This window comes from Amblyraja radiata, chromosome 2, assembly GCF_010909765.2.
Source record: "Amblyraja radiata isolate CabotCenter1 chromosome 2, sAmbRad1.1.pri, whole genome shotgun sequence".
NCBI lineage: Eukaryota > Metazoa > Chordata > Chondrichthyes > Rajiformes > Rajidae > Amblyraja > Amblyraja radiata.
In genome coordinates, this window is record NC_045957.1 from 123,569,379 (window position 1) to 123,693,455 (window position 124,077).

Genomic DNA, 124,077 nt, shown 5'->3' on the forward strand with positions numbered 1-124,077 from the left:
AAGATTATTAAGGGTTTGGACACGCTAGAGGCAGGAAACATGTTCCTGTTGTTGGGGTAGTCCAGAACCAGGGGCCACAATTTAAGAATAAGGGGTAATCCACTTGGAACAGAGATGAGGAAACACTTTTTCACACAGAGTTGTGAGTGTGGAATTCTCTGCCTCAGAGGGCGGTGGAGGCAAGTTCTCTGGATACTTTCAAGGGAGAGCTAGATAGGGCTCTTAAAGATAGCAGTGTCAGGGGATATGGGGAGAAGGCAGGAACGGGGTACTGATTGGGGATGATCAGCCATGATCACATTGAATGGCGGTGCTGGCTCGTAGGGCCGAATGGCCTATTTTTGCGTCTATTGTCTATTGTCTTGTTCAGCTACATTAATATTGTATTATTTCATTACACTGATGTAGTTTTGCTAATATAAGTGTTTGACTAGATTAGAATGGGCACCTTGTCTAGTCTGGGCAAGTCGAATGACTTAATGAGTAAAGGGCCTGTCCCACTGGCCCTTTTTATTTATTTATTTATTTTTTTTTTTTTTTCTTTTCTTCTTTTTTTCTTTTTTTCCTCCACTGCCGGCTGACGTATCTGGTCACCGAAACATTCGCGGCGTGATGACGTGTGACGCGCGGTGTTTTTTTTTTCAAGTGTCACTACATTTATTTCTGTCTCCGCTGGATTTTGAAATGTTCAAAATCTTTTGCCGACCCTGATACGACGCCGGCAGTCGCCGAAAAAATCGCCAAGTGGGACAGGCCCTTAAGTTTATTGGACGAGTATTCGCATACAAGAAATTTGCCCCCAAATGACAACATGACATAAAATGACACTTAAAACATTAAACATTAACAAAAAACATTATCGATTAAACATGTGAATTGAATAAAATACCAGATCAAAAGGAGGCTACAGATTTTTGGTTATTGAGTAGAGCTGTTTTTATGTCTGGCTGTGGCGGCTTTGACAGTCCGGAGTCGCCTTCCAGAGGGAAGTGATTCAATGAGTTGAGTGTGAAGAATGGGTTGAAGGACCCTGTGGCTTTAAAACTAACGAGGATTTCCATGTTTTTATCCCAACAGTGGGAAGCAAAGATGTATTATCAGCGCAAAACCAAAAGGTTGAGAGCGGTGAAGATGTACAAAGTCCGGATTCTAAGGAAGATCCGACTCTCGATGAAGTTTTCACCAGGGCGACAACTGCTGAATCAAAGGTCACGGTAAACCTTAATTTCACCAGCCTCTCACAGCACGGAAACAGGCCCTTCAGCCCAACCTGTCTGCGCCGACAAACGTGTCCCATCTGCGCTTGTCCCATTACCCCATGCTCTGCCCACATCCCTCGAAACCTTTCCCATCCATATGTCTCTGATGCTGTCTGCTTACGTCCTACTCCAACGCATCTTCTGCCGATGCTTGCGGGTATCGTGCCTGCCAAGCTTGGCAGAGAGTACTTCACCCACAGACTGGTGTGCAAGGCCCCATCGGACGCCAAATATCCTCTGCATCATCTTGCCCAGGAACCGCAGTGACTGGGACCTCAACGTCTGTCATCTCGTCGCCCATTCTCCCGAAAATGCAGCGACCCTCTGTGGCTCTGGTTTCAACACACTAGGAGCACGGAGAACCACCTGGGAACAGCCCACACGACCTCTGCAATTCACTGTTGCACCGAACACCACAGCCCGACCTGGCTCGGACCTGCCCCGCAAAGAGTGGGTCGCCCTGAACCGGCTCCGTATAGGGGTCGGCCGGTTCAACGTTAACATGCATCGCTGGGGGCTGCGTTCAACTGCGCTGTCCTCCGCCGCCCCCTGGTGGAGGGGTAGACCTCACGGCCCTCGACAACAGCACATTGAACTGGCTACAGCGCCTGGAGGCCGTCACTTAATCTCTGTTGCCTCAAACCCAGGAAGAAGGTCCACGTATCTGGCCAAGTGTCTTGTCGATGTCACTATAGTCCCAGCCTCAACTACCTCCTCCGGCAGCTCATTCCACACACCCACCACCCTCTGTGTGCAAGACGTTGCCCCTCGGGTTCCTTTTAAATCTTTCTCCTCGCACCTTAAACCATTCCCTCTGGTTCTTGATCCCGATAGGCTGGATGAAAAAAAACTTTGTACATTCAATGGACAATAGGTGCAGGAGGAGGCCATTCGGCCCTTCGAGCCAGCACCGCCATTCAATGTGATCATGGCTGATCATCCCCAATCAGTACCCCGTTCCTGCCTTCTCCCCATATCCCCTGACTCCGCTATCTTTAAGAGCCCTATCTAACTCTCTCTTGAAAGTTTCCAGCGAACCCGCCCACTTGGCGAATTTTCTTTTTTCTTTTTTTTCCAGGCGACTGGCGGCATCATTGACTGAAGTATCAGGTCACCGAAAAATACGCGCTGTGACGCGACGTGATCACGTATTGACGTTTTTTCAAGTGTCGCAACATTTCTTTTGTCGCCGCTAGATTTTGAAATGTTCAAAATCTTTTGGCGACCCTGTTACGACGCCGGCAGTCGCCGAAAAACGCGCCAAGTGGGACAGGCCCTTAAGTTTATTGGCCGAGTATTCACATACAAGGAATTTGCCTCGGTGCTCCGCCCACAAGTGACAACATGACACACAGTGACAGTTAGGAATGACGCATAAAACATTAAACATTAATAATAAAACATTATTGATTAAACATGTGAATTAAATAAAACACCAGAGCAAAATCGCTAATTGGGACAGGCCCTTTACTGTCCCCGAAGGACATTATTGCCATAGAGGGAGTGCAGAGAAGGTTCACCAGACTGATTCCTGGGATGTCAGGACTGTCTTATGAAGAAAGACTGGATAGACTTGGTTTATACTCTCTAGAATTTAGGAGATTGAGAGGGGATCTTATAGAAACTTACAAAATTCTTAAGGGGTTGGACAGGCTAGATGCAGGAAGATTGCTCCCGATGTTGGGGAAGTCCAGGACAAGGGGTCACAGCTTAAGGATAAGGGGGAAATCCTTTAAAAGCGAGATGAGAAGAACTTTTTTCACACAGAGAGTGGTGAATCTCTGGAACTCCCTGCCACAGAGGGTAGTCGAGGCCAGTTCATTGGCTATATTTAAGAGGGAGTTAGATGTGGCCCTTGTGGCTAAGGGGATCAGAGGGTATGGAGAGAAGGCAGGTACGGGATACTGAGTTGGATGATCAGCCATGATCATATTGAATGGCGGTGCAGGCTCGAAGGGCCGAATGGCCTACTCCTGCACCTAATTTCTATGTTTCTATGTTTACCCCCCCTGGGTATGCGAAATGTACCCCCTGCAGGTAAATTTACCCCAGGTTGGGAACCCATGGCCTTGATTCCCCTATTCTGGGCAAGAGACTGGGCATCTACCCAATCTATTCCTCTCATGATTTTTGTACACCTCTATAAGTTCACCCTTCATCCTCCTGCGCTCCAAGGAATAGAGTCCCAGCCTGCTCAACCTCTCCCTGTAGCTCAGGCCCTCGATTCCTGGCAACGTCCTCTTCCCAGCACCATTTACAGCTTGACAACATCTGCCTCGATCTAACCCTACCCCATCTGGCAGCTCATTTTCTAACAATTTGCATCTTTTTTTTTTTACCCCAAATATTTTAACAGGACGCCCATCCACTGACGGAAACGGAACCAAAGTCGAAGCAAAACGTGGCTGTGGAGGACATAGGTTTGCACCCTTTAGCTTGTGTCTTGTGCCCTGTTGTATGAGAGATGGTTTACAACTCTCTCCCCCCCCCCCCCCCCCCCTTTATAGAGATGGAGACTCCAGATGTACAAAACAGTCTGTCGGACAAACTCGAAGAGACTCCTCGTCACCTCCAGTAAGTACCCGACTGCTGTGCTGATATTTGCCAAAGGACACTTTTAAAGTATTGTGAGCAGTTTTGGTCTCGTAGTTTGAGGAAGGACATCCTTGCTATTGAGGGAGTGCAGCGTAGGTTCACCAGGTTAATCCCCGGGATGGCGGGACATGTAGTATGAGGAAAGATTGTAAAGACTGGACTTGTATTCACTGGAATTTAAAAGGATGAGAGGGTATCTTATAGAGACATGTAAAATTATAAAAGGACTGGACAAGCTAGATGCAGGAAATTTTTTTCCCAATGTTGGGCGAGTCCAGAACCAGGGGGGGGCACAGTATAAGAATAAAGGGGAGGCCATTTAAAACTGAGATGAGAACAAACTTTTTCACCCAGAGTGTTGTGAATTTATGGAATTCCCTGCCACAGAGGGCAGTGGAGGCTAATTCACTGGATGAATTTAAAAGAGAGTTAGATAGAGCTCTAGGAGCTAGTGAAATCGAGGGATATGGGGAGAAGGCAGCCACGGGTTACGGATCGTGGATGATCAGCCATGATCACAATGAATGGCGGTGCTGGCTCGAACGGCTGAATGGCCTCCTCCTGCACCTATTTTCTTTGTTTTTATGTTTCTAAAAGTCTCTGATCATTTCAGAGACTTTCTTCCCAGCTGTTATCGGGCAACTGGGTGGCACGGTGGCGCAGCGTCAGAGCTACTGCCTCACAGCGCCACGGTTTAATCCTGACTACGGGTGCTGTCAGTACCGAGTTTGTACGTTCTCCCCGTGACCTGCGTGGGTTTTCTCCGAGAACTTCTGTTTCTTCCCACACTCCAAAGACGTACAAGTTTGTAAGTTAATTGGCTTGTTATAAATGTTAAAAAAATTGTCCCGTGTGTGTGTGCGTGTGTGTAGGATAGTGTTACTGTGCGAGGATCGCTGGTCGGAGCGGACTCGGTGGGCCCTAGGGCCTGTATCTGCGCTGTGTCTCCAAACTAAACAAGTGTGCTGCGATTTGGTATAGGAAATTTTGAAGAAGGGCCCTGATCCTTTCAGAGAGTGTTCTGAGACCATCCGGCACTCAAATACACCTGGACCATTTCCGACATTTCCCGACCATTTCTTGACCTCACTATCTCCATCGCAGGTGATAGACTCCTGACCGACATCCACTATAAACCTACTGACTCCCATGGCTATCTAGACTACACTTCTTCCCACCCTGCTTCCTGTAAGGACTCCATCCCCTACTCCCAATTCCTCCGTCTACGCCACATCTGCTCTCAGGATGAGGTCTTCCACACCAGCCCATCAGAAATGTTTTTCAGGGATGTTTTCCACTCCTCCACTATATATGAGGCTCACACCAAGGTCTCATCAATACCCCGTAGCACTGCTCTCTCTCCCCATCCCCCCCCCCACTCATATCAAGGGCAGTCTCCCTTGTCCTCACCTTCCACCCCACTAGCCGTCACATACAACAGATAATCCTACGTCATTTTCGTCACCTCCAACGTGACCCCACCACTCGCCACATCTTCATATCACCCCCCCCCCCCCCCCCCCCCCCCCCGGTCTGCTTTCCGCAAAGACCGCTCCCTCCGTAACTCCCTGGTCAATTCTTTCCTTCCCACCCGCACCACCTTCCCTTGCAACCGCAAGAGATGCTACACTTGTTGTTTTACCTCCCCCCTCGACTCCATTCAAGGACCCAAGCAGTCGTTACAGGTGCAACAGAGGTTCACCTGCATCTCCTCCAACCTCATCTATTGCATCTGCTGCTCTAGACGTCAGCTGATCTACATCAGTGAGACCAAGCGTAGGCTTGGCGATCGTTTCGCCGAACCCCTCCGCTCGGTCCGCATTAACCAATCTGATCTCCTGGTGGCTCAACACTTCAACTCCCCCTCCCATTACAAATTCGACCTTTCTGTCCTGGGCCTCCTCCATGGCCAGAGTGAGGACCACCGGAAAATGGAGGAGCAGCACCTCATATTCCACTTGGGCATTCTGCACCCCAGCGGCATAAACATTGACTTGTCCAATTTCCAGTAGCTCTTGCTGTCTCCTCCCCTTCTCAGCTCTCCCTCAACCCTTTGGCTCCTCCTCTTCCTTTCTCCTTCTCCCGCCCCCCCCCCCTCCCTCCCCCACCCTACATCAGTCTGAAGAAGGGGTTCGGCCTGAAACGTTGCCTATTTCCTTCGCTCCATAGATGCTGCCTCATCCGCTGAGTTTCTCCAGCATTTGTGCCTACCAATGGTAGGGGAGGCAGATACGATAGTGGCATTTGAGGCTTTTAGATGGGCACAAGGATATAATCAGAATCGTACTTTATTAGCCTCCAATATACTTTATACTTATGTTTTGTAACATACGAGGAATTTCATTTGCCATAATCGTACTAAAAAGAAAAAAAGCAACAGAACACACAAAATACATTTTAAGATAAACATCCACCACGGTGACTCCTCCACATTCCTCACTGATGGAAGATGAAAATAATTTCATTCTCTTCCCGTCTTTGTTCTCCAGTAGTCGGGAGCCTCCAGCCTTCCGCTGACGGGGTAATCTCGTAGCCGACGGCGTTTGGGCCCTCCACGTCGGGACGATCAAGCTCCTGCATCGGGGTGGGGGGGGGGGGGGGGAGGGGGATCCCAGCTCACCCGCGCCGAGCAATCTGATCCTGGGACAATAGACAACAGGTGCAGGAGGAGGCCATTCGGCCCTTCGAGCCAGCACCACCATTCAATGTGATCATGGTTGATCATCCCCAATCAGTACCCCGTTCCTACCTTCTCCCCATATCCCCTGACTCCGCTATCTAGCTCTCTCTTGAAAGTTTCCACAGAACCTGCCTCCACCGCCCTCTAAGGCAGAGAATTCCACAGACTTACCACTCTCTGTGTGAAAAGGTGTTTCCTCATCTCCGTTCTAATGGTTTACCCCTTATTCTTAAACCGTGGCCGCTGGTTCTGGACTCCCCCAACATCGGGAACATGTTTCCTGCCTCTAGCGTGTCCAAACCCTTAATATAATAATCTTATATGTTTCAATACGATCCCCCCTCATCCTTCTAAACTCCAGAGTGTACAAGCCCAGCTGCTCCATTCTCTCAGCATATGACAGTCCTGCCATCCCGGGAATTAACCTTGTAAACCTACGCTGCACTCCCTCAATAGCAAAAATGTCCTTCCTCAAATTAGGGGACCAAAACTGCACACAATACTCCAGGTGTGGTCTCAATAGGGCTCTGTACAACTGCAGAAGGACCTCTTTGCTCCTATACTCCTACACTCAACTGGGTCGAACCTTCTGCGTTGGAGCTCCTGACATCTACTGTCTCCACCCGAGACTGCGAGCTCCTCGATGTTGAAATCCGCAGGCCGCCGTGGTTGGAGCGTCGATATGCAGCGACACGGATCACGTGCGTGCAGATGAGATAGGTTTAACTGGGCATCATGCCTGGCATGGATGTTTTGGGACTGTTCCTGTGTTGTACTGTTTGATTTGACCTAATAATCTATAAATTGAGAACGTTACTCAAGCTGAAGTTTTCGAATGAAATTTCAGTGCATTAAACATGAAATAGATATTTTAATTTTTAAAAATTAAGATACAGCATGGAAACAGGCCCTTCGGCCCACCGAGCCCACACTAACCACCGATCACCCGTTCACACTAGTTCTATGTTATCCCACTTTCTCATCCACTCCCTACACACTTAGGGGGCAATTTAGAGAAGGCCATTTAACCTACAATCCTGCATGTCTTTGGAGTGTGGGAGGATACCGGAGCACCCGGAGAAAACCCCACGCGGGTCGCGGGGAGAACGTATTAACTCCATACAGGCAGCACCCGAGGTCGGGATCGAACTCGGGTCTCTGGCGCTGTGAGGCAGCAACTCTACCGCTGCGCCACCCGATGAAATAAGTAGATGCAGTTGGTTTTAGTAAGGAATAACAAGCGGGGTAACATTATAACTGAATTTCATTGTCTCTTCTTTTCTACAAGGCAGAGTGTTTTTGATTTTGAACTGGCGTCTGATTCAGCGGAAAAACTCCAGGTGAGCAGAAAATTAATGAGTGGTTACTTTATTGGAGCGGCTGGGCTTGTACACTCTGGAGTTTAGAAGGATGAGAGGATATCTTATTGAAACATATAAGATTATTAAGGGTTGGACACGCTGGAGGCAGGAAACATGTCCCCGATGTTGGGGGAGTCCAGAACCAGGGGCCACAATTTAAGAATAAGGAGTAAGCCTAAGTAAATTAAAAAAAAAAAATCAAACTCGTGGTAATAATAATAATAATGGATGGGATTTATATAGCGCCTTTCTAATACTCAAGGCGCTTTACATCGCATTATTCATTCACTCCTCAGTCACACTCGGTGGTGGTAAGCTACTTCTGTAGCCACAGCTGCCCTGGGGCAGACTGACGGAAGCGTGGCTGCCAATCTGCGCCTACGTCCCCTCCGACCACCACCAATCACTCACACACGTTCACACACATTCACACACAGGAAAAGGTGGGTGAAGTGTCTTGCCCAAGGACACAACGACAGTAAGTAAGCACGGAGAATGAACGTAGCGGGTGCGTCGGAGCTCTGGGATGTCTCTTAACGGCTCGTACCGCTAACGGCAGGTACTCGAGAAGACTCGCTAACGGCAGGTAAGCTCGGGAAGACTCGTGAAGCTTTGTTGAAAAATGTCCACGAGAGCCCCGAGTACCGACGAGTGGCCATTACCGTAAATCTCCGAGGAGTTCGAATCGGGGAAAACTCGGGAGAGCTCTTGGAATTAACTCGTACCGTGGGACAGCGCCATTAGTCTGTGGAATTCTCTGCCTCGGAGGGCGGTGGAGGCCGGTTCTCTGGATACTTTCAAGAGAGAGCTAGATAGGCCTCTTAAAGATGGCGGAGTCAGGGGATATGGGGAGAAGGCAGGAACGGAGTACTGATTGTGGATGATCAGCCATGATCACATTGAGTGGCAGTGCTGGCTCGAAGGGCTGAATGGCCTACTCCTGCACCTATTCGGGACGACAGATGGCACAATGGGCTAAGTGTTCGGCTGGCAACCGGAAGGTAGCCGGTTCAAATCCCGCTTGGAGTGCATACTGTCGTTGTGTCCTTGGGCAAGACACTTCACCCACCTTTGCCTGTGTGTGAATGTGTGTGAATGTGTGTGAGTGATTGGTGGTGGTCGGAGGGGCCGTAGGCGCAGATTGGCAGCCACGCTTCCGTCAGTCTGCCCCAGGGCAGCTGTGGCTACAGAAGTAGCTTACCACCACCGAGTGTGACTGAGGAGTGAATGAATAATGCGATGGAAAGCGCCTTGAGTATTAGAAAGGCGCTATATAAATCCCATCCATTATTATTATTATTATTGTCTATTGTCCTCTCCACATCCACTCTATCCAGGCCTTTGACTATTCAGTGTATTTCAGTGATTTAATGTCTGAAAGGCTTCATGTTTTCTGGATAATTATTCTGGATGAAACGGAATGGCAGCATTCTGTTTGAAACGTTCCATCATTGTCTGCTGTGATCGCAGGTCAGGACGAGCAAAAGGAAACTCCTCGGGAAGAAAGGTTCTCGGACGGACGAAATGCAAAGCCTGTAAGTCACGTGATGTTGTTCAGTGCTCTCTGGTTGAATGGTGCTTCTGTGGTGGTGTGTGGAAAGTGCTGACGCGGTGAAATTCTCCCGTGCAAACAGTCCCGAGTTGCCAAGTGTAGAACACTAGCGCGAGTGTGCAGAAATAGATGTTGCCGGGACTCGAGGGGCCTGAGCTACAGGGAGAGGTTCAGCAGGCTGGGACTCTATTCCTTGGAGTGCAGGAGGATGAGGGGTGATCTTATAGAGGTGTACAAAAATTATGAAAGGAATAAATCGGATCGATGCACAGAGTCTCTTGCCACAGAGTAGGTGAATCGAGGACCAGCGGACATAGGTTCAAGATTGAAAAGATAGTTCGGGCTAGATGCAGGGAAAATGTTCCCGATGTTGGGGGTGTCCAGAACCAGAGGCCAGTCACAGTTTAAGAATAAGGCCATTTGGAACTGAGATGAGTCTGTGGAATTCTTTGCCTCGGAGGCCAGTTCTCTGGATACATTCAAGAGGGAGCTAGATAGGGCTCTTAAAGATTGCGGAGTCGGGGGATATGGGGAGAAGGCAGGAACGGGGTACTGATTGGGGATGATCAGCCATGATCACCTTTAATAGGAACGTGAGGGGCAACCTTTTTACACAAAGGGGGGGGAGGTGGGTGTATGGAATGGGCGTTCACGGTGGCGCAGCGGTAGAGTTGCTGCCTTGCAGCAAATGCAGCACCAGAGACCCCGGTTCGATCCCGACTACGGGCGCTGTCTGTGCGGAGTTTGTACGTTCTCCCCATGACCTGCGTGGGTTTTCTCCGAGATCTTCGGTTTCCTCCCACATTCCAAAGACGTACATGTTTGTAGGTTAATTGGCTTGGTAAATGTAAAAATTGTCCCTAGTGTGTGTAGGATAGTGTTAATGTGCGGGGATTGCTGGTCGGCCCGGATCTGGTGGGCCAAAGGGCCTGTTTCCGGCAGGGATGATCGCAACGTTTAAAAAAACATTTGGACAGGTATATGGATGGGACAGGTTGAGAGGGATATGGGCCAGACGCGGGCAAGTAGGGCTAGTGTAGATGGGGCATGTTGGTCGGTGTGGGCAAGGTGGGCCGAAGGACCTGTTTCCATGACTTTATTTATGTTTCGCATCTCATTCCAAAATGTACTTATGACATCTCGCAGAGGCCCGGGTTTGATGCCGACCTCGGGCACTGTCAGGGTGGAGTTTGCACGTCTTCCCGGTGACCACATGGGGTTTCTCTGGGTGCTCTGGTTGCCTCCCACATCTCAAAGATGTGCAAGTTGAGCAACTCAGCCGGTCAGGAAGCCTCTCTGGAGAGAAAGGGCAGGTGACATTTTGGGTCGGGACCCTTCCTCCACACAGGACCCTTCCAGCACCAGGCCATTATCTTAAGATTATAATCAAACACTTGGCCCATGTGGACCAACCTGGGTCTCACTGCATACCTGGTACTACTCCTGGCCCTGACTCCAGTTGCATACCTTCTCTCATTCCTGAACCTGACTCCAGCCTTACAGATGGGCCCCTATTCTACCCTGATCATAGCTGCTTACCTGCTTAGATTCCCAGTGCTGAACACTCTCATTGTCCCAGCTTTGACTACACACCTAGTACTATTCCAGACCTTGACTGGATGCACACTTGGCCTTGCTCCTAGCCCCTCTGCAATGACAATATATCTGGCCCACACATAAAGCCCCATATCTGACTTAACCTATTACGTTCAAGTCCATAGGTGCTTATCTAATACAGTAATCTTTTATGGTGCACTTCATGGAACTAATGTTGTATAACAAAATTTGCTACATCCATTGGCTTCCTTGTTATCTAACATGCTAGTTATAACCATATAACCATATAACAATTACAGCACGGAAACAGGCCATCTCGGCCCTACAAGTCCGTGCCGAACAACTTTTTTCCCTTAGTCCCACCTGCCTGCACTCATACCATAACCCTCCATTCCCTTCTCATCCATATGCCTATCCAATTTATTTTTAAATGATACCAACGAACCTGCCGCCACCACTTCCACTGGAAGCTCATTCCACACCGCTACCACTCTCTGAGTAAAGAAGTTCCCCCTCATGTTACCCCTAAACTTCTGTCCCTTAATTCTGAAGTCATGTCCTCTTGTTTGAATCTTCCCTATTCTCAAAGGGAAAAGCTTGATCACACCAACTCTGTCTATCCCTCTCATCATTTTAAAGACCTCTATCAAGTCCCCCCTTAACCTTCTACGCTCCAGAGAATAAAGACCTAACTTATTCAACCTATCTCTGTAACTTAGTTGTTGAAACCCAGGCAACATTCTAGTAAATCTCCTCTGTACTCTCTCTATTTGTTGACATCCTTCCTATAATTGGGCGACCAAAATTGTACACCATACTCCAGATTTGGTCTCACCAATGCCTTGTACAATTTTAACATTACATCCCAGCTTCTATACTCAATGCTCTGATTTATAAAGGCTAGCATACCAAAAGCTTTCTTTACCACCCTATCTATATGAGATTCCACCTTCAAGGAACTATGCACGGTTATTCCCAGATCCCTCTGTTCAACTGTATTCTTCAATTTCCTGCCATTTATCATGTACGTCCTATTTTGATTTGTCCTGCCAAGGTGTAACACCTCACATTTATTAGCATTAAACTCCATCTGCCATCTTTCAGCCCATTTTTCCAAATGGCCTAAATCACTCTGTAGACTTTGGAAATCCTCTTCATTGTCCACAACACCCCCTATCTTGGTATCATCTGCATACTTACTAATCCAATTTACCACCCCTTCATCCAGATCATTGATGTACATGACAAACAACAAAGGACCCAACACAGATCCCTGAGGCACCCCACTAGTCACCTGCCTCCAACCCGAAAAACAGCCATCCACCATTACCCTCTGGCTTCTCCCATTCAGCCACTGCTGAATCCATCTTGCTATTCCTGCATTTATACCCAACAGTTTAACCTTCTTAACCAACCTTCCATGAGGAACCTTGTCAAAGGCCTTACTAAAGTCCATATAGACAACATCCACTGCTTTACCCTCGTCAATTTCCCTAATAACCTCTTCAAAAAATTCAAGAAGATTAGTCAAACATGACCTTCCAGGGACAAATCCATGTTGACTGTTCCTAATCAGACCCTGTTTATCCAGATGCTTATATATATTATCTCTAAGTATCTTTTCCATTAATTTGCCCACCACTGAAGTCAAACTAACAGGTCTATAATTGCTAGGTTTACTCTTAGAACCCTTTTTAAACAATGGAACAACATGCGCAGTACGCCAATCCTCGGGTACTATTCCCGTTTCTAATGACATTTGAAATATTTCTGTCATAGCCCCGGCTATTTCTACACTAACTTCCCTCAATGTCCTAGGGAATATCCTGTCAGGACCTGGAGACTTATCCATTTTTATATTTTTCAAAAGTGTCAGTACTTCTTTTACTTTGAAACTCATGGTATCCATAACTACTCTACTCGTTTCCCTTACCTCGTTACTTTGTCAAAGAAGTCATCAATTGGTTGAACACAATTTCTCATCCATAAAATTATACTCACTCAGCTGTATAAGTATTCAGTTATTATTTCCTTCATTTTCCTAACAAACTGTCCTGAAGTTATTTTCACACTCTATTTTCAGTATTTTGCTGTCTTCCCCTCAGCTGGGACTTTTCTGAGATGCAGCCCAATAAATATATATTTAAGCAATAATATTCTTTTTAATGTGATCTTGAGAGTACATAATATTTTCTGTGGTATTCATAACACAACAATGATAAAAAGATCTTTGTTTTGATTGCACCTACCAACATGCATACATTATTATATTACAGTTAATATGTGCCAAGGGCAAATTTCTGTTCCAATGCTCCCCATTCCCAATTACTTTTACATTGAAATGATTGAAATCCAAGTGAAGTTTAAATGGGTTCAGAAACATAAAACCTCCGGAATGGATGATATTCATTACGTGGTAGGTTGGAGTCAGTATCAGCACAATTACTATATTAAACTTTGAATCTTCAGATGTCTTGTTTCCAGCTAAAAGTAAAGACAAATAATAACCTCCTAACATTTTCCCCTGCAAGTATCTTTGGTACTCCTTTACATATGCCCCTTCTTTGAACAAGCTCTTAAATATCGCATCTGAATCAGTTTCCATCTGATTACGCTCCTTGAAGATGTTCATCCATGTGTTCAATTAATAAAACAACGAGATTGGGGCCATTTCGATTCAACCTGTCAAAGGAATTTGGGAGGGGGGGGGGTTAGAAATAGTCAGTGAGGTAAACAAACTTAATAGTTGCGTGGCAAATGACAATAGTGCTACCTTCCCAATATTTAACTGAAGGAAATAATGGGTTATAATATGTATGTTGTGACAGACAGCCTGACACCTTGCAAGTCATTACACTTATCCTATTCCCCTGGATTAGGGGACTAATTACAAATCCGGCTAATTACAAATCAATAACATTAGCCAACTCCCAAGCACTGAGCATTGGGATCCATACATCGCGGACAACTGGCCTCAGTTCACCGCTCACATCTGGCAGTGCTCTCCGCCTGAACCAGGGGCCGCGGAGCGTTTTTGAAAGTGGGGAGGCTGTGCGATCACTGATCACTGGCGTTGGGGGTACCCGGCGAGGGAGTGGAAAGGGGGGTGTCCCCCCTCCCAGGGTAGGGACTTTTTGAAATTTGATGTATTAAAATCATGTTTTAGTGCATTGTAGAAGTATAATTTCAATGTTTTTTGTTTGAAGTATTTTGAAGAGGTAACTTTTTTAGGGGTAACTTTTTCCACACAAAGGGTGATGGGTGTATGGAACAAGCTGCCAGAGGAGGTAGTTGAGGCAGGAACTATCCCAACATTTAAGAAACAGTTAGACTGATACATGGATAGGACAGGATTGGAGGAATGTATGGATAGCAGGTAGTGTAGCTGGGACAAACTGATGGGTGTGGGCCGAAGGGCCTGTTTTCACACTATCACTCTATAACTACATTATACCTCCACCATGCATAAATGCTTCAAAATCAAGTGGTGGAGTTTTATTGCCATATAGTCAAGCATAGAAACATAGAAAATAGGTGCAGGAATCTGCCATTCGGCCCTTTGAGCCAGCACCGCCATTCAATGTGAACATGGTTGATCATCCACAATCAGTACCCCATTCCTGCCTTCTCCCCATATCCCCTGACTCCGCTATCTTTAAGAGCCCTATCTAGCTCTCTTGAAAGTATCCAGAGAACCGGTCTCCACCACCCACTGAAGCAGAGAATTCCACACACTCACAACTTTCTGGGTGAAGAAAGCTTTTCCTCATCTCAGTCCTAACTGGCCTACCCCTTATTTTTAAACTGAACCCTGGTTCAGAACTCCCCCAACATCGAGAACATTTTTCCTGCAGTTACAGTAAGCCAAAATCTAGCAGGCAAGCAGGATGCTTTCTCCAACCACCCCCATTTGAAGGCCACTATCTTCCACCATTTCTACCCAGTGCTTGGTACTTACTTCCAGCAGCCACTGGTTGTCTTCCAGGATGCACCGAGCCGCAGCCTGATCCATGCCGGTCACCAGGACGAATTCAACACAGACTCTCAACGCTTCCGACGGCCCGGGACTCTTGCCCTGAAGCTGCTCCATGGCTGGAGCTGCAGCGAGCGGCTTGCCATCCCAGCAAACTCTCACCAGCCCCGGCTCCCCGTCCGCATCTGCCCCCGCTGCTGCTTCTGCTTCCATCCCTCCCTCAGCCCCGGCTCTCCAACACCCGCGGCCCATGCAGTTGATATTAGTTTAAAAATTCTCATTGATCACAGAATTTCTTACAACAGAGCGTGATCCGCGTGAGAGGGTGCGAATTTGGCGAAATGCGTGATTCTCACGCTCAATGCGTGAGAATTGGCAGCTCTGCTCCAGCACTCTGTGAAACGTCACCTATCCATGTTCTCCAGAGATGCTGCCTGACCCGCTGAGTTACTCCAGCACTCTGTGACTAAATTTCAGCAAAGATTGATGGTGTTTCAACTCATCATTGATGGTTTTAAATTTCTTTTTGAGGTTGTGCTAAATTTCATCTTTTTCAGAAAAGTGGCTGTGACGCGCAGGAAAAGTAGCAGAAGTGAGAAAATGATGGTATGATGTAATTAATGATGGTATGACACAGAAATGAACTATGACAATAGACAATAGGTGCAGGAGTGGGCCATTCAGCCCTTCGAGCCAGCACCGCCATTCAATGTGATAACTGCAACATTGAATTCTGCTCTTCCCCACCAGCAGTGCTTTGGGCTATCTGTGGCCAGACTTCACTAGTTTTTCTCCCAGCAGTTAACAGGCAGCTGAACCATCCTTCCAAAAACTAGCGAGCAGTCCTGAACTTACCAGCTACTTCATTGGTGACCCTCAGACTATCCTTGATTGGACTTTACTGGCTTTACCTTGAACCAAACGTTATTCCCTTATCATGTATCTGTACACTGTGGACGGCTCGATTGTAATCATCTATTGTCTTTCCGCTGACTGGTTAGGGTCTAATTGAAGGGTCTGGTCTGAAGAAGGGTCCCGACCTGACTCGTCGCCCATTCCTTCTCTCCAGAGATGCTGCCTGACCCGCTGAGTTACTCCAGCACTCTGTGAAACGTCACCTATCCATGTTCTCCACAGATGCTGCCTGACCCGCTGAGTTACTCCAGCACTGCCTTCAGCCCAACTTGCCCACACTGACCAACATGTCCCATCTACACTAGTCCCACCTGCCCATGTCTATCTTCCCTTTATAACTGTGTCTGTATTTCTACCATTAGTGGAAACGAAGTGTGGAGAAGAAGTTCTTCACCGAGGATTCGTGCAGCGATGCCACTGTCCACAGTTGGCTGGCCGAGCCTCTACCCAAACCCCGTCCCAAGTCCGCAGACTACAGCAGGCGGAAGAAGAGGAGGAAGTCCGAGCTCAGAGGTTGGTCCCATTTTTCTTGACTGTTGCATTGGGCAGCACGGTGGTGCAGCGGGTAGAGTTGCTGCCTCATGGCGCCAGAGTCCCAGGTTCCATCCTGACTACGGGCGCTGTCTGTACGGAGTTTGTACGTTCTCCCCGTGACCTGCGTGGGTTTCTCCCGGGCGCTCCGGTTTGCTCCCACACTCCAAAGACGTGCGTGTTTGCAGGTTAATTGGCTTGGTGTAAATTTATATCGTCCCCAGTGTGTGTGGGGGACAGTGTTAATGTGCGGGGATCGCTGGTCGGCACGGGCTCGGTGGGCCCATGGGCCTGTTTCTGTGCTGTATCTCTAAATCCAACAAAAATAACATTTTGTGCATCTTGCTGCATCCTTGTTCGCTAAAGGACCACTTTTATGTTTCTTTCCATCCTTAAGTTTTACCACTTTCCCTTGAATGCAGTGAAGATGATGAGCAGAAGAAAGGAGAGGTATCGAAATGATTCACTTGTGTTCTCGTTAGCAATTGTACTGCAAGTTGAAGCACTCCAGTTTACTTCATCAAAAGGCTTAATAAGTTAGCGGATAACAGCCGGGAAGAAACTGTCCCTGAATCTGGAGGTGTGTGTTCGTTTTCACACTTCTGTACCTCTTGGGAGAGGTACAGAATCATGGGGGAGAGAGGGGGAGAAGAGGGATTGACCGGGGATGAGACTGGTCATTGATGATGCTGCTGGCCTTGCCGAGGCAGCGTGTGGTGTAAATGGAGTCGATGGAAGGGAGGTTGGTTTGTGTGTGCGATGGTCTGGGCTGCGTCCACAATTCGCTGCGATTTCTTGCGGTCTTGGCTGGAGCTGTTCCTAAAACAAGCTGTGATGCATCCCGATAAAATGCTTCGGAAGGAACTGCAGTTGCTGGTATAGACAATAGACAATAGGTGCAGGAGTAGGCCATTCAGCCCTTCGAGCCAGCACCGCCATTCAATGTGATCATGGTTGATCATCCCCAATCTGTACCCCGTTCCTGCCTTCTCCCCATATCCCCTGACTCTGCATGCCAGGGTACTTAAGGAAGTGGCTCTAGAAATCGTGGATGCATTGGAGATAATTTTCCAATGTTCTATAGACTCGGGATCAGTTCCTGTGGATTGGAGGGCAGCTAATGTTATCCCACTTTTTAAGCAAGGCAGGAGAGAGAAAACAGGGAATTATAGACCAGTTAGCCTGACATCGGTGGTGGGGAAGATGCTGGAGTCAATTATAAAAGATGAAATAGCCACACATTTGGATAGCAGTAACAGGATCGGTCCGAGTCAGCATGGATTTACGAAGGGGAAATCATGCTTGACTAATCTTCTGGAATATTTTGAGGATGTAACTGGGTTAATTCACAAGGCAGAGCCAGTGGATGTAGTGTACCTGGACTTTCAGAAAGCCTTTGATAAGGTCCCACATTGGAGATTAGTGGGCAAAATTAGGGCACATGGTATTGGGGGTAGAGTGCTGATATGGATAGAGAAGTGGTTGGCAGACAGGAAACAAAGAGATGGGATTAACGGGTCTCTTTCAGAATGGCAGGCAGTGACTAGTGGGGTACTGCAAGGCTCGGTGCTGGGACCGCAGCTATTTACAATATATATTAATTATTTGGATGAAGGGATTCAAAGTAACATTAGCAAATTTACGTAGATTTTTTTTTCTAAAGGTAACTCTGAGAAAAGGGGTCCACATCACCCCAGAATCTCCTGTTGGAACGAAAATGAAATTTATGAGTAAGTCTTTTAGTTTAGTTTAGAGATACACCTTCGACCGACCGCGTCCGCAGCGACCAGCGATCCCCGCACACTAACACTATCACACACGCAGGCGCAGGGGCGTGCACACACACGCACGCATTGACCAGTGATCCCCGCACACTAACACTATCACACACGCAGGCGCAGGGGCGTGCACACGCACGCACGCACGCAGACCTGCACGAACACAGGCAGACAGACAGACGCACGCAGACAGACAGACAGACAGACGCACGCAGACAGACAGACAGACGCACGCAGACAGACAGACAGACAGACGCACACAGACAGACAGACGCACGCAGACAGACAGACGCACGCAGACAGACAGACGCACACAGACAGACAGACAGACAGACGCACGCACGCAGACGCATGCATGCAGACAGACAGACGCACGCACGCAGACAGACAGACGCACGCAGACAGACAGACAGACGCACGCAGACAGACGCAGACAGACAGACGCACGCAGACAGACGCACGCAGACAGACGCTCACAGACAGACAGACGCACGCACACAGACAGACAGACGCACGCAGACAGACAGACGCACGCAGACAGACAGACGCACGCAGACAGACAGACGCACGCAGACAGACAGACGCACGCAGACAGACAGACGCACGCAGACAGACAGACGCACGCAGACAGACAGACGCACGCAGACAGACAGACGCACGCAGACAGACGCACGCAGACAGACAGAGGCACGCAGATAGACAGACGCAGACAGACAGACGCACGCACGCAGACAGACAGACGCACGCACGCAGACAGACAGACGCACGCACGCAGACAGACAGACGCACGCACGCAGACAGATAGACGCACGCAGACAGACAGACAGACAGACGCACGCAGACATACAGGCGCACGCAGACATACAGACGCACGCAGACAGACAGACGCACGCAGACAGACAGACGCACGCAGACAGACAGACGCACGCAGACAGACAGAAGCACGCAGACAGACAGACGCAGACAGACAGACGCACGCAGACAGACGCACGCACAGACAGACAGACGCACGCACAGACAGACAGACGCACGCAGACAGACGCACGCAGACAGACAGACAGACGCACGCACGCAGACAGACAGACGCACGCAGACAGACAGACGCACGCAGACAGACAGAAGCATGCAGACCGACAGACAGACGCACGCAGACAGACAGACAGAAGCACACACGCAGACAGACACGTACACAGACAGCCAGGCACGCACACAGACAGGCACACAGACAGACAGACACGAACGCAGACGCACGCATCCAGACGCGCGCACGCACGCAGGCAGACGCGCACGCAGTCAGACAGAAGCGCATGCATGCAGACATGCAGACACGCACGCACTCAGAAATGCACACACACACACAGACACACACACAACAATTTACATTTACATCAAGACAATTAACCTACAAACCGGTACGTCTTTGGAGCGTGGTAGGAAACCGAAGTTCTCAGAGCAACCCCACGCAGGTCACGGGGAGAACGTGCAAACTCCATACAGACGGCACCCGTAGTCAGGATGGAACCCGGGTCTCTGGCGCTGTGAGGCAGCAGCTCTACCCGCTGCGCCACCGTGTCACCCAGTGAGTATTGGCTGAGGTAGTGGGTTGTTGAAGGATAGAGTCGAGCGTCTCTGAACTGAGGCTCTGATGGTACAGGTTGCGGGGGCATGTTCACTAGCTATAGGAGCTGAATTAGACCTTAAATTGATTTGCTATTGAGAACATTTTTATATAAAGGTGGCGCAGCAGCAGAGTTGCTGCCTCACAGCGCCAGAGACCTGGGATCATAAGTTCCAGGAGCAGAATTAGGCCATTCGGCCCATCAAGTCTACTCCGCCATTCAATCATGGCTGATCTATCTCTCCCTCCTAACCCCATTCTCCTGCCTTCTCCACATAACCCTTGACACCCGTACTAATCAAGAATCTATCTATCTCTGCCTTAAATATATCCACTGACTTGGCCCCCACAGCCGTCTGTGGCAATGAATTCCACAGATTCACCACCCTCTGACTAAAGAAATTCCTCCTCATCTCCTTTTCAAAGGCATGTCCTTTAATTCTGAGGCTGTGGCCTCTGGTCCTAGACTCTCCCACTAATGGACACTGGTGGGATGATGGGCTGAAGGGTAAAGTACGGTATTAGTCTGCTGACCCTTTCTTTCTGTCTTCTTCTCTTCAGCTGCTGTGGGTCTGGAGTTGTTAACTCCACCTGACACACTACAGGTAAGTATCTGCATTGTGCCCGCTCACAGCCAAACATCTCCGAAAGGCCATTCGGCCCAACTCGTCCATGCCGGCCAAGGTGCCCTATGTAAGCTGGTCCCATTTGCCTGCATTCGGTCCGTATAAGTTCCATTGGAGCAGAATTAGGCCATTCGGCCCATTAAGTCTTCTCCACCGTTCAATCATGGCTGATCTATCTTTCCCTCTCAACCCCATTCTCCTGCCTTCTCCCCGTATCCCTTGACACCCCGTACGAATCAAGAACCTATCAATCTCTGCCTTAGAACTAGCCAATGACTTTTCCTCCACAAAGCAATGAAATCCAGTTCCGCTGTTTCCCAATGATGTATCCACCCCCCCCCCCCCCCCCCCCCCCCCCCCACACACACAATCGGCCTATCGGGGAGCCTCCCTGCCTGAGGTCATCTGTTGCCGACCGCATTTGTCCTGGTGTTTTCTTGAAACATCACCTATCCATGTTCTCCACTGATGCTGCCTGACCCGCTGAGTTACTCCAGCACTCTGTGACACGTCACCTATCCATGTTCTCCACTGATGCTGCCTGACCTGCTGAGTTACTCCAGCACTCTGTGTTTTTTGGTGTTAAGTACCTTTGCTTCATGTGCTGACCGATGTTGCATTTTCTTGCTGGTTGTTTAACACCGATACTTTCTGTTCGTTAGGACAAATCGTCAGCACTAATTAAGATTCCACGTGGAACATCGAAAATTACAGCGATCCCAGCAAATGATGGAGTATCAGGTAGTAGCTCGAGAAATTAATCTTCAGTCACTGCCACAGTTATCATTAAAAAGCTTAAAAGCTTCTCATGGTTTAGAGTTACAACGCTGGAAAAAGGCCCGTCCGCGCCGACCAGCGATCACCCCGGTAGAGTTGCTGCCTCACAGCGCCAGAGACCCAGGTTCGATCCTGACTACAGATGCTGCCTGTACGGAGTTTGTACGTTCTCCCCGTGACCTGCGTGGGTTTTCTCCGGGTGCCCCGGTTTCCTCCCACACTCCAAAGACGTGCTGGTTTGTAGGTTAATTGGCTTCTGTAAAATTGCAAACTGGCCGTAGTGTGTGTAGGATAGTGCTAGTGTACGGGGTGATCGCTGGTCGGCGCAGACTCGGTGGGCCGAAGGGCCTGTTTCCATGTTGCATCTCTAAGCTAAACTCATGATATTACGATTCAGTCACACAGCCAGTTACGGCTAAAATGATTCATTTAAAATCCTTCAATGCAAATCGGTAGATTATTTAGAAAGGAATTTTCTAAAAACATTTTAAATGCAGGTTTTATACTGAGACCTTGGCTTCAAGTCTAAGTAGAACATAGAACAGTACAGCACAAGACCAGGCCCTTTGGCCCTCAATGTGTAAGAATGAATTGGCTACTGCTGCGACCGCAGCTATTTCAATATTCATCAATGATTTGGATGAAGGGATTCAAAGTAACATTAGCAAATATGCAGATGACACGAAGCTGGGTGGCAGTGTGAACTGTGAGGAGGATGCTATGAGGATGCAGGGTGACTTGGACAGGTTGGGTGAAGGGTCAGATGGTTGGCAGATGCAGTTTAATGAGGATAAATGTGAGGTTATCCACAGGAAGGCAGATTACTATCTAAATGGCGTCAAATTGGGAAAAGGGAAAGTACAACAGGATCTGGGGATCCTTGTTCATCAGTCTATGAAAGTAAGCATGCAGGTACAGCAGGCAGTGAAGAAAGCGAATGGCATGTTCAAGTTCAAGTTCAAGTTCAAGTGAGTTTATTGTCATGTGTCCCTGTATAGGACAATGAAATTCTTGCTTTGCTTAAGCACACAGAAAATAGTAGGCATTTACTACAAAACAGATAAATGTGTCCATATACCATGATATAAATATATACACACATGAATAAATAAACTGGTAGTGCAAATAACAGAAAGTGGTTGCTAATAATCAGAGTTTTGTCCGAGCCAGGTTTAATAGCCTGATGGCTGAGGGGAAGTAGCTATTCCTGAACCTGGTTGTTGCAGTCTTCAGGCTCCTGTACCTTCTACCTGAAGGTAGCAGGGAGATGAGTGTGTGGCCAGGATGGTCTTTATAACAAGAGGAATCAAATATAGGAGCAAAGAGGTCCTTCTGCAGTTGTACAGAGCCCTAGTGGGACCACACCTGGAGTATTGTGTGCAGTTTTGGTCCCCTAATTTGAGGAAGGACATTCTTGCTTTTGAGGGAGTGCAGCGTAGGTTTACAAGGTTAATTCCTGGGATGGCGGGACTGTCGTATGCTGAGAGAATGGAACGGCTGGGCTTGTATACTCTGGCGTTTAGAAGGATGAGAGGGTATCTTATTGTAACATATAAGATTATTAAGGGTTTGGACACGCTAGAGGCAGGAAACATGTTCCTGATGTTCGGGTAGTCCAGAACCAGGGGCACAGTTTAAGAATAAGGAGTAATTCTGGATAATGAAGAATCTGGATAATGAAGTAGGTTTTCAAAGTCTACAGAGAGATTTATGCCAATTGGAAGAGTGGGCTGAAAGATGGCAGATGGAGTTTAATGCTGATAAGTGTGAGGTGCTACATCTTGGCAGGACAAATCAAAATAGGACGTACATGGTAAATGGTAGGGAATTGAAGAATGCAGGTGAACAGAGGGATCTGGGAATAACTGTGCACAGTTCCCTGAAAGTGGAATCTCATGTAGATAGGGTGGTAAAGAAAGCTTTTGGTGTGCTGGCCTTTATAAATCAGAGCATTGAGTATAGAAGTTGGGATGTAATGTTAAAATTGTACAAGGCATTGGTGAGGCCAATTCTGGAGTATGGTGTACAATTTTGGTCGCCTAATTACAGGAAGGATGTCAACAAAATAGAGAGAGCACAGAGGAGATTTACTAGAATGTTGCCTGGGTTTCAGCAACTAAATTACAGAGAAAGGTTGAACAAGTTAGAGCTTTATTCTTTGGAGTGCAGAAGGTTAAGGGGGTACTTGATAGAGGTCTTTAAAATGATGAGAGGGATAGACAGAGTTGACGTGGATAAGCTTTTCCCACTGAGAGTAGGGAAGATTCAAACAAGAGGACATGACTTGAGAATTAAGGGACAAAAGTTTAGGGGTAACATGAGGGAGAACTTCTTTACTCAGAGTGGCTGTGTGGAATGAGCTTCCAGTGAAGGTGGTGGAGGCAGGTTCGTTTTTATCATTTAAAAATAAATTGGATAGTTATATGGACGGGAAAGGAATGGAGGGTTATGGTCTGAGCGCAGGTATATGGGACTAGGGGAGAATATGTGTTCGGCACGGACTAGAAGGGTCGTGATGGCCTGTTTCCGTGCTGTAATTGTTATATGGTTATATGGTTATTATTTAGAACGGAGACGAGGAAATACTTTTTCTCACAGAGAATGGCCTACTCCTGCACCTATTGTCTATTGTGTTCCATGATGGAAGCATTTTTGGGTTGTTGGTGATAATTAGAGTTCTCCGCTGATTGCATCTTGCCTTTTTGGCAGGTGACGCTGCCCGACAATCTCCACCTCCCACCTCACCAGGACAAGACATTCATGGAGCTAACATGGAGGCTGCTTCATCAACTCCTCTGCCACTCTTTCGACCAAAAAGACTCTTTACCTCAGCTGAGAGCATTGGTAGGTCATTTCATTTTAGTCTTTAGTTTTGGTTTCAGTTTAGTTTATTGTCACAATAGACAATCTGTGCAGGAGCAGGCCATTCGGCCGTTCGTGCCTGCACTGCCATTCAATATGATCATGGCTGCTCATCCCTAATCAGAACCCCGTTCCTGCCTTCTCCCCATATCCCCTGACTGCTATTTTTAAGAGCCCTATCTAGCTCTCGAAAGTATCCAGAGAGCCGGCCTCCACCGCCCTCTGAGGCAGAGAATTCCTCAGACTCACAACTCTCTGTGTGAAAAAATGTTTCCTCGTCTCCGTTCTAAATGGCTTACAACTTATTCTTAAACTGTGGCCCCTGGTTTTGGACTCTCCCAACATCGGGAACATGTTTCCTGCCTCTAGCGTGTCCAAACCGTTAATCATATAAGTTTCAATGAGATACCCTCTCATCCTTCTAAACTCCAGAATATACAAGCCCAGCTGCTCCATTCTCTCAGCATATGACAGTCCCGCCATCCCGGGAATTAACATAAACCTACGCTGAGCTCCCTCAAGAGCAAGAATGTCCATCCTCAAATTAGGGACCAAAACTGCACACAATACTTCAGGTGTGGTCTCACTAGGGCTCTGTACAACTGCAGAAGGACCTCTTTGCTCCTATACTCAACTCCTCTTGTTATGAAGGCCGACATGCCATTCGCTTTCTCCACTGCCTGCTGTACCTGCATGCTTACTTTCATAGACCGATGTACAAGGACCCCCAAATCCCGTTGTACTTCCTCTTTTCCCAACTTGTCACCATTTAGATAATAATCTGTCTTCCTGTTTTTGCTACCAAAGTGGATAACCTCACATTTATCCACATTTATCTGCATCTGCCATGCATCTGCCCACTCCCCCAACCTGTCCAAGTCACCCTGCATTCTCATAGCATCCTCCTCACCGTTCACCCAGATTTATGTCATGTGCAAACCTGCTAATGTTACTTTGAATCCCTTCATCTAAATCATTGATGTATATTGTAAATAGCTGCGGTCCCAGCAACGAGCCTTGCGGTACCCCACTAGTCACTGCTTGCCGTTCTGAAAGGGACCCGTTAATCCCTACTCTGTTTCCTGTCTGTCAACCACTTCTCTATCCATATCAGCACTCTACCCCCAATACCATATGCCCTAATTTTGCCCACTAATCTCCTATGTGGGACCTTATCAAATGCTTTCTGAAAGTCCAGGTACACTACATCCACTGGCTCTCCCTTGTCCATTTTCCTAGTTACATCTTCAAAAAATTCCAGAAGATTAGTCAAGCATGATTTCCCCTTTGTAAATCCATGCTGACTCGGACCGATCCTGTTACTGCTATCCAAATGTTTGGCTATTTCATCTTTTATAATTGACTCAGCATCTTCCCCACCTCCGATGTCAGGCAAACTGGTCTATAATTCCCCGTTTTCTTTCTCCCATCTTTATTAAAAAGTGGGATAACATTAGCTACCCTCCAATCCACAGGAACTGATCCTGAGTCTATAGAACATTGGAAAATTATCACCAATGTATCCATGATTTCCAGAGCCACTTCCTTAAGTGCCCTGGGATGCAGACCATCGGGCCCTGGGGATTTATCAGCCTTCAGTCCCATCAGTCTATCCAACACCATTTCCTGCCTAATGTGGATTTCCTTCAGTTCCTCCGTCACCCCAGATCTTCTGGCCACTAGTATATCAGGAAGATTGTTTGTGTCCTCCTTAGTGAAGATGGATCCAAAGTACCTGTTCAACTCATCTGCCATTTCCGAGGTACAGTGAAAAGCTTTTGTTGCGTGCTATCCAGTCAATGGAAAGACAATACATGATTACGATCGATCTATTTGCTGTGTACAGATACATGCTAAGGGAATAACGTTTAGCGCAAGGATTAGTTTAGTTTATAGATACAGCACGGAAACAGGCCCTTCGGTCCACGCTGACCAGCGATCCCCGCACATTAACACTATCCTCCACCCACTAGGGACAATGTTTACATTTACTAAGCCAATTAACCTACAAACCTGTACGACTTTGGAGTGTGGGAGGAAAACGGAGATCTCGGAGAAAACCCACGCAGGTCACGGGGAGAACGTACAAACTCCGTACAGACAGCGCCCGCAGTCGGGATCGAACCTGGGTCTCCGGCGCTGCATTCGCTGTAGGGCAGCAACTCTACCGCTGCGCCACGGTGACCGCAGGTGAAGCTCTTGTTCTGTGAGCATCATTGAGGCTGGTTGGTGTCTGGTGGTAGCTGGACGAGGAGGTAGAGCGGCAGGGTGGCGCCGCGGTAGAGTTTGCTGCCTTACAGCGTCAGAGACGTGAGTTCGATCCGGACCACGGGCACGGAGTTTGTACGTTCTTGCCCGTGATCACGTGGGTTTCTCCAGAAGCTCCAGGTTTCCTCCCACACTCCTACGACATCCGGGTTTGTAGGTTAATCGCTTGGGTACAAATTGTAAATTGTCCCTCGTGTGTGCGGTAGAGTTGCTGCCTCACAGCGCTAGAGACCTGGGTTCAACCCGATTACGGGTGCTGTATGTACGGAGTTTGCAGGTTCTTCCCGTGACATGCGTCGGTTTTCTCCGGGTGCTCCGGTTTCCACCCACCCTCCAAAGACGTGCAGATTTGTAGGTTAATTGACGTCGGTAAAAATTGTAAATTGTCCCAAGTGTGTGTGGGATAGACAATAGGTGCAGGAGTAAGCCATTCGGCTCTTCGAGCCAGCACCGCCATTCAATATGATCATGGTTGATCATCCCCAATCAGTACCCGTTCCTGCCTTCTCCCCATATCCCCTGACTCCGCTATTTTTAAGAGCCCTATCCAGCTCTCTCTTGAAAGCATCCAGAGAAGCCGCCTCCACTGCCCTCCGAAAGAGAATTCCCCAGACTCGTAACTCTCTGGGTGAAAAAGTGTTTCCTCGTCTCCGTTCTAAATGGCTTGCCTCCTATTCTTTTTTTTTTTTTTTTTTGTTTATTTTATTAGAAGTTAATACAATACAAAACAATACAGTGGCACCTAATTTTAAGTGCCAACTATGTCATACCGTAATCCATTCTATGTACAACCTCTAGTTTTATGTTATGAGTAGGCAAGACAAGAAAAAGAAAACAATAGAAAGGGGAAAGAGTGGAAAATTAGATGGTAGAGAGTAGAAAAATGTGAAGTGTGGATATAAAAAAATAAAAATAAAAAAATAAAATAAAAAAGAAAAGGTGGAAAGTAGAAATAGAAGAAAAAGAAAAGGCCCCTTAAAAGAGAAATTTTCAAATCTATATTCGGAGATGTAGATCCATCCACGTCATGAACTGAAATCAGCAATCCTTATGGTACCGCTGCATCACATGATTCCAAAAAGTCGATGAATTGCCTCCTATTCTTAAACTGTGGCCCCTGGTTCTCGACTCCCCCAACATCGGGAACATGTTTCCTGCCTCTAGCGTGTCCAAACCCTTAATAATCTTATATGTTTCAATAAGGTAACCTTTCATCCTTCTAAACTCTAGTGTATACAAGCCCAGCCGCTCCATTCTCTCAGCGTATGACAGTCCCGCCATCCCGGGAATGAACCTTGTAAACCTACGCTGCACTCTCTCAATAGCAAGAATGTAATTCCTCAAATGAGGGGACCAAAACTGCACACAATACTCCAGGTGTGGTCTCACTAGGGCTCTGTACAACTGCAGAAGGACCTCTTTGCTCCTATATTTGATTCCTCTTGTTATAAAGGCCAACATACCATTTGCTTTCTTCACTGCCTGCTGTACCTGCATGGATAGTTCTAGTGTACGGGGTGATCGCTGGTTAGGGTGGACATGCTGGGCCGAAGGGCCTGTTCCCGCAGTGTTTCTCCATGGTCTAAATATTGAACCAAACTGTTTATTTGTGAATGTCTGTACTTCGTGTGTGTGGTTCATCTCGCAGTGGTGATCATTGTTATTATATTGCAATGAAAGCATTACGGGCCTGTCCCACTTACGCAACCTTTTCGGCGACTGCCGGCACCCGTCATAGGTCGCCGAAAATTTTCAACGTGTTGAAAATCCAGCGGCGACCAGAAAGACACTACGACTCTTTGGGTGACTGAGGAGACGACTCACGACCGTACAGGCTTCATCCCGCGACATGTCTCCAGGGTGTCACCTGTACGGTCGTGAGTAGTCTCCAAGTCAACCAAAGAGTCGTAGTAAGTGGGACAGGCCCTTTAGGCAAGAGATCTGTCACAGTCAATGGAAACTAATTTGGATGAGGAACACCAACACACTTGTAACACTAAGTTTAAGAAGGAACTGCAGATGCTGGAAAATCGAAGGTAGACAAAAATGCTGGAGAAACTCAGCGGGTGAGGCAGCATCTATGGGTCTGAAGAAGGGTCTCGACCCGAAATGTCGCCTTTTTCCTTCGCTCCATAGATGCTGCCTCACCCGCTGAGTTTCTCCAGCATTTTTGTCTAACGTAATACTAAGCTGTGTTTCCTTTATTGAACAGCACAAATGGAACAAATTGCTGAACGACGCCAGACTGAGCTGCAAGGTGCGTGTTTGAATGATGAAGAAGACCTCAGTACCGCTTTTCATAGCTTCACTGAAGGAATGAGGAAGAAACTGAAGGTAAATCCGCTTAATTATGTGACAAAGAAATGCTTCTGGGTCAGGATCTTATAGAAACATATAAAATTATAAAAGGACTGGACAAGCTAGAAATATGTTCCCAATGTTGGGCGAGTCCAGAACCAGGGGCCACAGTCTTAGAATAAAGGGGAGGCCATTTAAGACTGAGGTGAGAAGAAACTTTTTCACCCAGCGAGTTGTGAATTTGTGGAATTCCCTGCCACAGAGGGCAGTGGAGGCCAAATCACTGGATAGATTTAAGAGAGTTAGATAGAGCTCTAGGGGCTAGTGGAATCAAGGGATATGGGGAGAAGGCAGGCACGGGTTATTGATAGTGGACGATCAGCCATGATCACAATGAATGGCTCGAAGGGCCGAATGGCCTCCTCCTGCACATATTTTCTATGTTTCTAGGACCAACTGTGTGTATGTTGTCACGTCTGGGCAATGGTGGAAGGTTGCTTCTCGGACTGGAGGCCTGTGACTAGTGATGTGCCTCAGGGTTCGGTGCTGGGCCCGTTACTGTTTGTCATCGACATCAATGATTTGGATGAGAACATACAGGGCAAGATTAGCAAGTTTGCTGATGATACATAAGTGAGTGGTTTTGCAGATGGTGAGGATGGTTGTGAACGATTGCAGCAGGATCTCGGATCAGCTTCACAAGTTTGGCTTCTGTAAATTGTCCCGAGTTTTGAGAACTTTTGTGTGGGGTGATCGCTGGTCGGCACAGACTCGATGGACCAAAGCGGCCTGCTTCCATGCTGTGTCTAATTCTAAAGTGGCTGAGGAATGGTTAATGGAGTGTATTGTAGATAAGTGTGGTGTTTTATTTTGGGAAGTCTAACATGGGCAGGACTTACGCAGGGAGATCACGGTGGCGCAGCTGTAGAGCTGCCGGCTTGCAGCAGATGCAGTGCCGGAGACCCGGGTTCGATCCCGACTACGGGTGCTGTCTGTACGGACTTTTGTACGTCCTCCCCATGACCTCCGATGGTTTTCCCCGAGATCTTTGGTTTCCTCCCACACTCCAAAGACGTGCAGGTTTGTAGGTTCATTGGCTTGGTCAATGTAAAAATTGTCCCTAGTGTGTGTAGGATAGTGTTAGTGTGCGGGGTTCGCTGGTCGGCGTGGGCCGAAGGGCCTGTTTCCGTGCTGTATCTCTAAACTAACTAACAAAAAAGGACTAGATGGGGAGAATGCAGTAGGGAGTAGGGGAATCGAGAACCAGAGGACATCAGTGTAAAGGGAGGAGGGAAAAGATTTCAAGGGTTTAGTTAATGAAAACTGTTAGTTTATTTTAACTGATCATTTGACATGAGCTTATTACCCCTCTTATCTTAAACTATGCCTTCTAGTCTTTGACATTTCCGTCTTGGGGGGGGGGGGGGGAAGGTTCAGACCGCCAGTGCCAGGTTTAGTTTACAGCATGGAAACAGGCCCTTTGGCCCACTGAGTCCGCACCGACCATCGATCCCCGCATATTAACACTACCCGATACACACCAGGGATAATTTTACATTTATAAATAATTTATTTTTACCGAAGCCAATTAACCAACAAACCTGGGGAACGGATCGATGGAGAACTGTGTGGTGGGGGGGGGGGGGGGCAGATACTTAACTTTGTAAAATCCTTTGTGGCGACTATTTGAATACCGTGGTGATGCAAGTGATGTATTTCACTGTGTGACCGGTCACGTGTGACACAGTGTTCATTCATTAATTCCTTGCTCGTCTTTGGAGTGTGGGAGGAAACCGGAGCACCCGCAGAAAACCCACGCAGGTCACGGGGAGAACGTGGAAACTCCGTACAGACAGCACCCGTAGTCGGGATCGAACCCGGGTCTCTGGCGCTGTGAGGCGGCAACTCTACCGCTGTCCCCCAGCCCCCCCCCCCCCCCCCCCCCCCCCCCCCAGCCCCCCAGATGTGAGGTGATTATTGCTCCGTGTATTCTGCTTGCGTTAATGATGCGTTCTCTTTAGCTTTGCCACAGGAGGGCGGAACAGTCGTCCTGGCGAACCCTGCGATCCAGCGAGGAGCAGTTTTCTACACTGATGACTCGGATACGCACCTGCAGGTCTGGCTCCACCTGTGACGGCACTAATGGTCAACGATAGACTAACCAAGAAGGCCACAGAACAGGCCCTTCAGCCCAACTTACCCAGACTGGCCAACATGTCCCAGCTACACTAGCCCCACCTGCCCACGTTTGGTCCATATCCTTCCAAACCTGTCCTATCCATGTACCTGTCTAACTGTTCGACGTTGGGATAGTCCCTGCCTCAACTTCCTCCTCCGGCAGCTTGTTTCAGGTTGATAACATTGTGGCCTTTATTTGGTGTATATCGGTGCCGGTTCTGATCTGTTCTAAACCTTATTCCTCCAGTTTCTCTCCCCCCCCGACTCAGTCTGAAGAAGGGTGTCAACCAGAAATGTCACCTGTCCCTGTTCTCCACAGATGCTGCCTGACCCGCTGAGTTACTCCAGCACTCTGTGTCTATTTCTAGTTTATAATCCTCGTTATATTTCTGTTCTCGGAGGAAACTGCAGGCGCTGAAATCTTCTGGCAGCTCGTTCCGTGCATCCACCACCCCTTGGGTTCTTCCCCCCCCCCCCCCCCATTCACCGTAAACCGATGCACTCTGGCTCTCGATTCACTTTCTCTGGGTAAAAGTCTTGAGGCACTAAACCCGCTCTATGAACTTCTCCATCTCTGAGATCACCCCTACAGACCTGCTCTACTTTGGAGTATGGGAGGAAACCCACGCAGGTTACGGGGAGAACGTACAAACTCCGTACAGACGGCACCCATAGTCGGGATGGAACCCGGGTCTCTGGCGCCGTGAGGGAGCAGTTCTACCGCTGCGCCACTGTCGAGACGTTATTTTAAAGAAATGCTCTTTAAACATTCTAGCTGTGCCTTGTGTCGTGTACGTATGCAAGTGTGTGGATTTGTGCTATCTTTCCCCCTCATGCTGTAAGTCTGCAATTCTACCGTTGCGCCACCAAGCAGCGTTATTTGGAGTTCCTAATGTTTAAACAATATTCGGTTCAACCCTGACTACAGGTGCTGTCTGTACGGAGTTTGTACGTTCTCCCCGTGACCTGCGTGGGGGGTTTCTCCAAGTTTTAGTTTGGAGATACAGCGCGGAAACGGGCTCTTCGGCCCACCGGGTCAGCGCCGACCAGCGATCCCCGCACATTAATACTATCGCACACGCACACGCACACGCACACGCACGCGCACACGCACACACACGCACGCACAGACACAGTCACACCAATTTTGACATTTATACCAGGCCAATTAACCTACACACCTGCACGTCTTTGGAGTGTGGGAGGAAACCGGAGAAATCTGGAACTGGAAGCGCCAACCGCGCTTAATGACGGAGGAAAGCGAACGCAGGGTATGGTCCGCGGCAGGGTGGGTCACCAGGTCCTCCAAACAGGATGAGGGAATATAAGAAAGACTCCAAACCGTCACCTGGTGAGGGCGTACCCTCGCGGGTCTTTCGAGGAACACGCGAGAGCGTGTCAGCCAGGCGCATGTCCTTGCCACGTTTGTAGGTCAGAACGATGTGATACTTCTGAAGCTGTAGCAACATCCGTTGAAGGTGTCCTGGAGAGGCCTGTATCGGTTTGTTCAAGATGCTGACCAAGGGGCTGCTTGTTTAAGAAAGAACTGCTGATGCTGGAAAAATCGAAGGTAGACAAAAATGCTGGAGGAGCTCAGCGGGTGAGGCAGCGTCTATGGAGCGAAGGAAATGGGTGACGTTTCGGGATGAGACCCTTCTTCAAGGGTTCGTGGTCAGTTTCAAGCGTGACCGTTTGTCCCGAAGATCAAGTCATTAAACTTCTTGCATGCGAGCACGACCGCTAGCAGCTCCTCCTCGATCTGGGCGTAGCGTTGTTCCGTTTTTCCGTGGTGCGCGAAGCATAGGCGACGGGCCTGTTGCCGTCACCAACATCCTGGTGGCAAGCTGCCCCGATACCGTATTGTGAGGCGTCACAAGTCAGTGTGACCAGTAATTTAGTATTAAAGCAGGCGAGAGTGGGGGCACAAGGCATCTGGTGTTTACGAGTGTCAAACGCCCTCTGCTGTTGCTCGTGCCAGGCCCAAGCAGTGTCTTCGTGGGTCAGCTGGCTGAGCGGGGCCGACAGTTCACTGATGTTAGGAATAAACTTCCCAGGTAGTTCACCATGCCAAGAGTTTAGAAGGATGAGAGGGCATCTCATTGAAACGTATAAGATTGTTAAGGGCTTGGACACGCTAGAGGCAGGAAACATGTTCCCGATGTTGGGGGAGTCCAGAACCAGGGTCCACAGTTTAAGAATAAGGAGTAAGCCATTTAGAACGGAGACGAGGAAACACTTTTTCTCACAGAGTGGTGAGTCTGTGGAATTCTCTGCCTCGGAGGACGGTGGAGGCAGGTTCTCTGGATGCTTCCAAGAGAGAGGGCAGGAACGGGGTACTGATTGTGGATGATCAGCCATGATCACATTGAATGGCGGTGCTGGCTCGAAGGGCCAAATGGCCTACTCCTGCATCTATTGTCTATAACTCGTTAATAGTAACAGTTTTTGATGGGTCGGGTTTGAGGCAGTCTTTCGTGAACACATGGCCTACGTAGGTCGCATTGTTTACTCTGTATTTGCACTTTAAAGGGTTTAACGAGGTTGATTTCTTTAGCGCGGTCCAGAACTTTTTTTTAATTCGCGTCGTGTTCCTGAATAGTCTGTCCAGCAACAAGGATGTCAGCAACTGTGATGGAGCATGGATATCCTGCAAACATCTGTTCCATAGTGTGTTGGAATACTAGCCGAACTTATGCTGAATGGCATACGAAGAAATTTGTAACGTCCAAAGGGTGTGCTGAAGGTGGTTAAATTGGAGGAGTTGTGATCCAGGACAATCTGCCAGAATGAACTCTTGGCATCTAGTGCTTTAGATACAGTCCCCTCGCCCAGCTGTGCTGCAATCTCTTCCACTGTGCGCATGGGATAGTGTGATCGTTTAATTGCAGTGTTTAAATCTTTAGGATTGATGCAAATCCGTATTTCATCCTTATTCTTTTTCGTTGCTACGACTATGGTCGAGACTCAATCCGAGGGGTCAGCGACTGGGCAATCACACCTATAGTCAGTATTTTGTCGAGTTCATTTCAGTACGCGGCCCCCCATAGCATGGGAAATCCGGTGTGCCGGACCGACAACTGTGAGTACCTCCGGGTTAGTTGTGATTGTGTACTTGACAGGCAACCTGCCCAGCTTGTTGTCGAACAGTCTTTTGTATTGTGTCAGGATTTGTTGAGTGAAACTACATGTCGTAGACAGTTGATAGACAGATGTACTGAAGGTGACCAGACCCACGGCATTGCACGCCTCAATGCCCAGAAGAGAAGGCACAACGAAAATAAAGAAGCTCATGAACACATGAATCAAGACTGCACTGTAGCTCAATTTGACCGATAGTGTGCACTGCACCCCCTGCAAATAGAAGTACAGTTGCAGCCATGGGATTGATAATCTCATTTTTTTCAAATCCTGTTGAGCTCGGATAAGGATAACACATTGCACTTAGCTCCGGTGTCTAATTTAACATAAACTTTCAGTCCGTCAATGAGAGTGACCGTGGGATCTTGATGTTTACGAGACGGGTCCGACAAAGAATGTATGTTGATATTCAAATTGTCGTTAGCAGACAGTATGTCCTCGTGAGTCTGAACAGCGTCTGGGGGAGTCATCTGAGAAGGTTTCGGAGCCATGCTCCCATGGTTGAGCAAGTTGACGGATTGCTTTGTTTGAACTCTGTTTCCAGACGACCGACAACAGCGGGGAAAAAAAATGGCTCCTTCGTTTACAGAATTGGCAAAGCTTTCAAAAGCCGGACAATGTTCATGGATTGCAACATGTGTAGCTGCACAGTTCACACAATCGCGGATGAGCTTAGCAACAGATCTGCCGGGCACCTGTGAAAACTGCCGCTGATCTTGATAGACCGTGCCGGCAACATTAACATCATAGGCAGAATGGGGACCCTGCCCCAACGATCTGGTGTGAGTTTCGGTCATTTCTACAATGTGACAGTGGTTTTCAGCAGTCTCCAGAGTGAGTTCAGTATCGCGCCGAAGTTCATCACGCACCTTATCGTTGAGAATTCCATAGACCAGTCTGTCTCTTTTCAAACTGTTGCACAAATTTTCAAAACTCACATTTACTGGCGATGTGTTTCAAAGAACTGATGTACGCCTCTACAGTTTCACCGCGCATCTGACTACGCGAGAAAAATTGATGGCGCTCCATCACGAGGTTAATGCGTAACTCACATAACTGTCGTAACTCGCATAACTGTCGAAACTTGTTAAGCAGGCACCCAGAGTCTTGAATAGATTCAGCTGGAACAATCTGGACACCCACAGCATTGAACTGCGCAGGTTCATAATGAAATCTCCTGGCGCGTCGAGCGGCTTCTGTGCCGGCCAGGTCAAGGAGAACGGAAGCACGAGCATCTGGGGCGGCGGCAGTGTGCGCCGCATCCACCTACACGGTGAAATCCTCTTCAAAGATGCGCCAACCCTCGGCGAGGTCGCCATTGAGAAGGTTATTGGCTGCAACCTTCCCTCCATTGACAAACTGTACACTGCAAGGGCCAGGAAGCGAGCGGGCAAGATCATCTCTGACCCCTCTCACCCTGGCCACAAACTCTTTGAATCACTTCCCTCTGGAGGGCGACTCCGGATTGTCAAAGCTGCCACAGCCAGACATAAAAACAGCTTTTATCCACGAGTAGTTGCTCTACTCAACAGCCAAAAATCTGTAAACTCCCTTTGATCTGGTATTTTGTTGGTTGATCATGATTGATCAATGGTATTTTATCATTAATGTTTTATTATCATTAATGTTTAGTATTTTCTGAGTCATTCGTAACTGTCACTGTGTCATGTTGTTACTTGTGGGCGGAGCACCAAGGCAAATTCCTTGTATGTGAATACTTCGCCAATAAACTTGCTTACATTGAACACCAAAGGCTCTAGCTTTCGAAGTGCCCATGCCATGGTAAAAACACAAACTGAACAAACAAAAAACTAAAATAAGCGTCAAGCGACTAGATGCGGAGAAGTTTCTGACACCATGTTGAAAGTATGGCCAGACTCGCACACAGTGAATAGAATCCAGAGCCTTTGTTAGCAACTCTGCAGGAGAAACACAGGGGTGCTTTCTATAAGGTGGACAAAAATGCTGGAGAAACTCAGCGGGTGAGGAAGCATCTATGGAGCGAAGGAAATGGGCGACGTTTCGGGTCGACACCCTTCTTCAGACCCTTCTTTCTATAAGCATGCTTACTACGAATCTACCAGAGAGAGCAAGAGAGGGAACTCTAACAGGCCTGTGGGCTGAGCCACCGTGTGACTGACACTAATATAGACTTGGTATAAATGTAAATTATCCCGTGTGTGTGTAGGATCGTGCTAGTGTGTGGGGATCGCTGGTGGGCGCGGACTTGGTGGGCCAAAGGGTCTGTTTCCGTGCTGCGTCTCTAAACTAAACTAAATTTATTTTTAGTTTGCATTCTGTTGAGTTATTTTCAACGTTCTTATTTGTGAAAGGATGCAGAAATTGCGAGCATTTGAGGTGATGATGACCAAGGAACTGAAGAACCTTGAGGAGGACCTGCACACACTGAACAACATGGAGGAAGAGAATCTGGTAGGTGATCAAAAAATAAACCATGCTGGAGTAACTCAGCGGGTCAGGCAGCATCTGTGGACAACATGGATAGGTGACGTTTCACAGAGTGCTGGAGTAACTCAGCAGGTCAGGCAGCATCTCTGGAGAACATGGGTAGGTGATGTTTCACAGAGTGCTGGAGTAACTCAGCGGGTCAGGCAGCATCTCTGGAGAACATGGATAGGCGATGTTTCACATTGTGCTGGAGTAACTCAGCGGGTCAGGCAGCATCTGTGGACAACATGGATAGGTGACGTTTGCAGATTAGGTTTCAGGTGAGAGGGGAAATACTTAATCGGAATCTGAGGGGCAACTTTTTCAGAGGGTGGTGGGTGTGTGGAACGAGCTGCTGGAGGAGGTAGTTGAGGCAGGGACTAATTTAGTTTGTCACGTGTACTGAGGTACAGTGAAAATGTTTTGTTGCGTGCTAACCAGTCAGCAGAAAAAACTATACATGATTACAATCGAGTTGTGCACAGTGTACAGATACAGGATCAAAGTTATCGCGTTTAATGCAAGGTAAAGTCTGATTTAAGGATAGTCCGAGGATCTCCAATGAGATAGATAGCAGTTCAGGACTGCTCTCTGCTTGTGGTAGGATGGTTCCGTTGCATGATAACAGCTGGGAAGAAACTGTCCCTGAATCTGGAGGTGTGCATTTTCACACTTCTGTACCTCTTGCCTGATTGGAGAGGTGAGAAGAGGGAGTGTCTATAACATTTCTTCTGGTATACATGGATGGGACAGGTTTAGAGGGATATGGACCAAATGCAGGCAGGTGGGACTAGTGTAGGTGGGACATGTTGGTCAGTGTGGGCAAGATGGGCCGAAGGGCCTGTTTCCACGCTGTATGTCTCCGTGGCCTGCTGAGTTCCTCCAGCATTTTAACATTCATTCAGGATTAAAGACATGTTTCCTCATCTCCTTCCTAAAAGAACGTCCTTTAATTATGAGGACTCGAGGCGACAGACGCAGAGTTAAAGGATGTTCATTTAGGAAGGAGATGAGGAGAAAATTCTTTAGTCAGTGGATACATTTAAGTCAGATGGATAGATTCTTGATCAGTACGGGTGTCAGACGTTATGGGGAGAAGGTAGGAGAATGATAGATCAGCCATGGTTGAATGGCGGAGTAGACCGAATGGCCTAATTCTACTCTTGTTCCTTATGACCTTATAATTCCCGCATTTGCTGACACAAGGCGGCACGGTGGCGCAGCGGTAGAGTTGTTGCCTCACAGCGCCAGAGACCCGGGTTCGATCCTGACGACGGGCGCTGTCTGAACGGAGTTTGCACGTTCTCCCCGTAACCTGCGTGCATTTTCTCAGAGATCTTCAGTTTCCTCCCACACTCCAAAGACATGCAGGTTTTGTAGGTTATTTGACTTGGTAAATGTGAAACAAATTGTCCCCAGTGTGTGTGGGGTAATGTTAGTGTGTGGGGCTTGTTTCCGCCCTGTACTCTAAACTAAACAAAACTAAATGTCTCCTGGTGTGTGTTTCTTGTTGTAAATTGCCCACTTTATATTTCTTCACTTAATAACTATCTTTGTTTCTCCTGTACTAGAATTTTTGGAAGCAGCAGTCTCTGAAGTTCTCTAAATTTTATGAAAAGCAACAACAAAGGTAACTATAGACACAAAGCTGGAGTAACTCAGCGGGACAGGCAGCATCTCTGGAGAGAAGGAATGGGTGACGTTTCGGATCAAGACCCTTCTTCAGACTGAGAGTCAGGGGAAAGGGAGACATAGAGATATGGAAGGATATGGCGTGAAAACAAGCGATCAAAGGGGACGAAGGTCAAGGAAAATGTAAAATAGATCATTGTTAGCCCGGGGAAGGTGACAACGAGGCATACAATGTAAAATTTAATCATCGAGGCTTCGAGTCATAGTGTGGAAACAGGCCCTTTGGCCCAACTTGCCCACACCAGCCAACATGTCCCACCTACACTAGTCCCACCTGCCTGCGTTTGGTCCATATCCCTCCAAACCTGTCCTATCCATGTACCTGTCTAACTGTTTCTTAAACATTGGGATAGTCCCAGCCTCAACTACCTCCTCCGGCAGCTTGTTCCATACATCCACTACCCTTGTGTGAAAAATGTTATCCCTCAGATTCCTATTAAATCTTTTCCCCTTCACGTTGAACCCATGTCCTCTGGTCCTCGATTCCCTTACTCTGGGCAAGGGACTCTGCATCTACCCAATCTATTCCTCTCATGATTTTAAACACCTCTATAAGATCTCCCCTCATCCTCCTGCGCTCCATGGAATAGAGACCCAGCCTACTCAACCTCTCCCTGTAGCTCACACCCTCTAGTCCTGGCAACATCCTCGTAAATCTTCTCTTAAACCTTTCCAGCTTGACTATATCTTTCCTATAACATGCCCAGAGCTGAACACAATACTCTAAATGCGGTCTCACCAACGTCGTCGTATACATAGATGGCAGAGATAGAGAGGCATTGATTGGGTAGACAAAAGACAATAGCTGGAGTAGGCCATTCGGCCCTTCGAGCCATTCAATGTGATCATGGCTGATCATCCACAATCAGTACCCCGTTCGTGCCTTCTCCCCATATCTCCTGACTCCGCGAACTTTAAGAGCCCTATCTAGCTCTCTCTTGAAAGCATCCAGAGAACCTGCCTCCACCGCCCTCTGAGGTAGAGAATTCCACAGACTCACCACTCTCTGTGAGAAAAAGTGTTTCCTCGTCTCCGTTCTAAATGGCTTACCCCTTATTCTTAAACTGTGGCCCCTGGTTCTGGACTCCCCCAACATCGGGAACATGTCTCCTGCCTCTAGTGTGTCCAAACCCTTAATAATCTTGTATGTTTCAATACGATACCCTCTCATCCTTCTAAACTCCAGAGTGTACAAGCCCAGCCGCTCCATTCTCTCAGCATGTGTGTGTGTGGGTGTGTGGAGGGGGGGGGGGGGGGGGGGGGGGGGGCTCTGTGTGTGTGGTCGGGGCAGTTTCATTGTTCCCTCCTGGGACTCCCGTGTGGAAGTCAAGAAGACAAGAGACAAGAGTTTTATTGTCATGTGTCCCAGATAGGACAATGAAATTCTTGCTTGCTGCAGCACAACAGAATATGTAAACATAATACAGAACAGGAGATAAAAGTTCAGTGTGTCTATATAGCATAGACCATATATATACACACAATAAATAAACAAGTAAAGTGCAATAGGCTGTTATGGTTCAGAGTTTGTTTCATGACAAGTTTAATAGCCTGATGGCTGTGGGGAAGCAGCTATTCCTGAACCTGGATTTTCCAGATTTCAACCTCCTGTACCTTCTTCCCGATGGCAGCGGAGAGATGAGTGTGTGGCCAGGATGGTGTGGGTCTCTGATGATGTTGGCTGCCTTTTTGACGCAGCGACTGCGATAAATCCCTTCGATGGTGGGGAGGTCAGAGCTGATGATGGACCGGGCAGTGGTCACAACTTTCTGCATTCTTTTCCGCTCCTGCGCGTTCAAGTTGCCGAACCAAGCCACGATGCAACCGGTCAGCATGCTCTCTACTGTGCCCTGTAGAAGTTAGACAGAGTCCTCCTTGACAAACCGACTCTCCGTAATCTTCTCAGGAGGTAGAGGCGCTGATGTGCTTTCTTTATAATTACATCAGTGTGCTGGGACCAGTGCGTTTCAGCCCAACCTGCCCACACTGGCCAACATGTCCCATCTGCACTAGTCACACCTGCCTGCATTTGGTCCATATCCCAATAAACATGTCCTATCCATGTACCTGTATCTCAAACGTTGGGATAGTCCCAGCCCAAACTATTTCCAGTTTATAATCCTTGTTATATTTTGGTCATGGAAGAAACTGCATGCGCTGGAACCTGAAGCAAAAAATCAAACTCCAACTTAAAAAAAATATATATATATATATCTCCTGCCTTCTTCCCATAACCCCTGACAGAGTGGACGTGTGGAGAGGATGTTTCCACTAGTGGGAGAGTCTATGTTCTTTTATTCTGAGGCTGTGACCTCTGGTCCTAGACTCTCCCACTAGTGGAAACATCCTCTCCACACGTCCACTCTGTCAGGGGTTATAGGAAGAAGGCAGGAGAATGGGGTTAGGAGGGAGAGATAGATCAGCCGTGATTGAATGGCGGAGTAGACTTGTGAAGCTATGAGGTCTATCCAGGCCTTTCATTATTCGGGAGGTTTTAGTGAGGTTATCCTTGTTTGTACATCTCACTAAAGGTGTGGTTCTTTCTGTTGTATTTTGTTTCAGCAGACTCAATATATTAATGTTCTCATCAGAAGATAAGCCTGGGCTGTCCAAATGGTTCTGATCGCTGGTGTAGGGTGAGTGATGAGTAAGTAAGTAAAGGGCCTGTCCCACGAGCATACGACTCCATGCGGCAAGCGCGACCTAAAACCCACAGCCACCTCAACGCCGTACGCACGGAGGTCGAGTGAGTGACGTGAAGTTCGAGCGAAGTCCGACGGTCGCACGGCGCCGAGGTGGCTGCGGGCCGGCAGGCCGTTGCCATGCGGAATATTTGAACCTGGTCAGTTTTTCGGAGCCCCGCGCGATGTCGGGACCAGCCACGGCTCTGGCGATCGAAGTGGGACCGGCCCCGCGAGGCCGTACGGCTCAAGCGACCACGTTTGGTCGCGCTTGCCGCATGGAGTCGCATGCTCGTGGGACAGGCCCTTAAGTAAATTGTATTTATATAGCACGTTTAAATCAACTCGCGTTGAAACCAAACTGCTTTACATAGAAGAAATAATTAAGTTTCCGTACATCCATCGAACATCCATCGAAAAAGGAAAAAAAGAAGAAAAATAACACAACACATTATAGAATTCAACATGAACGTCCCCCCCACAACAGAATCAACATTTTCCACTGTTGGGGAAAGGCACGAGAAAGTTCACTCCTCTTCCTCTGTGAATCACGCGAGGTCGGTGCCTATTTGTGGCCTCCGCAGCCAGTCCGATGTTTTCAGTCCCTCTTTGCCGGGAAGATGGAACTCCGGCGTCGGGTGAAACACTCCTCAGCAGCTTGGAATGTCTGGAGCGGCCGCTTCCTCCCCGGAGACCGCGGCACCCGAAGTCCTCAGGCCGCGCTGGTCGGAGCTCCGACTCTGGCGATCTCGGATCCCACCCGATCTCCGCTCCAGCGCCGATGCTTCGGCTGCAGATGCAGAAGCTATGGACCGTGTCTCTTATGAGTTTAGCCATACATAGATAGAACAGATTTGCCAGGATGTTGCCAGGACTCGAGGGTCTGGGCTGTGGGGAGAGGCTGAACTAGCTGGGAGTCTTGGACTCTGGGATTCCTTGGAGCGCAGGAGGATGAGAGGTAATCTTATAGATGTGTTTAAAATCTATAGATGTGTATAAAATCATAGAGAGGAATAGATCAGGTTAGACGTACAGTCTCTTGCCCAGAGTTGGGGAATCGAGGTCCAGAGGACATAGGTTCAAGGTGAAGGGGAAAAGATTTAATAGGAATCTGAGGGGCAACTTTTTCACACAAAGGGTGGGTGGTGGGTGTATGGAACGAGCTGCCAGAGGAGGTAGTTGATGCTGGGACTATCCCAACGTTTGAGAAACAGTTAGACAGGTACATGGATAGGACAGGTTTGGAGGGATATGGACCAAACGCGGGCAGGTGGGACTAGTGTAGCTGGGACATTGTTGGCCGGTATGGGCAAGTTGGGCCGAAGGGCCTGTTTCCACACTGTATCACTCTATGACTAGATGACATAGGAACAGACTCTTTGGCCCACAATGTATCGAACATGATCTCGTACGCCTGGACCTGACCCATTTCCCTCTCTCTAAAAGCCTCTTAAACGCCACTACAGCATCTGCCTCCACCACCACCCTGGCAGGAACAAGTTGGGGAGCCAGTCCATCAACTCTTCGCACCTCTCCCTTAGCTCTTGTGTTTGCCCCAGCTGAGTAATGCGCACCCGTATGGAGTAGAATTAGACATACTAGCCTGGTAGACATGAGCCTGAACAGCATCTTGCGAACCATCACTGGGTGCCTTCAACCTACTCCAGTCGCGCAGCTCCGCCTGCAGGGATCCGAAGGCAAGCAGCAACTAAGGCACTATCTCATCGTGCCATGGACCCAGATCACCTCCTCCATCAGGCTATCAGCAGAGAGCAGAGGCCACCCCGACTGTAGTCCCATCACCCCTTTGTTCCACATGGAAAACAACTCCTAGCATCCATCCAGCCAACTGAGACATAAGCACACTGGATAGCCACCAAGTGGTCACAGGAGTGGAAGGCAACCTCATCTCCATTACACAGCTACATCTCTTCACCAGATTAAAGCTGTCCAGGGTCTGACCTTCCCAGAGGAGCATGGGTGAAGCTCAACAGACTTGGTACTGGAGTTGGGCGTTTCAATGCCAGCGTGTGGAGATGGGGGCTCTGCCCGAGCCCAACCTGTGAATGTGGAGCAGAACAACAGACAGCCAACCATGTCATCTCTGGGTGCCCGCTCTACCACCCACCAAATGGAGCTCAGGGCCTGGCAGACATTGACACCAGCAGAGACAACAACCTGGCTGATCAACACCCGGCTTGGGATCTAACTATTCCTTTGGTTTATGTTTCATTCATCTTCAACCTACACCTCGCTAGAAACAAAATGTGCGAAGGTAGAACAATACAGCACAGGAACAGGCCCTTCGGCCCACAATGTCTGTGCTGAACATGATGCCAAGTTACTCTGATCTCATCTGTCTGTACATGATCCCTATCCCTCTATTCCCTGCATATCCATGGGCCCGTCTAAAAGCCTCTTAAACTCCACTGTCGCATCTGCCACCACCACCTCTGTCACTAATAGTCCCCCTGGTTGGTAAATCTGACTTTTTTTTATAATGTAATTTATGGGTATGTTTTTACAGATGTTTAAAGGACGTTCTTTTAGGAAGGAGATGAGGAGGAATTTCTTTAAGAGGGTGGTGAATCTGTAGAATTCTTTGCCACAGAAGGCTGTGGAGGCCAAGTCGGTGGATATTTTTTTAAGACCGAGATTGCAATTATCCCAGACTTTGGCAGTGGGTGGTTAGAAATCAGTGTCACAGAAACATAGGTGCAGGAGTAGGCCATTCGGCCCTTCGAGCCAGCATCGCCATTCAATATGATCATGGCTGATCATCTATAATCAGTACCCTATTCCTGCTTTTTCTCCCCATATCCCTTGATTCCGTTATCCCCCTAAGAGCTAAATCTAACTCTTTTGAAAACATCCAATGAATCGGCCTCCACTGCCTTCTGTGGCAGAGAATTCCACAGATTCACAACTCTCTGGGTGAAAACGTTTTTCCACATCTCAGTCCTAAATGGACTGCCCCTTATTCTTAAACTGTGACCCTTAGTTCTGGTCTCCCCCAACATCGGGAACATTTTTTCCTGCATCTAGCCTGTCCAATTCTTTAAGAATTTAATATGTTTCTATAAGATCCCCTCTCAGACACAGTGTTTGTTTTCATCCGAGACCTTTAATAATGTCTGGTGGTGCGGAAAGTAGAGCCGATGCCGCACAGCGCCCGAGACCCGGGTTCGATCCTGACCTGGGGTGCTGTCTATGTGGAGTTTGCACATCACTCTCCCTGTGACTGAGTAGGTTTCCTCCGGATGCTCCGGTTTCCCATGGATGTGTAATTCTTGTGGGTTCATTGTAATATTGTCCCGAGTGTGCGGGGGATCGTTGGTCGGCACGGACGCGGCGGGCCGAAGGGCCCATTTCCGTGCTGTATCTCTAAAATAAAATAAACTTTCTCCTGCCCTCCCCTCTTCCAGCTTTCCTCTCCCACGTCCCAAAGGCAAGTGGGGGTTGTAGGTTAATTGGGTTCAGTAAATTGCCCCTAGTGTGCACAAGTTGTAGGAGTAGAATTGGGCCATTCGGCCCATTGCGTCTGCTCCACCATTCAATCATGGCTGATCTCTGCCTCCTAATCCCATTACCCTTGATGCCCGTTCTAATCAAGAATCTATCTATCTCTGCCTCAAAAATATCCACTGACTTGGCCTGGCCTCCACAGCCCTCTGTGGCAAAGAGTTCCACAGACTAAATTGAAATCAATTGAATACATTTTATTTGCCAAGTATGTATATATGTTATAGGAAAGATGTTGTCAGGCTTGAAAGGGTTCAGAGAAGATTTACGAGGATGTTGCCAGGACTAGAGGGTGTGAGCTACAGGGAGAGGTTGAGCAGGCTGGGTCTCTATTCCATGGAGCGCAGGAGGATGAGGGGTGACCTTACAGAAGTGTACAAAATCATGAGAGGAATAGATCGGGTAGATGCACGGAGTCTCTTGCCCAGAGTAGGGGAATCGAGGACCAGAGGACATGGGTTCAAGGTGAAGGGGAAATGATTTAATAGGAATTGGAGGGGTAACTTTTTCACAATCATGGCTGATCTCTGCCACCTAACTCCATTCTCCTGCCTTCTCCCCATAACACTTGACATCGATTCTAATCAAGAATCTATCTATCTCTGCCTTAAAAATATCCACTAACTTGGACTCCGCAGCCCTCTGTGGCAATGAATTCCACAGATTCACCACCCTCTGACTAAAGAGGTTCCTCCTCACCTCCTTTCTAAAAGAGCGCCCTTTAATTCTGAGGCTGTGACCCTCTGGTCCTAGACTCTCCCACTAGTGGAAACATCCTGTCCACATCCACCCCATCCAGGCCTTTCACTATTCTGTAAGTTTCAGTGAGGTCACCCCCTCATCCTTCTAAACTTAGAAACATAGAAAATAGGTGCAGGAGGAGGCCATTCGGCCCTTCGAGCCAGCACCGCCATTCATTGTGATCATGGCTGATCGTCCCCAATCAATAACCCGTGCCTGCCTTCTCCCCATATCCCCTGATTCCACTATCCCTGAGAGCTCTATCTAACTCTCTCTTAAATCCATCCAGTGATTTGGCCTCCGCTGCCCTCTGTGGCAGGGAATTCTGCAAATTCACAACTCTCTGGATGAAAAAGTTTTTTCTCACCTCGGTCTTAAATGGCCTCCCCTTTATTCTAAGACTGTGGCCCCTGGTTCTGGACTCGCCCAACATTGGGAACATTTTTCCTGCATCTAGCTTGTCCAGTCCTTTTATAATTTTAATTGTTTCTATAAGATATCCCCTCATCCTTCTAAACTCCAGTGAATACAAGCCCAGCCTTTTCAATCTTTCCTCATGCGACAGTCCCGCCATCCCTGGGATCAATCTCGTGAACCTACCTCAATCACAAGGATGTCCTTCCTCAAATTAGGAGACCAAAACTGTACACAATACTCCAGATGTGGTCTCACCAGAGCCCTATACAACTGCAGAAGAGTAGTATGGTCCGTTAGTTCAGTTTATTGTCACATGTAGTAAAAAGCTTTTTTGTTGCGTGCTAACCAGTCAGGGAAAGATGCATGAGCTTTCCACTGCACCTCTGCTCACACGACCATGAACTAAATAGAACTGAATTGATTACAATCGAGCTGTGCACATTGTACAGGTACAGGATAAAGGCTATAACATGTACTGCACAGGAAAGTGCCATCAATCCTAGTCCGAGGGTCTCCAATAAACAGAAACATAGAAATTAGGTGCAGGAGTAGGCCATTCGGCCCTTCGAGCCTGCACCACCATTCAATATGATCATGGCTGATCATCCAACTCAGTATCCCGTACCTGCCTTCTCTCCATACCCTCTGATCCCTTTAGCCACAAGGGCCACATCTAACTCCCTCTTAAATATAGCCAATGAACTGGCCTCAACTACCCTCTGTGGCAGAGAGTTCCAGAGATTCACCACTCTCTGTGTGAAAAAATGTTTTTCTCATCTCGGTTTTAAAGGATTTCCCCCTTATCCTTAAGCTGTGACCCCTTGTCCTGGACTTCCCCAACATCGGGAGCAATCTTCCTGCATCTAGTCTGTCCAATCCCTTAAGAATTTTGTAAGTTTCTATAAGATCCCCTCTCAATCTCCTAAATTCTAGAGAGTATAAACCAAGTCTATCCAGTCTTTCTTCATAAGACAGCCCTGACATCCCAGGAATCAGTCTGGTGAACCTTCTCTGCACACCCTCTATGGCAATAATGTCCTTCCTCAGATTTGGAGACCAAAACTGTACGCAATACTCCAGGTGTGGTCTCACCAAGACCCTGTACAACTGCAGTAGAACCTCCCTGCTCCTATACTCAAATCCTTTTGCTATGAAAGCTAACATACCATTCGCTTTCTTCACTGCCTGCTGCACCTTCATGCCCACTTTCAATGACTGGTGTACCATGACACCCAGGTCTCGCTGCATCTCCCCTTTTCCTAATCGGCCACCATTTAGATAATAGTCTGCTTTCCTGTTTTTGCCACCAAAATGGATAACCTCACATTTATCCACATTATACTGCATCTGCCAAACATTTGCCCACTCACCCAGCCTATCCAAGTCACCTTGCAGTCTCCTAGCATCCTCCTCACAGCTAACACTGCTCCCCAGCTTAGTGTCATCCGCAAACTTGGAGATATTGCCTTCAATTCCCTCATCCAGATCATTAATATATATTGTAAATAGCTGGGGTCCCAGCACTGAGCCTTGCGGTACCCCACTAGTCACTGCCTGCCATTGTGAAAAGGACCCGTTTACTCCTACTCTTTGCTTCCTGTTTGCCAGCCAGTTCTCTATCCACATCAATACTGAACCCCCAATGCTGTGTGCTTTAAGTTAGATATCGGCTCAGTATTGCATTCTGGTGGTAGGCAGGGTGGTTCAGTTGCCTGATAACAGCTGGGAAGAAACTGTCCCTGAATCTGGAGGTGTGCGTTCGTTTTCACACTTCTGTACCACCTCTTGCCCAGATGGGAGAGGGGAGAAGAGGGAGTGACCGGGGTAAGATTGGTCCGTGATGATGCTGCTGGCCTTGCCTAGGCAGCGTGAGGTGTAGATGGAAGGGAGGTTGGTTTGTGTGATGGTCTGGGCTGGTTCCATACCACTCTACAATTCTTGTGGTCTTGGATGGAACTGTTCCCAAACCGTGCTGTGATGCTTCCCGATAAAATGTCTTCTAATTGGCAGAGGGGAAAAATTCACTGGACTGTTGTAATTTAACTTTGGGCTAAGATCCCTGGACAATTAATCATTCATTTTGGATATCTTAATAACTTTAAGATTTGGGAGAAAGGCACAGGGCTGGAGTAACTCAGCGGGTCAGGCAGCATCTCTGGAGAACATGGATAGGTGACGTTTCACAGAGTGCTGGAGTAACTCAGCGGGTCTGGCAGCATCTGTGGAGAACATGGATAGGTGATGTTTTGGTTCGGGACTGATTTCCAGGTCTGGTTATTTTGCTTTAAGTATAGCCTGCCTACTACATAAATAGTCAGAAATACAGTATGGAAACGGGCCCTTCTGCCCAACTTGCCCATGCTGACCAAAATGCCTCATCTATACTAGTCCCACTTGCCAACCCAGCCACTCCCTCTTCTCCCCTCTCCCATCGGGCAAGAGGTACAGAAGTGCGAAAACGCACACCTCCAGATTCAGGGACAGTTTCTTCCCAGCTGTTATCCATCAGGCAACTGAACCATCCTACCACAACTAGAGAGCGGTCCTGAACTACTACCTACCTCATTGGAGGTTCTTGTGCTTTCTTTGATTGGACTTTACTGGACTTTATCTTGCCCTAAGCACTATTCCCTTTATCCTGTATCTGTACACTGTGGACGGCTCGATCATGTAATCATGTACAGTCTTTCCGCTGACTGGATAGCACGCAAGAATAAATATTTTCACTGTACCTGACAATAAGAAACCGTTAGACGGGTACACGGATAGGACAGGTTTGTAGGGGTATGGGCCAAACGCAGGCAGGTGTGACGAATGTAGCAGAGACATGTTGGCCAGTATGGGCAAGTTGGGCCGAAGGGCCTGCTTCCACGCTGTATCACTCTATGACGCTAATAAGCTAAAACGTTTGAGTATATTTGACACACTTTTTATAACTTTTTATTCTTAACAGAAAGAAGAAAAGCAAACCTGGGAGAAATGAAACCCTATTGTCGTTCCAAACGGATACTTTGAATTTGAGAATGTGCTTTATTTCAGAAGATAATGATGAATTGCTTATCTGGTTTGGCCAAGCCAATGTTACATAGAAAATCGGTGCAGGAGGAGGCCATTCGGCCCCTCGAGCCAGCACCAATGTTGGCTGAGTATGTGGTATGGTGCAGAATTCTTTGTCAAAATTTTTCTTTCGTCATTTGACTAATGTTGGAAATACTAACACGATGTATTAAGCAATGGCAATTTTTGTTTGTCAATTAAAGTAAGAAAATGGTAATGTATAACTTGATGGGTCTTGCTTCTTAATAACTAGCTTTGTGGTATCTGTTCCAGCTCAGTTTATTGTCACGTGTACCGAGGTACAGTGAAAAGCTTTTTAGTGCGTGCTATCCAGTCAGCAGAAAGACAATACATGATTACAATCGAGATGTCCACAGTGTACAGATATATGACAAGGGAATAACGTTTAGTGCAAGATAAAGCCAGTAAAGTCCGATCAAGGATAGTCCGAGCTTCACCAATGAGGTAGATAGTAGTTCAGCACCGCTCTCTGGTTGTGGTAGGATGATTCAGTTGCCTGATAACAGCTGGGAAGAAACTGTCCCTGAATCTGGAGGTGTGCGTTTTCACACCTTTGTACCTCTTGCCCGATGGGAGAGGGGGAAGAAGAGGGAGTGACCCGGGGTGAGACTGGTCCTTGATGATGCTGCTGGCCTTGCCGAGGCAGCGTGAGGTGTAGATGGAGTCAGTGGATCCCAGCGTCAGCACGGAGTCTCAGTGTCCCAATACGTTCGACCACAATGCTGCAATTGAGTTGACAGTAGCTGGGACGTCGCGGTGGCGCAGCGGTAGAGTTGCCGCCACACAGCGCTAGAGACCCGGGTCCAATCCCGACGACCAGTGCTGTCTTTTTTCCGGGCGCTCCGCTTTCCTCTCCAAAGATGTACAGGTTTGTAGGCGAATTGGCTTCGGTATACGTCTAAATTGTCCCTAGCGTGTGTAGGATAGCGTTAATGGCCTGTCCCACTTGGCCGTCATTTGTGCGTCACGAAATCCTGCGACGCCGCGCGCAGCCACGCGTCACTACATATGTCATCGCGCAACATGCGCGCGTAAGGCACCCCATGCTCGCATCGTGACGCGTAAATTATGTAGCGTAAATTACGTGCAAATGAGGGCCAAGTGGGACAGGCCCTTTAGTGTGCGGGGATCGCAGGTCGGCGCGGGCCGAAGGACCTGTTTCCGCGCTGTATCTCTAAACTAAATTGAAAGTACAACCTAACCTCCATTGCAACACTTCTGTATGTCTGCATACACGCACTGCATACACCCACACTGGGTTTAAAACAGAATAAATAAATGCTTCTGCTTCTGTCAGCCTTCTACACGATGAATTACAACAGCTCTCGACAATGAATCAACGTTGTCACCAGTACCTACTGTAGGTACAATGAAATTTTTTTGTTGTACACGTCATACAGCGTGGAAACAGGCCCTTCAGACCAACTTGCCCACACCGACCAACATGTCCCATCTGCACTAGTCCCACCTGCCTGCGTTTGGTCCCTATCTCTCCAAACCTGTCCTATCCATGTACCTGTCTAAATGTTTCTTAAACGTTGTGATAGTCCCAGCCTCAACTACCTCCTCTGGCAGCTCGTTCCGTACACCCACCACTTTTTTTTGTGCCTATCTTTGGTGTAAACCAGCATCTGCGGCTCCTTCATCCACAGTTGGAGAAGTGATGGTCTTGGCATCTTGTTCAGCATCAAAATTGTGGGCCGAAGGGCCTGTTCTTGTGCCGTTTTCTTGATAGAACATGTTCTATCCCTGTCAGAAGAGATACATCCTTTACAACGGGCTCCAGATACAGACTCTGGAGTCGGATAGGGCTCTTAAAGATAGCGGAGTCAGGGGAGAAGGTAGGAACGGGGTATTGATTGGGGATGATCAGCCATGATCACATTGAATGGCGGTGCTGGCTCGAAGGGCCGAATGGCCGACTCCTGCACCTGTTGTCTATTAACATCTATCTGCTCAGGTCATGACCCCTGCACTCATAACAACTGGGATTTGAAAATGGTGCCAAGCCGGCGACTATACTGTCTCAGTCTACTACCTTATCTTAGTTTAGACTAAGGCTGATGGAAGCAGGGGCATTTGTTCAGTGAGTGTGTGTACAATGTGTGTGTGTGTATGCAGACATGCAGAACTATTGCCCTGGAGCTTGGGTGGTATTTACAGTTCCGTTTTAGAGGTACAGCGCAGAAACAGGCCCTTCGGCCCATCGAGTCCGCGCCGAGTTTTTTACGCCGAGCCAATTAACCTACAAACCTGTACGTCTTTGGAGTGAGGGAGGAAACCCACACAGGTCACGGGGAGAACGTGCAAACTCCGTACAGACAGCACCCGTGGTCGGGATTGAACCCGGGTCTTTGGCGCTGTGAGGCAGCAACTCTACGGCTGCGCCACCGAGCCGCCCTGCTGTGCACTTTTACTGTATCTGAGATGCTTGTCTAACATATCTTGGTGCTTTTGTCGAGGTCAAAGTGATAGGAGCAGAATTAGGCCATACGGCCCATCAAGTCTACTCCGCCATTCAATCATGGCTGATCTATCTCTCCCTCCTAACCCCAGTCTCCTGCCTTCTCCCCCTAACCTCTGACACCCGTACTAATCAACAATCTCTCAGCCTTAAAAATATCCACTGACTTGGCCTACACAGCCTTCTGCGGCAATGAATTCCACAGATTCACCACCCTCTGACTAAAGAAATTCCTCCTCGTCTCCTTCCTAAAGGAACGTCCTTTAATTCTGAGGCTGTGACCTCTAGTCCTAGGCTCTTACCACGAGTGGAAACATCCTCTCCACATCCACTCTATCCAAGCCTTTCACTATTCTGTAACTAAACTCCAGCGATCACAGGCCCAGTGCCGACAAACGCTCATCGTAGGTTAATATTAATGTATAGCTATACCTGTACTGAACTGTATTCAAAAATGAAATGAATTTTCACTGTACCTCAGTACATGTAACTAACTACTGTACCGTAAACTACACACATACAGGCGACTCCTGTGTTATGGGCGTTAGATTCACAGAAATTCACCCGTTGCAGATTGACAAATTTGAGATGCAGAATAAAATTTGTGCACATGAAATTTTATTTGTCAACTCGAACGAATCCAATAATTTTTGGACTTCTTTCCTGATGTATATGCAGATCATAGAACCTTATATTAGAAAAACCGCAATGCGTTTGTGATAGTCATAGAGCGATACGGCGTGGAAACAGGCCCTTCAGCCCAACTTGCCCACACCGACCAACAATGTCCCAGCTACACTAGTCCCACCTGCCTGCGTTTGGTCCATATCCCTCCAAACCTAACCTATCCATGTACCTGTCCAACTGTTTCTTAAACGTTGGGATAGTCCCAGCCTCAACTACCTCCTCCAGCAGCTTGTTCCATACACCCACCACCCTCTGTGTGAAAAAGTTACCCCTCGGATTCCTATTAAATCTTTTCCCCTTCACCTTAAACCTATGTCCTCTGGTCCTCGATTCCCCAACTCTGGGCAAGAGACTCTGTGCATCTACCCGATCTATTCCTCTACTGATGTTATACACCTCTATACGATCACCCCTCATCCTCCTGCACTCCAGGGAATAGAGTCCCAGCTTACTCAACCTCTCCCTGTAGCTCACACCCTCAAGTGATGGCAACATCAGTAGGCCATTCGGCCCACATCGAGCCAGCACCGCCATTCGAAATGATCACGGCTGATCATCTAAAATCAGTACCCCCGTTCCTGCTTTCTCCCCATATCCCCTTGATTCCGTTAGCCCTAAGAGCTAAATCTAACTCTCTCTTGAAAACATCCAGTGAATTGGCCTCCACTGCCTTCTGTGGCCGAGAATTCCACAGATTCACAACTCTCTGGGTGAAAATGTTCTTCCTCATCTCAGTCCAAAATGGCCGACCCCTTATTCTTAAACTGTAACCCCTGGTTCTGCACTCCCCCAACATGGGGAATATTTCTTCCTGCATCTCAATCTATATCCTGGTAAATCTTCTCTGGACCCTCTCCGGCTTGACAACATCTTTCCTGTAACATGGTGGAAGATGTGGGGATTTTATTCGACATTTTAAAAGATTTGTACAAACGGGCTCGATCGGGCAGCGGAGTAAAAAGTTCACATTTATCTCGCAAAACGAAATCAAACCATTCAAACATTTTTATCATTGAGTAGAAAAATGAGAATCTTTGAGCGAATTTCTGGAACCCACCTAGATCAGGCGTTTTAATATAAAAAGCTCCAATTTAAATTGTAGTTAAGTTTTGCCCCTGCTGTAGAATCATAGTAAACTTAGTTTTATAAAGTCTGTGCAAATCAGGTGCATCTACTGAAAATTTTGGGAGAAGCCAGTCAAGTTATTCATTTCAAGATAGACACGAAATGCTGGAGTAACTCAGCGGGACAGGCTGCATCTCTGGAGAGAAGGAATGGGCGACGTTTCGGGCTGAGACCCTTCTTCAGACTCAACCCGAACGGAGACAAGGAAACACTTTTTCCTCACAGAGTTGTGAGTGTGTGGAATTCTCTGCCTCAGAGGGCGGTGGAGGCCGGTTCTCTGGATGCTTTCAAGAGAGAGCTGGATAGGGCTCTTAAAGATAGTGGAGTCAGGGGATATGGGAGAAATGGCAGGAACGGGGTACTGATTGGGGATGATCAGCCATGATCACATTGAATGGCGGTGCTGGCTCGCAGGGCCTACTCCTGCACCTATTGTCTATTGTCTCTCCAGCGATGCTGCCTGTCCTGCTGAGTTACTCCAGCATTTTGTGTCTACCTTCGGTTTAAACCAGCATCTGCAGTTCCTTCATACACAGTTATTAATTTCAGGTGATTTTCTAGGGTGAGGTACATTCCTCTAAAACCAATCTAGGATTGAGAATGCAATCATTGACATTTTTTTTAGGCTATACAGTGACAGGATTTGTAAACCAGCACGTGATTAGTTTCACTTGCTATCTTAGCGCTGGTCTGTAGGAAGCATGTGCAAATACAGCTTGGTGGTGAGACACTGATGCGCGGACTGTACGGATATTAATCCTCCTTCATGGAAGGGCTGCCGTTGATGGTTTTGCAGTAACCGTTGTTTAATCGACTGAAAGTGTTCGCAGCCGTCTCCTTGCGTTGTGTTCTGCTGTACGTCTGCAGATAATGTTAGAAGGAATGAGAGTAAATAGACTTGCGGTAGATGCTGCCTCACCCGCTGAGTTTCTCCAGCATTTTTTGTCTACCTTCGATTTTTTTTTCCCCCAGCATCTGCAGTTCCTTCTCATACATTTTGGCTACTCCACTGCGAAATCTCCTCAATAGACCATAGGTGCAGGAGTAGGCCATTCAGCCCTTCGAGCCAGCACCACCATTTAATGTGATCATGGCTGATCATCCCCAATCAGTACCCCGTTCCTGCCTTCTCCCCATGTCCCCCTGACTCCGCTATTTTTAAGAGCCCCATCTAGCTCTCTCTTGAAAGCATCCAGAGAACCCGCCTCTGAGGCAGAGAATTCCACAGACTCACAACTCTCTGTGAGAAAAGGTGTTTCCTCTTCTCCGTTCTAAATGGTTTACCCCTTATTCTTAAACCACTCATCCACTCACACATCCACTCACTCACTCACACATCCACTCACTCACTCACACATCCACTCACACACCCACTCACTCACCCACTCATCCACTCACACATCCACTCACTCACTCACACATCCACTCACACACTCACACATCCACTCACACACTCACACACACTCTCACTCACCCTCTCACTCACTCATTCACTCACTCACACTCTCACTCACTCTCTCACTCACTCACTCATTCACTCACTCACTCACCCACTGATTTCTTCTTACCTTCCTGTAGAAGTTGATGAAGAGCAGTACAAGAGTGGCCATATAAGACGACTGGAAGAGCAGGCAACCTGATGGAAAGCCACAGGGCTTTACCACTGCACTGAGTGTGTGGGCAATTGTGAGTATGAATTGTACCTGGTGAACAGAAAAGACAAATATCAGAGTCTAAAGAGGTTCAGTTTAGTTTAGTTTAGAGATACAGCGCGGAAACAGGCCCTTCAGCCCACCGAGTCTGCGCCGACCAGCGATCCCCGCTTATTAACACTTCCCGACGCACACTAGGGACAAATTACAATTTACCAAGCCAATTAACCTACAAACCTGCACGTCTTTGGAGTGTGGGAGGAAACCGGAGATCTCGGAGAAAACCCAGGCGTTCACGGGGAGAATGCACAAACTCCGTAAAGACAGCACCCAAAGTCGGGTTTGAACCCGGGTCTCTGGCGCTGTGAGGCGGCAACTCTACCGCTGTGCCACCGTGCCACCCTGTATGAATGTTTCAACTGCTTTCTGTGAACACAAATTAAGTTCACAAGTTTCGCTGGCACCAGAATTCATGCATTCAATAGGAATCTGAGGGGTAACTTTTTCACACAAAGGGTGGTGACTGTATGGAACGAGCTGCTGGAGAAGGTGGTTGAGGCTGGGGATATCGCATAGTTTAAGAAACATTTGGACAGATACATGGATAGGACAGGTTTGGAGGGCTATGGGTCAAACGCCTGTTCCGCTGAGTTACTCCAGCACTCTGTGAAACATCACCTATCCATGTTCTCCACAGATGCTGCCTGACCCGCTGAGTTACTCCAGCACTCTGTATCTTTTTTTGAAAACCTTGCTTGTTATAAAACCGCAAAATTGTAAATTGTCCTTGGTGTGTGTGTGTAGGATAATGTTAGTGTGCGGGGATCGCTGGTCGGCGCGGACTTGGTGGGTCGAAGGGCCTGTTTCTGCGCTGTATCTCCAAACTAAACTAAGTCAAAGTGTTTAAGAAGGAACTGCAGATGCTGGAAAATCGAAGGTACACAAAAATGCTGGAGAAACTCAGCGGGTGCAGCAGCATCTATGGAGCGAAGGAAATAGGCAACGTTTCGTGCCAAAACCCTTCTTCAGACTGATGGGGGGCGGGGAGAAGAAAGGAAAAAGGAGGAGGAGGAGCCCGAGGGCTGAGGGATGGGAGGAGACAGCAGGAGGGCTCAGGAAGGGGAGGAGACAGCAAGGGCTAACAAAATTGGGAGAATTCAATGTTCATGCCCGCAGGATGCAGACTCCCCAAGCGGAATATGAGGTGCTGTTCCTTCAATTTCCGGTGTTGCTCACTCTGGCAATGGAGGAGACCCAGGACAGAGAGGTCGGATTGGGAATGGGAGGGGGAGTTGAAGTGCTGAGCCACCGGGAGGTCAGGTTGGTTATTGCGGACCGAGCGGAGGTGTTCGGTGAAACGATCGCCCAGCCTCCGCTTGGTCTCACCGATGTAGATCTGCTGACATCTAGAGCAGCGGATGCAGTAGATGAGGTTGGAGGAGGTGCAGGTAAACCTCTGTCGCACCTGGAACGACTGCTTGGGTCCTTGAATGGAGTCGAGGGGGGAGGTAAAGCGACAAGTGTAGCATCTCTTGCGGTTGCAACGGAAAGTGCCCGGGGAGGGGGTGGTACGGGAAGGAAGGGAAGAATTGACAATGGAGTTACGGAGGGAGCGGTCTTTGCGGAAGGCAAAGTTGTAGTCTTTTCCTTTCCAGGGCACTCCTGCACCTTTTTGCTTTGTTTCTATGGGATGCTTTGTAATTTTGTCAGTGCCCTATAGGTGGCGACTCTTTGCATATCTTGCGAGTGTAAAACAAAGAATATCATTGTGACTCGTTGCATGTGACAATGAAATGTGTTCAAGGCACCCACTGTGTAAAAAAAATACCTGCCCCGCACATCTCCATTGAATTTTGCCCTCCCACCTTAACTTAAGATCTCTAGTCAATAGACAATAGGTGCAGGAGTAGGCCATTCGGCCCTTCGAACCAGCACCGCCATTCAATGTAATCACGGCTGATCATCCACAATCAGTACCCCGTTCCTGCCTTCTCCCCATATCCCCTGACTCCGCTATTTTTAAGAGCCCTATCTAGCTCTCTCTTGAAAGCATCCAGAGAACCTGCCTCCACCGCCCTCTGAGGCAGAGAATTCCACAGACTCACCACTCTCTGTGAGAAAAAGTGTTTCCTCGTCTCCATTCTAAATGGCTTATTCTTAAACTGTGGTCCCTGGTTCTGCGGACTCCCCCAACATAGGGAACATGTTTCCTGCCTCTAGCGTGTCCAAGCCCTTAACAATCTTATATGTTTCAATGAGATGCCCTCTCATCCTTCTAAACTCCAGAGTGTACAAGCCCAGCTGCTCCATTCTCTCAGCATATGACAGTCCCGCCATCCCGGGAATTAACCTGTTGAACCTACGCTGCACTCCCTCAATAGCAAGAATAGGTGCAGGAGTAGGCCATTCGGCCCTTCGAGCCATCACCGCCATTCACTGTGATCATGGCTGATCATCCACAATCAGTACCCCGTCGCTTCCTTCTCCCCATATCCCTATCTTTAAGAGCTCTCCCTTGAAAGCATCCGGAGAATTGGCCTCCACTGCCTTCTGTGGCGGAGAATTCCACAGACTCACAACTCTCTGGGTGAAAACGTTTTTTCCTCATCTCCGTTCTAAATGGCCTACCCCTTATTCTTAAACTGTGGCCCCTGGTTCTGGACTCCCCCAACCTCGGGAACATGTTTCCTGCCTCTAGCGTGTCCAAACCCTTAACAATCTCACATCCACTCTAAGGTGGCCTTACCAGCTGGGCTTGGGTGAGGTATTTTTTCCACCAGAGGTACGGATGCATAGCTGGGATGGTGGAGAGGCCGTAATAGGAGTACATGAGAACATGGATAAAACTGTTGAGTGTTGGTCCCAGGAAGCCTGCAAAGAACAAAGGCCAGACGTTAAATCATCGGTGGTGCAGCAGTAGAGATTAACAAAAACATTTAAGTGGGTTAATCTGTGGAATTCTTTGCCACGGAGGGCTGTGGATGCCAAGTCAGTGGATATTATTTAAGGGCCTGTCCCACTTTCACAACCTAATTCACGACCTCTGCCGAGTTTGCCCTCGACTCGTACTCGCAGCATGGTCGTCACGAGGTCATAGGAGGTCGTAGGCAGGTCGAGATGCTAGTCGTAGGTACTCGAGGCATCGGGTAGGTCGTGGCGTTTTTTCTCGCCTGATGAAAAATGTCCACGAGTAAAAAACGTCGTGAATTAGGTTGTGAAAGCGGGACAGGCCCTTTACGGGACTTTTTCGGCGACTGCCGGCACCCGTCATAGGTCATTGCAGGTCTCCGAAAATGTTCAACATGTTTAAAATCCAGCGGCGACCAGAACAAGGTACGACTCTTTGGGCGACTACTCATGACCATACAGGCTTCACCTCCGCGACATGTCGCCAGGGTGTCGCCTGTATGGCCGTGAGTCGTCACCTCAGTCGCCCAAAGAGTCGTACCTTGTTCTGGTCGCCGTTTTTCCTCCCACACTCCAAAGAGTTTGCAGGTTAATTGGCTTCGATAAAATTATAAATTGTCCCTAGTGTGTGTGTAGGATAGTGCGAGTGTTTGGTTCAGTTTATAGTCACGTGTACCGAGCTACTGTGACAAACTTTTGTTGCGTGCTATCGAGACAGCAAAAAGACAATACATGATTACAAGCGAGCCGTCCACAGTGTACAGATACAGGATAAAGGGAATAACGTTTAGTGCAAGGTGAAGTCCAGTAGAGACTGATTAAAGATAGTCTGAGGGTCTTCAATGAGGTGGATTGTAGCTCAGGACTGTGCTCTGGTTGTGGTAGGATGATTCAGTTGCCTGTTAACAGCTGGGAAGAAACTGTCCCTGAATCTGGATGGTAATTGCCACTAGTGTGTAGGATAGTGCTAGTGTCTGGCGTGATCGCTGGTCGGCATGGACTCGGTGGACTGTTTCTCTAAAGTCCAAAATTCCCACCATTCTGTTACTATCATAAGATCATGTGTTAGGAGAAGAATCAGCCCATCAAATCTACTCCTCCATTCAATCGTGGCTGATGTACCTCCCCCTCCTAACCCCATTCTCCAGCCTTCTCCCAATAACCTGACACCCGTACTAATCAAGAATCTATCTCCTCTGCCGTAAATATATCCACTAACTTGGCCTCCATAGTCTTCTGTGACAAAGAATTCCACAGATTCACCACCCTCTGACTGAAGAAATTCCTCCTCCTCATCTTTCTAAAAGAACGTCCTTTAATTCTGAGGCTGTGACCTCTGGTCCTCGACTCTCCCACTAGTGGAAACATCCTCTCCACATCCACTCTATCCAGGCCTTTCACTATTCTGTATGTTTCAATGAGGTGAGCCCTTCATCCTTCTAAACTCCAGCGAGTACAGGCCCAGTGCCGACAAACGCTCATCATGTATTCACCCCACTCATTCCTGGGATCATTCTCGTAAACCTCCTCTGGACCCTCTCCAGAGCCAGCACATCCTTCCTCAGATATGGGGCCCAAAATTGCTCACAATATTCCAAATGCGGCCCGACCAGCGCCGTATAGAGACTCGGCATTACATCCCTGTATTTGTATACAAGCCCTCTTGAGATAAATGCCAGCATTGGGTTTGCTTTCGTTACTACTGATTCAACTTGCAGATTAACTGTTTGGGAATCCTGCACCAGCACTCCCAAATCCCTTTGCACCTCCGATTTCTGGATTCTCTCCCCATTTAGAAAATAGTCTACGCTAGTTGGCGTGAACTCGTTGGGTCGAAGGGCCTGTTTCTAGCAATGTTACAAAATTTTGAGATTTTAAAAATCAAGTCTGTAATTTATCCCATCAGATAAAGCATAAAAATAAGTTTAATTTGACACCTAATTCACTTTCATATCTCAAGTATTTAAAAAGTTATGGCCATTTTCATACTGGGAAATGAGCATCTTGTTCCCTATTGATTTTCTATGGACATAACAAAAAAGTTGTGATCGTGAACAGTCAAAAGCCCATAACTTTCTTAAAAATTAAGAGAACTGAATGAAATTTTCAGTTATCATAGATTGAAGCATTCTGAAACAAATATAAAATAATCTTACTTGGATGACCTGAAATTAAAGCATATAATTAGTTAGTTACCTAATTGTAGCTAATTTCAGACTTCAATTACTAGATCTAAACATCTATCCATTTCTTAATAAATGATTAACATTTTTAAATAGCCTAAATGTCCAAATAATATTCACAAATAATTCACAATAAAACATGATTTTTAAATCTCATTTACATTAATTTATAGGCCAAATGGAAGGAATTTAGTGTTTAATTGCTGTAAATAAATGCCCATTTAAATCAGCTTTCCAGTGGGTCCCTGTGGAACGCGCTGGTTTAGAACGTTCACATTGCGGTAGATTTGTGCCCCAAATGCCGAGAAAAATACTGCGCGATATAATGGGGCCAAATTGAGCTACTCGCAATATTAAACTTTGTATAAAGGGATCTTTAGAAGCCCTTTTTAATGTAAAAATATACAACCTAACTTCTGCTATTTGCTTTATGAGACCCTGCGGTTGCTGACGGTCGCGGGTTTAAAGATTGATTTTTAAACTACTATAACTATTATTCAAGGCCTTTAAACCTAATAATAGCTTTTGCGACGGGGTCTTCCAGCGATTTTTCGTTAATAATTAACTAGGCTGAACATTTTCGATTGGAACAGCTTAGAGAAAATCGCGTTTTAAACCCGCCCCCTCTAAACGGCGCCAAAATCGCGCACACCCGCAACGGAAGATTTTCAAGGACGCTTCAGGTAGGCTTTGCAACATACCTACTGTTTCCACGCTGAATGTCTAAACCGTTTAAGATGGTGCTAGTGTACAGGGATATGGCTGGGCCGAGGGGCCTGTTTCCGCGCTGTATCTCAGACGTCTAAAGTCCAAAGGCCCCACCGTTGCGTTACCATGCCAACACTTACTCTGACCACATGGAATCCAGTTGAGGACACACCACCAGATGTTGAACATCGACGCATGGTGGTACACATGAAGAAAGGTAATCTGACTGGTCTTTTTCCGCAAGATAAAAAATATCGTGTCCATAAATTCAATGACCTTGGAAAAGTAGTACCACCACAGCACCTTGGCCACCTGAATGGGAAAAGGGAACACATTTAGAACCCACTGAACAAAACACAGGCCTACCTCCCGCTCTTCCTTGTAGAGTCATACAGCGTGGAAACAGGCCCTTCGGTCCAACTTGTCCACACCGGCCAACATGTCCCATCTACATCAGTCTCACCTGCCTGCATTTGGCCCATATCCTATCCATGTACCAGCCTAGGTGTTACCTAAATGTTGTGATAGTCCTTGCCTCAACTACCTACTCCGGCTGCTTGTTCCATACACCCACCACCCTCTGTGTGACAAAATTGGCCCTTAAGATCCTATGGGCAGGTGGGACCAGTGTAGATGGGACATGTTGGTCAGTGTTGGCAAGTTGGGCCGAAGGCAGTGCTGGAGTAACTCAGCGGGTCAGGCAGCATCTTTGGAGAACATGGATAGGTGACGTTTCACAGAGTGCTGGAGTAACTCAGCGGGTCAGGCAGCATCTTTGGAGAACATGGATAGGTGACGTTTCACAGAGTGCTGGAGTAACTCAGCGGGTCAGGCAGCATCTTTGGAGAACATGGATAGGTGACGTTTCACAGAGTGCTGGAGTAACTCAGCGGGTCAGGCAGCATCTTTGGAGAACATGGATAGGTGACGTTTCACAGTGCTGGAGTAACTCAGCGGGTCAGGCAGCATCTGTGGAGAACATGGATAGGTGACGTTTCAGAGTGCTGGAGTAACTCAGCGGGTCAGGCAGCATCTGTGGAGAACATGGATAGGTGACGTTTCAGAGTGCTGGAGTAACTCAGCGGGTCAGGCATCATCTGTGGAGAACATGGATAGGTGACGTTTTTGGTCGGGACCCTTCTTTAGACTGATTGTGCAGGGGGGGGGGGAGGAGGGAGAGAAGGCCGGAAAAACTTGACGGGTAATAGGTGGAGACAGGGGAAGGGGATTTGTTGACAGGAAGATAGTTGGAACAAAAACCAGAGATAAGAACAGTAGATGTGAGACGGGTTTGAAGAGTTGTGGATTTGTAAGGCAAGGGGAGAAAAGTGCGAGGAGATGTGAGAGGAAAGGGGAGCATCCGGAGAAAACCCCGCAGTAGAGCTACTGCCTCACAGCGCCAGAGACCCGGGTTCGATCCCGACCACGGGCGCTGTCTGTGCGGAGTTTGTATGTTTTCCCCGTGACCTGCGTGGGTTTTCTCCGAGATCTTCGGTTTCCTCCCACACTCCAAAGACGTGCAGGTTTGTAGGTTAATTGTATAAATTAGGTGTCAATGTATAATTGTCCCCAGTGTGTGTAGGATAGTGTTAGTGTGCGGGGATCGCTGGTCAGCGCGGACTCAGTGGGCCGAAGGGCCTGTTTCCGCTCTGTACCTCTAAATGAAACTAAAGTGTACACACACTGCGCGCAGACAGCACCCTGAGTCGGGATCGAACCCGGGTCTCTGGCGCCGTGAGGCAGCAACGCTACCCGCCGGTGGTCTTACCCGAACGTCAGCTGTGCCAGCGCTGTGAAGATTCTGACACAGCAGATTGTAACGACCTTCCCAGCTCGCCGAAACCAACTGCGAAGGAGAGGAAAGCGTCAGGGCAAAATATTTGACAAGAGAGAGTCAAAGATGGACGGACATTTTAAAAATTATTTCTGAGGTTATCTGGACCCAGATCCAAAATGAATAATATTAGGATTATCAGAACATAGCACAAACTTTACGATAATAATAATAATGGATGGGATTTATATAGCGCCTTTCTAATACTCAAGGCGCTTTACATCGCATTATTCATTCACTCCTCAGTCACACTCGGTGGTGGTAAGCTACTTCTGTAGCCACAGCTGCCCTGGGGCAGACTGACGGAAGCGTGGCTGCCATTCTGCGCCTACGGCCCCTCCGACCACCACTCACACACATTCACACACAGGCAAAGGTGGGTGAAGTGTCTTGCCCAAGGACACAACGACAGTATGCACTCCAAGCGGGATTCGAACCGGCTACCTTCCGGTTGCCAGCCGAACACTTAGCCCATTGTGCCATCTGTCGTCCCAGATAATATAGAGGGAGTACAGAGAAGGTTCACCAGACTGATTCCTGGGATGTCAGGACTTTCATATGAAGAAAGACTGGATAGACTCGGCTTGTAGTCGCTAGAATTTAGAAGATTGAGGGGGGACCTTACAGAAACTTACAAAATTCTTACGGATTTGGACAGGCTAGATGCAGGAAGTTTGTTCCCGATGTTGGGGAAGTCCAGAACAAGGGGTCACAGTTTAAGGATAAGGGGGAAATCTTTTAGGACTGAGATGAGAAAATCATTTTTCACACAGAGAGTGGTGAATCTCTGGAATTCTCTGCCACAGAGGGTAGCCGAGGCCAGTTCATTGGCTATATTTAAGAGGGAGTTAGATGTGGCCCTTGTGGCTAAAGGGATCAGGGGGTATGGAGAGAAGGCAGGTACAGGATACTGAGTTGGATGATCAGCCATGATCATATTGAATGGTGGTGCAGGCTAGACCGCGGGATGTTCAGTAACCCCAAGTCGGCCGATCTGAGGGACCTGGAGGTGGTGTGGTGGGTAAGCAGACTTTTGATGTAGGTGGGGACAAGCCCGTTAAGGGCTTTGTAAACATAAAAGAGGATCTTGAAATTTATTCGGAACCGCACAGGGAGCCAGTGGAGAGAGGCCAGGATCGGGGTGATGTGGTTCCTCAGATCGGCTGACTTGGGGTTACTGAAAGTCTAGGCATAAGCCTTTGCGGTTGCAGCTCCTAGACTGTGGAACAGCATCCCTCTTCCCATCAGAACTGCCCCCTCCATCAACTCCTTTAAGTTGAGACTTAAAACTCATCTTTACTCTCAAGCCTTTCTTGACGTCCTCTGAGGGAGGGCTATATGTATGTATTTATGTATGTACTTAATCTATGAACCACTGTTGTATAACATTGGTACCTCCACCAATGTAAAGCATTTTGTCCAACGAGAATTGTTTTTTAAATGTGCTATAGAAATAAAAGTGACTTGACTTGACTTTGAAGATGGTACAACAGTGACAAGTCTTACCTCGACGAACATGTAGAGGGAGAGGAGCATGACTCCAAAGTTGTAGGTGATCAGCAAGCTCCTGAGAGTGTAGGCCGGCCTCTTCCTCATGTACTGTGTCCCGAGACAGATGGTGGAAAGATACAAGAGGGTGAGGAAGAAAGTGGGGAGATAGGAATCCAGCAGCGGCCAGCCCCGAACCCTGGCATCTGTAAAAATGAGAAAGAATCGTTGACCATCCATCCCGCTTTCGTTTTAGTTCAATGCACAAACAAATCGAGGACCAGAGGACTTGGGTTCAGGGTGAAGGGGAAAAGATTGAGCAAGAATCCGAGGAGTCCACAGTCCTAGAATAAAGGGGAGGCAATTTAAGACTGAGGTGAGAAAAAAACTTTTTCACCCAGAGAGTTGTGAATTTGTGGAATTCCCTGCCACAGAGGGCAGTGGAGGCCAAATCACTGGATGGATTTAAGAGAGAGTTAGATAGAGCTCTAGGGGCTAGTGGAGTCAAGGAATATGGGGAGAAGGCAGGCATGGGTTATTGATTGGGGACGATCAGCCATGATGGCAATGAATGGCGGTGCTGGCTCGAAGGGCCGAATGGCCTCCTCCTGCAACTATTTTCTATGTTTCTATGTAACTTTTTCACACAGGGTGGTGGGTGTATGGGGCGAGCTGCCAGAGGAGGTAGTTGAGGCCGGTTTGAGAAACAGTTAGACAGGTACATGGATAGGACAGGTTTGGAGGGATATGGACCAAACGCGGGCAGGTGGGACTAGTGTAGATGGGACATTGTTGGCCGGTGTGGGCAAGTTGGACCGATGGGCCTGTTTCCACACTGTATCACTCTGTGACTCTAGTCTATCATTGACACGTTTACCGAGGTACGGTGAATTGCTTTTTTTGTTGCTCACTTTCCAGTCAATGAGACATGGACGAGATGTGGTCATAATCGATCACCCGTTCACACTAATATGATCAGCCATGATCACATTGAATGGCGGTGCTGGCTCGAAAGGGCCGAATAGCCTACTCCTGCATCTATTGTCTATCAATAAGCGAGTTCGGCATTCCGACCGCGCATGCCCAGGTCATGGGTCGCTCGCGATAAACGCTCTCCACAGCCGCGCTGCTGCGTGGGTGGCAGCCGTGTGGTTTCGTCCGTGGTTGGGGCCGGGCCGCTGCTGAGCCGTCCCCATCCCCTCCCAGATTGACCGGCGGCCCTGGACTGAAGGGACACCGGCCCGTAGCAGTGGAGTTGGCGCGCCTTCTCCGCGCTGGCCGTGGGCTTGTGCTGCCGCAGTGCCAGTCTGACTCCGTCAGTCCGGGGTCGCCACGGACGGGGGCGGGGCACTCGGGACAGGACGGGGACCATTCCAGTGACAGTTCGGCAGCGTTTGCAGCCCCGGGGACCCGGGTTCGATCCTGGCTGCGGATGAGGCGCAGACCTGTGCGCGAGCGGAGGCACAGTTGCCGAGAGTATTTTTCGCCAGTGACCTTTGACAAATCCCATAATTCCTTGCGTGTTTCGGAATACCGAACTCGCATATTCTGTGTGCAGGCAACATTAATAGTTCCACACAAAATCCTGGAGTATTTCCAGAGATGCTGCCTGTCCCGTCGAGTTATTCCAGCAAGTTATGTCTATATTTGTCATAAACCAGCATCTGCAGTACCTTCCTACACATTAAGATCATAAGGTCATAAGGGATAGGTGTAGAATTAGGCCATTCGGCCCATCAAGTCTACTCCGCCATTCAATCATGGCTGATCTATCTCTCCTTTCTAATCCCATTCTCCTGACTTCTTCCCATAACCCCTGACACCCGTACTAATCAAGTTCTATGTTCAACTGTGAGGCAGTAGCTCTATCTGCTAAGAAATATATTAATAAAGGCGTCATGTTCATAAGTTTATCAGTTCAGTTTATTGTCATGTGTACCAAGGTACAGTGAAAAGATTTTTGTTGTCCTATATAAGTTATTTCAGTCATTGGCGTAGAATTAGGCCATTCGGCCCGTCATGTCTACTCCGCCATTCAATTATGGCTGATCTATCTCTCCCTCTCAACCCCATTCTCCTGCCTTCTCCCGTTAACCCCTGACACCCGCACTAATCAAGAATCTATCTATCTCTGCCTTAAAAATATCCAATGACTTGGTAAAAATACCCAATGACTTGGCCTCCACAGCCGTCTGTGGCAATGAATTCCACAGATTCACCACCCTCTGACAATAGAAATTCCCCATCATCTTTCTAAAGGAACGTCCTTTTATTCCGAGGCTGCGCCCTCTGGTCCTAGATTCTCTCACCAGTGGAAACATCCTCTCCACATCAACAGATGTGTAGTGTGGAGTAAATGTGCGGGGATCGCTGGTCGGCGTGGACTCGGTGGGCCGAAGGGCCTGTTTGCGCGCTGTATATCTAAACTAAACTGAAGTATTTATCATAAGATCATAGTGATAGTAGAATTAGGCCGTTCGGCCCATCAAGTCTACTCCGCCATTCATTCACGGCTGATCTATCTCTCCCTCCTAACCCCATTCTCCTGACTTCTCCCCATAACCCCTGACACCCACACTAATCAAGAGTCTATCTATCTCTGTCTTAAATATGTCCACTGACTTGGCCTCCACAGCCTTCTGTAGTTAAGAATTCCACAGATTCACCACAAACAAATTCCTCCTCATCTCCTTCCCAAAAGAACATCCTTTAATTCTGAGGCTGTGACCTCTAGTCCTAGACTCTCCCACTAGTGGAAACATTCTCCCCACATCCATTTTAAGGCAGATAGATAGATTCTTGATTAATAAGGGTGTTGGGGGTGATGGGGAGAAGGTAGGAGAATGGGGTTGAGATGGAAAAATAGATCAGCCATGCTAATAGACAATAGGTGCAGGAGTAGGTCATTCGGCCCTTCAAGCCAGCACCGCCATCCACAATCAGTACCCAGTTCCTACCTTGTCCCCAGATCCCCTGACTCCGCTATTTTTAAGAGCCCTATCTAGCTCTCTCTTGAAAGTATCCAGGGAACCGGCCTCCACCGCCCTCTGAGGCAGAGAATTCCACAGGCTGATTGAATGATGGAGCGGACTGGATGGGCCGAATGGTCTAATCCTGCTCCTAGAACTGATGGTTTTATCTCCAAGTGATATACCAGGTCTCCTGTACACAGCCAGAACACATCCCGATAGACACGGACTTACCTCGTTCACCGAACATGTAGTCCACAAAGGAATTCACATGTTTGTCTAAGCTTTGGATATGGTCCTGGAAGAAATATTTACAACATTTCATAAAATCAAATTTCAAGCCGAAATATACAGACTTAACTGTTAATTTTGACCACAAAGAGTCATCGAGTGATACAGCGTGGAAACAGGCCCATCGGCCCAACTTGCCCACACCTACCAACATGTCCCATCTACACTAGTCCCACCTGCCCACGTTTGGTCCATATCCCTCCAAACCTGTCCTATCCATGTACCTGTCCAAATGTTTCTTAAATGTCGCAATAGTCCCAGCCTCAACTACCTCCTCCGGCTACTTGTTCCATACACCCACCACCCTTTGTGTGAAAAAGTTACCCCTCAGATTTCTATTAAATCTTTCCCCCCTCACCTTAAACCCATGTCTTCTGGTTCTCGATTCCCCTATCCTAGGTAAAACACTGTGCACTTTCCCGATCTTATGGATTTTGTACACCTCTATAAGATTACCCCTCATCCTCCTGCGCTCCAAGGAATAGAGACCCAGCCTACTCAACCTCACCCTATAGCTAGCTCTGATGCTCTAGTCCTGGTAACATCCTGGTAAATCTGCTCTGTACCCTTTCCAGCTCGACAACATCTTTCCTATAACATGGTGCCCAGAACTGAATTTTAAGAATAAGGAGTAAGCCATTTAGAACGGAGACGAGGAAACACTTTTTCTCACAGAGAGTGGTGAGTCTGTGGAATTCCCTGCCTCAGAGGGCGGTGGAGGCCGGTTCTCTGGATGCTTTCAAGAGAGAGCTAGATAGGGCTCTTAAAAATAGCGAAGTCAGGGGATATGGGGAGAAGGCAGGAACGGGGTACTGATTGGAGATGATCAGCCATGATCACATTGAATGGCGGTGCTCCTACTCCTGCACCTGTTGTCTATTGTCTATTGATATGGGCCAAACATAGCAGATGGGACAAGAGTATGCGGCCACGGTGGTGCAGCGGTAGTGTTGCTGCCCTATGCCCCTGTCCCACTTAGGAAACCTGAACGGAAACCTCTGGAGACTTTGCGCCCCACCCAAGGTTTCCGTGCGGTTCCCAGAGGTTTTTGTCAGTCTCCCTACCTGCTTTCACTACCTGCAACCTCTGGCAACCACCTGCAACCTCCGGGAACCGCACGGAAACCTTGGGTGGAGCGCAAAGTCTCCAGAGGTTTCCGTTCAGGTTTCCTAAGTGGGACAGGGGCATTACTCGAAGGGCCGAATGGCCCACTCCTGCACCTATTGTCTATTGAACACAATACTCTAAATGTGGCTTGCACCCTGTAGCTCAGGCCCTCGAGTCCTGTTAACAGCCTCGTAAATCTTTAAATATGTTAACGTTAACCTTCAGTCAACTTGAGTTCCAGCGCAACTCTTACTTGATTAAGCAACTAAGAAGGATCCCGACCCGAATCATCACCTGCCCTTTCCCTCCACAGATGCTGCCTGACCCGCTGAGTTACTCCAGCACTTTATGTTTGACTGGCTGTCTTGTCTGTAGATGCTAGAAATTGTCCTACTAAGACGATAAATACAAACATATCACTGTATGTCATGTTGTCACTTGTGGGCGGAGCACCAAGGCAAATTCCTTGTATGTGAATACTTGGCCAATAAACTTATTCATTCATTCATTCATTCATTCATTCATTCATTCATTCAATACAAACTTCTATAGATGCGTTCTTGTCAGGTTGCATCACAACAGCTTGGTTTGGGAACAGCCCTGTTGCAGATGTAGACCTGTTCATCACAGAGACCAGACTTCCCACCGTCAACTCCATCTACACTTCACGCTGCCTCGGGAAAAGCAGCCGACACAATCATGGAGTAGACACAAAATGCTGGAGTAACCCAGCGGGTCAAGCAGCATCTCTGGAGAGAAGGAGTAGACAATAAACAATAGACAATAGTTGCAGGTGTAGGCCATTCGGCCCTTCGAGCCAGCCTTATTCTTATGGCTAATTATCCACAATCAGTATCCCGTTCCTGTCTTCTCCCCATATCCCCTGACTATCTTTAAAAGCCCTATCTAGCTCTCTCTTGAAAGCATCCAGAGAACCTGCCTCCACCACCCTCTGAGGCAGAGAATTCCAAGACTCACAACTCTCTGTGGGGGAAAAAGTGTTTCTTCGTCTCCGTTCTAAATGGCTTACTCCTTATTCTTAAACTGTGGGCCCCTGGTTCTGGACTCCCCCAACATCGGGAACATGTTTCCTGCCTCTATGGTGCCCAAACCCTTAATAATCTTATATGTTTCAATAAGATCTCCTCTCATCCTACTAAACTCCAAAGCGTACAAGCCCAGCCGCTCCATTCTCTCAGCATATGACAGTCCCGCCATCCCAGGAATTAACCTTGTAAACCTGGGTGACGTTTCAGGTCGAGACGCTTCTCATACTCACAGACTTGATCACAAACATAATGCTAGACTTGTCCCACCCAGGTCATTCCTTCTTAACACAAGCGGGAAGAAGGTACAGGAGCCTGAAAACTGTAACGTCCAGGTTCAGGAACAGCTTCTTCCCTGCAACCATCAGGCTATTGAACACGACAACCTCCAAATGGGCTCTGAACCACGAACCCTCTTGCTTGCATTTAGGACTCTGTGCTTTTGTTTTGCACTAAGAATATATTTTTTGAATGTTTAATACATTGAACTATTTTTTTCATTCACCATGTGATTATGTTAATTATGAATGCTGTGTTTGCAAACCTGTTATGCTGCTGTAAGAAAGAAATCCATTGTGACTTGGACAGGTTGGGGGAGTGGGCAGATGCATGGGAGACGACGTTTAATGCGGGTAAATGTGAGGTTATCCACTTTGGTATCAAAAACAGGAAGGCAGATTACTATCTAAATGGTGTCAAGTTGGGAAAAGGGGAAGTACAACGGGATCTGGGGGCCCTTGTACGTCAGTCTATGAAAGTAAGCATGCAGGTACAGCAGGCAGTGAAGAAAGCGAATGGCATGTTGGCCTTTATAACAAGAGGAATCAAATATAGGAGCAAAGAGGTCCTTCTGCAGTTGTACAGAGCCCTAGTGAGACCACACCTGGAGTATTGTGTGCAGTTTTGGTCCCCTAATTTGAGGAAGGACATTCTTGCTTTTGAGGGAGTGCAGCGTAGGTTTACAAGGTTAATTCCTGGGATGGCGGGACTGTCATATGCTGAGAGAATGGAACTGCTGGGCTTGTACACTCTGGAATTTAGAAGGATGAGACGTGATCTTCTTGAAACATATAAGAATGTTAAGGGTTTGGACACGCTAGAGGCAGGAAACATGTTCCCGATGTTGGGGGAGTCCAGAACCAGGGGCCTCAGTTTAAGAATAAGGGGTAAGCCATTTAGAACGGAGGTGAGGAAAAACATTTTCACCCAGGGAGTTATAGGGCTCTTAAAGATAGCGGAGTCAGGGGATATGGGGAGAAGGCAGGAACGGGGTACTGATTGGGGATGATAAGCCATGATCACTGTGAATGGTGGTGCTGGCTCAAGGGGCTGAATGGCCTACTCCTGCACCTATTGTCTATTGTCTATAAGACATTCAAGTCTTTACCAAAGCCCAGTGTTAAGTGTCGGTGATAGACGTGGAATGGAAAAGCTTTTCGGATCCACGTGATCTTGGCAGAAAGGACTGCCTTGTGCAAGTTAATCTCAGGCTTGGACTGGACTGTTGTAAAACCTGGAGCAGTTCCCAAAGGCATCTTAGACCATCTACACAAGGAGCCCCTTGTCCCCTGCGTCATTCCAGCGAGTCTTACGCTAAACTTATTAAAAGCCGTTGTTCACTTAACTGTGGAATAATCAGTGTCGCTTGAATATAGCACAAAGGTGACGGGTTACAGCGACTCAGCTTGTATCAACTCGCTGGTGAAGGTTAGTGTCATGGGGCACTGTTGGACATTGGCCAAATTCGGCTCACCGAGTCCGCGCCGGCCAGCGATCCCCGCACACTGGCACTACCCTACTACACGCACCGGGGAACAATTTTTACATTTACACCAAGCCAGTTAACCTGCAAACCTGCACGCCATCGGAGCGTGGGAGGAAACCCATTCAGGTCACGGGGAGAACGTGCAAACTCCGCACAGACAGCATCCGTGGTCAGGATGGAACCCGGGTCTCTGGCGCCGTGAGGGGTTGGACAGGCTAGATGCAGGAAGATTGTTCCCGATGTTGGGGAAGTCCAGAACAAGGGGTCACAGTTTAAGGATAAAGGGGAAATCTTTTAGGACTGAGATGAGAAAAATATTTTTCACACAGAGAGTGGTGAATCTCTGGAATTCTCTGCCACAGAAGGTAGTTGAGGCCAGTTCATTGGCTATATTCAAGAGGGAGTTAGATGTGGCCCTTGTGGCTAAAGGGATCAGGGGGTATGGAGAGAAGGCAGGTACAGGATACTGAGTTGGATGATCAGCCATGATCATCTTGAATGGCGGTGCAGGCTCGAAGGGCCGAATGGCCTACTCCTGCGCCTATTGTCTATGTTTCTATGTGAGGTAGCGACTCTACCGCTGAGCCACCTTGCCGCTAACTGTCTAACGTTGAACTTATTGAGAGCTGCTGTTAGAATAATTGGTGCCCTTTGAAGATGGTTCCAAAGTGACAGGTTGCAGTGAATCAGATGATAGGAACTCGCTGGGCAACGGTAGTGTTAAGGGGCATGATGGGTAATTGGCCAAATTCATTGTCATTTGCAGTTATGGAGTTATACAGCATGGCAAAAGGCCCTTCGGCCCAACTGGCAGCTGCTATCAGGCAACTGAACCATCCGACCTACAACTGGGCTGGACTACTATCTACCTCATTGCAGACCCTTGGACTACCTTTAATCGGACTTTACTGGACTTTACCTTGCACTAAACATTATTCACTTTATCATGCCTCTGTACACTGTGTTCCGCTGACTGGTTAGCGCGCAACAAAAGCTTTTCACTGTACCTCAGTACACGTGACAATAAACTAAATTAAAACTCAACTCATCCATGCCGACTATCATGTATCTGTTCACTATGATCGGCTTGAGTGTGATCATGGTTAGCATGCATAGTTAGAGAGTGATACAGTGTGGAAACAGACCCTTCGGCCCAACTTGCCGACACCGGCCAACAGGTCCCATCTAAACTAGTCCCACCTGCCTGCGTTTGGTCCATATCTCTCCAAGCCTGTCCTATCCACGTACCTGTTGTCTAAATGTTGGGATAGTCCCAGCCTCAACTACCTCCTCCTGCAGCTCGTTCCATACACCCACCAGCCTTTGTGTGAAAAAGTCACCCCTCAGATCCCTATTAAATCTTTTCCCTTTCACCTTAAACCTATGTCCTCTGGTTCTCGATTCTCCCTACTCTGGGCAAGAGACTCTGTGCACCTACCCGATCTATTCCTCTCATGATTTTGTACACCTCTATAAGATTATCCCTCATTCTCCTGCGCTCCAAGGAATAGAGACCCAGCCTGCTCAACCTCTCCCTGTAGCTCAGGCCCTCGAGTTCTGGCAACATCCTCGTAAATCTTCTCTGCGCCCTTTCCAACTTGACAACATCTTTCCTATAACATGGCGCCCAGAACTGAACACAATACTTTAGGTTCGTTTTTTTGGTTTTGTTTAGAGATATAGTGCGGAAAAGTCCAAGCCAACCATCAAGCACCAGTAGACTAGCTCTATCCCACATTCAAGTGACAACTTACAGAATCGACCTACAAACACACACGTCTTTGGGATGTGGGAGGAAACTGGAGCACCCAGAGTCACAGGGAGAACGTGCAAACTCCGTACAGGCAGCACCCGTCGTCAGGATGGTACCTGCGCTGTAAGGCAGCAACTCTACCGCTGTGCCAGCGGGCCGCCCTAAGAGGCCAGTACTCTAAATGTGGCCTCACCAGCATCTTATAGAACTGTAGCGTGACATTTATGGGAAGTCTAACATGGGCAGGACCCACACAGTGAATGGTAGGCCTCTGGGAAGTGTTGTAGAGCAGAGGGATCTAGGAGTACAGGTGCATGGTTCCTTGAAGGTCGAGTCGCAGGTAGATAAGGTGGTCAAAAAGGCTTTTGGCACTTTGGAACATTCATCAGAGTATTGAGTATAGAAGTTGGGAGGCCATGCTGCAGTTATATAAGACGTTGGTGAGACTGCATTTAGAATATTGTGTTCAGTTCTGGGCACCATGTTACAAGAAAGTTGTCGTGAAACTGGAAAGGATACAGAGGATGTTGCCAGGACCTGAGCTATAGGGAAAGGTTAAGCACGCTGGCTCTATTCCTTGGAGCGCAGGAGGATGAGGGGTGATCTTATGGAGGTGTACAAAATCATGAGAGGAATAGATCGGGTAGATGCACAGAGTCTCTTGCCCAGAGTAGGGGAATCGAGGACCAGAGGACATGGGTTCAAGGTGAAGGGGAAAAGATTTAATAGGAATCTGAGGGGTGACTTTTTCACACAAAGGGTGGGGTGTCTACTTAAGACCTGGACAGATTCACGATCCTGTCGATGCACTGCTGAAGGAGAAAGAATTCTAAAGGACATACGAGCAAGGTGGATGATGTCACGTTATAGGTTAGATGGTCTCATCTGTACAAACCCGGTGTGTATAGATGACCGGCTGTTATCATATCACGAGATATGTTTTATTTATCAGGCTTAGGAGGAAATTGCTGCCACATGATACAGCATCTATTAACCTGTTTGCTCTTCATCAACATCATCTTCAACCCCTCTCACCCTGGCCACAAACTCTTTGAACTCTGGAAGGCGACTCCGGACTGTCAAAGCTGCCACAGCCAGACATAAAAACAGCTTTTTTTCCATGAGTAGTAGCTCTACTCAATAACCAAAAATCTGTAGCCTCCTTTTGCTCTGGTATTTTATTTAATTCACATGCTTAATCAATAATGTTTTATTATTAATGTTTAATGTGTCATTCCTAACTGTCACTGTATCTATGTTGTCACTTGCGGGTGGAGCACCAAGGCAAATTCCTTGTATGTGAATACTTGGCCAATAAACTTATTCATTCATTCAATAACCTCGGTCCTCTAAAGCCAACGGGATCTCATAAGGTCATAAGTGAAAAGGAGCAGAATTCGGCCATTCGGCCCATCAAGTCTACTACTGCACCATTCGATCACGGCTGTTCGATCTCTCCCTCCTAACTCCATTCTCCTGCCTTCTCTCCATAACCCCTGACACCAATCAAGAATCTGTCAATCTCCGCCTTTGAAATATCCACTGACTTGGCCTCCTCAGCCGTCTGTGGCAATGAATTCCACGGATTTACCAACCATCCTCTGACTAAAGAAACTCCTCCTCATCTCCTTTCTAAACGAACGTCCTTTAATTCTGAGGCTGTGGCCTCTGATCCTAGACTCTCCCACTAGTGGAAACATCCTCTCCATGTCCACTCTATCCAGGCCTTTCACTATTTGGTTAAGTCTCAATTAAACTTCCATCTAAACCCCAGCGAGAACAGGCCCAGTGCCATCAGACGCTCATCTTACGAAGTAGTAAATAGTCCAACAGTGAAGTCATTGTTTTCCCCTGTGAAGTAAAATGATCATCAATTATGTATTTTTTTTATAGGCCACAAGTTATCGAGTTTCCCGCTCCCGTTTCTGCGCCCCACCCCCATCACTAGAGTGCACACACACACCTTCCTCTCACTTTACGTTAGACTTAAGTGATACAGCGCGGAAACAGGCCCTTCGGCCCACCAAGTCCACGCCAACCAGCAATCACCCCGCACACTAGCACTATCCTACACATGCACACACACACACACACTAGGGACAGTTTTATCATTTTTCCCAAGCCAATTAACCTACAATCCTGCACGGAGTGTGGGAGGAAACCGGAGCACCCGGAGAAAACCCACGCAGGTCACGGGGTGAACGTACAACTTCAGTACAGACGGCGCCGGTAGTCAGGAGGATCGAACCTGGGTCTCTGGCGCTGTGAGGCAGCAGCTCTACCGCTGATATGGAAAAAGATTTCCAAATCCTATATTATTTTGCTTGAGTTTTAAATTTGCTTATAGGCGGCACGATGGGGCAGCGGTAGAGTTGCTGCCTTACAGCACCCAGAGACCTGACTTCAATCCTGACTACAGGTGCTGTCTGTATGGAGTTTGTACTCCACCAGTCAATCATGGCTGATCTATCTTTTGCTCTCAACCTCATTCTCCTGTCTTCTCCCTGTAACCCCTGACACCCTCTGGTCCTAGACACCCCCATTAGTGGAAACATCCTTTCCACATCCACCCTCTCCAGGCCTTTCATCTCATCTCGGTTTTAAAGGATTTCCCCCTTATCCTTAAGCTGTGACCCCTTGTTCGGTAAGTTTCAATGAAGTTCCCCCTCCCCAGCCTTCAACATGGGCCCCATATCTGAGGAAGGATGTGCTGGCTCTGGAGAGGGTCCAGAGGAGGTTTACGAGAATGATCCCAGGTATGAGTGGGTTAACGTATGATGAGCATTTGACAGCACTGGGCCTGTACTCGCTGGAGTTTAGAAGGATGAGGGGGTTACTCATTGAAACTTACCGAATAGTAAAAGGCCTGGATAGAGTGGGTGCAGAGAGGGTGTTTCCACTGGTGGGAGAGTCTAGGAACAGAGGGCACAGCCTCAGATTAAAAGGACGTATCTTTACAAAGGAGATGTGGAGGAATTTATTTAATCAGGGGGTGGTGAATCTGTGGAATTCTTAGCCACAGCTGACTCGGCGGTGGAGGCCAAGTCGGTGGATATTTTTAAGGCAGAGATAGATAGATTCTTGATTAGTACGGGTGTCGGGGGTTATGGGGAGAAGGCAGGAGAATGGGGTTGAGAGGTAGAGATAGATCAGCCATGATTGAATGGTGGAGTAGACTTGATGGTCCGAATGGCCTAATTCTGCCCCTTTATCTTATGCACTTATGACAGAACATTTTGTTTCGCTCAACAGCATTTACTATAACAACATTCAACAGACACTTGGACAGGTACATCGACAGGTATACATGGACAGAAAATGTTTAGATGTAAGATAGACACAAAGTGCTGGAGTAACTCAGCGGGTGAGGCAGCATCTCTGGAGAGAAGGAATAGGTGACATTTCGGGTCGAGACCCTTCTTCAGACTGATGTCAGGGGAGGGGGCGGGACAGAGATAGAAAGGAGGCGGAGACAGTAGGACTAGTGGGAGAACTGGGAAGGGGGAGGGGATGGAGAGATAGCCAAGGCTATCTGAAATTAGAGAAGACAATGTTCATACCGCTGGGGTGTAAACTACTCAAACGAAATATGAGTTGCTGTTCCTCCAATTTGCGCTGGGCCTCGCTCTGGCCAGAGGAGACCCAGGACAGAAAGGTCAGATTGGGAATGGGAGGGGGAGTTGAAGTGCTGAGCCACCGGGAGATCAGGTTTGTTACGACGGACTGAGCGGGGGCGTTCAGCGAAACGATCGCCGAGCCTGCGCTTGGTCTCGCCGACGTAGGGAAATGCTTCGATGGATATGGTTCAAATGCAGGCAGATGGGACCAGTTTAGATGGGGCTCTTTGGCCAGCATCAGCAAGATGGGCTGAAGGACCTGTTTCCATGCTCGATGACTTGTTGCCAGAAGGACTCTCAGCAATAAATACCCCATGGTTCGTTGGGTTAGACTCATGAGACAGAGGCAGGTGAGGTGAGATCTTGAAAAGGTACACAGGTGGGATTAGACAATGGGGTATTGAATGGTGCCATGAGTGAGGGGGACAGAGTGTTCCAAGAGGGTTTCAAGGACCAGTCTCACCCCCCCCCCCCCCCCCCACTCCCACCCCTCCCCTCTCCCATCGGGCAAGAGGTACTGAAGTGTGAAAACACACACCTCCAGATTCAGGTAGACAAAAATGCTGGAGAAACTCAGCGGGTGAGGCAGCATCTATGGAATACATTTCCTTTGCTCCATAGATGCTGCCTCACCCGCTGAGTTTCTCCAGCATTTTTGTCTACCTTCGATTTTCCAGCAGCTGCAGTTCCTTCTTAAACTACAAAAACTCCAGATTCAGGGACAGTTTCTTCCCGGCTGTTATCAGGCAACCGAACAGTCAACAAGAGAGTGATCCTGAACTCCCATCTACCCTCCCATTCCCACACTGACCTTTCTGTCCTGGGCCTCCTCCACTATCAGAGTGAGGCCCACCGCAAATTGAAGGAGCAGCACCTCATATTTCGCTTGAGCAGCTTACACCCCAGCGGTATGACTTTTGATTTCTCTCACTTCAAGTAACCCTTGCTTTCCCTCTCTCTACATCCCTCTCCCACCCTAGTTCTCCGACTACTGATTGTATGCCTCTTTGTCACCTACCCCTCAGCGAACAATGAACCGTTCTACATTTACTTATCCTCCTCTGCTTTGATCTGTCCTTTTCACACCCTACCCTTCCATATCTCCAGTCTCCCTCTGCTCGACTTTCAGTGTAAAGAAGGGTCTCGACTAAGGGTTGCCAACTGTCCCGTATTAGCCGGAGTTTAAACTCTGGATGAGAGGGGGGATCTTATTGAAACGTATAAGATTATTAAAGGTTTGGACACGCAAGAGGCAGGAAACATGTTCCCGATGTTGGGGGAGTCCAGACCCAGGGGCCACAGTTTAAGAATAAGGGGTAAGTTTAAGAATAAGGGGTAAGCCATTTAGAACGGAGACGAGGAAACATTTTTTCACCCAGAGAGTTGTGAGTCTGTGGAATTATTTGCCTCAGAGGGCCGTGGAGGCCGGTTCTCTGGATACTTTCAAGAGAGAGCTAGATAGGGCTCTTAAAATAGTGGAGTCAGGGGATATGGGGAGAAGGCAGGAACGGGGTACTGATTGGGGATGATCAGCCATGATCACATTGAATGGCGGTGCTGGCTCGAAGGGCCGAATGGCCTACTCCTGCACCTATTGTCGATTGTCTATTGGGACATCCCGTATATTGGGCGAAATTGGTTTGTCCCGTACGGGACCGCCCTTGTCCCGTATTTGACCGCTACTACTCGAGTCAAGGGAGCGCCACGTCCGGCCCCGCCTCACCCGTCCCCGACGTAGTGCAGCCCATGGAGTGCAGCAGCAGCAGCAGCAGCAGCAGCAGCACCTCGCCCGTGGCCCCGTCGGTCGGTCGGCAGCCCGGCCAGCTGTCCGACCTTCGGACCTTCGCTTACCGCTGACACCACCACCACCACCCCTCCTTCACATGGCCGACCATCGGCTCGTGAGTTGGACGGGGCGCCGGACTTTGCGCGCGACGTCGCGCGGGGCCAAAACCCCTCAGCTGGCCCCGCCGGCTGGGCTTTGTGTACAGTCCAGCACCCGGGGCCAACTCATCATTCACCCAGCCACGGCCGAGTCGGTCAACGAATTACCGTGGGGAATTTGTCCTTTATTTTGACCTTTTGTCCCTGATTTGGGAGTGAGAGAGTTGGCGACCCTAGTCTCGACCCGATAAATCACCCATTTCATCTCTCCAGAGATGCTGCCTCTCCCACTGAGTTACTCCAGCGTTTTGTGTCTGTCTTTGGGTTGTAGCCAGCATCTGCAGTTCCTTCCTACCCTCTACTTCAAACTATCACTAAACAAACTTTACTGGAGTTTATCTCGAGCAGTTGGAGTAACCACGTCACCCCATCATATAAGATTGTTAAGGGTTTGGACACTAGAGGCAGGAAACATGTTCCCAATGTTGGGGGAGCCCAGAACCAGGGGCCACAGTTGAAGAATAAGGAGTAAGCCATTTAGAACAGAGACGAAGAAACACTTTGTCACACAGACAGTGGTGAGTTTGCGGAATTCTCTGCCTCAGAGAGCGGTGGAGGCAGGTTCTCTGGATACTTTCAAGAGAGAGCTGGATAGGGCTCTTAAAAATGGCGGAGTCAGGGGATATGGGGAGAAGGCAGGAACGGGGTACTGATTGGGGATGATCAACCATGATCACAGTGAATGGCGGTGCTGGTTCGAAGGGCCAAATGGCCTACTCCTGCACCTATTGTCTATTGTCTAAGGCAGGAACGGGGCACTGATTGTGGATGATCAGCCATGATCACATTGAATGGCGGTGCTGGCTCGAAGGGCAGAATGGCCTACTCCTGCACCTATTGTCTATTGTCTAAGGACTTAGCAGAGGTCTCCATTATGTTTGCCCACTGTATCTCTCAACTAAACTAAACCCCAAGCCCTTTGTTAGGGAGATAGATGATGTGCAAGTCATTTCCGCAGTTATCAATCACATGAGCACGTACCATGTTACGCTATTTGCGACGCTAGGCCGGTCTCATTGCTGTAACTGGAATCTCGATGAGGGACAGGATTACCAAAGTATACAATGGTGGGGTCAGTCTGACGGACGATCAAATGTCCCCAGTCCTCTCTCTCTCTCTCTCTCTCTCTCTCTCTCACAAAACTGGGTTACTCACTCCATTTGTTTATACTGAAAGACTTCATAGATCCACTTCTCTTCAGTCGGACAAAGCACCAAATACTTGCCCGGTTGTGTGTTCTGAGTTTTCAATTAGCTTTTCCCATTCATTATATTCATTCCAGGACAACCACGAAACCCTTGTTCACTCAGACCGGTTTCACTTTAGTTTATGGTCACAGAGGGTGGTGGGTGTATGGAACGAGCTGCCAGAGGAGGTAGTCGAGGCTGGGACTATCCCAACGTTGAAGAAACAGTTAGACAGGTACATGGATAGGACGGGTTTGGAGGGATATGGACCAAGATCAGGCAGGCAGGGTGGGACTCGTGTAGATGGGACATGTTGGCCGGTGTGGGCAAGTTGGGCCGAAGGGCCTGTTTCCACGCTGTATGACATGTACTGAGGTACAGTGCAAAGCAGGGGTCGGCAACCTACGGCCCCAGGGCCGAATGCGGCCCGTGACCCTAAATCATCCGCCAAGCGCGGTCGAGCTCTGTCTGTACCGTATCGCGTTTGAGAAAGAACTGCAGATGCTGGAAAAATCGAAGGTAGACAAAAATGCCGGAGAAACTCAGCGGGTGGAGATACGCGAGGGTTGCGCGAGGCTGCCTCACCCGCCGAGTTCCTCCAGCATTTTTGTCCACCTACTGTGAACACGTGATGATGCCTGCCATCCGATCAGCCATGATTGAATGGCGGAGTAGACTCGATGGGCCGAATGGCCTAATTCTGTAACTAGAAATTATCAACTTATGAACTGAATTTTCACAGGTTTTAGGGGGGAAAGAATTAATAGGAATCTGAGGGGTAACTTTTTCACACAAAGGGTGGTGGGTGTATGGAACGAGCTGCCAGAAGAAGTAGTTAAGGCAGGAACTATCACAACCTTTAAGAATTATTATTGCATCATTATATACCCATACTATTAATACTAATTCAATCGAATAACTGCTGATACTGGTTTATACACAAAAGGACATAAAGTGCTGGAGTAACTCAGCGGGTCAGGCAGCGTCTCTGGAGAACATGAATAGGTTACGTTTCACAGAGTGCTGGAGTAACTCAGCGGTTCAGGCAGCGTCTGTGGAGAATATGCATAGGTGACGTTTTACGTTGGACTTTACTGGAATATCTGCATTAAACGTTATTCCCTTTATCCTGTATCTGTACACTGTGGATGGCTCGAGTGTAATCATGTATTGTCTTTCCACTGACTGGATAGCACGCAATAAAAAGCTTTTCACTGTACCTCGGTACACGTGACAATAATAAATGAATAAGATCCTTCTTCAGACCCTTTAATCTTTATCCCTTAGGTGACGTTTCAGGTCGAGACCCTTCTCCAGACTTTATTTATATCCAGACATCTCCAGACGTCACGTCCCCGCACATTAACACTATCCTACACACACTAGGGAACAATTCACAACTTTACTGAAGCCAATTAACCCACAAGCCTGCACGTCTTTGGGGTGTGGGAGGAAACCGGAGAAAACCCACGCGGTCACGGGGAGAACGCACGGACAAGCGCCCGTAGTCAGGATCGAACCGGGGTCTCTGGAGCTGCAATGCAGCAACTCTACCACTGGCACCATCGAGCCGCCATTAATATCACTATCATGTAATAATATATTATTATTATAAATTACAACATTGCTAAAACAGTCCGCAATCAGCAATTGCTCCCTGTAATTGAGGAAAGATTGTATAGGAGGAAAGATTGGAAAGACTAGGCTTGTATTCACTGGAATTTAGAAGGATGAGAGGATATCTTATAGAAACGTAAAAAATTATAAAAGGACTGGACAAGCTAGATGCAGGTAAAATGTTCCCAATGTTGGGGGAGTCCAGAACCAGGGGCCACAGTCTAAGGATAAAGGGGAGGCCATTTAAAAACTTTTTCACCCAGAGTTGTGAATTTGTGGAATTCTCTGCCACAGAGAGCAGTGGAGGCCGATTCACTGGATGTATCTAAGAGAGAGTTAGATGGAGCTCTAGGGGCTAGTGGAATCAGTGGATATGGGGAGAAGGCAGGCATGGGTTATTAATTGTGGATGATCAGATATGATCGTGTTGAATAACGGTGCTGGCTCGAAGGGCCGAATGGCCTCCTCCTGCATCTATTGTCTATTGTCTATAGTCAACCATCATATCTTATAACGCAGCTCCTGAAATTTTCTAAGCCAACTCATTTCATGCTACCATTAGTTTAGTTTAGTTGAGAGATATAACGCGAAAACAGGCCCTTCGGCCCACCGAGTCCGTGCCGGCCAGCGATCCCCGCACATTAACACTATCGCCCAGGGGCCGCGGAACGTTTTTGAAAGTAGGGGGGCTGACCGATCACTGATCATCGGCCTCGGGGGTACCCGGTGAGGGAGTGGAGCGACCGAGGGGGGTGTGGGAGGGTGGCACAAGAATTATTTGTTGTTGTTGATCGACCTCCAATAACTGGGGGATAACTATGATTGGGCCACCCCCCCAACTCATAAAGTGGGGGGAATATATCCCCCATCCCCACTTCACCCCCCCTCTCTCTCTCTCTCTCTCTCTCTCTCTCTCTCCCTCCCCCTCCCACCCTCCCTTCTGCTGGGTGGCTAATCACAGCACTTCGTTCACTGCCCCATATCTCGACTGTGAACCGCGCTGTGATTTCCCTTTGAGCGGAGGGGAGGGAGGGTTTAGGGGAGGGAGGGTTTAGGGGAGGGTTTAGCAGTCGGTTTCTGCCACGGTTTGCCGCACTCACTGTGCGCTTGTTCTGAGATTCTGGATGCCGGAGGTCCTCAGAAGAAAGGAAAAATACGCCTGCGGGCCGGATAATTTCGGGTTGTGAAGCATGTCTCGCCAAAAAAGAGCCCCCCCCCCCCCCTCCCCCAGCCCCCCAGTTCCGCGGCCCATATATAATCCTACACACACTAGGGATCATTTTACATTTACAACAAGCCAATTATACACCAGACATCTTTGGAGTGGGGGAGGAAACTGGAGCACCCGGAGAAAACCCATGCAGGTCACGGGGAGACAACGTACAAACTCCGTACAGACAGCACCCGTAGTCAGGATCGAACCCGGGTCTCTGGCGCTGTGAGGCAGCGACTCTACCCGCTGCGCCACCGTGCCGCCCCTGTTTATTAGTTCATCGACCCATCTACCGAGGTACAGTGAAAAGCTTTTGTTGCGCGCTAACCAGTCAGTGGAAAGACAATACATGATTACAATCGAGCCGTCCACAGTGTGCAGACACACGATAGGGAAATAATGTTTAGTGCAAGGTAAATCTTTTTTCATCTTTTTTAGTAAAATCCATGCACTTTCAATCTTTTTTTGAACCATATGCAGGCGGAGGGGATTAGTTTGACTTGGCCTCGTGTACAGCACGGACATTGTGGGCCGAAGGGCCTGTTTTTTTTCTCCCCGGTGCTTATACTAGTTCTATGTAAACACCAACCTACCGACTGCCCGTCAGCCAATGTTACATAAGGATTGTTAAAGCGCTCGGAGGAAAATACCCAGGGGCTGGCTGTGTGTTAAGCCTCTTTGCCGTGGTATCAAGTGCTTTTGTGCTATTCAACCCCAGCTCCAGTTTCCTCTCTGTACAACAAAGACAGGCTGTACAAGCAAAGGCGGAGGAAAAATCACATCCTGAAAAAGATCCTGCATGATTTGACATGCGGGGGGTGGTGGGGGTGGAAAAAATATCCCTCCCCACCAAGTAAGAATATCCCTCCCCACCAAGTAAGTGTGCAGAAATTGCATTAAACATGAAAAAAAATCATGTTTCAGTTGAACGATGCAATCGATTCTGACTGGTGATAAAGCTGATGATAAGACGGGAGATAGATAGATAGATAGATAGATAGATAGATAGATAGATAGATAGATAGATAGATAGATAGATAGATAGATAGATAGATAGATAGATAGATAGATAGATAGATAGATAGATAGATAGATAGATAGATAGATAGATAGATAGATAGATAGATGCACTCTTACCGGGATTTCGTGGATCATTGTCGCCTTTTCTTCCTTGAGGACTCCGGACAGCTCCCCTCCTTCCCTCCCTCCCTCCCCGTGTCTCTCTGTGTGTGTGTCTCTGCCAGCGAGATCCACACGCATTCTCTCTCAGCGCGGCTGGGCCAGCTTATTGGCTCTGTCTCTACATAGCAACCAGAGGCGTCTATGCTACACGACATTGCCACGACCCAGAGCTAGCTCGCACTAGCTCTAGCTCTAGCTCCCCTGTCTCTGCACCCCCCCCCCCCCCCCCTGCACCCACCTTGCCCCAGGTCGCAAGCAATTAAGATGCACAAACAAACGCGCTTATTTTGAAGACAGACACAAAATGCTGCTGAAGGTGGGCAAAGAATTGCTGGAGAAACTCAGCGGGAGAGATGCTGCCTCACTTTGATTGTTAAGGATTGTTAAGGGCTTGGACACGCTAGAGGCAGGAAACATGTTCCCGATGTTGGGGGAGTCCAGAACCAGGGGCCACAGTTTAAGAATAAGGAGCAAGCCATTTAGAACGGAGGCGAGGAAACACTTTTTCTCACAGAGAGCGGTGAGTCTGGGGAATTCTCTGCCTCAGAGGGTGGTGGAGGCAAGTTCTCTGGATGTTTTCAAGAGAGAGCTAGATAGGGCTCTTAAAGATAGTGGAGTCAGGGGATATGGGGAGAAGGCAGGAACGGGGTACTGATTGGGGATGATCAGCCATGATAACATTGAATGGCGGTGCTGGCTCGAAGGGTCGAATGGCCTACTCCTGCACCTATTGCCTATTGTCTACCTTCGATTTTTCCAGCATCTGCAGTTCTTTCTCATACAAAACGCTGCTGGAGTCACTCAGTATGTTGCAAAACATACTTGGCAAAGTACTATTCTGATTCTGATTCTGATTCTGATTCTGATTCTGATTCTGATTCTGATTCAGCAGCGTCTCTGGAGAGAAGGGATGGGCTGACGTTTCGGGTCGAGACCCTTCTTCCGCAATCTTGTCAAGCTCAAAAGAGTCAAAAGAGTGTTTTATTTGTCATGTGTCCCACACAGAACAATGAAATGCCTTCTCTCCAGAGATGCTGCTTGTCCCGCCGAGTTTTACTCCAGCTTTTTGCGTCTATCTTCGGTTTAAACCATCACCTGCAGCTCCTTCCTACACAATTACATTCTTACTTGCAGCAGCACAACAGAACATGTCAACATAATACTCTGTAAACAATATAATAAGCGAGAACAAAAAGTTCAAAGTGTGTGTGTATATCTATATAATTACAAGTGTCATCTTGACCACTTCCTGTTTGCAATGTGCTTTGATTTTAGAAACAAAAACGCTTCCACATATGGCTGCGATTTTTTGGCCATCTTACTCAGAGTCCTCCTCCGCTGCGCAGGCCCAAGGATTTTTCCCACCAATGAAAAATAAAAGACTTATTAATGTTTAAAAAATCTTGAGATTCTCTCTCCTGTCGATCACCACCATGAAGGCCACGCCCCTTCCGGTGGGAGGGGGAGGGACTATAAATCCCGGAAATGTGGGCGTGGCTCAGTCTGTCTGCAAGATGGCGAGGGAGAGGTCACGACTCTCTGTCTGAGCTGGGAAACTACAGAACACTGTGAGTATGCAATGTACTTGAATAAATGATTTGTTAGCCCTTAATGAAAATGAAATTAGTTTTTTTGGCCTGCCCTGTGCTTGAAACTGCAATGGCAATGGAAATGAAGTGAAAATGCAATCAGCTGTTTAGCTTGAGCCTGCCCTGTGCTTGAAAGTGCAATGGCAATGGAAATAAAGTGAAAATGCAATCAGCTGTTTGGCTTGAGCCTGCCCTGTGCTTGAAAGTGCAATGGCAATGGAAGTGAAGTGAAAATGCAATGAGCTGTTTGGCTTGGCCTGCCCTGTGCTTAAAACTGCAATGGCAATGGAAGTGAAATGAAAATACAATGAGCTATTCGGCCTGCCCTGTGCTTGAAACTGCGATGCAATTGGAAATGAAATGAAATGAGTTGTTTGGCCTGCCTGAATCGACTAATTTCGGCCTACAAGGCCCCTATTAGCCGAGAGACGTCCATTTTGCCCAAAATGCCCGTATTACCCTGGAGGAGCATTTTGACCCAAAATGCCCGTATTAGCCTGGAGGAGCATTTTGGCCCAAAAGGCCCGTGCCAGACAAGGAAAAGTCCAGAAAAAGTGCTTTTCACTGAGATTTCACTCAGATGTTTTTTTTAAGTCCCTTCGGCCCATCAAGCCTGTACTAGCCCAGGAGTCCCTTCGGCACATCAGTAAGTATTCCCCCTGCTAGTATTAAACATCACTCCAGTATTTTTCTCCCTCCTATCATTTGCTCCCTGTGAGATCCAGGCCAGGATAGGCTTTCCTCCTTCATTGCTGTGATCTGCAGAAAAAGATGAAAAATGTCTAAAATTGATTCTCCATCCTCTCCCCCATCTCTCTCACAGAGTCTCTCACCTGTTTTGGGCAGAATTTCTGGCAGTTTCTGAGCTACCAGCCCACCAGGCTTGAGTGATTTAAGAAGCAGTTAGACAGGTATATGGAGGATATCACGGGTTTGGAGGGATATGGACCAAATGCTGGCAGGTGAAGGGTCTCGACCCGAAACGTCACCCAGTTCTTCTCTCCAGAGATGCTGCCTGACCCGCTGAGTTACTCCAGTTTTTTGTACCTATCTTAAGTTATAAGGGAGTGTAGGGACCATGCTGCTGTTCCCTGATGCTCGACATGGTGCAGGTTCAGGGCCAGGGTGCAGGTTCAGGGTTCAGGGTACAGGTTCAGGGTGCAGGGTGCAGGTTCAGGTTCAGAGTGCAGTGTGCAGGTTCAGGTTCAAAGTGCAGGGTTCAGGTTCAGGGTGCAGGTTCAGGTTCAGGGTGCAGGTTCAAAGTGCAGGGTTCAGGTTCAGAGTGCAGGTTCAGGGTTCAGGGTGCAGGTTCAGGGTGCAGGTTCAGGGTTCAGGTTCAGGGTGCAGGTTCAGAGTGCAGGTTCAAGGTGCAGGTTCAGGGTGCAGGGTGCAGGTGCAGGTTCAGGGTGTAGGTTCAGGGTGCAGGTTCAGGGTGCAGGTTCAGGGTTCAGGGTTCAGGGTACAGGTTCGGGGTGCAGGGTTTGGGGTGCAGGTTCAGGGTGCAGGTTCAGGGTGCAGGTTCAGGGTGCAGGTTCAGGGTGCAGGTTCAGGGTGCAGATTCAGGGTGCAGGGTCAGGGTGCAGATTCAGGGTGCAGGGTTCAGGGTGCAGGGTGCAGATTCAGGGTGCAGGGTGCAGGTACGGAGTGCAGGGTTCGGGGTGCAGGGTTCGGGGTGCAGGTTCAGGGTGCAGGTTCAGGATGCAGGTTCAGGGTGCAGGTTCAGGGTGCAGGTTCAGGGTGCAGGTTCCGGGTTCAGGGTGTAGGTTCAGGGTGCAGGTTCAGGGTTCAGGGTGCAGGTTCAGGGTTCAGGGTGCAGGGTTCGGGGTGCAGGGTTCGGGGTGCAGGTTCAGGGTGCAGGTTCAGGGTGCAGGTTCAGGGTGCAGGGTGCAGGTTCAGGGTGCAGGGTGCAGATTCAGGGTGCATGGTGCAGGTTCAGGGTGCAGATTCAGGGTGCAGGGTTCCGGGTGCAGGTTCAGGGTGCAGGTTCAGGGCGCAGGGTGCAGGTTTAGGGTGCAGGTTCAGGGTGCAGGTTCAGGATGCAGGTTCAGGGTGCAGGTTCAGGGTGCAGGTTCAGGGTGCAGGTTCAGGGTGCAGGGTGCAGGTTCAGGGTGCAGGTTCAGGGTGCAGATTCAGGGTGTAGGGTGCAGGTTCAGGGTGCAGATTCAGGGTGCAGGGTTCAGGGTGCAGGGTGCAGATTCAGGGTGCAGGTGCAGGGTGCAGGGTGCAGGTTCAGGGTGTAGGTTCAGGGTGCAGGTTCAGGGTGCAGGTTCAGGGTGCAGGTTCAGGGTTCAGGGTACAGGTTCGGGGTGCAGGGTTTGGGGTGCAGGTTCAGGGTGCAGGTTCAGGGTGCAGGTTCAGGGTGCAGGTTCAGGGTGCAGATTCAGGGTGCAGGGTGCAGGTTCAGGGTGCAGATTCAGGGTGCAGGGTTCAGGGTGCAGGGTGCAGATTCAGGGTGCAGGGTGCAGGTACGGAGTGCAGGGTTCGGGGTGCAGGGTTCGGGGTGCAGGTTCAGGGTGCAGGTTCAGGGTGCAGGTTCAGGGTGCAGGTTCAGGGTGTAGGTTCAGGGTTCAGGGTGTAGGTTCAGGGTTCAGGGTGCAGGGTTCGGGGTGCAGGGTTCGGGGTGCAGGTTCAGGGTGCAGGTTCAGGGTGCAGGTTCAGGGTGCAGGGTGCAGGTTCAGGGTGCAGGGTGCAGATTCAGGGTGAATGGTGCAGGTTCAGGGTGCAGATTCAGGGTGCAGGTTCAGGGTGCAGGTTCAGGATGCAGGTTCAGGGTGCAGGTTCAGGGTGCAGGTTCAGGGTGCAGGTTCAGGGTGCAGGTTCAGGGTGCAGGGTGCAGGTTCAGGGTGCAGGTTCAGGGTGCAGATTCAGGGTGTAGGGTGCAGGTTCAGGGTGCAGATTCAGGGTGCAGGGTTCAGGGTGCAGGGTGCAGATTCAGGGTGCAGGGTGCAGGTACGGAGTGCAGGGTTCGGGGTGCAGGGTTCGGGGTGCAGGTTCAGGGTGCAGGTTCAGGATGCAGGGTTCAGGTTCAGGGTTCAGGGTGCAGGTTCAGGGTGCAGGTTCAGGGTGCAGGTTCAGGGTGCAGGTTCAGGGTTCAGGGTGCAGGGTTCGGGGTGCAGGGTTCGGGGTGCAGGTTCAGGGTGCAGGTTCAGGGTGCAGGGTGCAGGTTCAGGGTGCAGGGTGCAGATTCAGGGTGCATGGTGCAGGTTCAGGGTGCAGATTCAGGGTGCAGGGTTCCGGGTGCAGGTTCAGGGTGCAGGTTCAGGGTGCAGGGTGCAGGTTCAGGGTGCAGGTTCAGGGTGCAGGTTCAGGGTGTAGGTGCAGGGTGCAGGTGCAGGGTGCAGGTTGCAGGTGCAGGGTGCAGGGTGCAGATTCAGGGTGCAGATGCAGGTTCAGGGTGCAGGTTGCAGGTTCAGGGTGCAGGTTCAGGGTGCAGATTCAGGGTGCAGAGTGCAGATTCAGGGTGCAGGGTGCAGGTTCAGGGTGCAGGTTCAGGGTGCAGGATCAGGGTGCAGGATCAGGGTGCAGGTTCAGGGTGCAGATTCAGGGTGCAGGTTCAGGGTGCAGGTTCAGGGTGCAGGTTCAGGATGCAGGTTCAGGGTGCAGATTCAGGGTGCAGGGTGCAGGTTCAGGGTGCAGATTCAGGGTGCAGGGTTCAGGGTGCAGGGTTCAGGGTGCAGGGTGCAGGTTCAGGGTGCAGGGTGCAGATTCAGGTTGCAGGGTGCAGGTACGGAGTGCAGGGTTCGGGGTGTAGGGTTCGGGGTGCAGGTTCAGGGTGCAGGTTCAGGGTGCAGGTTCAGGGTGCAGGTTCAGGGTGCAGGGTGCAGATTCAGGGTGCAGGGTGCAGATTCAGGGTGCAGGTTCAGGGTGCAGGTTCAGGGTGCAGGTTCAGGGTGCAGGTTCAGGGTTCAGGGTGTAGGTTCAGGGTGCAGGTTCAGGGTGCAGGTTCAGGGTGCAGGGTTCAGGGTGCAGGTTCGGGGTGCAGGGTTCGGGGTGCAGGTTCAGGGTGCAGGTTCAGGGTGCAGGGTGCAGGTTCAGGGTGCAGATTCAGGGTGCAGGGTGCAGGTTCAGGGTGCAGGGTGCAGATTCAGGGTGCAGGGTTCCGGGTGCAGGTTCAGGGTGCAGGTTCAGGGTGCAGGGTGCAGGTTCAGGGTGCAGGTTCAGGGTGCAGGTTCAGGGTGCAGATTCAGGGTGCAGGTTCAGGGTGCAGGGTGCAGATTCAGGGTGCAGATTCAGGGTGCAGGTGCAGGGTGCAGATTCAGGGTGCAGGGTGCAGATGCAGGTTCAGGGTGCAGGTTGCCGGTTCAGGGTGCAGGTTCAGGGTGCAGATTCAGGGTGCAGAGTGCAGATTCAGGGTGCAGGGTGCAGGTTCAGGGTGCAGGTTCAGGGTGCAGAGTGCAGATTCAGGGTGCAGGGTGCAGGTTCAGGGTGCAGGTTCAGGGTGCAGGTTCAGGGTGCAGATTCAGGGTGCATATTCAGGGTGCAGGGTGCAGGTTCAGGGTGCAGGTTCAGGGTGCAGATTCAGGGTGCAGGGTTCAGGGTGCAGGTTCGGGGTGCAGGGTTCGGGGTGCAGGTTCAGGGTGCAGGTTCAGGGTGCAGGGTGCAGGTTCAGGGTGCAGATTCAGGGTGCAGGGTGCAGGTTCAGGGTGCAGGGTGCAGATTCAGGGTGCAGGGTTCCGGGTGCAGGTTCAGGGTGCAGGTTCAGGGTGCAGGGTGCAGGTTCAGGGTGCAGGTTCAGGGTACAGGTGCAGGGTGCAGATTCAGGGTGCAGGTTCAGGGTGCAGGGTGCAGATTCAGGGTGCAGATTCAGGGTGCAGGTGCAGGGTGCAGATTCAGGGTGCAGATGCAGGTTCAGGGTGCAGGTTGCCGGTTCAGGGTGCAGGTTCAGGGTGCAGATTCAGGGTGCAGAGTGCAGATTCAGGGTGCAGGGTGCAGGTTCAGGGTGCAGGTTCAGGGTGCAGAGTGCAGATTCAGGGTGCAGGGTGCAGGTTCAGGGTGCAGGTTCAGGGTGCAGATTCAGGGTGCATATTCAGGGTGCAGGGTGCAGGTTCAGGGTGCAGGTTCAGGGTGCAGATTCAGGGTGCAGGTTCAGGGTGCAGGTTCAGGGTGCAGGGTTCAGGTTCAGGGTGCAGGGTTCAGGGTGCAGATTCAGGGTGCAGGTTCAGGGTGCAGGTTCAGGGTGCAGGTTCAGGGTGCAGGTTCAGGGTGCAGATTCAGGGTGCAGGTTCAGGGTGCAGGTTCAGGGTGCAGGTTCAGGGTGCAGATTCAGGGTGCAGGTTCAGGGTGCAGAGTGCAGATGCAGGGTGCAGGGTGCAGGTTCAGGGTGCAGGTTCAGGGTGCAGATTCAGGGTTCAGGTTCAGGGTGCAGGTTCAGGGCGCAGGTTCAGGGTGCAGATTCAGGGTGCAGGTTCAGGGTGCAGATTCAGGGTGCAGGTTCAGGGTGCAGATTCAGGGTTCAGGGTGCAGATTCAGGGTGCAGGTTCAGGGTGCAGGTTCAGGGTGCAGGTTCAGGGTGCAGATTCAGGGTGCAGGTTCAGGGTGCAGGTTCAAGGTGCAGGTTCAGGGTGCAGAATCAGGGTGCAGGGTGCAGATTCATGGTGCAGATTCAGGGTGCAGGTTCAGGGTGCAGGGTTCAGGTTCAGGGTGCAGGTTCAGGGTTCAGGGTGCAGATCAGGGTGCAGGTGCAGGGTGCAGGTTCAGGGTGCAGGGTTCAGGGTGCAGGTTCAGGGTGCAGGGTTCAGGGTGCAGGTTCAGGGTGTACCCCCCCCCCCCACACTTCCCCGGGCGCGCCCCAGACACCCACCACCCTCCCTGCCGAACGTGCACGCGCCCTCCCCCCCTCTGGGTCCATGCTGCGCGCTCCCGCGTCCTCTCTCACGCGCTGAGCAGGGAGCGGGAGCGCGCATCTTCCCTGTATGTCCCCGGGAGCGCGCAGCTTCCATCACCCGGACGCGCGCCCCCTCTGTGTGTGTGTCCGTGTGCGCGCTCCCGCTGCCGCTGCCGTCCGCGGGGCCGCGGTGGAGGAGGAGGAGGAGGTGGAGGTGAGGCCTGGACCGGGGCCCGCGGCCTGGGGGTGAGTGAGTGAGTGAGGCCTGGAGCCGGGGCCTAGAGTGTGGGCCTGGACTGGACTGGACTGGACTGCGTCCGGGGATGTGGGCTGGGCCGGGCCTGGTCTGGTCTGGTCTGGGTTTGGCCCTCCTCCCCCTGCGGCCCTGGGCATAGATTGTGGGTCTGGGCCTCGGCAGCGCTTGGGGCTGGACTAGAGGGGCCTCTAGATGGCCTGGGTCTGGGTCTGGGTCTGGGTCTGGTCTGGCACTTGTCTGGGTCTGGTCTGGCACTTGTCTGGGTCTGGGTCTGGTCTGGGTCTGGTCTGGCACTTGTCTGGGTCTGGTCTGGCACTTGTCTGGGTCTGGTCTGGCACTTGTCTGGGTCTGGGTCTGGTCTGGCACTTGTCTGGGTCTGGTCTGGGTCTGGCCTGGCACTGTCTGGCACTGATGAGGGTCTGCACTGGACTGTGAGGGTCTAAATTTAAATTTCTAAATTTCTTTATTTATATAGCACATTTTTAGTCAACTTGCATTGACCCCAAAGTGCTTCACATAATTACATCCACACACACAGGCAAAGGTGGGTGAAGTGTCTTGCCCAAGGACACAACGACAGTATGCACTCCAAGCGGGATTCGAACCAGCTACCTTCCGGTTGCCAGCCGAACACTTAGCCCATTGTGCCATCTGGGTCTAGGTCTGAGCTGAAGGCCTGGGCTTGAGTGGGAGGGACGAGGTCCTGGGTATGAACATGTCTGAGGGTTTGGCGCTGGGCTGTAGGTGTAAGTCTGGGCCTGGCTATGGGTGTAGGTCTGGGCCTGACATGTGAGTCTTGGCTAAGGGTCTTGTCCTGGGCTTGGGTGGATTAGGGTCGTCAGCTTGGGTTTGGTTTCATAGGTTCTAGGAGCAGAATAAGGCCATTCGGCCCATCAAGTCTACTCCGCCATTCAATCATGGCTGATCTATCTCTCCCTCTCAACCCCATTCTCCTGCCTTCTCCCCATAAACCCTGACACCCTTACGAATCAAGAATTTGGTCCATACTGATATCTAGCACTGACCTGCTACTGATCCGGATGTGTAGACTCACAGCGAGAGGATTTGAGTATAAGAGCAAGGAGGTCCTACTGCAGTTGTACAGGACCCTGGTGAGACCGCACCTGGAGTATTGTGTGCAGGGTTTGGTCTCCTAGTTTGAGGAAGGACATTCTTGCTATTGAGGGAGTGCAACGTAGTTCCAGGTTAATTCCCGGGATGGCGGGACTGACATATGATGAAAGAATGGATTGACTGGGCTTGTATTCACTGGAATTTAGAAGGATGAGAGGAGATCTTATAGAAACATATAAAATTCTTAAGGGTTTGGACAGGCTAGATGCAGAAAAAAAATTCCCGATGTTGGGGGAGTCGAGAACCAGGGGTCACAGTTTAAGAAAAAGGGGCAGGCCATTTAGGACTGAGATGAGGAAAAACGTTTTCACCCAGAGAGTTATGAATCTGTGAAATTCTCTGCCACAGAAGGCAGTGGAGGCCAATTCACTGGATGTTTTCAAGAGAGAATTAGATTTAGCTCTTAGGGCTGACAGAATCAAGGGATATGGGGAAAAAGCCAGAACGGGGTACTGATTGTGGATGATCAGCCAGGATCACATTGAATGGTGGTGCTGGCTCGATGGGCTGAATGGTCTATTCCTGTACCTATTGTCTATGTTTCGATGACTTGTCACTGGGTCAAGTAGGTTCCAGTTCTGCTGCACGCACAAGAGACTGCAAATGTTACAAACTTGAACAAACTTCAGAAGGTCAGGCAGCATCTGTGGAGGGAATGGACAAGCTAAATCTAACTCCCTCTTGAAATCATCCAGTGATTTGACCTCCACTGCCTTCTGTGGCAGAGAATTCCACAGATTCACAACTCTTTGGGTGAGTGATATCATAGATGGTGATTTATCAAAAATTTGCAGGAAGGAACTGCAGATGCTGGTTTAAATCAAAGGTAGACACAAAATGCTGGAGTAACTCAGCAGGACAGAATGCATCTCTGGAGGGAAGGAATGGCTGACTTTTTCAGTCCCTGAGTCTGGAGGTGTGCGTTTGTCTGATGCAAGAGGGGAGAAGAGGGAGTGGCCAGGGTGAGACTGGTCCTTGATTGTGCTGCTGGCCTTGCCGAGGCAGTGTGAGGTGTAGATGGAGTCAATGGAAGGGAGGTTGGTTTGTGTGACGGTCTGGGCTGCGTCCACAATTCGCCGCAATTTCTTGCGGCCTTGGACGGAGCTGTTCCCAAACCGAGCTGTGATGCATCCCGATAAAATGCTTTCTACGGCGCATCTGTAGAAGTTGCTGAGAGTTAAAGGGGACATGTTGAACTTCCTGAGCCTTCTAAGGAAGTAGAGGCGTTGATGTGCTTTCTTGGTCGTTGCTTGAATATGGGGGCCCCCGGAGAAGTTGTTGGTGATACTGACTCCTCGGAATTTGAAGATTTCAACCGTCGCCGTCAATGCAAACTGGGGTGTGTGCACCGCTTCACTTCCTGAAGCTGATCACTACCTCCTTTATCTTGCTGACATTGAGAGAAAGGTTATTGTCGCCACACCAGGTTCTCAATCACCTCCCTGCACTCTGTCTCATCATCATTTGATATCATTACTTGATTTTTCCGATTACTTGATATAATTACTTGATATTTGATATAATTACAACAGGATCTTGATCAGTTGAGCAAGTGGAGTTTAATGCAGATAATTGCGAGGTGTTTAGAAACATAGAAACATAGAAAATAGGTGCAGGAGTAGGCCATTCGGCCCTTCGAGCCTGCACCGCCATTCAATATGATCATGGCTGATCATCCAACTCAGTATCCTGTACCTGCTTTCTCTCCATATCCCCTGATACCTTTAGCCTCAAGGGCCACATCTAACTCCCTCTTAAATATAGCCAATGAACTGGCCTCAACTACCTTCTGTGGCAGAGAATTCCACAGATTCACCACTCTCTGTGTGAATTTTTTTTTTCTCATCTCGGTCCTAAAAGACTTCCCCCTTATCCTTAAACTGTGACCCCTTGTTCTGGACTTCCCCAACATCGGGAACAATCTTCCTGCATCTAACCTGTCCAACGCCTTAAGAATTTTGTAAGTTTCTATAAGATCCCCCCTCAATCTTCTAAATTCTAGTGAGTACAAGCCGAGTCTATCCAGTCTTTCTTCATATGAAAGTCCTGCCATCCCAGGAATCAGTCTGGTGAACCTTCTCTGTACTCCCTCTATGGCAAGAATGTCTTTCCTCAGATTAGGAGACCAAAACTGTACGCAATACTCCAGGTGTGGTCTCACCAAGACCCTGTACAACTGCAGCAGAACCTCCCTGCTTTTATACTCAAATCCTTTTGCTATGAATGCTAACATACCATTTGCTTTCTTCACTGCCTGCTGCACCTGCATGCCTACTTTCAATGACTTGTGTACCATGACACCCAGGTCTCGCTGCATCTCCCATTTTCCTGTTTTTGCCACCAAAGTGGATAACCTCACATTTATCGACATTATACTGCATCTGCCATGCATTTGCCCACTCACCCAGCCTATCCAAGTCACCTTGCAGCCTCCTAGCATCCTCCTCACAACTAACACTGCCCCCCAGCTTCGTGTCATCCGCAAACTTGGAGATGTTGCATTCAATTCCCTCGTCCAAATCATTAATATATATTGTAAATAGCTGGGGTCCCAGCACTGAGCATTGCGGTACCCCACTAGTCACTGCCTGCCATTGTGAAAAGGACCCGTTTACTCCTACTCTTTGCTTCCTGTCTGCCGGCCAGTTCTCTATCCACATCAATACTGTACCCCCAATACCGTGTGCTTTAAGTTTGTATACTAATCTCTTATGTGGGACCTTGCCGAAAGCCTTCTGAAAGTCCAGATATAACACAACCACTGGTTCTCCCTTATCCACTCTACTAGTTACATCCTCGAAAAATTCTATAAGATTCGTCAGACATGATTTACCTTTTATAAATCCATGCTGACTTTGTCCAATGATTTCACCACTTTCCAAATGTGCTGCTATCCCATCTTTAATAACTGACTCTAGCAGTTTCCCCACTACCGATGTTAGACTAGCTGGTCTGTAATTCCACGTTTTCTCTCTCCCTCCCTTTTTAAAAAGTGAGATTACATTAGCTACCCTCCAAGTTTGGAGATTACAGCGTGGAAACTGCTGCCCACCGAGTCTGTACCGACCAGCGATCCCCCCCACAAGCTACCACTATCCTACTCGCCAGGGACAGTTTTTATCATTTTACTGAAGCCAATTAACCTACAAACCTGTACGTTTCTGGAGCGTCGGAGGAAGCCGGAGCACCTGGGGAAAGCCCACGTGGTCGAGGGATAACGTTTAAACTCCACACAGATAGCACCCGTAGCCAGGATCTAAGGCAGCAACTCTACCGCTGCGTCACCCTGCCGGAGTAGCGGAGTCAAGGGATATGGGGAGAAGGCAGGAACGGGGTACTGATTGGGGATGATCAGCCATGATCACATTGAATGGCGGTGCTGGCTCGAAGGGCCAAATGGCCAACTACTGCACCTATTGTCTATCAGAATCTGAATAGCACTTTATTCGCCAAGTATGTTTTGCAACATACGAGGAATTCCATTGGCCAGGTCAGTCATACAATTAAAAGCAAACGATCACTCTAAAACACATATTAACATGAACATCCACCACAGTGACTCCTACACATTCCTCACTGTGATGGAAGGCGAAATAAAGTTCAAGTCCCTTCCCTTAGTTCTTCCTCGGTCGTGGGCCTCGAGTCCCCGTCTATAAGTCAAAACAGACCAGGACCTTAAGAGTGAATGGCAGGGCCCTGGGGGAGGGTTGTAGAGCAGAGGGATCTTGGAGTGTATATGGTACCTTGAAATTGCCATCGCAGCTAGATAGGGTGGTGTAGAAGGCTTTCGGTACATTGGCCTCCATAACTCAGGATAAAGAATGTAGAAGTTGGGATGTTATACAAGATGTTGGTGAAGCAACATTTTGGAGTATTGTGTAGGAAGGAACTGCAGATGCTGGTTTACATCATGGATACAAAATCCAGGAGTAACTCAGTGGGTCAGGCAGCATCTCTGGAGGAAATTAATAAGTGATGCTTCGGGTTTAAGCGTTTTGTCCAGAAACCTAATTTTCTCCAGAAATGCTGCCTGACCCGCTGAGTTACTCCAGCACTCTGAAATGTCATCTATCCATGTTCTCCAGAGATGCTGCCTGACCCGCTGAGTTACTCCAGCACTCTGTCAAACATCACCTATCCATGTTCTCCAGAGATGCTGCCTGACCCGCTGAGTTAGGCTCAGTTAGGCTGGTCCCCCTGCTGTGAGAAGGATTCTGTTGACTTGGAAAGAGTGAGGAGAAGATTTACGAGGATGTGGGCCTGAACTTTATGGGCCTGTCCCACTTAGGCAATTTTATTTGGGCAACATGTTGAAAAATCTTCGGCGACAGTGGCGACTATTTTTGCTGTCGTAGGTTGTTGCCAGGTGTCGTAGGTGAATTCCATTTAAGGGCCTGTCCCACTTACGCGACTTTTTCGGCGACTTGCCCGGCAATTGTCATAGGTCGCCGAAAATGTGCAACATGTTGAAAATCCAGCGGCGACCAGAAAGACGCTACGACTCTTTGGGCGACTGAGGAGACGACTCACGACCATACAGGCGACGGACGCCCTGGCGACATGTCATGGGGGTGAAGCCTGTATAGTCGTGAGTAGTCGCCCAAAGAGTCGTACCTTGTTCTAGTCGCCGCTTGATTTTCAACATGTTGAACATGTTGAAAATGTGGCACAGGCCCTTAAAACTAGTCCCTGGCCGTTGCCTATGTGGGACAGACTCAATAGTGCCTGATACTAGGGACACAGACTGCCATGATATTGTCTGTGGAATTCTCTGCCTCAGAGGGCGGTGGAGGCAGGTTCTCTGGATACTTTCAAGAGAGAGCTAGATAGGGCTCTTAAAGATAGTGGAGTCAGGGGATATGGGGAGAAGGCAGGAACGCGGTACTGATTGGAGATGATCAGCCATGATCACATTGAATGGCGGTGCTGGCTCGAGGGGGGCCGAATGGCCTACTCCTGCACCTATTGTCTATTGTCTATTGATATTGATGGAAACCTTTATCCATGATTACTACGGTCTCTTTTGACAGGGAGAAAATGGCGGAAGATCCTCAGAGAAACTTCCGTTCTCACTATTACGAAAAGGTTGGATTCCGTGGAGTTGAAGAGAAGAAATCACTCGAGATTCTCCTGAAGGATGATCCACTAGGTACGTCTACTGAGCTTAAAGTGTTTACTAGAATGTTGCCTGGGTTTCAACAACTAAGTTACAGAGATAGGTTGAATAAGTTAGGTCTTTATTCTCTGGAGCGCAGAAGGTTAAGGGGGGACTTGATAGAGGTCTTTAAAATGATGAGAGGGATAGACAGAGTTGATGTGATCAAGCTTTTCCCTTTGAGAATAGGGAAGATTCAAACAAGAGGACATGACTTCAGAATTAAGGGACAGAAGTTTAGGGGTAACATGAGGGGGAACTTCTTTACTCAGAGAGTGGTAGCGGTGTGGAATGAGCTTCCAGTGGAAGTGGTGGCGGCAGGTTCGTTGGTATCATTTAAAAATAAATTGGATAGGCATATGGATGAGAAGGGAATGGAGGGTTATGGTATGAGTGCAGGCAGGTGGGACTAAGGGAAAAAAGTTGTTCGGCACGGACTTGTAGGGCCGAGATGGCCTGTTTCCGTGCTGTAATTGTTATATGGTTATTTGGTTATTCAACGTCACCCTGATAAAACATGTTGGTGCTGTCAGTCTTGGGGTTTGCAGGATCTTGGTGCCTTGTGGTGGTGATGTTCACTTTCTGTTTATTATTTTATTACCAAAATGTCCAATTTAAAAACAGTCACACAGCGTTGAAACAGGCCCTTCGTCCCACACCGACCAACACGCCCCATCTACACTAGTCCCACCTGCATACGTTTAGCCCATATTCCTCTACACCTGTCATATCTACGTACCTGTCCAAATGTTTTTTTTTAAACATTAAGGTATGTTATAAAGAATAGGAGTAGAATGAGTCCATTCGGCCCATCAAGCCTACTCTTCCATTCAATCGTGGCTGATCTATCTCTTCCTCTCAACCCCGTTCTCCTGCCTTCACCCCATAAACCCTGACACACATACTAATCAAGAATCTGTCTATCTCTGCCTTAAAACGATCCACTGACATGGCCTCCACAACAAGGCCAGCAGCATAATCAAGGAGCAGCCTCACCCCCGGTCACTCCCTCTTCTCCCCTCGAACATCGGGCAAGGGGTACAGAAGTGTGAAAACGCACACCTCCAGATTCAGGGACAGTTTCTTCCCAGCTGTTATCAGGCAACTAAACCACCCTCTCACCAGTTCGAGAGCGGTCCTGACCTCCCATCTACCTCACTGGAGACCCTCGGAGTCCCTATTAAACATTATTCCCTTTATCCTGTATTTAAACACTGTAGACGGCTTAATTGTAACCATGTATACTCTATTCGCCGACTGGATAGAATGGGACAAAAAAGCTTGTCACTGCACCTCAGTATACGTGACAATAAACTAAACTAAACTACAGAGGCTTTTCGGGTAGGAAGGAACTGCAGATGATGGACCAAAGATAGACACAAAATGCTGGAGTAACTCAGCGGGACAGGCAGCATCTCTGGATAGAAGAAGGAATGGGTGATGTATTAGGCAGGAGAATTGGATTAAGAGACAACAGACAATAGGTGCAGGAGTAGGCCATTCGGCCCTTCGAGCCATTCAATGTGATCATGGCTGATCATCCCCAATCAGTACCCCGTTCCTGCCTTCTCCCCATATCCCCTGACTCAGCTATTTTTAAGAGCCCTATCTAGCTCTCTCTTGAAAGCCTCCAGAGAACCTGCGTCCACCGCCCTCTGAGGCACAGAATTACACAGACTCACCACTCTCTGTGGAAAAAGCGTTTCCTCGTCTCCGTTCTAAATGGCTTGCTCCTTATTCTTAAACTGTGGCCCCTGTTTCTGGACTCCCCCAACATCGGGAACATGTTTCCTGCCTCTAGCGTGTCCAAACCCTTAACAATCTTATATGTTTCAATGAGATTCCCTCTCATCCTTCTAAGCTCCAGAGTGTACAAGCCCAGCCGCTCCATTCTCTCAGCATAAATGGGGAAAGATAGATCAGCCATGATTGAATGGAGGAGTAGACTTGATGGGCCGAATGGCTTAATTCTGATCCTAGAACTTATAAACTTGTCCTTGCCGACCAACCTGACCCATCTACACTAGTCACACCTACCTTTGGCCCATATCCCTCTAAACATATCTTATCCATGTACCTGTCCAAATGTTTTTCAAACATTTTGATCATACCTGCATCAACTACCTCCTCTGGCAGCTCGTTCCACATATCTATCTCCCTGTGTGTAAAAAAAAAAAAGTTGCCCCTCGGATTCCTTTCCCCCCCTCACCTTAAACCTACTGTATGTCCTCCAGTTCTTGATTCCCCTACTCTGGGTACAAGACTGTGCATTCACCTTATCTGTTCCTCTCATGATCTAATACATCTTCTGAAACATTTTATGTGGTTCTGTGACACACTGTTGTATTTTTCAGAGGATGTGTGGCACGGTGGCGCAGCGGTAGAGTTGCTGCCTCACAGCACCAGAGACCTGGGTTCCATCCTGACCACGGGTGCTGTGTGTACGCAGTTTGCACGTTCTCCCCGTGACCACGTGGGTTTTCCTTGGGTGCTCCAGTATCCTCCCACATTCCAAAGACGTGCAGGTTTGTAGGCGAATTGGCTTCTGTAAATTGTCCCTATTGTGTAGGATAGAACTAGTGGACGGGTGATCATTGGCCGGCATGGAGTCGATGGGCCGAAGGGCCTGTTTCCACGCTGTATCTCTGTTCTAAACTAATCTAATCTATGAGTAGCATGTTAAGCACAAAGTGCTGGAGGAACTGAGCAGGTTAGGCAGCATCTGTGGAGGGAATGGACAGACGCACAAAGTGCTGGAGTAACTCAACAGGTCAGGAAGCATCTTTGGAGATAAGGGTGGGTGACGTTTTTATGTCGGGACCCTTCTTCGGGTTGATAGTAAAGGGGAGGGAACAGAAGGCAGGACGAAGTAGGGCTGACCACAGACGACCAAGGAAGGGTGGAGCCCACAATGCCCATTGTTGGCTGGGGAAGAGGGAATGAACAGTCCTGTTTCAAGTTTGGAACCTTTTCAGAATGAGTGGGGATAAAGCTGGAACAGAGATGTGGGTGGGACAAAGTCTGGCATATTGATGTGTTAGCAAGTACAGCTTCACACACTTGTAGATACAAGGAGAATGTAGAAGGGTTCTGACCTAAAGCGTCGCCCATCAATATCAATAGACAATAGGTGCAGGAGTAGGCCATTCGGCCCTTCATCCTCAATCAGTACCCCGGCCCTGCCTTCTCCCCATATCCCCTCTTTAAGAGCCCTATCTAGTTCTCTCTTGAAAGCATCCAGAGAACCGGCCTCCACCGTCCTCTGAGACAGAGAATTCCACAGACTCACAACTCTCTGCAAGAAAAAGTGTTTCCTCGTCTCCGCTCTAAAGATCTCGGAGAAAACCCATGCGGGTCACGGGGGAGAACGTACAAACTCCATACAGACAGCAGCCGTAGTCGGGATCGAACCCGGGTCTCCGGCGCTGCAAGCGCTGTAAGGCAGCAACTCTACCGCTGCACTGACTGGTTAGCACGCAACAAAAGCTTTTCACTGTACCTCGGTACACGTGACAATAAACTAATTTGATTGTATTAAAAATGAATATTGTGAAAAATATACAGTTTAAATGTTGCTTTTTTTCAGATGTTGAGAAGCTCTGCACCTTCGCTCAACGCTACCCCCTCCCAACTATGTACCGGACTCTTGTGTGGAAGGTGTTGCTTGGTATGTCTGACTAATCTTCTTGGAGTACATAACGACATGAATATATCTTTTGTTTCTTAATTCCTCAACTCCGCTGCATTCGCCGAAGTTGCATGTTTAGTTTAGTTTAGAGATGCAGCGCGGAAACAGGCCCTGCGGCCCACCGAGTCCACGCCGACCAGCGATCCCCGCACACTAGCACTATCCTACACACACTAGGGACAATTTACAATTTTACCAAAAGCCAATTAACCTACAAACCTGCACGTCTTCGGTGTGTGGGAGGAAGCCGGAGCACCCGGAGAAAACCCATGCAGGTCACGGGGAGAACGTACAAACTCCATACAGACGGCACCCGTGGTAAGGATCGAACCTGGGTCTCTGGCGCTCTGTGGCAGAAACTACCGCTGCGCCACCGTGCCCCCAATCTGCATCTGTTCTAGATGGAATCATAGACACATAGAAAAGTATGTTCAGGAGTAGGCCATTCGGCCCTTCAAGCCAGCACCACCATTCAAAATGATCATGGCTGATTATCTAAAATCAGTAACCCTTTCCTGCTTTTTCCTCATATCCCTTGATTCCTTTAACCTTAAGAGCTAAATCTAACACTCTCTCGAAAACATCCAATTAATTGGCCTCCACTGCCTTCTGTGGCAGAGAATTCCACAGATTCACAAGTCTCAGGGTGAAAGGTTTTTTCCTCATCTCAGTCCTAAATGGCCTGCCCCTTATTCTTAAATGTGACCCCTGGTTCGGGACCCCCCAACATGGGGAACATGTTTCCTGCATCTAGCCTGTACAATCCTTCAAGAATTTTATATAGATATGTAAGATTCCCTCTCGTCCTTTTAAATTCCAGTGTATACAAGCCCAGTCAACCCATTCTTTCATCCCGGGAATTAACCTGGTGAACCTACTCTGCACTCCCTCAATAGTAAGAATGTCCTTCCTCAAATTAGGAGACCAAAATTGCACACAATACTCCAGGTGCGGTTTTACCAGGGCCCTGTACAACTGCAGAAGGACCTCCTTGCTCCTAAACTCAAATCCTCTTGTTATGAAGGCCAACATGCCATTCACTTTCTTCACTGCCTGCTGTACCTGCATGCTTACTTTCAGTGATTGATGTACAAGGACCCCCAGATCCCGTTGCACTTCCCCTTTTCCCAACTTGACACCATTTAGATAATAATCTGCCTTCTTGTTCTTGCTACCAAAGTGGATAACCTCACATTTATCCACATTACACTGCATCTGCCCACTCACCCAACCTGTCCAAGTTGCCCTGCAGCCTCAGAGCATCCTCCTCGCAGCTCACACTGCCACCCAGCTTTGTGTCATCCGCACACTTGGAGATGTAGATGGAGAGTAATTCCTGCCTCGCGTTCAGTGTCAACAGTGCTTTATTAGTCACATGTGTGACTGCACAGTGTAATTCTGTTTGCATATATTACTCCTGTGGGTGTAGCCATTGAAAGTCCAAATTCCGGTCGGCGTGCGCGCTCGATGTATTGTAGCAGTTCCCCCGCGAACCCACCTCCCTGTCCTCTCCTCAAATCACCCGGCCATCTTTTTTTCCCGGGGGGACCTCGTGCAGCCGACCTTGAAGGCGCTGGAGGCATCGCCCCGGTCCACCCTCCCAGCGGCCGTTGCCCCTCGCATCCCACGTCTCCAGCTCCCTCCCGGTTACGCCGACCCACGAACCTTCGGGCGGGATCCCGGCACCGCGGACCGACAAGCCTTCTGGTAGAGTAGACTTGATGGGCCGAATGGCCTAATTCAGGTCCGATGTCTAATGGTCTCTGTAAAAATCTTGTCCAACACATCTCCTTTAAACTTTGCCCCTCTCAACTTGAAGCTTTGCCCTCGAGGATTTGATGTGTCCGTCCCGGGGAAAAGGTTCCGACTGTGGACCCTATCAGAATCAGAATCAGAATCGTATTTTATTAGCCAAGTATGTTTTGCAACATACGAGGAATTTCATTTGCCAGGTCAGTCATACAAATAAAAGCAACAGAACACACAAAACATGAACATCCACCACAGTGACTCCTCCACATTCCTCACTATGATCGAAGTCTCTTCCCTTTGTTCTCCCGCGGTCGGGGGCCTCGAGCCCTCTGTTGACGGTACCATCTTGACTCCTGTAGCTGGCAGCGTTTGGGCCCTCCGCGTCGAGGCGATCAGCTCCTGCATTGGCGGGATGTCGGCTCCCCCGCGCCGGGCGATCGAACCTCGCGTCGGGGCAGGTCGAACCTTGCGCGACGTTGGAGCTCCCGACTCGGCCTCTCCCGAGACTGCGAGCTCTTGATGGTAAAGTCCGCAGGCCGTGGTAGGAGCGATCGTAGGCAAGCGATCAGCTCCGATGTTAAGTCCGCGCCCCGCGGTGGGGCTCACGACAGTCTGAGGAGGCCTCCAGCTCCATCGATGGAAGGCCGCAGAGCGCACGGAGAATGCGATGCGAAAATCAATTGCATCTCCGGCAAGGTAAGAACCTGAAAAAAAGTTCCCGTGATCCCCTCCCCCTCCCCCTCCCCCCCGCATAAGGCAAACCGGAGAACATTAAAACAAACTTTGTACGTTCTTCCCGTGACCTGCAAAGATCGTCCCGTCAACGGAGGGCTCGAGGCCCCCCGACCGCGGGAGAACAAAGGGAAGAGACTTCGATCACGGTTGCCCCCATGACAGGAGTTTGTACGTTCTCCCCGTGACCTGCGTGGGTTTTCTCCGGCTGCTCCAGATTCCTCCCACACTCCAAACACGTACAGGTTTGCAGGTCAACTGGCTTGGTAAAATTGTAAATGATCCCCAGTGTATGTGTGCGTGTATGATAATGTTAATGTGCAGGGATGGCTGGTCGGCGCAGACCCGGAGGGCCGAAGGGCCTGTTTCCGTGCTGTAAACTAAACTACACTCCCGACAGTGTGTGACGCATAACCTTGCTCCGAGTGTTATCTGTATCAGGAAGAAGCCTTCTTTGTTACAGGAAGATAGCTATATATATATAAAACCAAGTGCTTAGTAATAATGGCAAGGTATCTTCTTCGCCCACTTGAGGGTCCAAAAAGGTCCTGGATTCAATCTGAAACATAGCACCCCAGATAGTATAGCACTTCCGATGCTCTGCAGTCAACTATCTCTCTGCTTTATGTGGTTGGGTTTCTGGATTGTGGCATCATTCCACAACCTTGTAAGTTGAGACAAATGTCCTAACACTGAGGCAGCATTGACTTTAGACTTCTAGAGTCATATGTTTAAAGTTTGAGGAAGGACATCCTTGCTATTGAGGCAGTGCAGCGTAGGTTCACCAGGTTAATCCCCGGGATGGCGGGACATGACATATGAGGAAAGATCGGAAAGACTTGGAATTTAGAAGGATGAGAGGGAATCTTATAGAAACGTAAAAACAATTATAAAAGGACTGGACAAGCTAGATGCAGGAAAAATGGGAAAAGACTCTGTGCATCTACCCGATCTATTTCCCCTCATGATCTATTCCTCTCAAGATTTTATACACCTCTATAAGATCATCCCTCATCCTCCTGCGCTCCATGGAAAAGAGACCCAGCCTACTCAACCTCTCCCTATGGCTCACACCCTCTAGTCCTGGCAACATCCTCGTAAATATTTTCTGAACCCTTTCAAGCCTGACAACATCTTTCCTATAACATGGTGCCCAGAACTGAACACAATATTCTTAAATGCGGTCTCACCAACGTCTTATACAACTGCAACATGACCTCCCAACTTCTATACTCAATACTCTGACTGATGAAGGCCAAAGTGCCAATACCCTTTCTACCTGCGACTCCACCTTCAAGGAACCATGCACCTGTACTCCTAGATCCCTCTTTTTTTTTGTGTGTTTTTTTTTCTCTTTAAACTCTTGAGTCAGGGGATATGTGGAGAAGGCAGGAACGGGGTACTGATTGTGGATGATCAGCCATGATCACATTGAATGGCGGTGCTGGTTCGAAGGGCCAAATGGCCAACTCCTGCACCTATTGTCTATTGTCTATTGCCTACAACACTACCCGGAGGCCTACCATTTACTGTGTAGGTCCTGCCCTTGTTCAACGTCCCAAATGCAACACCTCACACTTCTCTGTATTAAATTTTGTGTCTATATATATACACATTTTTACATGTGGCATTGCAAATTAACATTTACTTCATGTCCTCCAAGGTATTCTTCCTCCTCACTATGAATCTCACGCTGCTGTGGTATCATTTCGGAAGGAGCAGTACCAGGACTTGTTGCAAGCGTTGCAGGTGATCCGCTTTGTTGAAGACTCCACCCCACAAGTCTGGGTCTACCTGCGGATGTATCAGCTGGAGTGCGGAACACTCCCACGCAGACCCTCCCACTCACTGGTCAGTTCTCTCCAAAACATTCATTTATATAGAGTAAAAACAGAATTACAAAGTTCAGAATTAAAGTGCGCTCTTTCAGAAAGGAGGTGAGGAGGAACTTCTCTAGTCAGAGGGGTAATTCATCTGTAGAACCCCATTGCCACAGAGGGCTGTGGAGGCCAAATCAGTGGATATTTGTAAGGCAGAGATGGGGGGGTGGGAGATTGCAACCTTCACGTGGTCCGCCCTGTTTCGACGAATGCAATCAAGCCGGCCTGCACAAACAGAAGATCAAACAGAACAAGTTGTCCTACAACTTTAGGCTGTGCACACCAGACGCAAGAAGAAGCAGACAGAGATGGACAAGTTCTTGACCCAAGCAGTCGTTCCAGGTGCGACAGAGGTTCACCTGCATCTCCTCCAACCTCATCTATTGCATCTGCTGCTCTAGATGTCAGCTGATCTACATCGGTGAGACCAAGCGCAGGCTTGGCAATCGTTTCGCTGAACACCTCCGCTCTGTCCGCTTTAACCAACCTTATCTCCCGGTGGCTCAGCACTTCAACTCCCATTCCGAATCTGACCTCTCTGTCCTGGGCCTCCTCCATAGCTAAAGTGAGCACCACCGGAAATTGGAGGAGCAGCACCTCATATTCCGCTTATGCAGTCTGCACCCTAGCGGCATAAACATTGAAATCACCAATTTCTGATAGTCCTTCTCAGCTCTCCCTCAGCCCTCGGGTTCCTCCTCTTCCTTTTCCCTTTCTTCTCCCCATTCCCCCCCCCCCCCACCCTTCATCAGTCTGAAGAAGGGTTTTGGCCCGAAACGTTGTCTATTTCCTTCGCTCCTTAGATGCTGCTGCACCCGCTGAGTTTCTCCAGCACTTTTGTCTACCTTGGACAAATTCTTGATTGGAACGGGTGTCAAGGGATGTGGGGAGAAGACAGGAAGATAGGATTAGCAGGCAGAGATCAGCCATGAATGAATGGCGGCATGGGCTGAACGGCCTAATTCTACTCCTATAACTTATGAACTGAAATAAAAGTCAGATGTTAGCCGCAAGGATAGGCTGGACAAACTGAGGTTGTTTAGTTTAGAGATACAGCACGAAAACGGGCCCTTCGGCCCGCCGAGTCCGCGCTGACCGCACACTGGCACTGTCCTACACACACTAGGTACAATTTACAATATTTACCAAAGCCAAATGAGCCTTCAAACCTGTACGTCTTTTGGAGTGTGGGAGCAAACCGGAGAGAACGTGCAAACTCCGTACAGACAGCACCAGTAGTCAGGATCAAAGCCTGGTCTCTGGCGCAGTAAGGCAGCAACTCTACCGCTGCGCCACTTTTCTCTGGAGAGTCACAGGCTGAGGGGAGACCTGATAGAAGCAGAGACAATGAAGAGAGGCATAGATGGGGGTGACTACCAGAACCTCTTTCCCAGGGTGCAACACCAGAGGACATAGCTGTACTATAAGATCACAAGTGATAGGAGTAGAATTAGGCCATTTGACCCATCAAGTCTACCGCCATTCAATCATGGCTGATCTATCTCTCCCTCCTAGCCCCGTTCTCCTGCCTTCTCCCCATAACCCCTGACACCCGTACTAATGTTGCTGTTCTTTGTTTTGTGTCTTTGAGCTGATTATTTGTACCTGCGTGCTGTGTGCATTCCTGTATCTGTCTGTTTCTGTTTGTGATTTTAGCTACCTGCTCTGGTCTGTACAGCACTTTGGTCAACGTGGGTTGTTTTAAATGTGCTTTATAAATAAATGTGATTTGATTAATGAAAGTAATCACAAGGTGTGAGGGGCAAAGTCTAATGGAGATGTGCGAGGCAGGATTTTTTCACACAGAGGGTGGTGGGTGCCTGGGAACGAGCTGCCAGGGGTGGTGGTGGTGGAGGCAGATACGATAGTGGCGTTTAAGAGGCTTTGGGATAGGCACATGGAAGTGCAGGGATTAGAGGGATTGAGGATTACAGGCACATGGCGTTTTACACGGGTTTACGTTCTTGTAAAGAAGCACATCATTCAGTTCCGGTTGCGGTGGCGTTGCGAGCGATGGCGCTGCGAGTTGGCTGCCTCGCCTGCAGTGGGTTCGTGTTTCGACATACCCTCTCCCAATAGCTCAGGCCCTCGGGTCCTGGCAACGTCTTCCTAAATCTTCTCTGCACCCTTTCCAGCACAAGAGTTTGACCAGAATCCCACCTGGATGAGAGTGGGTTAGCTACAAGAGAGATTCTCCCACCACCCTCTGTGTGGAAAAGTTGCCCGTGCGTTTAATCCCAAAATTATTCAGATAAGGCAAGTTGGGCCGAAGGACCTGTTCCTGCGATATGTTCTATGTTCTACAGAGCAAGGTGAAATTGGTGGCGCAACAGAGAATGTGGTAATCGGTGGATCTGGCAGAGTGCTAACCCAAACGCGATGGGCTGAGCGGCCTCCTACTGCATAGAGTCATAGAGTCACACAGCGTGGAGACAGACCCTTCGGCCCAACATGCCCCATCTGAATTATTTTGGGATTGCCCTCATGAGCAACTTTTCCACACAGAGGTTGGTGGGTGTATGGACTTAGATGCCAGAGGAGGTAGATGAGGCAGGCACTATGACATATAATAGACATTTGGACAGCCACGTTTAGAAAGGTTGAAAGGGTCTAAAGTTTTAATGGTCTGAAGAAGGATCCCGACCCGAAACGTCACCTATCCATGTTCTCCACAGATGCTGCCTGACCCGCTGAGTTACTGCAGCTTTTGTGGCGTGTTAACCAATCATGTTTAGAGTAGACAGTCCCACCTCCCTGCATTTGGCCCATATCCTTCTAAACTTTATCCTGTGTCTGTACACTGTGGACGGCTCGATTGTAATCATGTATAGTCTCTCCGATGACTGGTTAGCACACAACAAAAAAGCTTTTCAATGTATCCCCAGTACACGAGGCAATAATAAAGCTAAACTAAACTTATTTTCACGTTCATAAGTGATAGGAGCAGAATTAGGCCATTCGGCCCATCGTCTACTCTGCCATTCAATCGCGGCTGATCTATCTTTCCCTCTCAACCCCATTCTCCTGCCTTCTCCCCATAACCCCTGACACCCGTACGAATCAAATAGTGAAATACTATTTAAAAAGCCTTCACAGTTGAGTTAATTATTCAATATGAATATAACACGGGATGATAACATTATTCGATATTGAAATAATATGGTATTTGTAAGCTAATAAAATCGGAAACGTTTACAAATTAAAATATCAGTTATGCAATGATATGCCCCTTCTCATAGAATCATAGTGAAACAGCGTGGAAACAGGCCCTTCGGCCCAACTTGTCCCCGCCAGCCAACAATTCCCAACTACACCAGTCCCACCAGCCAGCGTTTGGTCCATATCCCTCCAAACCCGTCCTATCCATGTACCTGTCTAACTGCTTCTTAAATGTTGGGATAGTCCCAGCCTCAACTACCTCCTCCGGCAACTTATTCCATACACCCACCACCCTCTGTGTGAAAATGTTACCCCTCATGTTCCTATTAAATCTTTCTTCCCCCCCCCATCACCTTAAACCTATGTCCTCTGGTCCTCGATTCCCCTACTCTGTTCGTCTACACGATCTATTATAGACAATAAACAATAGGTGCAGGAGTAGGCCATTGGTCCTTCGAGCCAGCACCGCCATTCAATGTGATCATGGCTGATCATCCCCAATCAGTACCCCGTTCCTGCCTTCTCCCCATATCCCCTGACTCCGCTATTCCTCTCATGATTTTGTACACCTCTGTAAGGTCACCCCTTATCCTCCTGCGCTCCAAGGAATAGAGACCCAGCCTACTCAACCTCTCCCTATAGCTCTCACACCCTCTAGTCCTGGCAACATCCTGGTAAATCTTCTCTGCGCCCTTTCCAGCTTGACAACGTCTTTTCAACAGCGTAAGAAACATGGGTATATAGCATCGTAATATTTTAACGCTGTTATTGCCGTTATTTGTCACAGGGACCCGAGGACAAAATGTTAATCGCAATTGCCGAAGCGATGGACGAGATGATGGAGAATGATGTCGATTCATACTGGCTGGTCAAGTGTTTTGTGAAGCAATTCTATCATAAATACGGAGATTCGCTGCCGCACTTGGTAAGTAGCTCGCTGAAGTCAAAATTGATCACAAAACTCCAAGTGAATTCACCTCCATAGAAATGGGTGCAGGAGTAGGCCATTCGGCCCTTCGAGCCAGCACCGCCATTCAATATGATCATAGCTGATCATCCAGAATCAGCACCCCGTTCCTGCTTTCTCCCCATATCCCTTGATTCCGCTAGCCCTGAGGGCTAAATCCAACTCTCACTTGAAAACATCCAGTGAATTGGCCTCCACCGCCTTCTGAGGCAGACAATTCCACAGATTCACAATTCTCTGAGTGAAAAAGTTTTTCCTCATCTCCTCCGTTCTAAATGGCCAACCCCTTATTCTTAAACTGTGGCGCCTGGTTATGGACTCCCCCAACATCGGGGGCATTTTTCCTGCATCTAGCCTGTCCAATCCCTTAATAATCTTATATGTTTCTATAAGATTCCCTCTCATCCTTCTAATGTAATGTGATTAGGAGTGTCAATTAGAGTCATAGAGTGATACTGCAGGGGAACAGGCCCTTCGGCCCAACTTTCCCACGCCGGCCAACATGCCCCACCTACATTAGTCCCACCTGCCTGTGTTTGGTCCATATCCCTCTAAACCTGTCCTATCCATGTACCTGTCTAAATGTTTCCTAAATATTGTGATAGTCCCAGCCTCAACTACCTCCTCTGGCAGCTCGTTCCATTCACCCACCACCCTCTGTATTTGAACGTTACCCCTCATGTTCCTATTAAACCTTTCCCCCTTCACCTTAAACCTATGTCCCCTACTCTGGGCAAAAGAGTGTGTGCACTTGAATACCTGATGTATCCCTCTCATGAATCTGTACACAATACTCTAATTGTGCCTCACCAACGTCATATATAACTGCAATACGACCTCCCACCTTCCCTAATTGATGAAAAGCAGACTGCACTTATTAAGTGCAATACATTGGTGAGGCCACATAGGTGTGGGCTCCTGTACATCAACGAGACCAAGCGCAGGCTCAGCGATCGTTTTATTGAACACCTCCGCCAATCCGCCTAAACCTACCTGATCTCCCGGTTGCTCAGCACTTCAACTCCCCCTCCCATTCCAATCTGACCTTTCTATCCTGGGCCTCCTCCATTGTCAGAGTGAGGCCCAGCACAAATTGGAGGAGCAGCACCTCATATTTCGCTTGTGTAGTTTACACCCCAACGGTATGAACATTGACTTCTCTAACTTCAAATAGCCCTTGCTTTCCCTCTCCATCCCCTCTCCCTTCCCAGTTCTCCCACCAGTCTTTCTGCCTCCGACTACATTCTATCTCTGTACCCGCCCACTCCCCTGACATCAGTCTGAAGAAGGGTCTCGACCCGAAATGCCACTCATTCCTTCTCTCCAGAGATGCTGCCTTCCTCCTGCTGAGTTACTCCAGCATTTTGTGTCTAACTTGGATTTAAACCAGCATCTGTAGTTCTTTCCTACCTATATATGTACAGTGGCTTGCAAAGGTATTCATACCCCTTGAACCTTTCCACATTTTGTCACGTTACAACCCCAAACGTAAATGTATTTTATTGGGATTTTATGTGATAGACCAACACAAAGTGGCGCATAATTGTGAAGTGGAAGGAAAATGATACATGGTTTCAAATTTTTTTACAAATAAAAAACTGAAAAGTGTGGCGTGCAAAAGTATTCAGCCCCCTTTACTCTGATACCCCTAAATAAAATCCAGTGCAACCACTTGCCTTCAGAAGTCACCTAATTAGTAAATAGAGTCCACTTGTGTGTAATCTAATCTCAGTATAAATACAGCTGTTCTGTGAAGGCCTCAGAGGTTTGCTTAGAGAACATTAGTGAACAAACAGCATCATGAAGCCCAGGGAACACACCAGACAGGTCAGGGATAAGTTGTGGAGAAGTTTAAAGCAGGGGTTAGGTTATAAAAAAATATCCCAAGCTTTGAACATCTCACGGAGCACTGTTCAATCCATCATCCGAAAATGGAAAGAGTATGGCACAACTGCAAACCTACCAAGACATGGCCGTCCACCTAAACTGACAGGCCGGGCAAGGAGAGCATTGATCAGAGAAGCAGTCAAGAGGCCCATGGTAACTCTGGAGGAGCTGCAGAGATCCACAGCTCAGGTGGGAGAAATCTGTCCACAGGACAACTATTAGTCGTGCACTCCACAAATCGGGCCTTTATGGAAGAGTGGCAAGAAGAAGCCATTGTTTGTAAAAAAGCCATAAGAAGTCCCGTTTGCAGTTTGCCACAAGCCATGCGGGGGACACAGCAAACATGTGGAGGAAGGTGCTCTGGTCAGATGAGACCAAAAATTGAAATTTTTGGCCTAAATGAAAAACGCTATGTTGGCGGAAAACTAACACTGCACATCACCCTGAAACACCATCCCCACTGTGAAACATGATGGTGGCAGCATCATGCTGGGGGATGCTTTTCTTCAGCAGGGACAGGGAAGCTGGTCAGAGTTGATGGGAAGATGGATGGAGCCAAATACAGGGCAATCTTGGAAGAAAACCTGTTAGAGTGTGCAAAAGACTTGAGACTGGGGCGGAGGTTCACCTTCCAGCAGGACAACGACCCTAAACATACAGCCAGAGCTACAATGGAATGGTTTAGATCAAAGCATATTCATGTGTTAGAATGGTCCAGTCAAAGTCCAGACCTAAATCCAATTGAGAATCTCTGGCAAGACTTGCAAATTGCTGTTCACAGACGCCTTCTCCATCCAATCTGACTGAGCTTGAGCTATTTTGCAAAGAAGATGGGCAAAACTTCGTCTCTAGATGTGCAAAGCTGGTAGAGACATACCCCAAAGACTTGCAGCTGTAATTGCAGCGAAAGGTGGTTCTACAAAGTATTGACTCAGGGGGGGCTGAATACTTTTGCACGCCACACTTTTCATTTTTTTATTTGTAAAAAAATTTGAAAACCATGTATCATTTTCCTTCCACTTCACAATTATGCACCACTTGTGTTGGTCTATCACATAAATCCCAATAAAATACTTTTACGTTTGTGGTTGTAACGTGACAAAATGTGGAAAAGTTCAAGGGGTATGAAAACTTTTGCAAGCCATTGTATATATATACATGTCATCATCGGGGGTCACTCAAACGAGCGTGACTGTCCTCTCATGGAGGACGCCTGTGCATGACTTTATTTAACGTGTGGAGACTGGTGAACAGGCAGCCACCCCAAGGTCCTTGACAGATCTGGGTCAGGATCTAGTGGCATGGAGTCCAAGACGACCGGAGACCTTTTCTGCTGCAGCCTTCATCCGCCTTCCCACCCGTTGTGACGCTCCACTAAGGTCAGCCATCGTCCTCCGCCTGTTCCACCGTTGAGGTCTTGGTTGGATTGGCTCTTTGTCAGAGACCTCCCCCTTGACCTTACCGCCATGGGTGGCCCTACCAGGAGCATAGCTCCAGACGGCACGCTCTCAGGATCTCAGGACCACACAAGCTTCTCACCACGACAAGGTGACAATCCATGGAGAAGAAATATATATATATGTACACTTCCCATCAACATAGTCCCACCTGACGGCGTTTGGCCCATATCCCTCCAAACCTGTCCCATCCATGTACCTGCCTAACTGTCTTCTTATTTTTGATTTTAAACCGCATCTGCAGTTCTTTCTACACATTTGGATAATTGTGTTCAGTTTAGTCATCAAAGATGTTGATCAGCTGGAAAGGTGCGGAGAAGATTTACGAGGATGTTGCCAGGACTCGAGGGTGTGAAGATACTATAGGGAGAGGTTGAGCAGGCTGGGACTTTATTCCTTGAAGCGCAGGAGGATGAGGGGGTTGATCTGATAGAGGGGTACAACCTGAGGGGTACCTTTTCCACACATTAGGGCGATGGGTATATGGAACTTTGAAGAAATATTTAGACAGGTCCATAGATAGGTTAGGTTTAGAGGGATAGAAACATAGAAACATAGAAATTAGGTGCAGGAGTAGGCCATTCGGCCCTTCGAGCCTGCACCGCCATTCAAGATGATCATGGCTGATCATCCAACTCAGTATCCCGTACCTGCCTTCTCTCCATACCCTCTGATCCCCTTAGCCACAAGGGCCACATCTAACTCCCTCTTAAATATAGCCAATGAACTGGCCTCGACTACCCTCTGTGGCAGGGAGTTCCAGAGATTCACCACTCTCTGTGTGAAAAAAGTTCTTCTCATCTCGATTTTAAAGGATTTCCCCCTTATCCTTAAGCTGTGACCCCTTGTCCTGGACTTCCCCAACATCGGGAGCAATCTTCCTGCATCTAGCCTGTCCAACCCCTTAAGAATTTTGTACGTTTCTATAAGATCCCCTCTCAATCTCCTAAATTCTAGAGAGTATAAACTAAGTCTATCCAGTCTTTCTTCATAAGACAGTCCTGACATCCCAGGAATCAGTCTGGTGAACCTTCTCTGCACTCCCTCTATGGCAATAATGTCCTTCCTCAGATTTGGAGACCAAAACTGTACGCAATACTCCAGGTGTGGTCTCACCAAGACCCTGTACAACTGCAGTAGAACCTCCCTGCTCCTATACGGGCCAATATGGGCCAAACGCAGGCAGGTGGGCCTAGTGTAAATGGGACGTTGGCCGGTGTGGGCTAGTTGGGCCAAAGGGCCAGTATCAGGCTGAATGACTCTCTAACTACTTCAATCTGTGGGGGCAGAGAGGGCCAAAGTTAAACATCTCATCTATAACACGGCACTGTAGAGTGCACAACACACCCGACTTTACGTTGAGGGATATTTGGTCCCCTAATTTGAGGAAGGCCATTCTTGCTATTGAGGGAGTGCAGCGTTGATTCACGAGGTTAATTCCCGGGATGGCGGGACTGTCATATGCTGAGAGAATGGAGCGGCTGGGTTTGTACACTCTGGAGTTTAGAAGGATGAGAGGATATCTCATTGAAACATAGAAGATTGTTAAGGGTTTGGACACGCAAGAGGCAGGAAACATGTTCCCGATGTTGGGGGAGTCCAGAACCAGGGGCCACAGTTTAAGAATATAGGAGTAAGCCATTTAGAACGGAGATGAGGAAACACTTTTTTTCACAGAGAGTAATGAGTCTGTGGAATTCTCTGCCTCAGAGGGCGGTGGAGGCAGGTTCTCTGGATACTTTCAAGAGAGAGCTAGATAGAGCATTTAAAAATAGCGGAGTCAGGGGATGTGGGGAGAAGGCAGGAACGGGGTACTGATTGGGGATGATCAGCCATGATCACATTGAATGGCGGTGCTGGCTTGAAGGGCCAAATGGCCTACTCGTGCACCTGTTGTCTATTGTCTATTGATATGGGCCAAACATAGCAGGTGGGACAAGAGTATGCGGCCACGGTGGTGCAGCGGTAGTGTTGCTGCCTAATGCCCCTGTCCCACTTTGGAAACCTGAATGGAAACCTCTGGAGACTTTGCGCCCCACCCAAGGTTTCCGTGCGGTTCCCAGAGGTTTTTGTCAGTCTCCCTACCTGCTTTCACTACCTGCAACCTCTGGCAACCACCTGCAACCTCCGGGAACCGCACAGAAACCTTGGGTGGGGCGCAAAGTCTCCAGAAGTTTCCGTTCAGGTTTCCTAAGTGGGACAGGGGAATTACTGCGCTTGCAGCACCAGAGACCCGGGTTCCATCCCGACTACGGGTGCTGTCTGTACGGAGCTTGTACGTTCTCCCCGTGACCTGCGTGGGTTTTCTCTGGGTGTTTCCTTCCACGCTCCAAAGACGTGCAGGTATGTAGGTTAATTGGGCTTGGTATAAGTATAAATTGTCCTAAGTGTGTGTAGGATAATATTAAGGTGCGGAGATCGCTGGTCAGCGAGGACTCGGTGGCCTGTTTCCGTGCTGTATCTCTAAAACTAAAAACTAAAACTAAAATGATTCAGCATGGACAAGTTGGGCTGAAGGGCCTGATTCCCTGCCGTATACTTAAATCAACATGGAATAAAAAGCAAAACTGTTTTGTTTAGTTTATTATTATAACATGTACCGAGGTACAGTGAAAAGCTTTTTGTTGAGTGCTATCCAATCAAAGGGAAGACATGATTACAATCAAGTTGTCTAGAATGTACAGATAAAGGATAGGTGGACAAAAATGCTGGAGAAACTCAGCGGGTGAGGCAGCATCTATGGAGCTATGGAGTCGAGAACCTTCTTCAGATAAAGGGTAGAACATTTAATGCAACATAAAATTCAATTATAGCCCAAGGATATCCAATGAGGTATATCGTTGCTCCAGTTGGTGGTGGGACGGTTCAGTTGCCTGATAACAGCTGGGAAGAAACTGTCCCTGAATCTGGAGATGTGCGTTTGTTTTCACACTTCTGTACCTCTTGCCCGATGGGAGAGGGGAGAAGAGGGAGTGGCCGGGGGTGAGACTGGGCCCTGATTATGCTGCTGGCCTTGCCGAGGCAGCGTGAGGTATAAACTTGCCCTTGCCTTTTATCCACTGTGTAGCCAAAGAGCCTTGAACATTACCTGAACCTGGAAGACAGCAAACTCCTGGCTCACCTCCAAACTTGCTCGGCCATCAATAAACTTCCCTACGATGTGTGGTTCACACACTGTTTTGCGGGTTACTTACCGGAATCAAGCCTTCAAAGGTAAGCCTTTAAGTTTACAATAAAAATGTACTTGTGTCGCTTTACTGAGTAAAATATCATCAATGATTCAATGGTGAGACGGCATTAAGAAAATTGTGTTCAGTCCTGAGGACCGTTATAGGAAAGATATTGTCAAGCTTGAAAGGGTTCATAGAAGATTTTTCTAGGATTTTCCCAGATCTTGAGGGTGTGAGCTACAGGGAGAGGTTGAGTAGGCTGGGTCTCTATTCCTTGGAGCGCAGGAGGATGAGGGGTGATCTTATAGAAGTGTACAAAATCATGATAGGAATAGATCGGGTAGACGCACAGAGTCTCTTGCCCAGAGTAGGGGAATCGAGGACCAGAGGACATGGGTTCAAGGTGAAGGGGAAAAGATTTAATAGGAATCTGAGGGGTCAATTTTTCACACAAAGGGTGGTGGATGTATGGAACGAGTTGCCACAGGAGGTAGTTGAGGTTGGGACTATCCCAATGTTTAAGAAACAGTTAGACAGGTACATGGATAGGACAGGTTTGGAGAGATATGGACCAAGGCAGGCAGGTGGGACTAGTGTAGCTGGGACATGTTGGCTGGTGTGGGCGAGTTGTTTCCACATTGTATCTATATGACTAATGGAACATTTTGTCAGTGAAACTCCTCTGTTTGCATACAGTTCAGTAAAAATCTTAATATACATAGATAAAATCATTCTTATGTATAAAAATGTAAGAATAGCGCAGAGTTGCCGCCTCACAGCGTCAGGGACCCGGGTTCCATCCTGACTACCGGTTGCTGTCTGTAAGGAGTTTGCACGTTCTCCCCGTGACCTGCGTGGGGTTTCTCCGGGTGCTCTGATTTTCTCCCACATTCCAAGGTTTGTAGGTTAAACGGCTTCGGTAAAAATTGTAAATTCACCCTTGTGTGCGTGGGATAGTGTTAGTGTACGGGGATTTTTGATGATGTAACTAGGAAAATAGACAAGGGAGAGACAATAGACAATAGGTACAGTCGGCCATTCGGCCCTTCAAGCCAGCACCACCATTCAGTGTGATCAGGGCTGATCATCCCCAATCAGTACCCCACAGCCAGTGGATGTAGTGTACCTGGACTTTCAGAAAGCATTTGATAAGGTCCCACATAGGAGATTAGTGGGCAAAATTAGGGCACATGGTATTGGGGGTAGAGTGCTGACATGGATAGAGAAGTGGTTGGCAGACAGGAAACAAAGAGTAGGGATTAACGGGTCCCTTTCAGAATGGCAGGCAGTGACTAGTGGGGTACCGCACTATTTACAATATACTTCAATGATTTGGATGAAGGAATTAGAAGTAATATTAGCTAATTTGCAGATGACACAAAGCTTGGTGGCAGTTGGGAAAAGGGGAAGTACAACGAGATCCGTGGAATTCTCTGCCCTAGAAGGCGGTGGAGGCCAATTCTCTGGATGCTTTCAAGAGCGATCTAGATAACCAGAAGAGAACAAAGTGCTGGAGGAAATCCGTGGGAATTCAGTATAAAAATGCGGCACGGTGGTGCAGCGGTAGAGTTGCTGCCTCCCACCGCCAGACACCCGGGTTCAATCCGGACCAAGGCGCTGTCTGTAAGGAGTTTGTACGTTCTCCCGTGACCTGCGTGGGTCCGAGATCTTTGATTTCCTCCCACACTCCAAAAATTTGGATTTTGCACTGAGCCAATTAACAGGTTTGTAGGTTAATTGGCTTGATGCAAAATGTAAAATTGGCCCTCGTGTTTGTGTGTTGGGTGGTGTTAGTGTGCGGGGATAGCGGTTCTCTGCTGACTCGGTGGGCCGAAGGGCCTGTTTCTGTGCTGCATCTCTAAACTAAACTAAACTAAAACATCAGTCTGAAGAAGGGTCTCGACCCAAAACGTCGCCCATTCCTTCTCTCCAGAGATGCTGCCTCACCCGCTAAGTAATGCCCCTTAGATGATTTTTTAGGCGACTAGGCTGTCGCCACATGGTCGCCGTGGTGTCGCCTGTATGGTCGTGAGTCGTCTCCTCAGTCGCCCAAAGAATCGTAGCGTTTTTCTGGTCGCTGCTGGATTATGAAATGTTCAAAACTTGCCGGCGACAGTTGGCTTGACGGCAATGAGCGTAGCTTGACTTCTCCTGACGGCAGTGCTGTCGTAGGTTGTCGCCGGGTGCTGACTTCATTGGCGACTCCCTACGTCAACCAGCGACAGGTACCGGCGACTGAATTGTCTAACCAGAAAGTAAGAATGCAGGTACAGCAGGCAGCGAATGGCATGTTGGTCTTTATAACAAGAGGAGTTGAGTATAGGAGCAAAGAGGTCCTCCTGCAGTTGTACAGGCTCTAGTGAGACCACACCTGGAGTATTGAGTGCATTTTTGGTCTCCAAATTTGAGGAAGGACTTTCTTGTTATTGAGGGAGTGCAGCGTAGGTTCATGAGGTTAATTCCCGGGATGGCGGGACTGTCATATGTTGACAGATTGGAGCGGCTGGGCTTGTATACTCTGGAATTTAGAAGGATGAGAGGATATCTCATTGAAACATATAAGATTATTAAGGGGTTGGACATGCTAGAGGCAGGAAACATGTTCCCGATGTTGGAGGAGTCCAGAACCAGGGGCCACAGTTTAAGAATAAGGAGTAAGCCATTTAGGACGGAGACGAGGAAACACTTTTTCTCACAGAGAGTTGTGAGTCTGTGGAATTCTCTGCCTCAGAGGGCGGTGGAGGCCGGTTCTCTGGATACTTTCAAGAGAGAGCTAGATAGGGCTCTTAAAGATAGTGGAGTCAGGTGATATGGGGAGAAGGCAGGAACGGGGTACTGATTGTGGATGATCAGCCACGATCACATTGAATGGCGGTGCTGGCTCGAAGGGCCGAATGGCCTACTCCTGCACCTATTGTCTATTGTCTTACCTTGCCGTAAGCTTGTCGCGGGTGGACGTACGTTGTCGTAGGTGGACGTCCAAATGGGTCGCCAGTTGTCGGTAGCTTGCCGTAGCTTATTGACAACTAGGTGGTAAGTTGTGGTAGATTGTCGTAGACATTATTGTAGACGGGGGGGGCGATCCAGTCGCCGCATTTTTGGTGACCTGCTACGACTGTGACAGTCGCCGAAAAATTCGCCTAAGTGGGACAGGCCCTTTACTCTTGCATCTTGTGTCTAAGCTAAAACAATGCTCCAGTACCTGCCTCAACTACCAAACCTGTCATCATCGAATGTATTGATTTGTATAAGGATGATATTTTAAACATATTTGGATGTGCTGATCATGCTGATGGTTGTTTTTCAGGGTTTGGGATAAAGTCATAAGCGGATCGTGCAAAATTCTGGTCTTCGTGGCCATGGAAATTTTATTAACTTTTAAGATGAAGTTAATGGCAATGAATAAAGCGGAAAATATCACACAGTTCCTTCTCAACGTAAGTATCCTTGCCAGCAAACATCTTCAGCGCTATTCTCAAGTAACTTGCGTCCCCAGTGCTTTAGAGATGCAGCGCGGAAACAGGCCCACCAGGTCCGCGCCGACCAGCGATCTCCGCACACTAGCACCACCCTACACAGACGAGGGACAATTTTACATTTTGTACCAAGCCAATTAACCTACAAACCTGCACGTCTTTGGAGTGCGGGAGGAAATCGAAGGTCTCGGAGAAAACCCGCGCAGGTCACGGGGAGAACGTACAAACTCCGTACAGGCAGCACCCGTAGTCGGAATCGAACCCGGGTCTCTGGCGCTGTGAGGCAGAAGCTCTACCGCTGCTCCACCGTGCCGCACAAGTAGATTTCACCAAGGCACCACACAAAGCTGAGGCTTTTTAAGGCACTGCTAGTCGGCGGCGCGACTCACGTCGCAGCGGCCTCTGCAGTCCGTCTGTCTTTTTGATATTTTTTGTCCCGTTTTAATGTCGTTTTTTTTTTGATGGGGGATGTGTGTGTGTGTGTGTGTGTGTGTGTGGGGGACTTTTAAAATCTTTCCCCTGCACGGAGAACCCGACCTTTTCCCTGTCGGGTCTCCGTTGTCGTTGGGTCCTAGCACCGTGGAGCGGCCTCCAGCAGGAACGACCTGGGCCTCCAGTCGCGGAGCCTGCGGACCTACTTACCATCGCGGAGCCGGCCGAGTTCGGAGTGGGTGGAGCGGTGGTGGCGCGCTGCTGTGACCCGACCCCGGGGATTCGGAGGCTCCAACCGCAGGTCTGGCAGACAGGAATACCGGGAGCCCGCGGGTCCCTGCTGGGAGACCGCTTTTCGGGGCTTCCGCAACGGCGACTTCACCCGCCCGAGTCGCGGGGTCGAGGAGTGCCTGGAGCGGGGCCTGACATCGCCCGGCGTGGCTTCAACGGCTGCGGGACTTTGCTAGCGCCCGCCGGGGGCTCCAACAACAAGACCCGGAGCGCGGCCTTGCATCACCCGGCGCGGCGTTAATGACCGCGGGACAATTGCCATCGCCCGCCGGGGGCTTTGACTCTGACATCGGGAGGGGAATGGGGAGTGCAGGGGAGAGATACGTTTTTTTGCCTTCCATCACAGCGAGGAGGAGATGCGCTGTGATGGATGTCTGTGTAAATTGTGTTGTGTCTTGGGTCTTTTTTTCTTGTGTGTATGACTGCAGAAACAACATTTCATTTGAGCCTCTATGAGGTTCAAGTGACAAATAAATTGTATTGTATTGTGTATTGTCAGGCCGCATTTGAAGTATTGTGAGCAGTTTTTGGCCCCGTATATGAGGAAGGATGTGCTGGCTCTGGAGAGGGTCCAGAGGAGGTTTACAAGAACGATCCCAGGAATGAGTTGGGTTAACGTATGATGAGCGTTTGACGGCACTGGGCCTGTAATCGCTGGAGTTTAGAAGGATGAGGGGGCACCTCATTGAAACATACTGAATAGTGAAAGGCCTGGATAGAGTGGATGTGGAGAGGATGTTTCCACTGGTGGGAGAGTCTAGGACCAGAGGCCACAGCCTCAGAATTAAAAGACATACCTTGAGAAAAGAGGTGAGGATTTTTCTTTTAGCCAGAGGGTGGTGAATCTGTGGAACTCATTGCCACAGACGGCTGTGGAGGCCAAGTCAGTGGATATTTTTCACGGCAGAGAAAATAAAATGATTTAGACAAGCACGTGGATAGGACAGGTTTAGAGGGTTATGGGCCAAACGCAGGCAGGTGGGACTAGTGTAGATGGGACATTATGTTGGTCGGCATGGGCAGGTTGGGCCGAAGGGCCTGTATATCACTCTATGACTCTACTGTGCAGTCTTAACTTGATGCTGTTAATCTGATTAGTTTTCTCCAACCTAACAATGTACTCTTTGTGGGTAGACAAAAATGCTGGAGAAACTCAAGGGGTGAGGCAGCATCTATGGAGTGAAGGAATAGGCGACGTTTCGGGTCTCGACCCGTAACGTCACCTATTCCTTCGCTCCATAGATGCTGCCTCACTCGCTGAGTTTCTCCAGCATTTTTGACTACCTTTGATTTTTCCAGCATCTGCAGTTCCTTCTTAAACATATGCTCTTTGTGTGTTTGTTTAGGTTCCTCAAGAGAATACAGACGCAGTCATCAGCAAGGCCATTGATTTGTGGCACAAATACGTGGGGGCTCCTATGCACTCGGTGTAATTAATACTTCGAATGAAAGAGATCGACCACTGTCTTCTATGTAATAATTTATTAAAATAACTTTGTACAAACTTTGAAAATTGGACTTTCAAGTAAACAAGACAATACTGCCAGGCCAACGCTATCCTGGCATTTATATCAAGAGGGCTTGTATACAAAAACAGGGATGTAATGCTGAGGCTCTATAAGGCGCTGGTCAGGCTGCATTTGGAATATTGTGAGCAGTTTTGGGCCCCATATCTGAGGAAGGATGTGCTGGCTCTGGAGAGGGTCCAGAGGAGGTTTACAAGAATGATCCCAGGAGTGAATGGGTTAATGTATGATGTGCGTTTGACGGCACTGGGCCTGTACTCGCTGGAGTTTAGAAGAATGAGGGGGACCTCATTGAAACATGCAGAATAGTGAAAGGCCTGGATAGAGTGGATGTGGAGAGGATGTTTCCACTAGTGGGAGAGTCTAGGACCAGAGGTCACAGCCTCAGAATTAAATGACCTTCCTTTAGGAAGGAGATGAGGAGGAATTTATTTCGTCGGAGGGTGGTGAATCTGTGGAATTCATTGGCCACAGACGGCGGTGGAGGCCAAGTCAGTGGGTATATTTAAGGCAGAGATAGATAGATTCTTGATTAGTACGGGTGTCAGAGGTTATGGGGAGAAGGCAGGAGAATGGGGTTAGGAGGGAGGGAGCGATAGATCAGCCATGATTTTATGACGGAGTAGACCTGATGGGCCGAATGGCCTAATTCTCCTCCTATCAGTTATGAAATAATGAAATAATATAGTATTTTAAAGTGAATAAAATGAGGATGGGTTGCATCATCACTGGTTGCATCTTTTGGTAACTGAAGTTGGGAGCCAAGTCTATCCTCCACCTATCATGCAGTTGTAACAACGTTCTCTCAGGGAGATGCTCAGTAATTTCTTCCCAGCTGTCATCAGGCAACTGAACTGTCCTCTCAACACTAGCGAGTGGTCCTGACTTCCCACCTACGCCATTGGAGCCCTATAATTGGACTTTATCTTGCACTGAACATTATTCGCATCTCCGGACAGCTCCTTCCCCTCTGTTATCAGGCTTCTGAATGGTCCTTCCATAAGCTAGGGTACTGTCCGATTCACCTCTACCCCATTGTGGACATTGGACTTTGTCTAACTGATGCACTGGCAGAGAGCCTAGTTGTGACCTCCCATCGAGCTCATTGGAGACCCTCGGAATATCTTTAATCGGACTTTACCTTGCGCTAAATGTTATTCCCTTTATCACGTACCCATACACTGTGGACGGCTCGATTGTAACCATGTATTGTCTTTCCGCTGACTGGTTAGCACGCAACAAAAGCTTTTCACTGTACCTCGGTACACGTGACAATAAACTAAACTAAACTATACTGAACTAGGAGAGTGATGGCGTGTTGGGATCGCTGGTGGGTGCGGACTCCCTGGTCTGAAGGGCCTGTTTCCGCGCTGTATCTCGAAAGTCTAAAAGCCTAAAGATGGTGTGGGTGTTCTCCGGGTGATCCGTTTTCCTCCAACACTATAGAGGTGCAGATGTGTTGGCTAAATGGCTTCTGGAAATTGTCCCTGGTGTGTAAGTTGGTGCTGGTGTTGGGGGGAGGATAGCTGGTCGGAGCGGACTCAGTGGGCCAAAGGTCCTGTTTCCATGCTGTATCTCTGAACTAAATTGTATCTCTAAACTCTCCTCACCTTCTCCATCATGGTCTGGTTTGGCTCAGCCACCAAGCACGACACCTGGAGGCTGCGGCGAATCGTCCGATCAGCTGAGAAGTTTGTTGGCTGCAACTTTCCCTCCATTGATGAACTGTACACTGCAAGGGCCAGGAAGCGAGCGGCTAAAATCATCTCTGACCCCTCTCACCCTGGCCACAAACTCTTTGAATCACTTCCCTCTGGAAGGCGACTCCAGACTGTCAAAGCTGCCACAGCCAGACATAAAAACAGTACTAGCCACGAGTACTAGCTCTACTCAATAACAAAAAATTTGAAGCCTCATGTTGCTCTGGTATTTTATTTAATTCACATTTAATCAATAATGTTTTATTATTCATATTTAATGTTTTATGTGTCATTCTTAACTGTCACTGTATGTCATGTTGTCACTTGCGGGCGGAGCACCAAGGCAAATTCCTTGTAGGTGAATAGTTGGCCAATAAACTTATTCATTCAAACTAAACTACCTTTTCAGCATGGTTCTGGTTTTCATTTTGACATTGTTGGTACAAACCCCTTTGCTGCTGTAGTCACCGTCCATTTTATGCGCTGTAATCTGCAGCTCCGACGGGTAGCTCCCGGTGAGCCGTACCTAGTGGGGTACCGCAAGGCTCGGTGCTGGGACCGCAACTATTTACAATACACATCAATGATTTGGATGAAGGGATTCAAAGTAACATTAGCAAATTTGCAGATGACACAAAGCTGGGTGGCAGTGTGAACTGTGAATGCTTTGAGAATGCAGGGTGTCTTGGACAGGTTGGGTGAGTGGGCAGATGCATGG

General features: G+C 48.5%; 2 protein-coding genes and 1 long non-coding RNA gene across 4 annotated transcripts; 2 read left to right on the forward strand and 1 right to left on the reverse strand.

Moving 5' to 3' along the window:
- The first annotated feature begins 28,575 nt into the window (after nt 1–28,575).
- Nucleotides 28,576–36,382, forward strand: LOC116968262. The gene is made up of 3 exons (XR_004410433.1): nt 28,576–28,686; nt 30,672–30,766; nt 36,300–36,382. It is a non-coding gene; the product is annotated as an uncharacterized LOC116968262 (long non-coding RNA).
- A 16,841-nt stretch (nt 36,383–53,223) lies between these two features.
- On the reverse strand, nt 53,224–83,315 carry elovl2 (ELOVL fatty acid elongase 2). Its single transcript, XM_033014952.1, has 8 exons — nt 83,240–83,315; nt 66,797–66,860; nt 63,612–63,799; nt 62,040–62,117; nt 60,412–60,583; nt 57,220–57,344; nt 54,390–54,524; nt 53,224–53,682 (listed from the first exon to the last, which is right to left on the reverse strand). Exons 1-8 carry the CDS (start codon nt 83,255–83,257, stop codon nt 53,575–53,577), a joined length of 888 nt encoding a protein of 295 aa, XP_032870843.1. The 5' UTR covers nt 83,258–83,315; the 3' UTR covers nt 53,224–53,574.
- Nucleotides 83,316–90,871: 7,556 nt separating this feature from the next.
- Nucleotides 90,872–121,637, forward strand: LOC116968266 (TBC1 domain family member 7-like). 2 transcript variants are annotated; one of them, XM_033014977.1, is made up of 8 exons: nt 90,872–90,911; nt 97,118–97,236; nt 100,829–100,909; nt 105,078–105,265; nt 109,241–109,378; nt 115,832–115,977; nt 119,242–119,371; nt 121,480–121,637. In XM_033014977.1, exons 2-8 carry the CDS (start codon nt 97,125–97,127, stop codon nt 121,564–121,566), a joined length of 882 nt encoding a protein of 293 aa, XP_032870868.1. In that variant the 5' UTR covers nt 90,872–90,911; nt 97,118–97,124; the 3' UTR covers nt 121,567–121,637. The 2 variants fall into 2 exon arrangements, with proteins under 2 accessions (XP_032870868.1, XP_032870858.1); XM_033014967.1 differs by having other exon boundaries at nt 90,874–90,943.
- Nucleotides 121,638–124,077: the final 2,440 nt, after the last annotated feature.

Excerpts from the sequence above, each read along its gene's own strand:
- elovl2 (XM_033014952.1), bottom strand. Across the intron at positions 63,800-66,796 it reads CTACATGTTCGGTGAACGAG|ATGCCAGGGTTCGGGGCTGG; the intron begins GTAAGTCCGTGT and ends TCATTTTTACAG. Across the intron at positions 62,118-63,611 it reads CCCTCTACATGTTCGTCGAG|TTGGTTTCGGCGAGCTGGGA; the intron begins GTAAGACTTGTC and ends TCTCCTTCGCAG.
- LOC116968266 (XM_033014977.1), top strand. The coding sequence starts at position 97,125 with ATGGCGGAAGATCCTCAGAGAAACTTCCGTTCTCACTATTACGAAAAG. Across the intron at positions 97,237-100,828 it reads CCTGAAGGATGATCCACTAG|ATGTTGAGAAGCTCTGCACC; the intron begins GTACGTCTACTG and ends GCTTTTTTTCAG. Across the intron at positions 115,978-119,241 it reads CCGGAATCAAGCCTTCAAAG|GGTTTGGGATAAAGTCATAA; the intron begins GTAAGCCTTTAA and ends GTTGTTTTTCAG.